General features: G+C 42.6%; 1 protein-coding gene and 1 long non-coding RNA gene across 2 annotated transcripts; one reads left to right on the top strand and one right to left on the bottom strand.

Annotated features, from left to right (window-relative positions):
* Positions 1-11445: 11445 nt before the first annotated feature.
* On the bottom strand, positions 11446-15594 carry LOC138759860 (uncharacterized). The gene is made up of 2 exons (XR_011355160.1): positions 15197-15594; positions 11446-11581 (listed from the first exon to the last, which is right to left on the bottom strand). It is a non-coding gene; the product is annotated as an uncharacterized lncRNA (long non-coding RNA).
* A 46-nt stretch (positions 15595-15640) lies between these two features.
* Positions 15641-115459, top strand: pnpt1 (polyribonucleotide nucleotidyltransferase 1, mitochondrial). The gene is made up of 28 exons (XM_069931489.1): positions 15641-15866; positions 35774-35834; positions 37475-37549; positions 37623-37728; positions 38338-38387; positions 39601-39664; positions 48445-48492; positions 48992-49105; positions 53277-53463; positions 63895-63946; positions 64030-64087; positions 68337-68433; positions 78803-78905; positions 79844-79914; positions 82156-82192; positions 95211-95277; positions 95370-95459; positions 96636-96689; positions 96909-97018; positions 97116-97187; positions 100012-100075; positions 100153-100236; positions 101517-101600; positions 103209-103315; positions 103411-103466; positions 105556-105634; positions 105798-105845; positions 115200-115459. Exons 1-28 carry the CDS (start codon positions 15664-15666, stop codon positions 115353-115355), a joined length of 2397 nt encoding a protein of 798 aa, XP_069787590.1. The 5' UTR covers positions 15641-15663; the 3' UTR covers positions 115356-115459.
* Positions 115460-117160: the final 1701 nt, after the last annotated feature.

The raw sequence follows: 117160 nt of genomic DNA, 5'->3' as shown, positions 1-117160 counted from the left end.
TTAAAAGAAACAGCACAGATTCAGCAAGAGAATTTGATTAAATTTACATTTCAAGTCCGATTACTTGTAGGGTTAACATTAGATTTAAGAGTGTGGTTGGGATTAAATTTGGGTTTAAGGATAGACTTTGCATTGATGAAAAACAACATTTTCTCTTTTTGAATATTCACTGTTCTTCTGTGAAATTTTGATTTTTTTTTCCCTCAGAATTACAGTGGCTTGCATTTTATCCCATGATTCTATTACAGATCAAGATCCAAAGTATAGCCATTGCAGTGTGTTTAACTAAGGACAGAGAAACACACATAATCAATCCATTGCTTTTCATGCCTTTGATAAAATGTGTTTACTGGGTTATAAACTACCCAGCTTATAAGGTCTTGATTTGATTTGTACATGTTTTTTTTATTCTTATAATGATTACGCAACAGCACTGTTGTGAAAAGTTTCAGAATTTTCCACTGTTTGCAATGCTCCATGTTCTGCTGGTTCTTCTGCAATCACATCCCTATGGAATTAAAAAATCTTAATGCATTGCATAATGATGAAAATGCTCTGAGTGCACATCACTCACATACCCTCAAGGGATGTCGCAACATGCCAACTTGGAAAGTATAAAATGAACACAATCTGAAAAATATGACCTGGGACAGAGGTTCTTGATCTCTGACAAGCTCAGATGCAATTTTTTTCAAGTTTTTTTAAGCAGTTCCAAACAAATTCTGGTATGTTTTGCAACATTTCCTCACTATAACTTGTAATTTCCATTAGGACTATATCTTAAAACAAATCTGCTACAGTCATGCTAGATAGTATCCTCTCAGGAGGGAAACTGAAGGACTTCAGCAGCAAAAACTTTCAAAAAATATTTGCTGCCGTAAATTCTCATCAGGAAACATTATGAAAAATTCAATTCCGTGGGTCATCCCATGGAGAGGAACTTCTATAGAGACTGAGTACCTACTTACTGAACCAAACAGCCTAAACTAGATAAACAAACCTAATAAAGTTATTGTGATGACTGAACTCTTAACATAAGAACATAAAAAAAAGATCTCATGCCTAGTCTACCATTCAATAAGATATGGCTGATACAATCTTGACCTCAGCCCCACTTTGCTACCTGTTGCTCTTAATCCTTGACTCCTTTTGTAGATCAAACATTCACCTATCTCTGGCTTGAATATACTCAGTTAGAAACTTCACAGCTTTCTGGACCAGAGAATCCCAAAGATTATAAATTCCTCCTCACTTCCATAGTCTTACTTAAATAGTCCATGCTGTTTCCTGAAACAACTTCTAGATTCTCTTTTATTTTGGGGTGGGGGAGGGTTAAATCCACAACATCTAATATTCTAAACTCCCTCAGAATATCTTGTTTCAATAAGATTACACCTAATTCTTCTGAACTCCAATCTTCGCATGACTCCTGCAGCCTCTAGAAATTATCTTTAAATATGGATATATAAATTGCTCTCAATCCTCAGATATAGTCTCCTCAACCTCTGTACAACTGTAACAAAACTTCCTTACTTTTCATACTTCATTCTCCTAGTTTAAATGTCAAGGTGTTTCTGCTAATGGGAAAATCTTGCAAGAGACATGGATACAAAATTAGAAGTCAGTCATTTAAAACTGAGGTGCATAGTGTAAGGTAAAACATCATGAGATGGGAATGTGTAGGGAGTTACCCTGTACAGGGCAGTAACAAGAAGGGGAGGTGTCCTTGTACTCCTGTTAGGTAAAACATCATGAGATGGGAATGTACAGGGCTGTAACAAGATGTAAATGCATCCTTGTACTTACAAGATAAGAGAGACATTGATGGATTGAGAGGCAGGAAGCTAGCAGGGAAAGGATAGCAACAGTTTTAGTCATTGGACAAGTAATGATATGATGATGTTCTAAGCATGTATCCAAGGGTATAAAAAATCACCATTTTGCTGATAACGGCAGAATGCATTCTCCGACTAACTTTGTTAGTCGCAAGTGTTACAATCCGGTAATAAAGAACAAAGAACCCTGATTTCGACTCAGCCTGGTGTTTGTCTCACTCATTCATGAACAAAGCAGACCTAACAATTTGGTGACCCCGACGTGATGGGTGAGTGAACACTGGACGACGGTTTCTGTTTTTTCTGACAATCATCTCAGCCGGCTGATAAAAAGGTCCAGAGAAGCCTGTTTTAACAAAATTCTCTTTTTTTTAAAATCTTTATGATTGTCAGTAAGAACTGGAGATCGGACAAATTAGACGACCACAATTGAAGGTCGCATGCCAGGATTGTAACACGTAAGTGATTACAGACAAGATAAAAGTCCTTAAGGTGTTTGAATGACATTTATTAAGTGCTTCGCAAGAAACTACTAGAGTTTAAAAGTCTTTATTGTGTCGTTGCAAAGTCCAATAGAGTGAGAAGGTGGTCTATAAACAATTGAGGACCTGAGTTTTCTGCCCTAAACTGGTTATTAAGAGGAGAAATCTCCCACGTGAAGGTTGGGCTTTGAAAAAAAACAAAGGTTCAGGCTTATTGGCCTCAATTGTATCTGAGAGACTGACTTATAAATGTCCGGTAGGTATGATAATGTCTGTACACTTGAGAAGTTAAGAATTTATTTCCCCAATTCGCCGTGGTTGAATACCACAGCAGACACTAGAGACCTTGAGACAACAAAAAAAGTACTCAGGGACGCCTGCCTGGTGAACAAGAACGACGACAGAAGGCTGCGACAGCTGTGTCCGGATCAGGTAGGAGATATTAATGAAAAAGTTGACAAACTCCTAAGAGACACCCAGTTTATTCGAAATACTTTTGATAAGTTAAATGAGGGTATTCCCAACATCACCAAGGAGATAAAGTTACGTAAATTCATAGATTGGTACAGGGAAACAGGACAAAAGTATAGCCCAAATATTTGGTTTTCTAGTTGTAATTTAACTTTCAGACCCCTTTGGGAAAACAGAGAGTGGAAAACGAGCAATCCGAGTATACAGGACAGTCTGAAGTCAATTGGAGGACAAGAATTAGAGACTGTTCCTTTAAAAGATATTAGTCATCCAGCTTGCAAGGAGACATTTTTAAAAGCAATTTTCGTTGACATAGATCCCCTAAACGGACAAAAACCTAAATTAAAACAGGCATTAGAAAGCGGTCCCGCAGCTATGGCTGTACAGTTGCCTGCTAAGACTTTTGACCAAGTTATTAAGGAAATTAATCAGGAATTAGAGGAGCGAAATACCAGTAATGCGGCATTGGAAAAACAAAAAATGCTCCGAAAATGTGTAGACCGCTGGAGGAAGAGGGGTTGGTTACCCGGGGGCACTGAGATGTTCCTGACAGGTGAGAGAAAAAAATTTTAAAACGTAGAGGCTTAGATAAGCTGGAAGAAACAAAACACAGAAGGGAAAGGAAAAGTGCCTGTTTCCAGTTTCCAGCCACGAAGTGTCCGGGTTTGCTCTCTCCCTCCCTCCTTTCACCCTCCCCCCTCTCTCTTCTCTCCCCCTCTCTCTCTTCTCCCCCCCCCCTCCTCTCTCACCCACTCCCCCTCCCAATCCCAATCTGTGGCGGTGCTGCCCTGAAATCCCCAGGTTGGGCAGGGCAGAGAAATACAATTTGGTTTTAATTTTGTGCCCACAATTCCAGCTCCGCATCAAATGGGATCCTGTTTTATCCTCTCTCCCTCCCTTTTTCCCGCACCCCCACCATTGCGGGATCAGGGCAGACATTGTGGGCTGACGTGTAGCTCACTCGAGGTGGGAGGGAAGGAAGGAGTGATAGTTCCCAGTGGTGGGAGACCCAATCTGATCCAGACCAGTGATCACAGGATGAGAACCTTTTAAAACCTTTGAAACGAAAGTGTTAATCTGAAGACTTTTCTCCCAGTGGGGCCAGTGCAAGGCATTTTCTCTCTCTATCTCTTGTGCTCTGTGTATCTGCCTCTCTATCTCTTTCTCTCGCTATGCTCTCTCTCTCTCTCTCTCTCTCTCTCTCATAGTCTCTGGATGTATGTGATGTCATGTATGTACTCTGACAATAAATCATTTATAAGTGAGTCTTATACAATTAAACAAAACGGGACACAGAAAACAAAATCTTTAATCGCGAGTCAGCAAAAAAGAGGGTGAGAGACAAGGAGATGCAGTACCGCGATGTCCTAGCTATATTCGAAGAATTTGGTCTCCCTGATAACCCACCTATTATGGCCCCTGTAGAAATAGCTTGTAGACCCCCGCCCTATGCATATGTGGAGTCACAAGGTGCCCCTGGCACCCCAGATGGGATCCTGGAGTCACGTCCCTTATATCCAGATATTGAGACACTGGGGTGTGACAAGAGCCTCGGGAATAGGGACACATCAGATGAGGTACAGGCCCCTTTAATAAAAATAGAAGGGGGAGTAATAGATGTGGAGACCCCTCTGGAGTCCAAGAAAATAGAAAAGGAGTTAGAGATACAGAAATGGAACATGAAAAAGGTTCAGGATAACATTAAAAACTTAAACAGAGATATTAATGTGCTGGGGCAGATCAGTGAGGATCAAAAAGAATTAATGGTAGGTGTATTGAAGGAAGTGGAAAAGATAACTACAACACTGTCAGGAGAAATTAAAGCTGAAGGAATGGTAATAGGAGTAAAGGACGAAAAGTGTAGTACAGATGAGGAAACGAGATACGATCCACCATGGGAGGAAAGTAAAAGGAAAAGACTCGGGAGGGAGAAAAATAGACATGCCTACCTGGACATAGTTAGAACAAAAGAGAAAGATGTGAAACAACTAAACTATGGCCGAAAAGATTATCTTAGAGATGAACGTGACCAATATACCTTTGACCCTGAGACATTGGAAGCTGATAGGGACAGTGACAGTGACGAAGAAGAGTCAGAACAAGGTGGGATAAATAAATGCCTGCCAAGAGTAAAGAAGGAGCAGAAATCCCCAAAATTGAGATATCAATGCCCATTACTGATCACGGGACGGGGAACTCAAAAATATGTACCCTGGTCACGAATGGACTTAGAGAGTTTAATGAAAAAACTACCTCCGTTGAGTAATGGGGCTAGTCCATGACTTTCTTGTTTTGAGCGAGAAACCTGCCAAGAACAATTAGCACTCGCAGATGTCAGAACTATCATGATAAAATTAAAGGCAGAAGGGGCCCTGAAGCAAATAGAGAAAATTGTAAGAAGCAGTAAATTGGGGGATGAAATAGAATTTAACCCACTTTGGAATAAATTTTGGGAAGCACTTAGAGAAACATTTCCTACACCCTATAGTTTGGATGCCTTGGTAACCCTTCAACTAAAGGAAGGAGAGACTGCACACGAGTATTTCACTCGAGCATGGGACTTATGGGAAACAGGGACTGGAGAAAGACCCGACCACAGCCCCTTAGGAAGGGCTCACTTTCGTAATGGGATAATAAACGGACTACCTGCTACGGTTCAAGCAAAATTAAGGGACATTGTGGGATTAGAGACAATGTCAGAGGATTTGTGGAAAAGACACCTGACACATGCAATCAAACGACATCGTCAATCAGAGCATGCTAAGTCAGAAAGTGCGTCCCAGAAGGAGGTGGACAAGACAACCGATAAATTGGTGAGAGCCATAGAACATATAGGGGTTAAATTAGCGGCCCAACAGATAGTCCCACAGGTCATGGGGCCAGTGATAAATCCGGGACCCCAAGTAAGAAATGGTTGGGAAAGACAGCTAGGTACAATGTATAGAGGGGAACATGCAGTATGCTGGTACTGCCAAAATCCTGGACACTACCAGCGGAACTGTCCGGAGGCTGGGAGAGCAAGGGGAAAAAGATTACCCTCTATGAGAGGCTATCGGGGAAGAGGAGGAAACTTAAGAGGACAAGCAAGGGGTAGGGGTGGACACATTGATGGGCCCCAGAGAATCGGGTGGTGGCAGAGTGATCAACAAGTCCAGGCACCTCAGTGTAATGACTATATTGAGGAAGGTGCTGAATTTGATTATTGAAGGTGCCCAGGAGAATCAAAAATCACGCCTCCCTGGGAGCCACCAAAAATTTGGGGGACGGTAAATGGAGAAAAAATTGAATTTATGGTTGACACAGGGGCAGCAGTTACGACAGTGATTAAAAAACCCCCAGGGAGCACATTTTCGGGCAAAACATTATCTACAATAGGATTCTCCGGGATAAGGGAAACACAGCCCTATACAGATAACATCGACATGACATTTGGACGACAAAGGGTTAAAACGCCTGTCCTGGTTGTGCCAAGTTGCCCCATTAATTTATTAGCAAGGGACATTCTTACCAAACTAGGAATAACCATACAATGTTCTGAGAAGGGCCTTCGGTTAACATACCCAGGGGATACAATAAGAAGGGGAGGACAGTTTATAGTAATGACCCCATCTAACGCTTCAGAAGACTCTGTGGAGGTTAGTATTTTCTGGAGTCGGCTACTGTATGATGAACCAGGCCCAGGGCTGATTAAACAGTTTTTTGAGTGGAGGGCCAGTATTCCTCGGTATGGGGATTACCATTATCCACTAGATCCTATGCATGTTACATTAAACTACACCATCCACCTGGACCAGGAATATGAGGAGAGGTGGGACTCTCTAAAAGAAGGGAAGACAGAAACGATACATTGTCCATTTATCTTTGTAGGTAAGGAGGGAATAGCTGCTATGGTTGTCATGACAGAAGAACAATGGAGTGGTTCTGCTTAGGAGTGGAAAGTGTGCCTCATGTGACCTTGGGTATTGCCAAAGATCATCACGCTCGACAGCTGGGTCCGATGGTAAAGGAAGCGATAGGGTGTGAATACAGGCAGACAGAAATCCCGGGATATTCCACCCCGGAGGGAGGAAAATTTGTCAGACTGAATATTGAAGCATGGGACCAGGTAGTGAATGAGAAAGTAGAAAGAGACCGAGCCATAGAAGGAGAAAATATTGATCACAGAGACTCAGACAAATATCTTTCTAATCTGAGTCCACATATATGGACAACGGGGCCCTATGATGTGGGAGTAATAAAAGGAGAGGTATTTCTAGAATTGGCCAACCCCGGGCAGAAACCAATATGGAGAAAACAATACCGCTTGTCGCCCAGTCAGGAGGAGGGTATTAAAGGAACGATAGAAGGGTTAATGGAGTCAGGGGTTTTAAGGGCGGCACCTGACAGTATGTGGAACACGCCCATCATGCCTGTTCCCAAACCGGGTAGAAAAGACTGGAGGATGGTACACGACCTCCGGGAGATTAACTTGGCTACCAAGACCATCGGGAGACCAGTCCCAGACCCATATGTAGCACTTAGGGCTCTGAGTCCGGAGCACGAATACTATACTGTCATTGATCTGGCAAACGCATTCTTCTGCTTGAATTTAGCTGAGGAATGGCAAGACTGGTTAACTTTCACTTACCAAGCACATCGGTACACATACACTAGATTACCTCAGGGTTATAAGGACAGTCCAGGACTGTTCAATCAGGCCCTTAGCGAAATCCTAATGAAATTAAAGCTCCCGGAAGATGTTACACTGATTCAGTATGTAGACGACCTACTATTAGCAGGGAAAACGCCACATGGGTGCCTGACAGGGCAGCCAAACAGGTTACTGGTTATCATGAACATATACAGGGGATGATTTTGAGGTCCCATAACAAAAAAAAAATGAATCTGAAACTAAGGAGACTTGTAGCAGATTGAATGACTACACAGATGAGTTTTGTGGAGGAAGAGTGCTGTACAACTGGCTCCCCGCTAACTGGGATGGTCGGTGTGCTCTAGTAACCCTTAATGCGCCAGTGCTGATTGTCAAAAGGCAGGAGGGAGACGAGGATTCCCTAGAATTGCGCCACACAGAGAGTTGGCTGTGGAGAAAAAGGAGGAGTGTTGGACTCTTGGGGCCGGGAGGAAGGAACCCTGATGGGGTATGGATTGATGCCATTGGCCAAGCCCGGAATATTCCGGACGAATTTAAATTAGCCGATGAGATTGCAGCTGGGTTTGAAAGCTTTCCTGTTTTTAGTGCAATATTTCCCATCACTGTAAATAAGAATGTTAATAGGATCAACCTTATTCACTATAATGTCCAGCGCCTTGCAAATTTGACCAGGGACGTTGTTGAGGCAATACATCAAAACTGTCAGAAACTTCCCTTATGACACTTCAGAATAGGATAGCGATTGATATGGTCCTGGCAGAGAAAGGTGGAGTGTGTGCTATGTTTGGAGATCTATGCTGCACTTCTATCTCTAATAACACAGGGCCAGATGGATCACTCACTAAGGGGTTAACGAAACTTAGGGCATTGGCGAAAGAATTAAAAGCCCAGTCTGGAGTCTCCAATCCTGTTTTATCCTGGTTACAGGGAGTGTTTGGGAGATGGAGCACATTGTTAGGACAACTTTTGCTGGGTTTGTTCATTTCTGTATCAATTTTTATCACTTGTGGCTGTTGTTGTATTCCATGCATTCGAACGCTGGTCACGAGGACCATAGAGAAAGCCTTTGCTGACCGTGATGAACTGCCTCCGAAATATCAAGCTGTGCAGGCTGTGGAGCAAGACTATCTCACATTACAGGAGGCGGAGAAAGTTGCTGAGATCGATCTGGAGTCTGAAGGGGAATGTGATGGGAAGGAGGGATTGTGAATTAGATTGTTACACATATAATTTTAACCTTGCTTGTAACCCAAATATTATAACATTGATTGTAACACAAACATTATTAATCAGATTGTAGAACAAGTATTATGAATTAGATTGTAGACCATATGTTAACTTGGGAATTTACTAATGTACGGGGGGTTAGCTAGTTTTTTGCTTGGGGGCAAATGGGATGAAACTTGTAAACGGGCAATGGGATCGGGGTGACGGATGGGGGGTGTACACAAAGGAGGGTTGGGGGAGCCCTCGCCCACCAGCCGAACTGCCCTGTGAACAGAACCCGTATAGAGCTTGGCAATAATAGGCGAACTAATGTAACGCGGTGGTAGCATAGTCAGGGCGAGATTGTCCTCTAAAGAGGACAAAGGAGGGATTGTAAGGTAAAACATCATGAGATGGGAATGTGTAGGGAGTTACCCTGTACAGGGCAGTAACAAGAAGGGGAGGTGTCCTTGTACTCCTGTTAGGTAAAACATCATGAGATGGGAATGTACAGGGCTGTAACAAGATGTAAATGCATCCTTGTACTTACAAGATAAGAGAGACATTGATGGATTGAGAGGCAGGAAGCTAGCAGGGAAAGGATAGCAACAGTTTTAGTCATTGGACAAGTAATGATATGATGATGTTCTAAGCATGTATCCAAGGGTATAAAAAATCACCATTTTGCTGATAACGGCAGAATGCATTCTCCGACTAACTTTGTTAGTCGCAAGTGTTACAATCCGGTAATAAAGAACAAAGAACCCTGATTTCGACTCAGCCTGGTGTTTGTCTCACTCATTCATGAACAAAGCAGACCTAACAATAGGAACTTCTCAGAGAAAGCGATCTACCTCTGTAATTCTCTACCCCAGAGATGTCTGGAGGAGAAAATGCTGTAGATATTTAAAGAAGATGTAAATACATGCTAAAAGGATCAGGGAACTGTGGCTGTGGGGACTGGCAAGAGGATGGTCTGAGGTGCAAGGCAGATCAAACAGGATCATATAGAATTGCACCGCAAGATTGATGGATAAATGGCCTACTCTTGTTCTTATGTTGTTAGATGTAAAGTCCATAGTTCCCTGTATTTTCAACAGTGAGCTTATATTTGCCACTTTATAATCTACAAGAAACTTTCCTAAACAATAGAGAAGAAATGTTCTGAATACAATTTAATTTAATTTAGAGATACAGCATCATTACAGGTCCTTTTGGCCCATGGGGGAACATGGGAGGATGCCCACCTCCCTCCCTAACTCTTTTGAAACATCTAAATCCCAAAACATCAATCAGCCAATATTGCCCTTGTGACAGCTGAATCTCTGTAATTGCTACAACATCATAATCAGAAGTCCTGCTGAGCAGGGTTGATACCGTAAGAGAAATCAGAAATACTATGCATTGATCTTGCACAGTAAGCCTGATCGGCACTTGGTTTTCCAAGGGAACATCTCTTATGTCCATCTATCTACAACATGAATGCTAAATTAAAATTGAGCATATTTCATCCGTCACAATAATAAATTCATTCATTACTTAAAAGTGAGAAGCATTATGACTAATTTTATCATTCCATCCCACAGACAATCATTCATCTGAACAAAAACATTAAAGTACAATCATTAAAACACTACTGATATCCAGTCAGACTGACTCAGATTTTGAAACGTGCACACTTGATACATCATAACATTATATGGCATTGTTTGAATGTATGCATGTGTCCTACATTTTTTTTTGTATTTGAGATTTCTCGCATTTTCAATTAAAATTTATACTCTATAACTTTATAAGATCCAATTGTATAAAAATAATACATTTCATGTTCTCACTTACAAATAACTTTTGGTCAAGTAGGTTTCCTTCAGTAGATCAATCTCTGAACAAATAAAATGTTATGGGATTGCCATCTTGTGGAGGTTTGAGACAAATAAGGAAAGGAGCAGAAGCCAGGAGGAGGCAAGTATTCAATGATATGTACCTCTCATACTACTCACATTAGGTTAATTTTTTTTTCCTTTTATGTACCAGTACAATTTAACATCTTAGTTTTACCATTTTATGGTAACACTGTTACTACATTTTCTGAATTGTCTTTGAGCATGATGCTCTACTTTAATTGTTGAAAATTATGATCCAAAAGAAATGTGAGTGATAGACTATCAATAACACCAAAAGACTGGAGTTATTAGATGAAAGGCTTTTATTACCATAAGACTGGACACATGCTCCTGTTGCTGGCTCGATTCCAGGATTCGTACTGAGGGAGGGTTTCGGGCGTAATCACCTTTATTGGGGAATTCCAGGGGTAGGAGTTACAGGGAGGAGGTGGTCCAGCCATGCACAGAGATACAGTACCAATGACATAACAGCATCACAGTGGTATCATCACACCCACTCCCTCTTTTAAAAGAAAATCCAGCGGGATGTAGTGGATTCAGTGACCATTACAAGTTCAGCCGGCTCGATGGTTTTCTGTGTCTCAGGGACCGCAGTGGTGCCGGCTGCGATGCAGATGCCGGTTCCTGGTTGATTTGGAGCATGTCAACAGGTGGCATACCAGGTGACTGGAGAGGGGCAGGTGAGGTGGAGGTCAGGGCAGGCTGCTGGGGGTCAGCTGTGGTGGTCGGAGCAGCTGGTGCATGGGTCGGGGTAGGGTGCTAGGCATGTTGTGATTGATGGTGGTGGTAGATTTCACTGAATCGGTGGCGGTCTTGAGATCTCCAACGTACTCCATGTACCAAACAGAGATAGTGTCTTTGTGCCCATCTGGATATGCCATGTAGGCATATTGGGGGTTGGCGTGGAGGAGGTAGACTGTCTCAACCAGTGGGTCATTATTATGGCCGTGCACATGACTCTGGAGACTGGTGCACAGAACTGATCCTGGGGACGTCAACTAAGATCGAAGCGTTGTCCCCAACGTGGACTACCTGGGGAAGGAAAACATTTGTTCATGTGGCGTGGTGTTAGTGGTTGTACTCAGAGGGATCTAATTGTGTGGTGTGCCTCAGGAAGGACCTCCTGCCAATGGGCGATGGGTAGGCCTCTTGACTTCAAGGCTAGGAGGACTGCCTTCCAAATGTTGGCATCCTCCCATTCCACCTGGCAGTTCCCCCGGTGATTATAGGTGATAGTTCAACTGGTGGCAGTATCCTGCACCAAGGGGTAGTGACACAACTTGTCACTCATGAAAAAGGACCCTCGATCGTTGTGGATGTAGCTCAGATACCCAAATAGGGTAAGATGTTGCGCAGTGTCTTTATTTTATATTTTTTCCAAAAAATATACAGTAACATTTTAAATATACAATATATTAAACTTTTTTCTCACAAACATAACAAACAAAAACAAAACAGTCCCTCCCTCCCTCTCCCCATACATACTGATCCGTTCACCGTCAGAGATTACTTATATTTTAAGTATATAGAGAACAGTTGGGGAAAATATGCTTTTGTATATATAATAGTTACTTTTATACCCTTTTTTCCCTTTTTATTATTGTATCTGGGCCCCCATATGGTCCAGGTATGGCTGCCAGACCTTTACAAAAGTGTCATATTTATTCTTTAAGTTGTATGTGATTTTTTTTCCCTAAGTGGTTAATTTTCACAGTCCATCATGCTATGTATGAGTAGAGGGGAGTTGGACTTCCAAGTGATCGCACTACATTATTTTTTGCTACTGCCAGTGCTATTTTTATAAATGAGATTTGATATTTGGTCAATTTGTTGCTTATTTCCATGTAATTACCTATTAGATATTGCTCCAGGTCCCCCATGAAGGCCACTCCTGTTATCCTGGTTAATTTTTCTGCGATTTCTTGCTAAATTGGCCTCACTTTCATGTACAACCATGAGGCATGTAGAAAAGTTCCTGTCTCAGACCCACATCTGAAAAACATCTCTGAAAGTTCGGCTTTTGTGGGGTAAAATATAATTGGTGTAAAAAATTATACTGAACCAGTCCATAGCTTGCATTTATAATTGATATCATGCTGTCCTTACACCAATCTGACCAGCTTCTTTCTGAAATCACCACACCCAAGTCCAACTCCCATCTTTCCCTTGACCTCTGCAATCCTGGTTTTGCACTTTGGCTCTGGAGAGAATAGTATATTTTTGTAATAAATTTTGGTGTATTCCCCATGCAGACCATTTGTTCAGTTTCAGTAATTTCAGGTGGGGTCAATGTTGGTCCCCATCTTCCTCTTAAGAATGATCTAAGCTGGAGAAAACAGAAGAAGGTCCCATTGGCCACTCCTTATTTGTGTTTTAATTGTTCAAAGGACATAAGAGTTCCTTCTGTGTAACAGTCCTTAATATGTCTTATACCAGTGGTTCTCAACCTTTTTCGTTCCACTCACGTACCACTTTAAGTAATCCCTATGCCATCAGTGCTCTGTGATTAGTAAGGAATTGCTTAAGGTGGTATGTGAGTAGAAAAGGAAGGTTGAGAATCACTGCTCTAAATCCAACTGTTACTGAAATATTTCGCTTGAGAAAAATTGTCATTGGTCCATTTCCTTTGGAGTTATGAAAACGTGCACATAACGAGTCAGTTAGGTACAATTAGTGGTTTTCAAACTTAATATTCTATTGCCCGTGTTCATAGGGAGTAACACATTTTTACACAATAGTGATTTTATTTATATTCATTTTTTTCCTTTACATTCATTAACTTCTTGCCACGTTCTGATCATATGTATTAGAATGTATCCATGTTTTTCTTTAGTGATTTGACACTCCATTTATAAAGTCCTTTGCTTCCCCCTCCTCCATTGAGTACAAGATGAGGGGTTATCTTCAGTGAAGAAATCTGCGAGAAATCTAGCCTGTGGAGCTAGGTAATATTTTTTGAAATCTGTAAATCTAACTCCTCCCAGCCCATAGTCCCATGTCAGTTTTTATAATACAATTCTTTGCACCTTATTATTCCATAGGAATAGCATAATATGGTTGTTTAGCAGCTTGAAAAAGATTTTAGGTAATGGAATAGGCAGCAATTGAAAAAGGTAGTGAAGTCTTGGCATCACTTTCATTTTGATGCAATAACCCTTCCCATCAAAGTAATCAGAAAGTCTCTACATTTCTGTAGGTCTCTTTATATCTTCCCAAGAAGAGAAACATAATTTAATTTGCACACTTTGTTCAAGTTGTTGTCAGTTGCTATTCCAAGATATTTTATTCCATCTGTCTTCCATTTAAATTTACTTCCTTTTTGGTATCTTTCATATTCAAAATTTGTTAATGGCACTTTTATCCATATTTATTTTGTAGCCTAATATTCTACATATATTTCTAGTGTTACTTGTAATTTTTCCAAAGATTTGGCCGGTTCTGATAGGTACAATAGCACATCATTGGTGAATAGACTGATTTTGTGTTCTTCTTGCCTGAGTTTGAAGTCCTTTATATCCAGATCCCTTCTTATTATCTCTGCCAGTAGTTCAATCGCTAAAATAAATAGCACTGGGGGAAGGGAGGATCTACTGTTATTATTTTAGCTTGTGGTTTATGATATGAACATTTTATCCAATTTATAAATGTTCTGCCAATACCAAATTTTTCCAGTGTTTTAAATAAAAGGGGCCATTCCAAATGGTCAAATGCTTTTTCTGCATCCAGGGAGACTGAAATACTTGGATTTCATTCAGATTTAGCCATGTGTATTATATTAAATAATCTCACTAGACTATTTGAGGAATGCCTTCCACTAACAAATCCTCCTTGATCTGTATGTATCTGTTTTGGCAAATATTATCCTTACCTATTAGCCAATGCTTTTGCTAGTATCTTATAATCAGCATTTAACAGGGATGTTGGTCTGTATGATGAAGTTTTTGTGGATCTCTATTCTTTTTTGGTAACACTGTAATAATCGTGGTTGAGAAAGATTCCGGGAGGGTTTGTGTTTCCACAGCTTGGTACAGGACATACATTAAAAGGGGGATAAATAATTCTTTGAATTGTCTATATCAGTGGATCTCAACCTTTGTCTTTCCACTCACATACCACTTTAAGTATTTCCTATACGATAGGTGCTCTGTGATTAGTAAGGGATTGCTTAATGTGGTATGTGGGTGGAAAGGAAAAGTTTGAAAAACAGTTTTAATCATTACCTAATTGACTTGTTATGTGCATGGTTTTATAACTCCAAAGGGATGGGCCAATGACAATTTTTCTCAAGCAAAATATTTCAGTAACAATTGGATCAAGAGCAGTGATTCTTAACTTTCCCTTCCCACTCACATACCACCTTAAGCAATCCCTTACTAATCACAGCACACCGATGGCATAGGGATTACTTAAAGTGGTATGTGAGTGGAAAGTTACTGTTCAAAATGGAAGAAAATAAATTCAGAGGAGCACTGGAACTACTCAGCTCCATGTAGTAGCTGTTGATAAGACAAATATCCGTAATTCTAGATCTGCATTTAAATCCAATCAAGATAGTTGGAAATGTTAATTTAGGAAATGTAATAAATGTGGAATAAAAAGACTGTAACGATAACAATCATAGTTTGGAAGAAAATCTGCCATCCTTACCTACCTGGTCCGACCTGCAGGTGACCAGGGACACCAAGATGGTTCTCTATTAATTGCCCTCTGAGGTGGCCCATCAAGTCAGGTCGGGGTCATTCGTGCATGACAACTAATTACCCTTGACCAGCAATGCTCACAGGGAAGTAAAATTTAATCTGGAAGGTTGACAGGTTTTAGATCAACCTCTGACAGTGAAGCGCCCTTGTGTTTACTGTTGTTCAATATTCGGCGGCAAAACACAATTCACCAACCGTTCGCCACGGTTCCGAGCTTGCGACATTTTGTAAAGTATTTCAAAATCGTTTTGGTTTCTGGAAAAAATACAAGTAAAGTAATGAAAAATATGAAAACTGAAATGGGAAGATTTGTTTTAACAAAGCAGGAGCCGCTGCCAGTATGGGGTCCTGTGACTCGTCAGTATTGGGAGCCTTGCAGCGAATGGGAAGAGACCTTACAGCAAGGCGCATGTCATGGCGGCCTCCTGTCCTGGCGGTGCTGGGTGTGTGAAATTGTTGGTGTTTCGTGGGATCTGTGGCTCTCCATCATGGCGAGTGTCGCCGCTCCGCAGCCTTCTGCCAGGGCGGCCGGGGAGGGGGCCGCAGCGGCGAACTCATCAACAGGCGTGGGCCAGCATGGCTGAGCGGGGCCGAGTCGCTGTTGATGCGGGCAGCAGGTGAGTGGGTCAGATGGATCAGTTTTCGGCCGGGACCCCACTGTCGTCCTCACTGAACTACTTACATTTTTTTTCTGCACTAAAATGTGCCCTGAACACTTGCATAGAAGCACAAATGGGCTATTCAACCCTTCGAGTCTGTCCCGCTGTTTAATCATGAGCAAATCCATTTTCCTACTCAGCCCCATTTACCCAGCCTTCTCCCCATAAACTTTGATATCCTGGCTATCAATCTCTGTCTTGCCCCGTTCAAATTGCAGCACTTGGGTAGCTCTCCTGGGACCCAGTGGAGATTACTGGGGCAAAAGAGCTGGTAACCCCGTTCATAGTGCAGGGGGATCTACCCAATAAATCGCCAACCTGGCGATTTAAGGGAATCCTGCCCCCACAGGATTCACCGGAAGTACTGCCAGATGTTCACATTACTGGCTGCCCGGTGACGCAAGCAAGCGCTGAAGTCTTCAGAATAGAGGCTTAGCCATTTTCATTTCAAATTGGTTATGGACAAGACCTAGGTAAGTTTAACTAGGTTCCCTGACTATGTTTGAGGTAGGTCAGCCGGTTGGATCTTTTTAAGCTGCTGTGTAACTGGGGCACTAACCGTGCAAGTTGCCCAGTTAACCCCATTTTACGTGGCAGTCTGAAAGGGCCTTCTGCCTTAAATGACCTGACCTTCACAACTGCCTGTGGCAAAACATTTTTCAGATTTAACTCTGGTTAAAGAAATTCCTCTGCATTTCTGTTCTAAGCAGACACCCGTCATTCCTAAAGTTGTGCCCTCTAGTCTTATACTCTCCCACCATGGTATTAACCTTTCTACATCTACTCTAACAATGCTTTTCAACATTCAAAATGTTTCATTGAGATTCTCCTTCTGTTACAAGCTCAGGGGACTCCAAAAGAAATTCACCAAGACAATGGTTACTTAAACAAAAGTTGTTTTTAATTTTCTTTAAACATAATAACAGGATCATACTTAAACTTATTACTATTAACTTAACCCCCTTCTAATTCTAAGTGCACGTGTATTTAATTGTGTATGTTCAGGAAAGTTCGCTGTTTCATTGTCCAATCATTCATTTTCCACTTCAAGTTCATGGGTATTAGGCAATTCTCATACTGTGCGCAAAATTTAACATTTATGAATCTTCACCAGGCTCTGGTGTTTAAAGTTAAATCGTTACCGCTCAGGAAGGTTCTTGTTGGTTTCAGAGACAAATTTGTTGTTCTTTGGACGTACAAACTGATTTCCTCCAATCAGCCACTTCAGTGTCTTGCCCATCATGGGTTTTCCAAATGATAACCTCTTCTTCTAGGTCACGACAGAGTTCCTCTTGTTTCCCTTATTTCAGGAGAAACACTCTAAGCTCGCCATTTCCTATTGTAAGGACTACAAGGGTTTTGAACAGGCTGAATTCGGAACTCACAACTCGTCTTCAAATTGGGATTTTTCAACAAGCCTGCCAGGTTGCCATTTTTCAGCCTCAACTGCTGTGGTAGAACTGATCTCTCTCTCTCTCTCTCTCTCTTTCTCTCACTCCCTCACTCCCAAAAGAGAAATGATCTGTTTGTTTTTTCTTTCTCTGCATGTAAAAACTATATGACTTCTTGCAGGGCTCCAAACCCAATCTTTGAAAGATCTTATCAGTATCTCTGAGCCTGGACTTTATTGCCCATACACAATAGATCAGCATTCTTCATAGCTTCTGCAAAGTCACCCAGAGCCTCAATGTCTAGCTTCAACAAAACTCTTGCATTTTAAATGAGATGTCTTATGTGAAGTGTTACTCTGTGAAGTATAACCTCCACTAAACACCCACAATCTATCTCTTTTGAGACATATATATCCATAATCATTCTAACATCACCCATAATACTTCATACTCCTAAATTCCAATGAATACAGGCCAAGAGCTGTCAAACACTCAACATATGATAATCCTTTCATTCCCAGAATCATCCTAGTGCCCTCCACTGAAACCTCTCCAATGTCTGCACAACCTTTCTTAAACGAGGAGCCTAAAACTGCTCAGAATCCTCCAAATGAGGTCTCACTAGTGCTTTATAAAGCCTCAACATCACATTCCTGCTCTTGTATTTTATTCCTCGTGAAATAAATGCCAGCGTTGCATTTGTTTTCTTCACCACCATCTCAACATGCAAGTTTACCTTCATGCTGTCTTGGATGAGTACTTCCAGGTCCCTTTGCATCTGGGTATTTTTAATTTTCTCCCCATTTAAAATATAGGCTTCCTGTTTATTTTTATACCAAAATGCAAGACCATACACTTTCCGATATATTTCATTTGCCCATTCTTCTAATCTGTCTAAGTCCTTCTGGGTTTACTCTATACTACCTGCTCCTCCACCTTCCTTTGTATCATCTATAAATTGGCCATAAAGCCATTCATTCCATAATCCAAATTATTAATATACAAAAATATAAAAAGAAGTGGCCCCAACACCAACCCGTGTGGAATACCAGTAGCAACTGGCAGCCAATGCACTATCCACACTAGTATGTTTCCTGTTGTACCATGCTAGAATCTATTGTTTCCTGAAAGATCATTACCAATGCCTCCACAATTTCAGGACCCAAGGGGTGCAATCCATCTGGTCCAGGAGACTTGTCCACCCTTAGACCACTCAGCTTTCAGAGCACCTTCTCCTTTGAAATAGTAACTGCACTCACTTCCCTTCCCGGATACTCTTTGACATTTGGCATACTGCAAGTGTCTTCCACAGTATAGACTGATGCAAAATACTTTAGTTCCTCTGCCATCTCCTTGTCTCCCATTATTATTTCTCTAGCATCATTTTCTAGTCATCTACCCTCACATCTCTTTTATTTTTATAAACTCAAAGAAGCTTTTTTGCATCCTCTTTGATATTATTTGCTAATACTATACTTATCAGTGAAGTACAAGGCAAAAAGGGCAATAGGTAGAAGAAAAGCTCAACCCGCTAAATCCCTCCATCTTTGATCATATCAGCCAAAAGGGATAGCACTGTTTACAGCTGATAGAGGGGTGCAAACCTCATTTTCTTCTCCTGGGGGTCGTGGAGATAGAGTCATTAAGTATATTCCAGGTAGAAATGGATAAACAGTTGAAAGATTGAGAATTGTGGGAATTGGGACAGGAGTTGAGGCATGAGCTTTTAAATGGAATGTCCAGCTTGAGGGGTGAGGTGAACTCTTCTGTTTGTATGTATTCTTATGTGTGCATGAAATTGAAAATCAAAAGAGAGAATTTAAGGTCATTCCTATGGTTGTAATCACTGTAATTTAACTTGGCAATTTGTGTATTATGATGGGCCTGCTTGCCACACTGTATCTAATCTCCCGGACCAAATGGATTGCAACCTTGGGTCCTGAAATGGGTGCATTAGAGATTGTTGAGGCATTGGTAATGATATTTCAGGAATCAATAGGTTCTGGCATGGTCACAGCAGACTGGAAAATTGAAATTTTCACTCCTCTTTTCAAGAAGGGAGTGAGGCAGCAGAAAGGAAATTATAGGCCAGTTTGCCTGACATCATTGGTTGGGAAGATGGAGTCTACTGTAAAAGATAAGGTTACGGAATACTTGAAGGTTCATGACAGGATAGGCCAAACCAGGACAGTGTGATTGCCCCAGAAAGATTACCAAGGATGTTTATCAGTACATGATATAGGATGGAACATTTCAGTTATGAAGAGAGACTGATTGGGTGGATTTGCTTTTCTTGGAGTGGAGGAGTCTAAGGAAGAAACCCAATAAGTTATGAGGTCCATCGAAAATGTGGATAGTGAGAAACTTTTCCCTGTATGGAGAAGTCTAAAACAAGGCAACATACTTGTTTGAGAAGTTTTGAGGAAACATTTTCATCCAGAGGGTGGATGCATTCTGGAAGACATAACATGAAAGTATGGTAGAGGCAGGTATGCTCAAACACTTTAAAAAGTGTTTTCTGATTCTGAAAAGTATCTGGAAGAACACTTGAATCACCAAGGTACAGAAAGCTGTGGAGCAAGTTTGAATGGGTGCTAGATGGTCAACATGGACATGGTGGGCTGAATATCTGTACAACTTTTAACACTATGGCAGTGGATCTCAACCTTTTTCTTTATACTCACATTTTTCTTTCTTTGGCTTGGCTTCGCGGACGAAGATTTATGGAGAGGTAATGTCCACGTCAGCTGCAGGCTCGTTTGTGGCTGACAAGTCCGATGCGGGACAGGCAGACGCGGTTGCAAGGGAAAATTGGTTGGTTGGGGTTGGGTGTTGGGTTTTTCCTCCTTTGTCTTTTGTCAGTGAGGTGGGCTCTGCAGTCTTCTTCAAAGGAGGTTGCTGCCTGCCGAACTGTGAGGCGCCAATATGCACGGTTTGAGGTGATATCAGCCCACTGGCGGTGGTCAATGTGGCAGGCACCAAGAGATTTCTTTAGGCAGTCCTTGTACCTCTTCTTTGGTGTACCTCTGTCTCGGTGGCCAGTGGAGAGCTCACCATATAACACGATCTTGGGAAGGCGATGGTCCTCCATTCTGGAGACGTGACCTACCCAGCGCAGTTTGATCTTCAGCAGCGTGGATTCGATGCTGTCGGCCTCTCCCATCTCGAGTACTTCGATGTTAGGGATGAAGTCACTCCAATGAATGTTGAGGATAGAGCGGAGACAACGCTGGTGAAAGCGTTCTAGGAGCCATAGGTGATGCCGGTAGAGGACCCATGATTCGGCGCCGAACAGGAATGTGGGTATGACAGAGGCTCTGTATACGCTAATCTTTGTGAGGTTTTTCAGTTGGTTGTTTTTCCAGACTCTTTTGTGTAGTCTTCTAAAGGCGCTATTTGCTTTGGTGAGTCTGTTGTCTATCTCGTTGCATCTGATTAAATGGTGCAGCTGAGATAGGTAAACTGGTTCATCAGTACAGGCAGAGCAGACATAATGAGGGGAAGGCGGCGGCTCCGGCCTCGGTAGAGTGAGGCAGGCGGAGGCCCCGGTCTGGGCAGAAGCGAGGGGGAGGCGGTGGCCCCGGCCTCAGCAGAGCGAAACAGGCGGAGGCCCCGGTCTGGGCAGAAAGAAGGAGGCCCCGGTCCGGGCAGAAAGAAGGAGGCCCCGGTCCGGGCAGAAAGAAGGAGGCCCCGGTCCGGGCAGAAAGAAGGAGGCCCCGGTCCGGGCAGAAGGAAGGAGGCCCCGGTCCGGGCAGAAGGAAGGAGGCCCCGGTCCGGGCAGAAGGAAGGAGGCCCCGGTCCGGGCAGAAGGAAGGAGGCCCCGGTCCGGGCAGAAGGAAGGAGGCCCCGGTCCGGGCAGAAGGAAGGAGGCCCCGGTCCGGGCAGAAGGAAGGAGGCCCCGGTCCGGGCAGAAGGAAGGAGGCCCCGGACCGGGCAGAAGGAAGGAGGCCCCGGTCCGGGCAGAAGGAAGGAGGCCCCGGTCCGGGCAGAAGGAAGGAGGCCCCGGTCCGGGCAGAAGGAAGGAGGCCCCGGTCCGGGCAGAAGGAAGGAGGCCCCGGTCCGGGCAGAAGGAAGGAGGCCCCGGTCCGGGCAGAAGGAAGGAGGCCCCGGTCCGGGCAGAAGGAAGGAGGCCCCGGTCCGGGCAGAAGGAAGCAGGCCCCGGTCCGGGCAGAAGGAAGGAGGCCCCGGTCCGGGCAGAAGGAAGGAGGCCCCGGTCCGGGCAGAAGGAAGGAGGCCCCGGTCCGGGCAGAAGGAAGGAGGCCCCGGTCCGGGCAGAAGGAAGGAGGCCCCGGTCCGGGCAGAAGGAAGGAGGCCCCGGTCCGGGCAGAAGGAAGGAGGCCCCGGTCCGGGCAGAAGGAAGGAGGCCCCGGTCCGGGCAGAAGGAAGGAGGCCCCGGTCCGGGCAGAAGGAAGGAGGCCCCGGTCCGGGCAGATGGAAGGAGGCCCCGGTCCGGGCAGAAGGAAGGAGGCCCCGGTCCGGGCAGAAGGAAGGAGGCCCCGGTCCGGGCAGAAGGAAGGAGGCCCCGGTCCGGGCAGAAGGAAGGAGGCCCCGGTCCGGGCAGAAGGAAGGAGGCCCCGGTCCGGGCAGAAGGAAGGAGGCCCCGGTCCGGGCAGAAGGAAGGAGGCCCCGGTCCGGGCAGAAGGAAGGAGGCCCCGGTCCGGGCAGAAGGAAGGAGGCCCCGGTCCGGGCAGAAGGAAGGAGGCCCCGGTCCGGGCAGAAGGAAGGAGGCCCCGGTCCGGGCAGAAGGAAGGAGGCCCCGGTCCGGGCAGAAGGAAGGAGGCCCCGGTCCGGGCAGAAGGAAGGAGGCCCCGGTCCGGGCAGAAGGAAGGAGGCCCCGGTCCGGGCAGAAGGAAGGAGGCCCCGGTCCGGGCAGAAGGAAGGAGGCCCCGGTCCGGGCAGAAGGAAGGAGGCCCCGGTCCGGGCAGAAGGAAGGAGGCCCCGGTCCGGGCAGAAGGAAGGAGGCCCCGGTCCGGGCAGAAGGAAGGAGGCCCCGGTCCGGGCAGAAGGAAGGAGGCCCCGGTCCGGGCAGAAGGAAGGAGGCCCCGGTCCGGGCAGAAGGAAGGAGGCCCCGGTCCGGGCAGAAGGAAGGAGGCCCCGGTCCGGGCAGAAGGAAGGAGGCCCCGGTCCGGGCAGAAGGAAGGAGGCCCCGGTCCGGGCAGAAGGAAGGAGGCCCCGGTCCGGGCAGAAGGAAGGAGGCCCCGGTCCGGGCAGAAGGAAGGAGGCCCCGGTCCGGGCAGAAGGAAGGAGGCCCCGGTCCGGGCAGAAGGAAGGAGGCCCCGGTCCGGGCAGAAGGAAGGAGGCCCCGGTCCGGGCAGAAGGAAGGAGGCCCCGGTCCGGGCAGAAGGAAGGAGGCCCCGGTCCGGGCAGAAGGAAGGAGGCCCCGGTCCGGGCAGAAGGAAGGAGGCCCCGGTCCGGGCAGAAGGAAGGAGGCCCCGGTCCGGGCAGAAGGAAGGAGGCCCCGGTCCGGGCAGAAGGAAGGAGGCCCCGGTCCGGGCAGAAGGAAGGAGGCCCCGGTCCGGGCAGAAGGAAGGAGGCCCCGGTCCGGGCAGAAGGAAGGAGGCCCCGGTCCGGGCAGAAGGAAGGAGGCCCCGGTCCGGGCAGAAGGAAGGAGGCCCCGGTCCGGGCAGAAGGAAGGAGGCCCCGGTCCGGGCAGAAGGAAGGAGGCCCCGGTCCGGGCAGAAGGAAGGAGGCCCCGGTCCGGGCAGAAGGAAGGAGGCCCCGGTCCGGGCAGAAGGAAGGAGGCCCCGGTCCGGGCAGAAGGAAGGAGGCCCCGGTCCGGGCAGAAGGAAGGAGGCCCCGGTCCGGGCAGAAGGAAGGAGGCCCCGGTCCGGGCAGAAGGAAGGAGGCCCCGGTCCGGGCAGAAGGAAGGAGGCCCCGGTCCGGGCAGAAGGAAGGAGGCCCCGGTCCGGGCAGAAGGAAGGAGGCCCCGGTCCGGGCAGAAGGAAGGAGGCCCCGGTCCGGGCAGAAGGAAGGAGGCCCCGATCCGGGCAGAAGGAAGGAGGCCCCGGTCCGGGCAGAAGGAAGGAGGCCCCGGTCCGGGCAGAAGGAAGGAGGCCCCGGTCCGGGCAGAAGGAAGGAGGCCCCGGTCCGGGCAGAAAGAAGGAGGCCCCGGTCCGGGCAGAAAGAAGGAGGCCCCGGTCCGGGCAGAAAGAAGGAGGCCCCGGTCCGGGCAGAAAGAAGGAGGCCCCGGTCCGGGCAGAAAGAAGGAGGCCCCGGTCCGGGCAGAAAGAAGGAGGCCCCGGTCCGGGCAGAAAGAAGGAGGCCCCGGTCCGGGCAGAAAGAAGGAGGCCCCGGTCCGGGCAGAAAGAAGGAGGCCCCGGTCCGGGCAGAAAGAAGGAGGCCCCGGTCCGGGCAGAAAGAAGGAGGCCCCGGTCCGGGCAGAAAGAAGGAGGCCCCGGTCCGGGCAGAAAGAAGGAGGCCCCGGTCCGGGCAGAAAGAAGGAGGCCCCGGTCCGGGCAGAAAGAAGGAGGCCCCGGTCCGGGCAGAAAGAAGGAGGCCCCGGTCCGGGCAGAAAGAAGGAGGCCCCGGTCCGGGCAGAAAGAAGGAGGCCCCGGTCCGGGCAGAAAGAAGGAGGCCCCGGTCCGGGCAGAAAGAAGGAGGCCCCGGTCCGGGCAGAAAGAAGGAGGCCCCGGTCCGGGCAGAAAGAAGGAGGCCCCGGTCCGGGCAGAAAGAAGGAGGCCCCGGTCCGGGCAGAAAGAAGGAGGCCCCGGTCCGGGCAGAAAGAAGGAGGCCCCGGTCCGGGCAGAAAGAAGGAGGCCCCGGTCCGGGCAGAAAGAAGGAGGCCCCGGTCCGGGCAGAAAGAAGGAGGCCCCGGTCCGGGCAGAAAGAAGGAGGCCCCGGTCCGGGCAGAAAGAAGGAGGCCCCGGTCCGGGCAGAAAGAAGGAGGCCCCGGTCCGGGCAGAAAGAAGGAGGCCCCGGTCCGGGCAGAAAGAAGGAGGCCCCGGTCCGGGCAGAAAGAAGGAGGCCCCGGTCCGGGCAGAAAGAAGGAGGCCCCGGTCCGGGCAGAAAGAAGGAGGCCCCGGTCCGGGCAGAAAGAAGGAGGCCCCGGTCCGGGCAGAAAGAAGGAGGCCCCGGTCCGGGCAGAAAGAAGGAGGCCCCGGTCCGGGCAGAAAGAAGGAGGCCCCGGTCCGGGCAGAAAGAAGGAGGCCCCGGTCCGGGCAGAAAGAAGGAGGCCCCGGTCCGGGCAGAAAGAAGGAGGCCCCGGTCCGGGCAGAAAGAAGGAGGCCCCGGTCCGGGCAGAAAGAAGGAGGCCCCGGTCCGGGCAGAAAGAAGGAGGCCCCGGTCCGGGCAGAAAGAAGGAGGCCCCGGTCCGGGCAGAAAGAAGGAGGCCCCGGTCCGGGCAGAAAGAAGGAGGCCCCGGTCCGGGCAGAAAGAAGGAGGCCCCGGTCCGGGCAGAAAGAAGGAGGCCCCGGTCCGGGCAGAAAGAAGGAGGCCCCGGTCCGGGCAGAAAGAAGGAGGCCCCGGTCCGGGCAGAAAGAAGGAGGCCCCGGTCCGGGCAGAAAGAAGGAGGCCCCGGTCCGGGCAGAAAGAAGGAGGCCCCGGTCCGGGCAGAAAGAAGGAGGCCCCGGTCCGGGCATAGGTAGGGTGACGGCGGCCCCGGCCCCGGTCCGGACAGAGGGTAGGCGGCGGCAGCCCCGACCCCAGTCCAAGCAGAAGGTAGGCGGCGGCGGCCCCAATCCGGGCAAAAGCGAGAGGGAGGTGGCGGCCCCGGCCTCAGTAGAGTGAAGCAGGCAGAGGCCCCGAGAAGCAGACGGAGGCCAACAGGTTGGATTGCAACCAGGTATGGTCCGACCGAGGAGGGGAGGCAGGCCCCTCCAGCCCGGGTAAGAAACCTGCATAGGAGAAGGCCACTCCGATATAAAACCCACGACCCAAGGACCTCGCTGCCATGTCCCAGCTTGCTTGGCCATGGCATACGAACCATGGGTGTAAAGGGTGGGGCCAGTACTGCACACACTGTACTCCACCTAAAAGCTCCTTTGCGCAGGCCCGAGGACATGTCCACGTCCTCCCCCTCAAAAGATGCTCACAAACTCAAGCTAGCATGCTGGAACATCAGAACCATGCTAGACAAGGCTGACAGCCACCGACCTGAACGTCGGTCTTCCCTCATCGCACATGAACTCCTCAGACTTGACATCGACAAAGCCGCTCTCAATGAAGTCCGCCTTGCAGATGTAGGCAGCCTCCAAGAACGCGGCGTGGGCTACACACTCTACTGGTCTGGCAAGCCTATGGATGAATGACACCTATCTGGTGTAGGCTTCATGGTCAAGAACTCCATTGCCTCCAAACTCGAAAACCTTATACTTGTCACATTTGTGGCCCGAAATGTGAAGTTAATAAAACATCGAACAGAGAGGCATCGAAATGCATCTCATATTGGCCTTTCAACCTCTTCGCTCGATGTATCTCTGGACTGGTACCTTTTTAAACCTGATACATTTCTCTTATACAGGACTCCAGTCGGAGACTTGACTGTCACCATACTGCCACTTCTGGATACGACAGTATAGGGTTGATGGTAATAAGGTGTGTCTAGCTTACCATCAGTTTCATGCCTCACTAGAACATTATCTCCTGGCATGATGTCTGAGTACTTGGCTCCACGTTGAATCTGTGTACAGCTTTGCTGCACCTTTCTTTTCAGCATCGTGGTCCCTCATCTCCTGGTCGTCTCGGATTTCCTTTATTTCTGGCATTTTTGTGCGGATTTTTCTCCCAAAAAATGCTTCTGCAGGACTTTTTCCAGTGGTTGCATGAGGCGTTGCTCGATAGACAGCCACATAAGATAGCAATGCTTCTCGCCAATTTTGTCCTTCTGCGTGTGCAATCCTCAATCGTTTTTCAATGGACTGATTTTGTCTCTCTACTTCTCCGTTGGCTTGCGGCCATTTCAGAGTTACTTTATGATGGTAGATATCTGTGGTCCTCATATATTCCGCAAATGTCTCTGAAATGAATTGTGGACCATTGTCAGAGTATAATGTAACAGGTAATCCATATCTTGCGAATATCTCTGCTAATGCTTGTATTGTTTTTTCAGTGGTTGTGGACTTCAACACCACGTACTCATAGTATCTGCTGTAGTAATCTATCACTACCATAATTGATTCACCCGTCGGTAAAGGTCCAAGAAAATCAACAGCTACGTCGATCCCTGATCCTGTCGGGAGTTGCCTACTCCGGATCGGTTCTGGCGGATTACTCCTACTTGTGATTTGACATCCGTGACAAGTTTTAACAAATTTCTCTGCGTCTTTATCACAACCTGGCCACCATACCTTGGTCCTGAGGTTTTGCTTGGTACCAACAATACCTAGGTGTCCTTCATGCGCTAAGGATACGATCTTCGGTCTCAATCTTTGCGGTATCACCAATCTGCAACCTCTTAATACACACTGTCCGATGCAACAAAGTTCGTCTCTAATGTGAATGTAAGCCTTGTGAGTACACTTGTCCCATTGTCCACTCTGTATGCATTCTCTTACTTCTCTGAGTTCTGGATCACGTTCGGATTCTCTCTCGACTTCCTTCGTAGTCACATCTTTCGGTGTTGACTGAATAGCTACGAAGAGTACAAAGCTCTCTGTTTCTGTTCCCAATTCTGACTTGGATTGTGGACCACCATCCTTCACCAATCTGGACAGCGGATCTGCAATGTTTGTTTTCCCTGCAATGTGGATTACTTTATATTTGTAGGGTTGTACCCATCTCTCTATTCTGGCACATGGTTTGGATCTAGGTGCATAGATTACCTCTAATGGCTTATGAACTGTGATGAGGTCAAATTCAATGCCGTATAAATATGCATGGAACCTCTCACAGGCCCATACAAGTATTCAAAAGTGTCTTAAATGTTTCCCGAACTGCAGGTCCCGCGGTGAAAAGAAGTAGCGCCCTCCTCTGCGCTTTTTGTTCAACTGTACCGGTATCTAGAAATAGGCCACGACTGTCGGCGTAGGATTCAAATTCTTCCAGCCATGCCTTCCACTTCACACTTACAGTGCTTGCATCACCCGTTGGGTCAAAATGAGCAATTCCACTATGCGTTAGAAAGTCACCGTCTGCCCCAGCCATGAGGAAATATTCCAGCCCCAAAAGTACTGAGTCAAAGAGAAAATTCTTATCACCTTGAAGTTGTCTGTAATCCTCTGTAATCTTCTTTAGTCTTTAATTTTCTTCAAGCTTCTTTCATCCTCATCACCAATATCACATTTGTGGCCCGAAATGTGAAGTTAATAAAACATCGAACACAAGTTTTATCATGTAAACTTCTCAGTGTCTTTATTTTCTAGTTTCCTTTGTTCTCCTGCTTGTGCTCTTATCTCCCTCTCATACCACGTGACTTCCGGTACATCTCATACATATTCATTATCATGACAATACTCACATACCACTTTAAGAAATCCCTAGGCCATCAGACCTCTTTTGTGATTACTTCATAATTTGGTGCATTGATATTCATAAACATTCATGATTCTTCGTAAATTTTACAATATGCCATTACAAATCTTCTGGTTTGGTCAGTCGTTGTCTCTTCTATTATTATTGGTATATTTTTATTAATTAGAATTGCTACTCCTCTTGCTTTTGAGCCAAATGAAGATGATATTACTTGTCCCACCCATTCTCTTTTTAATTTAGCATATTCTGATTTGGGAAGATGTGTTTCTTGTAGAAAGACTCTATCTGGCTTTAATTTTTTTTAAGTGTGCCAAGACCTGCCTTCTCTTCACTGACCCATTCAGCCCATTAACATTAAGACTAATAAATTTTAACGTTCTATCCATATTGATTTTTCAAACAAATATTATTTAACAATAAAAACCTTTTTGGTTGTTTAAATAATGCAATGATCTTTCCCCTTGAAAAATACATGTGCAATGTCCTTGCCCTGACGGTGATGTAAACAGGAAACCCCAAAAGCCCGTGGAATCTCTCTTGGAAGAAGAATCCTCCTTTTTGCATCATCTTTTATAGACACTCCTCTCCAGGTGCCATTATCCCCTTAGAACGGAGTCTCCACCTTGCTACTACTTTTCCGAGCTCTCCATGATCATTTCAATAAAGTTTACTTTTTAACAATAAATACAAGAGAGTTTTTATTTTAAAATACAACTTTTACTTTGTCCCATTGTAAGCATTCTTCATAGTCTTCCTCTTTGGCAGCCTTAGTCTTTTCATAAGGAAGTTTTCCACCTTGTTCTTAGTCTTAAAAAATTGTTGATTACCTTCTGGTATTTCAACCCTCTGAGTCATGGGGTATATCATCGAATATTTCAAGTTTTTGGAGCACAATTGTCTTTACATCATCAAACTCCTTCCTTTGCTTAATCAAAGTAGGACTAAAATCTTGAGGGAAAAAAAAGGACATTTCCACGGTAATTCTTGGGTGGACCATTATTTTGCTTATTCATATGCTGCTCCCAGAATCATCTCCTGCACAGTAGCTCAAAAGTCTTACCAGGACCGATCTTGGTTGCTGACTGCTGGTTCTTGGGTCCTTGCATCTGGTGAGCCCTTCAATCTTCAGTTTTTCTCTGAATGTATCTTCTCCCAGCACTCGTGGGATCCATGATTCAAAGAAGTTCACTGGATCTCTTCCTTCTTTCAGTCCAATAATTTGGACATTATTTTGTCTGCTTAAATTCTCCATGTGGTCATTCTTGTCCAGCAGACCTTGTCTGTTCGACACCCATTGCTTTGCATCATTTTTCAAAGCTTTTAGCTTATCTTGTATTTTTACTAAGTCTGTTTCAGCTTGGGTCATTCTTTCCATTAAATCCTCTACAATTTCTTTAATCCTTTCTATCATATCACTCATTATATTTTCAATGCCAGCAAATTGGTTGCTATATATAATTACTACACTTGTATATTCCCTTTTGCATGTTTACTCTGTTTAATGGCTTTTACAGTACTTGTGTGTTATTATTCTCTATTTTAAGGATTCAAGTATTTGTCTTGATATTTCTTAAGGGCTGTGAGAAAATTTGCTTCCACCACTGCTCGGTAAATGCATTGCAGATTCAAGGTTGAAGGTTCCTTTTATTGTCACCTAATAATAAAAAAAATAATATACATGATATACTTCAAATGAGGCAATCAAAGAATCACCATGAGCATTGCCCGGTGCCCCTAAAATGAGAGAAAGAGAAGTAAAAGAGAGTCCTTTCAGAGACATTGAGTGTCCATGGATTCTCCAGCACTCCCACAACACTCTGGATGAAAACTTCCTCCTTGTATTTCCTCCTAAATCTCCTACCTCTCATCTTAAATCTAGTTCCTCCTACCTTAGACATCCCTACCCTTGGAAAAAGTTTTTTTTCTCTATCTTGTCTATTCCACTCATAATTTTGTATACCTTATCCAGCCTGTTCAAGAGCAATGTCGATCAGTCACGTCCTTTCTGTGGTCTAATGCACACGCTACTTCAAGTGTGGCCTAATCAATGTTTTATAGAAGTTGTAACATGACATCCCAGCTCTTGCACTCAATGCTCCACCTATCCCATTTGCTGTCTTCACCACAGTCTTCCACTTTCAAGGATTTATATATTTGTTCCCCAAGGTTACTTGATTGATCAATATTCTACCATTTACTGTGCATTTCCAAAATGCATCAACCCACATTTGTCACAATTCAATTTCATATCCCATTGCTTTGCCCAACTATTTTGGAGCTCTCCTTAAAATCAGTGAACCGGTGTGGACTCGAAAGGCCAACATGGCCTGTTTCCGCTCCATAAATGGTTATATGGTTATTTTTTAGCTGATTTCTATCATTCTGTAGCTTTAAACAACCCTTCTCGCAATCTTCCCTCCAATTTTTATGCCATCTACAAACTAATTATCTCCTATATTCACATCTGTCATTAATGCAAATTTAAAATGTGATTACACAGTATCAACCCTTGTGATACACAAGTGGTTATAATAATTAGAAAAATAAACCTTCACCACCACCACCTTTTTCCTCCTATTATAAGCTAACATCATCTTCTCTGCCTTCATTAGTATGCTATCATCTCTTTTAAAAAAATCTAAATTAGTGAGACAATTATATAATGAAATAGGATCTAGAATGGGCCAAAGTGATGGTGATAGATCATAAAACTTTTTTTTTTAAGCCATTGGATAGGTATTCTGAAATAACAAGGCTTCCCTAATGGCTCTCTATGAGCCTCATCCACTGAGGCAGCAATCATAGAGTCATTTGGCTACATAGCTTGGAACAGGCCCTATAGCCCAACAATTCCATGCTGATGAACATGGAATTCTGGGCGACTTGTATTTGGCCTGTATCACCCTTCCTATCCATAGTCGAGTCAGACTACTTAGCTGTGCTCCACCTTTCTGCATAGAGGCAGAAACTGAAAAGTGCTGTAACAGTAGAGAAGACTGAATGAGATTGTCTGGGGAAGGCAGAAGAGTGGTTTCATGACTGCCTGGAATCAGTAGACTGGGCTAAATTCAAGGACTCTGTGGTTGATCTGGATAGTATATTGCCGACTTTATCAAGAAATGTTCCTATGAAGACTATCTGGGTCTATCCTAACTAGAAGCCATGGATGAACCAGAAAATCTGCAAACTGTGGAAGATCACATCTCTGGTGTTCAGATCAGGCAATTCAGAAAGACAGGTACAACTTCCAGAAGGCCATTAACAATGCAAGAGGATGATTCCATCAAGCTGGAGTCTCTGTGGATACTAAGTAGCAGGGCTTGCATTTCAACACCTCCTATAAAGCAAAGCAAGATCGTATCATAAACTGCAATACGTCTCTTTTTGGGATAAGCTTACTACCTCCTATGCTCATTGAAAAAAAGAAAATGATGATGCACCTTTGCAAGGGCCTACAGCTCCCAATATCTCTGTGGTCCCAGTATCTGAGGCTAACACGTAAACAACCTTTGGGGGGGAGGGGGTGTGAATCCTCAGAAAGAGTCTGGCTTGCACAAAACATCTGGCTGGATTTTTTCAGCACCTCTGTGCTATGGTTTGGTCGGCACCTACTTCAAAAGAATATTTTTTTCTGTATGGAAATTAAATGTATACAATTGTTTTTTTTAAACATAGTAACTATTCACCTGCAGCAAAATGAATTTCATTGTATGGGTATATTGTACTTGTATGTCCAACAAAATTATCTCTCCAAATGTCTTTTTACGCTAGCCTGCCCACCTGAGTCAGCAGTTTCAAGGAACAGTAGAAAAGGCTTTATTTGAGGATCACATACAGCAAATGAGTCCCATTGTAATGCCTAGCTTGTGTTGAGTAGGATGGATCTTGTCATCTCAGTTAGATGGTTTATGATGTTAATTCTTTTTGGTAATCACAGAATGATGGATCATTGTTTAAAGCTATTAACCCCATTCCATGCCACCTCTGTGTAAGAATTCAAGATTCATTTATTATCATGTCATCTTTGGCTTGGCTTCGCGGACGAAGATTTATGGAGGGGGTAAAAAGTCCACGTCAGCTGCAGGCTCGTTTGTGGCTGACAAGTCCGATGCGGGACAGGCAGACACGGTTGCAGGGGAAAATTGGTGGGTTGGGGTTGGGTGTTGGGTTTTTCCTCCTTTGCCTTTTGTCAGTGAGGTGGGCTCTGCGGTCTTCTTCAAAGGAGGTTGCTGCCCGCCAAACTGTGAGGCGCCAAGATGCACGGTTTGAGGCGTTATCAGCCCACTGGCGGTGGTCAATGTGGCAGGCACCAAGAGATTTCTTTAGGCAGTCCTTGTATCTTTTCTTTGGTGCACCTCTGTCACGGTGGCCAGTGGAGAGCTCGCCATGTAACACGATCTTGGGAAGGCGATGGTCCTCCATTCTGGAGACGTGACCCATCCAGCGCAGCTGGATCTTCAGCAGCGTGGACTCGATGCTGTTGACCTCTGCCATCTCGAGTACTTCGACGTTAGGGATGAAAGCGCTCCAATGGATGTTGAGGATGGAGCAGAGACAACGCTGGTGGAAGCGTTCTAGGAGCCGTAGGTGGTGCCGGTAGAGGACCCATGATTCGGAGCCGAACAGGAGTGTGGGTATGACAACGGCTCTGTATACGCTTATCTTTGTGAGGTTTTTCAGTTGGTTGTTTTTCCAGACTCTTTTGTGTAGTCTTCCAAAGGCGCTATTTGCCTTGGCGAGTCTGTTGTCTATCTCATTGTCGATCCTTGCATCTGATGAAATGGTGCAGCCGAGATAGGTAAACTGGTTGACCGTTTTGAGTTTTGTGTGCCCGATGGAGATGTGGGGGTCTGGTAGTCATGGTGGGGAGCTGGCTGATGGAGGACCTCAGTTTTCTTCAGGCTGACTTCCAGGCCAAACATTTTGGCAGTTTCCGCAAAGCAGGACGTCAAGCGCTGAAGAGCTGGCTCTGAATGGGCAACTAAAGCGGCATCGTCTGCAAAGAGTAGTTCACGGACAAGTTTCTCTTGTGTCTTGGTGTGAGCTTGCAGGCGCCTCAGATTGAAGAGACTGCCATCCGTGCGGTACCGGATGTAAACAGCGTCTTCGTTGTTGGGGTCTTTCATGGCTTGGTTCAGCATCATGCTGAAGAAGATTGAAAATGTAATATTACATGAAATTTCAATTTCCCCGACATAAGGCAGACAAAAAGTCACCATTAGTATTGCCAAGCACTTCTTACAGAAAGAGTAGCAAAAGAGATTCCCTTCAGGGACATTGAGTGTTCGTGAATTTGCCTCCAGCGCTCCCACGGCCTCCTGTCCAATAAATTGGCAACCAGAGCTCCAGATCCAAACCTCCGAGACCCTTTGGGAGCTCTTCTTACCCTCAGCACCCTCACAATCCTGATTCTGATGCCAATACCTGGCTCCCATGAGCCAATCTCCAGCAGCCTGCAGACTGTGCGAGTCCATCGACCACAAGTTACTGACCACCCCGGAGCCTGTGTTGATCCTTCAGCAGCTTGTCCATTGCCATGGTCACCATCCTGTAGGGTCGTTTCCTCTCCTTCTTCTCTAAGGGGTATGTTTTCCATTTCTGGTGCCCTATGCTGGTCTGCTGCTCCCCCGGAGTCTGCCCCCCCATCATGACCACTGCTGAGCAGAAGCACTGCTATCTTAGGCACAGATCTTGGGTTGGATTTTAATTAAAAACTCTGTTTGCTCCTTTAACATGCTGCTTAAAGCAGTGTCATGTCTCTGTTCTCTGTTCTGAGTCCTCACCAGCAGCAATGTTGCCATTATAACAGCTCCAATAGCTCTGCCATTTTTAAAAAAATGTATTAATTAATTCTATTTGCCTACCCTCTTCCTAACGGCACTGAACATTCTTACCTTTCAGATACTTATCCAACTCACTTTTGATTACTCAAATGGAGTTTGCATCACTACAACCACTGATTGTGTATTCCAGAACCTATCCACTCATTGTTTTTGAAAAAAAGTTAATGTCCTTGTGTTACTTGTTGTTCTTTTGCCGATCACTTTTATTCTGTCATTGACTCCTCTGCCAAAAGGAACAATTTAATGTTGGTACCTATGACTTTGATTTTAAATCAAATCCTGGGCAATTCCACTATACATCTCTGGTCCGTTACATAGATTTTCACAATTACTCTCTGCTTCCTATAATTTAGTTAATTTTCCTTCATTATTATTATGTCAAGTTGAAACTTGGGGAATAGCTATTATGTGGCACTTTACAAATGCCATTTGGAGACACATAAACACCACAAAAAATTGTATTTCTCCTATCACTTTGTTACTTCATCCAAAAGTGTCGTTAGTTGGATATGATTTTCTTTCAGCAAATATTTATTGGATATCTTCTCAAAACACACCAATACCAATGGAGCCAAATTTGTTTGTTGATTTATTGTTTCCAGAACATTTGCACTATGAAGGTTAATTTCACAGGTCAGAAGGGTCTACACATTTTTTTTGAACAAGTGTAACATAATCACTACCTGGTGCTTAACACTGCTCTGAAGTGTTCAACTGCCCAGTCCTCATGCCTGTGGCCCCATAATGGTATTAACCAGCAACCACAGGTCTGTGCCCAAGATGATGGCACCTACGCTCGGCAGTGGCCATGAAGGGTTGCAGACTCAAGGGAGCAGCAGACCGACGCAGAGCACTAGAAACAGGGAGCACACCCCTCATTCCCCCCCCTCCCCCACCATTGTCCCGTTGAGAAGGAGAAGCAGAGGAGGACAGGTGCCCATGCTGGCAGACCAGCGAAGGGCTCAGCGACTAAGGGACCCACACAGGCAGGTGTGACGTGGTTGGGGGTCTCTCATTCCCTTTAGGCTGCTGAACACTGGCTAATGGGAAATAGATATTGGAGCTGCAATTCAAAAGGGTGCTGAGAGCAAAAAGAGCACCTGAAGGGCCTCAGGCGCTGCAGGCTTTCTGATTGTGTCAAAGGTTAGGATCTGGAGCTCATGCTGCCGATGGATCAAACAAGAGTCTGTGCAGCCACAGAGGCTCTGGAAGCACTGGAGACGAATTCACAAACACTCAGTTACTAAAGGGATTCTCTTTTGCTTCTCTCTCTCACACTGTAAGCGGCACCGGACGACACTTATGGGGACTCTTTGCCTTATGGCAGGCAGAAGACAATTTCATGACATTAAAGGAATCTTGGATCTTGAATTTGGAAAAATATCAGTAGTGATGTCAAATAACTGGTTGTGATTCTCTTATACTTGAATAATTTGACAACATACATATAAAGATTTGTAAGTCATTGTCAGCTCGTCTATCCATTATGTGTTTTTAAAGAATTGGCTGCATTGGAACAGAAAACTAGTCTCTGGAGTGTGGGTTAGTTACTTTTGGGGACAGGTTGGAAACATTTGTTTAATTAACATTGAGGAAGTAAATTTGATTGTTGTAGCATTAACCTGATTCTTTGTAATATAAGGAATGGGTTTTCACCCACAGGTCTCCAAATTGAATCATTTTCAATGTCAGGCAGAAGACATTACAATGCACAACTTGTAGAGAGGGATGTAGAGTTAGCAAGCCTGTAATTTTCTGCCTCACTTAAATAGTAGCAGGTTTCTTTCCCACTTTCTCATCGGGAGCAAAACTTTTATTTTTGTCACGTTCTCATTTTAAAACTAGTTATAGGATTTCAGAAGTCAGTCTTTGTTTGATTTTTACACGTTTATTTTGTATCAAACTAAGTTAATGCCAATTTTATGTCTCAACTTATTCAGTCATAAGGAGTGAGAAATTTACTTTATACAGTAAAACCCCTGGTATCTGGCACCTATGGGGATTGGTAGATCCAGATAAGTGAATTTGCTGGTTGCTTGAGATTGTGTGTTGCGTGGATTAGCGAACAAATTTTAAATTTTCGTATTTATCTTTCTTGATTTTTTTTTGCCAGTTGTTTGAATTCCAGATAAAGGGGATTTTACTGTACTAAGATTAACCTTGCTAAGACATCTGTAATATGATGATTATGCTTTGTTTACTGGATTTTGATTTGTAACAATAGGAAACTTGAAATTTCAACGGGGAAGCTTGCTCGGTTTGCGGATGGATGTGCAATGGTGCAGGTAAATTTCATACTCCTTTTATAATTTCTGTTCAGACTACTACCAAGTAGGAAATTGAACTGTTTAAATATCAATGTCATACAAACACTGTGGTTTCAGGTGAATAGTGGTTTGTAATCAAGAGCTAATATGTTTTTTAGCATTCTTCATGTATCATAAAGCTAGTGTTCCTTCTGGAATTTTTTTTGTTGAACAGTTCAAGATATGGGTGTGGGGATGAGAATTTTAACTTGAGAAAACATAACTTTTAAATGGTTTTATGTGTTTTGTATCGTAATTAATTCATGACTGTTAATTTAATAGGGTTAACTGTTATGCTATCATTGGACTCATCACAAAATGTCCACAATTTAATTTGTTATTTTGTATTTTAGTTAGATATGTTCTCTATACCCAGTTTAGTCAACAGATTTTTGGCATAGTTATGGACTTACTTGATTAGAAACAGGTAGATCTTTAGCACAAATTGTCTTATCTTTTGCTTGGATGATATGGTCTTTCAATAATGCAACCTGTCTATCCCTAAAGAAAGAATGATTGGCCTGAAACATCAGGCTTCATTCAGAGCTTCGATGACTTATCCAGCAAAACTTTCATTGCACTTTCGCTTCAGTTGTCAGTCTGGAATGCATCAAGCTGCATGGTAGACTGCAACATTGCAATGTGGTGGTTAGTGTGACAGTGTTTGGGAGATAAATTGGGAAAGGTTTGTTAGAGCGGGTAACACACAAACACTTTAAAACACAGAATTTTTGCAGGAGCTTTTCCAAGAGTGGTCAGACTCATGATGAACTGTTTGAAAAACAACAAATGTAACAACAGGCAATAGCAGCTTTGTCTGGACAACAAAACTTACTGTCTGGAAGGTCTTTGCAGGCAGAGAGCAGAAAAAAAGAGGCTTTGCTCTCAGAGTTGGAGGGGGTGAGAGAGAGAGGAGAGACACAGATATCGGTTCCAGAGGGACAAGCTGGCAAGCTTTGGAAGACAGCCTGGTCAAAGGAGAGGACTGGCTGTCTGGTGTTTCCCTTGGAATACGAGAAACAGAAAGGAACTCTGTGGTGACCTGAAACAAGAAAAACTCTCTCTGAAAACCAACAAGAACCCTTCTGAATGGTAACCCTTTACCTGTTAAGCACTAAAGCCTGGTGAACTTTATTAATGTTAACTTCTGTGCACAGTACAAGAATTGCCTGCAACCAGTGAGATTGAACTGTGAACCAAAGAACTTTGCTGAACTTACCTACTTAGCATTAGAAGGGGTTAAGTGAGTCAATAGAGATAAGTTAAAGCTTGATTCTATTTTCATGTTCAAAGATAATTAAAAGCAACTTTTGTTTAAGTAAGCCTTTGTCGTGGTGCATAACTATAGCTGGTGGGTTTTGGGGTTTTCTGGACTTGTAACATTAGAAGATTGATAACTCAATCCACTAACTAGAGCGCTGATGGTTAAGAGGAAGTGTATTGATTTCACCAGTGGAACTTGACAGCCCAGACACCAGCAAGTTTTGCATTTCAAGATATTTAAGATATTGTAATTCAAACTGCTCTGACATGACCTCTTACATATGTAGATATTTAAATACCAAGTTATCAATTTGAAATATAATTTGTTGTTTTTTTTTCCCCCTCTTGCTATGAAGTTGGGAGACACATCAGTGATGGTTACAGCTGTCAGTAAAACAAAACCTTCTTCCACCCAATTTCTGCCATTAGTGGTAAGCATGCTGAGATTTGAAATTTTGTCTATATTTCAGATTATCATGAAGAGTAACTCATTTTTGTAATTAGGTTGATTACCGTCAAAAAGCTGCTGCCGCAGGAAGAATACCAACAACCTATTTACGAAGAGAATTAGGGAGTACAGATAATGAGATTTTAAGTAGCAGAATAATTGGTAAGGAGGAAGTTTATTAATACAATAGTTTTCTCAAGAATTGTTCGACAATTATATATACCACATGTATAATTTCTTTTGATATAATTTAGAACTGAATGTAATGTAACTTTTATTGTGGTTTAAAAATTTATAAAGTTTTCAAAAAAATGGTTCAACGATTAATATGTAACAATGTTTGCTTTACAAAGGTATTGGCTGATTGATTAATATTTAAGGGAAAGTATTTTCTGTTCTAAAGCTTAATTTTCCAAGAAAATAAAGTATTTAATAATGTTACTAAATGCATCTATTAAACATATTAAAAAAACTTTCTTAACTATTGGATTATCAGTGCAACAAATGATTACAAATGAAAGTGATCACATTTCTTTTTTTAACCATCTTTCATAGATTAACTTTATTCTCGGTTAGATTGGAAGGTGGCAGGGAAAAAAAAACTCGACCAAAGGGTGCCTCATGTCAACCAATACAGAGAACCAACTCCTGCAGCAGTTAGATTTTGACCAAATTTGTAGGTGAAGGAGGGCACATTTTGTGAAACAAGTTTTTAGAGAGGGTTTTTTTTCATTTATTAAATGCCAATTACTGACCTTCTGAATTCTTCAGATCGTTCAATCAGGCCATTATTTCCCTCGGGCTACTTTTACGATACACAGGTAAGTGTTGTATAAAATATACTATTTGGTGTAACTATTTTGAATGCATTGTCGTTGAATGCATTGGCAAGTTCTGTTTTTATTGTGGAAAATTTAAAACTGCAAATGCTGGCGAGTAAAGTGCTGGAAATGGATAGCAAACAGAATTTGTCGCATGCTTATTTTTAGGCTGATGATGACTGTGATTTTCTTATTTTTGAAAATGAATCTATTCAATTATCCACACACGCTCAAAAATATAAAAAATGTGCTGGAGAAACTCAGCAGATCATGCAGCATCTATGGGAAGTAAAAGGTGATCATCATTTTGGGCCTGAGCCTCAGTTCAGGTCCAAAAGATTGATTGCCTTTTACTTCCCATGGATGCTGCGTGATCTGCTGAGTTTCTTCAGCACTTTGAGTATTGGACTGTCTGCAGATTTTCCTGTTTCACCCCAAAATATAATGTTTCAATACAGTTTATCATGAAGAAGAAACCAAGGTCATGCATAATCAATCCCACACATTAATTGTGAATTCTACCATAAAGTTATACAAGCTAAAGAAATGATGACAAAAAAAGTACTTGCGAACAAAATATTATTTTCCTTTGTTTTTAGAGTAATGATCCAAAATAACTAATCCTGAATGACATTGTTCTACCTAACTGAATACTTACCCCAGTAGTTTTATGTATTTATTTCAGAAAATGAGGCAATTGTCACTTCCACTTTTAAAATCCTTCCATCCTTGGAAGGACTATATAGAGGGACAGTGTGCAATCTATCAAGGAAATTAATGTAGATCCATCAAAAAAAATGTCCACTCCTCTCACAAGGTTCATTCCTACCCTCTCTTTGCCCCACTCTTCATTCTTGTCCGAATTCCTGGCCAACTCAGTCGACCTGTAAAGCATAAGTGAGCTTTGAAATGGTCTTTGTTGAAATTTAATCATTCAAATGTTGTCACATTGATCATTTAATTTTGCTGATGAGTAAACAATGTAAGAAATCTTTATATTTGCATATTTTTGAAACTATGGATAATTAGATGATTTTATTTTGAAAAGTTGACAAATTTAAACAGATGCTCAGATCTTTTGGGTGATGTTGAAATGTTCAAAAGCAAGGCTGAATTCTTTACAACTTATGTATATGCCAATCATATTTCAATTGAACACAGGCTCTGAGGGACTTTAGACTAAAAGTGATTTTGTTTCCTTTCTCTATATAAGGTTATTTGCAATCTCCTCGCAGTGGATGGAATCAATGATCCTGATATTCTTGCAATTAATGGAGGTGAGAACAAATGACTGATCTAATGAGAACCTCGAACATATGTGGAGTCAAATCATGGTCAAGGGGGAATGCTGGTCATCTGTCCTGAGAGTGCCTTCTTTCCTCTTGCATTTAGCCTCTGCCCCAGCCCCTGCTCGAGCATTTTCCTTGGTTGAGCAGAGAAGCACAGGATTTCTCTGAACAAAACTGTCAGGTTCTGCTCCTCAGCTGGCTGGCAATCAAGCTGCTGATTACATTTTAAGTTTAGACATACAGCACAGTAACAGGCCATTTCAGTGAACGAGTCCATGCTGGCAAATTTACACCCCATTAACCTATACCCCTGGTACATTTTGAACAGTGGAAGGAAACCACTGCTCCCAAGAAAACCCACAGAGATGGGGAGAACATACAAATTCCTTATAGACAGAGCGGGACTCAAAACTCAGTCTGGTTGGTGCTGTAAAGGTTTTGCGCTAACTGCTATGTCAACTGTGCCGCCCTTGTGCTTTTAAATAGAAAGATTGTGTGCGTCTTCGACATGTTCATTAGCGATAAGGAGTTTATTGTCATTTTTTTTTTCTTTATTTTCTTTGGCTTGGCTTCGAGGATGAAGATTAATGGAGGGGTAATGTCCACGTCAGCTGCAGGCTCATTTGTGGCTGACAAATCCGATGCGGGACAGGCAGACACGGTTGCAAGGGAAAATTGGTTGGTTGGGGTTGTACAAAGTGCATGTGCACCAAAATTCTTGCTTGCTGCAGCCCAACAAGTATTTCATTTACAAGAAAGACAACAATAGTGCACATAATTGAATTAAAAGGAGATCATAGTTACAAAAGGTAGATAATAAATATTCAGTTATCCTGTAGTGTCGATACAGTTCATGATTAGTATAACAAGGGGAGGTTCAAGATCCTTGTAGCTATTGGAAAGAAACTGTTTCTGACCTAGTGGTGCAGGTTTTCGTACCTTCTAATGTCAGGTAGCAGTGAGAAGAGGTTGTAAAATACACTGAAATGCTGGAGGAACTCAGCCGGTCTTTCAGTGTCCACAGGAGACAAAGATATAAATTTGAAGAGACAAAGGAATAAGCAGAATGAGCAGGAAATCTCTGGATACAGAGAATGCTGGCTGGTAGAGGAATCCAGACCAGCAAAAGGAGTTAATTGGATATGATAAGGGAGAGGTGAAAATTGATTATTTCTGTGCAGCAGGGAAAAGGGAGAGAGACCAAGCTGGAGGAAGGAAACAAGGGGGAAGAAATAAGGGTGGGGGTTTAACGGAAGCCAGAGAATTCAATATTAATACCTTATAGTTGGAGGGTTCCCAGTCGGAAGATGAGGTGTTGTTCCTCCAATTTGCGAGTGGTCTCAGTCTGGCAGTAGACAAAACCATGGACAGATGTGTCAGCAAAGGAATGGGAAGGGGATTTGAAATGAGTGGCCACTGGGAGATCCACGCTATTGCAGCGGACAGAGCAGACTGAGTTCCTCCAGCATTTTGATGTGTTTTTACTCCAATCAGTGTCTGCAGACTTTCGTGTTTCACCCTCATGAGAAGAGGTCGCAACCAGGGTAATTGGGGAGGAGAGGGAATCCTTTGTAATCTTTATGATGGTGGTTGCCTTCTTGAGTCAGCACTTCACATCAATGTCTTCAATGGATGGGAGGTCAGAGCCGTAATGGACTTGGCTATGTTTGCTACTTTTGCAGCCTTCTGTGTTCTTGGGTGTTTGAAGAACCAAACATGATGTGATGCAACCTAGTTAGTATACTTGCCACAGTGCACTGGTTGAAGTTTGATACAGAACATGAGCACTATTTTAAAAAAAAAACCTCAAATATATATTTAAAAAAAACATCAAATATATATTTTAAGAAAAGAATACACTTACTCGCGCACACACTTGCACAGACCTCTGGGATATTCACCATAGATGTAGTATAAAGGATTTCACAGAGTATGATCCATTTATGATGATGTACATAATATTCCAGGTGTTTTCTTGCAAGGGCTTTATTTAATGGAGGAAGACATCCCCACTCTTTATTCAAATCCTTTATTCAGTTGATTGCTTTACTTGCATGTTAACTTTCAATGATTTGGATGCAAAGGCACTTGCATCATAATTGGTAGGTGGAGATTTTTTTTATATATAAATAGGTTTCATGGCTGTAGAAAGCCTAAATACTAAAGTAGCTTGCTCTGGTTCTTATTTCATTGGTTTTGTATTTATGATGCTTTCAACTCTGTAATCTTTGCTTTGTATCATGCTTTGCACGCTTGTAAATTTTTGTTTTATTTCGGTCATCCTCCATTTCATTTTCATGATAATGAATATGGGCTTTGGGAGAAATGATCTCTGTGGCAGTTAGGCTGAAGAATGCCACCTCCCATTGACTCACAAGCTGAAGAATCAATCATCCTCCAGTTGAATTCATCCCTGAACTTGCCAGCTTTTCTCTTATTTTTGCTGCTGAGGACGAAGAGATCATCCATTCTATATATCTATAATGGAACCTCATTACAATAAAAAATAAGATTGGAAGTTGAGGTTTGCTTGATCAGAGTGGAAAGCAATTTTAAAAAGTTGCCTAAAACACAAAGTATACAAGTAGCAAACATGCGGGCTTCCGGATTGGGAATGTATTCAGATAGACAGAAAAGCAGGCCCTGTGGTGAGAATTCCTGCATCATCTTCTAATTATTTTATGCTGGAATGTTCACTATTTCTTGGGAGAAAGTACTGTTATGACCCAGAGGACCCCAAAACACAGCAGTGATAGATATTTACCAAGACAAATGGTTACTTAAACAAAAGTTGCTTTTAATTATCTTTAAACACGAATCACACTTTAACTTATTACTATTGACTTAACTAACCTAACTTAACCCTCTTCTAATTCTAAGCGCACATGTATGCAATGTGTGTATAAGTTCAGAAAAGTTCTTTGATTCACAATCCGATCTCACTTCTCATTCCTTCAAGTTCACTGGTTGAAGGTCATTCTTATACTGTACACAGAATTTAACATTTATAAAATTCACCAGGCTTTGGTGCTTGAAAGGTAAATGGTTACCATTCAGGAAAGTTCTTTCCAGTTTTCAGAGAGATTCGTTATACACTGACACCCACAACTGATTCTTTTTTTAAAATCAATCACTTCAGTGTCTTGATGAAAAAACTTGCCCCTTCAGGGTTCTCCAGATGATAACCTCTTTCTTTCAGGTCACCACAGAGTGCCTTTTTGTTTCTCTTATTCCAAGTGAAACATTAGACAGCCAGTCCTCTCTTCTTGCATGAACCACAAGGGCTTTGACCAGGCTGAACTAAGCACTCACAACCCATTTTCCACAAGCTTGCCAGCTTTTTCTGTTCCAGTTCCAATTGCTGCTGCTAAATGTAAAACTGTAGAACTGATCTCTCTATCTCTCCCCACCCCCACCCCCCCAAGAAAAAAAAAACCTGTTTGTCTCTTCTATGCTGGCAAAACCACATGACCCTCTTAGAACAGCAAGTTCCACTCCAGACAGAATGCAGCTCCGACAAGTTCTTTCATCTGTTGCTTTTTTGTAAACAACAATCCACTAGTGAAATCTCTCAGGAACTCTAAACTTCTGCAAAGGTTCTGGGACCCCAACATGTCTAATGTGAGCAGAGCTCCAGTATTTTAAATAAGATCTGTTTTAAAGTGTTTGTATGTGACCTACACTAAAAAACCTTTCCCAATTTATCTCCCAAAAACATATCTATATTCTGTCACAGTACTAAAACCTAATGACAGGTGATCTGATTGTCAACACACAACTCTGTACACAAAGCATTGATGTAGCAGATAAAGGTTGAATATTTTTCCTTCAAGGAAACGTGGCAAATGAGTTTTTATGCGGTTTGAAATGCAAACCACAGTAATATTTGTCGTGTATGTTACTTTTGCTGTGAATTTACAAATGCCGATAACTAGGTATAGATAATATAGTGGATAAAATAAGGAAATCCCTTACAGGGAGTTGCTTGGATAAAGTTAAAAGGAATAAAGACTTGTCTGTGTAGCACCTTTTCAAAAATTTTGAACTATCTTGAACAGCAGTTACTTTTAACTGCAGTGTTTATAAGCAGTTTGTTTAAATTAATGTGATAAATGGGTAATGTTAAATATACTATTGATAGAGAGTGATAGCCAAAGTCATGGAGGGTTTTGGGGGGAAAAGATGTGTGGCCTTAGGCCATAGATCAGCCATGATCTTGTTGCATGGCTGCTCAGACTGAAGAAATTTTTCATTTTAGTTTATTCCTGATTGAAATATAAATAGTGGTCAGTATCAGACATGGTTGATCTCTTCTTTGAAATGAGACATGGGATCTTTCATGTCCACTTTGTAAAAAAAGATGTGGCTTTCCGTTAATGCATCACGTGCATAATATGTTCCTTTCTTTCCAGTGCAACACACCTTTTATACTGGAGCGTTAGCCCAGATTTTTGTGCTGAGGTCTGTGGGCTAGATCTTGCAACTTTCTAATGTAGGTTAGAAGAGCACCAAGGATAATACTGAAAGGGAAAGAAATAGAAAAGTACAATTTTTGGAAGAGATTCCTGGTGTTCTGGTGCTTAAAACAGAAATGTTCTCATGTATGCACCAACTAGTTGAAGTTCAGATTCAGATTTATTGTCAGAGTATATACATGACATCACATACAACCTTTTTTTCTGCAGGCATGGCAGAATAACCACTAATTGGTAGTGAAAAACATAAACTGTACACAGCATAAACCTGTAAACAAATAAAAGAACTGTAATCAGATAATAAATGTATGCAAACTGCAATACAGAGAGAAAGACAAAAGAAAATCAATAAAGTGCACAAGTAAGAATCCTTAAAAGAGTTTCTGATTGAATTTGTGGTTGAGGAGTCTGATAGTGGCAGGTTAGCAGCTGTTCCTGAACCTGGTGATGTAAGTCTTGTGGAACCTATACCTCTTTACTGATGGCAGCAGAGACACCAGAGTGTATGCTGGGTGGTGTGGGTCTTTGATGATTCCTCTGCCCTATGATGGCAGTGTTCCCTGTAGATGTGTTCAAAAGTGGGGAGAATTTTGCCTGTGATGACCTGGGCTGTGTCCACTACCTTTTGGAGGGCTTAGCTCTCAGGGGTATTGGTGACCCATACCAGATTGTGATGCAGCCAGTCAGCACACTTTCCATCACATCTCTGTAGAAATTTGTCATGGTTTCCTGGTGTCATACCAAACCTGCAAACTCCTGAGGAAGTAGAGCCACTGACATACTTTCTTCACGATGACATTGGTGTGTTGGGACCAGGAAAAGAGCTTCTGAGTTAGTGACTTCCAAGAACCTAAATTTGCTCACCCTCTCCACCTCTGATCCACCAATTATCACTGGATTTCCTGAAATCAACAATCAGCTCCTTACTTTTGGTGACATACAGCACAGTAACAGGCCATTTCCTTACTTTTGGGTTGTTGTTGATGCACCATTCAGCCAAGTTTTCAAACTCTCTTCTGTACGCTGACTCATCCCCATCCTTTATACAACCCATTACCATGGTATCATCGGCAAATTTGTAGATGTTGTTATTGTCATACTGAACTACACAGTAAAAGAGAGTAGAGCAGGGAGCTAAGAACTCAGCTCTGTGGTGCTCCGGTACTGATGAAAGTTGTGGAGGAGAAGCTCTTACTAATCTTCACTAATTGTGGTCTGGAGGTGAGGAAATCCATGTGGGGTGTTAACTCCCTGGTTCAGGTGTTTGCTGATCAGTTTTGAGGAGATGATGGTGTTAAATGCTGAACTGTAGTCGCTAAAGAGCATCTTGATGTATGCATCTTTGCTGTCCAGGTGTTCTAGGGCTTTGTGTAGAGCCAGTGAGATGGCATTTGCCAGAGACCTGTTTCTACGATAGGCGAACTGGAATGGATCATTGTCACTGCTCAGACAGGAGCTGATCTGCTTCATCACCAGCCTTTCAAAACACTTCATCACTGATGATGTAAATGCTACTGGTCGATAGTCATTAAGGCAGGTTGAGTTTTAATGATTGCATAACTTAGTGTACTTATATTTAAAAAAATATAGAACCATAGAACATTACACAGCATAGTATCATGCCCCTTTGGCTCTTCTAATCTGTGCCAAACCATTTTTTTACTAGTCCCACTGACCTGCACCCAGTCCATAGCCCTCCATACCTCAACCATCCATGCACCCATCCAAATTCTTTTTAAATGTTTAAAATTGAGCCTATATTCACCAATTCAGCTGGCAGCTCGTTGCACACTCCCACCCCCTAAACTTTTCCCTTTTCACTCTTAACCCATGTCCTCTGTTTTTTATCACACCTACCCTCAGTGGAAAAAGCCTATCTACATTTACTCTGTCCATCCCCCTCATAATTTTAAATACCTCCATCAAATCACCCTTCATTCTTCTACACTTCAGAGAAGAAAATCTTTACCTGTAACTCAGTTCCTGAAGTCTGGGCAACATGCGAATAAATCTTCTCTGCACTCTTTATATCTTACTGATATTTTTCCTGTATTTTGGTAACCTAAAATCTTCTACTATCACAACCTTATGTTTCCTGCAACTGTCTGCTATCTCTACAGATATGATCCTTCAATTCTCAATGACTATTGGGCAGTCTATAATAGAACCCCATGAGTGTGGTCATACCTTTCCCGTTGCTCTGTGATTGCAGCTGTGATTGTGACCCTGATGAGAAATGCCACTCTCTCTTTCATCCCTCCCGTTTTATCATGTCGAAAGCAATGGAAAACTCGAACATTGAGCTGCCAGTCCTGCTCCTGCAAAAAAGTTTCACTAATTGCCACAATGTCATAATTCCATGTGCTAATGCATGCTCTACGCTTGTCTGCCTTTCCGACAACTTGCAATGAAATAGATGCACCTGAGAACATTTCCACCACATTCAACTTGTTGACTTGTAACGATGCATGGAATTTTCACATCATCTTTTCCCTCCTCCACTCCTCTATCTGCTCTGGCACTCTGGTTCCCATCCCCCTGCAAATCTAGTTTAAACCCACCAGACCAGCACTACCAAATCTTCCCACTATAAACCTCAAAGCACATGCTGGTGGCAGTATTTAAAAGGGAAGATGTGATATTGCAGCAAAATGTGATTAAGGAATGTGAACCTGAAGCAAAGATTATTGGTAGAGGGGAAGGCTGAGAGGCAAAAGATTTAATAGTTTGTATTGGGCAAACTTGACAACTTAATGTTTTAACAAATACAAAGTATTATTGATGCTCCTACCCTTTGTACATTGGTGAATTGATTCTTTGCTGTTAACTGGAGTATCTTGTCTACCTATATTCCATATGAGCTTGAACATTTAATTAATATACTTTGAATAACTAAAGTATCAGAACCAGCACCACCAGGCTGAGAAATAACTTCTTCCCACTGGCAGTGAGAATGCTGATCAACCAAAGGAACTGCTCTCACTAACCATCTAACAAAGCATTGTTTATTTATTTGTATAGATCACACATGTCAAACTCTGGCCCGCAGGCCAAATTTGGCCCGCGATATAATTATATTTGGCCCGCAAGATCATTTCAAAAATGTATTAGAGGTGGCCCGCCCTGCAGCGAGAGCCAATGCTGTTTTTTAGTAATGTCAGCCCCACCATCCTCCCCCTTCATTGCACATCCTTCCCCATTGTAACACGAGAAATTGTAACACGAGAAGTCTGTCGATGTCATCAGCCGGCAAGCCAGTTGGAAGGCTCCCCGCACAACCAGTCACTTCTCCCACCTGTCGAGCGGTGCGGCGGATTGGCGAGCGCCTGTGACTTCCTGTCAGCGCAACGGGCATGGCAGGCTGCGCACGGCCCACGGGCAGCGCGAGCCCCGCGCGACTGGCACCGGACGGCCCTTCCACAGCGCAAGCGCACTTCTCCCGGTCGCCACGGCCTTCAGCGCTTGCACCCGCGCAGACCCCAGGGATGGCTGGTTCGGCCCTGCACGTGAAGAGAGATGGTGGCTGTCCGCAAAGGCTGATCGGCAGCGCGCTGGGCCTGAGTGGGTGGGTAAGCAGGGGTGGGCAGAGGGTGTAGGTGCGGAGTAATGGGCAGGGGAAGTTATGGTGGTGCAAGGGAGGGATGAGTAGAAGGAGGGGTGGATAGGGAAGAGGTAAAAGGGGAGGGGCAGGGCGAGTAGGGGAGGGGTGATTAGAGGGTGAGAGACGGGTAGAGAGAGGAACAGGTTGAGGGGAGAGGCAGTAGAGGCGTGTATAGGATGGGGTGGGTAGAGGCAGAGCGAGTGGAGTGAGGGGTGAGTAGAGGTTGGGTAAAGGACTGGTCAGGTAGAGGGATGGTGGGTCGAGGGTGAATAGAGGCCTAGAGCCTGAGGAGTGAGCAGGAAATGCTGAGTCTTGATGCAGGCCAAAATGGACACAGCCTGTGAATGCTGACTACATCTCCACAGGGACCAAATATGTTTCCCTCAGGTCAAGCAAAGGGTGAACTTGAGCTACCTACTCCTGACCTGTAACATTATCCTCCTAAAGTTATATCCTAAAGTTTAACATTACATATGTTGAAAGAAGAGAAAACATGCAGATGTTGTTGAAAATTTTCAATAAATATTTAGTTCAGCCCTCGACTTAGTCCAAGTTTTTAATTTTGGCCCTCCGTGAATTTGAGTTTGACACCCCTGGTATAGATGAACATTTGTCATGCATATGTATTATTTGCCTGTATGATTATTGGTTCTTCGTATGCGTCAAGTTTACTCCTGTCCCTCTTTTGACAGCATCTGCAGCCTTGGCGTTGTCTGACATTCCATGGAATGGACCTATAGGTGAGTAATCTTTCATCTAGGGACTTGCTCTTTATGGGGTACCAAATTGACAGATCAATAACGTGTAATGCAGGGCAGTACTTGACGTCTGCAGTTACCCCAAGTAACTTTCTCATTTCATTGCCAAATACAAAAGTAGTTTGGCCAGGAGTCCAAGTGAAATATTTCTTTATATGTTAAAAATGCTATTTTGTTGGGTTGTACTGTTACAATCAGATGACAAATAAACTTGAATTTGAAGACCATTTTCTCAATAAATAAAACAAAATATTTTCTCTTTAGTTTTGATTAAGAGAAAGAGTTAAGGTGGTAACTATAAATATTTTTAATCTGTTTTATTTAACTAGCATACTTGCATGGCATTTAATGTAAATTGACATAGTCATTCAAGTATTTAATTTGTTGATCATCAATTCTGTCATCATTTTTTGCCATTACTATTGAAATTGCTTTGTGCCTAGTCTACAGTTATATTTTAAAAAAATAACACATTTTTCAGGTGCTGTAAGAGTTGGTCTTGTAGATGGAGAAGTTGTAATTAACCCAACTCGAAAAGAAATGGCATCAAGCACTTTAAATTTGGTTCTGGCTGGAGCTCCTCAGAACCAAGTAGGTAAGCATATAATTTTAAAATTTTAGACATACAGAACGGTAACAGGCCCCACGTGTCCATGCCACCCGGATACGTTTTTGAATGGTGAGAGGAAACGGGAGCCCCCGGAGGGAAAACCCGCACAGACATGGGGAGAACATACAAATTCCTTACAGTGCGGATCTCGAACCAAAGTCCTGATCGCTGGCACCGTAAAAGTATTGCACTAACTGCAATGCCAACTGTGCCACCCTTTGTTATTTATGTAATCTCTTGTCTACAATAAAAATACCTTGTGTAGTGAAAATTGCATTCTTAGATTTTTTTAAATGTAATTTAACATTTGCTATTACAGATGCAGAATCCTTTATCCGGAACCCTTGGGGGACAGTGTGTTCCGAATTTCGGAATTTTACCGGATTTCAAAAAACCCACCCAAATTGTGCTGCCGTATCCACCCCCACCCCCTTTCAGTCTCCCTGCCATCTCCCCCAATTCCCCCTCGCCTGCCCGTCTCACGCTGCCGGTCTCCCGGCCGCCCGACTCGCGCTGCCAGTTTCCCCCCTCGTCCACCCAACTCGCACTGCCAGCCTCTCGGCCGCCCGACTCGCCTGCCGGTCTCCCCCCCTCACCCACCCAACTCATGCTGTTACCTCTCTCCCCACTTGCTGTGTTTTGGAGCTTTCGGATTTTAGATGTCCGGATAAAGGATTGTGTATCTGTATTATCTTCAAAATCCTAATGCAATAATTAATGTAATTTTTAGATACTTTTTAACAAGTGAGATCATGATCCCCTAATTTAATTTATTGATTGTTAGCTGAATATCCTCCAATTTAATTTAAATCCCTATTATATAGCATAAATTAAGGCAGGGAATACATATTTGCAAGTTAGTATCCAAGAAAGAACATGAGATGGTAATGACTTCAAATTTAAAATTACTTTTAGTTAGTCTGTTGTGGTGCCATTGACCATTTATACTCCAATTAAATCAGCAGTGGTGGTATTACTATCACAATTCCCATCATTATAAATTCCATTTTCCTCCAACACTTTGCAAAAGTGCAAGTCAGTAGGACTTTAAATGTGACATTAAGGGAATGATGTTATAATGGGATTTAGCAATCATAGAATTTGTCCTTTTGAATTGCGCATTAGCCCTAGAGTTTGAAATCCCGCATAACCATGCTCCAATAATTTACAACAATTAGGGAAAAATTTTAAAGAATGCCCCACATTATGCTGGACATAATTTTTTTTTTCCAAAAGATTTGTTTCTGGGAAAAAAATGGGGATTTTGAGAGGATTCTTAAGGATAGGATTTATGAGCATTTGGAGAAGTGCAGTCTATTCAAGTCCAAGTGTGAATGCAGTCTATTCAAGGCTTTGTGCAGGGATAGTTGTGCCTCACAAGCCTAATTGAGTTTTTAAGAAGGCAACAAAAAAAATTGGTGAAGATAGGGCAGTAGATGTGGTCTAAATGGATTTTAGTAAGGCATTTCACAAGGTCCCCCATGAGAGACTCATTGAGAAAGTCATGAGGCATGGGATCCATGGGAATTTTGGCTGTGTTGATTAAAAATTGGCTTGCGTGTAGAAAGCAGAGGATAGTAATGGATGAAAAGTATTCTGCCTGGAGGTCAGTAACTCATGGAATTCCAAAGGGATCTGTTCTGGGACCCATACTCTTTGTGATTTTTATAAATGTCTAAGATAAAGAAGCAGAAGAATGGGTCAGTTAATTTGCAGATGATACAAATGTTGGAGGAGTTGTGGATGGTGCTGAAGGTTGTCATAGGTTATAAAGGAATATAGTCAGAATGCAGAGTTGGGTAGAAAAGTGGCAGGTTGCGTTCAATCTGGATAAATGTGAGGTGATGCATTTTGGAAGGACAAACCAGAAGGCTGAGTACAGGGTTAACAGTGTGGATGAACAAAGGGACCTTGGGGTCCAAATCCATACATCTCTCAGGTTGCCACACAGGTTGACAGGATAGTTAAGAAGGCCTATGGCATACTGGGCTTCATTAATGAGGGAGATTGAATTCAGGGGTCATATTGCAACTCTACAAATCTCTGGTAAGACCACATGGAGTATTGTGTTCATTTCTGGTTACCTCATTATTGGAAGGATGTGGAAGCTATGGAGAGGGTGCAGAGGAGATTTGCCAGGATGTTTACTAGATTGAAAAATAAACCTTATATGACAAGGTTAGCAGAGCTGGGAGTTTTCTCTTTGGAGCATAGAAGGATGAGAGGAGACTTAATAGAGGTCTACAAGATTATGAGGCATAGATAGGGTGGACAGCTAGAGCCTGTTTCCCAGGGCAGGATTAGAAAACACTAACAGATGTGTTCAAAGAGAAGGGAAAGGGAGACATCAGGGGTAGTTTTTTTACGCAGAGGATTGTGGGTGCCTGGAATGCCTTGCCAGAGATGGTGGTGGAGACTGAAACACAAGGGACATTCAAGAGACTCCGAGACGGGCACATGGATGAAAGAAAAATAGGAGGATTATGAGGTAGGAAGGGTTTAGTATTTTTTTGGGAGGAATATATTGGTCGGCCAACATCAAGGGTCGAAGGGTTTATACTGTGCTGTTATGTTCTATAATAGACAACTTCAAACTGAACAGAAAGACAATTTCAGATTCACTGCATTACATAGGAAGTTGGAGAAACATTAACTTTTATTGAATTTAGCATGTTTAATTGCATAATGATGCTGACATATTGCATTAGTTCAACTGACCTAAAAATGTGTTGCCGTTGGTTATCATTTGGTCTCAGCATCTGATGTCTCTTGTTCAAAAATAGTTGGCCAGCATTGATGGATTTCAGTTGCCCTAATACCGCTTTTCCATGGTCTCAATATCCTGGCGAAACCTTTCATCATGTTCGTCACTGGTTGCACCAAGATCAGCAGGGAATAAGTCCAAGTGTGAATGCAGAAAATTAATTTTCAATGCAGTATTGCACTTCATGGTTTTGTACGCTTGAAATAGACACAAAATATGACAGGAAATCACAAAAGTAGCTTGCATCTTAAAAAACATTACATGATAGGAAATTGTTCATGATCAGCAGTCCAAAATCCATAAAATATACTCAAAAGTGTTCAGGAAGCAAAATCTTCATTGTCTGGTGTTATCTGTGGAAAAATGGCTTCTATGAAGTCATCTACATCTCCTGTAACATAGGACAAAGAAGAAAAATATAATACCTGAATGAAGAATGATACAACCCCATAGAATCTTCACTGCAGACTCCCCACTTCTAAAATCTTTGAAAAAAAATCTTTTGAGCAAGTCATGTCACTTCAAACTTTACTCAATTTTCATTTTGGAATAAGCCAAAAGAATATATATTTAAAATGACAATGCATGGAAGCACATGTCCCTGTTCCATATGGAGCTGAGTTAAATCAGTTTTCTGAAAAGCTCTCTCTGCTGACAATCTATTCAACAATTTATATTTGGATGGTCTCTTTAACTTATGATAGAGCATACCATCATGCAATTGAAACACCTCCAACATTTGAGGCCCACGCTGTAGCAATAATTAGCACCATAATTGAAATAACCATGCATATCAAGCAAGTCATCCACAGGATAGACAGCAATGCAGATTGCCATTATGTCATTTGTAAAAGAATCCTTAATCCCTTAAATTCTTTTTTTCTGTGTGCAGCATGTGAAAGCTACTATGCATTAGAATTTAAAGGCTGTTGTCTCATTTATGCTATTTGATAACTGTCTTTGGATAACTGTGACCTTATCATTTGCATTTTGTAAGATATTGTATCCATCATTTTGACATGGCTCAAGGACTCCAGTGTACAGAGAAAGATTTGGGACTTACCAGTACATCCAATTTAATATTAAAATCAACTATTCTTAACTTTGTAATATTTTAATTTCTGTATTGTGAATTAATGTTCTATTTTAACTTCATGTTTTGGCCTTCAGCCATCTGACTTGAAATGTTAGTATTTGGTACTACAAAGAATTTTGATTAAAAAAAAACTACGATTCTAAAATTCATCGAAAATAGGTGCAGGAATAGGCCATTCTGTTCATTGAGTCTGAACAACCATTCAATATAATCATGACCTCCTTGTGAAATATTGCATTAATAGATATTTAAGCGTTTTCTCAATGCAAAATTGATTTTTTTTTAACTTTTAACAGTCATGATGGAAGCTGCAGCAGATAACGTATTGCAACAGGATTTTTGTCATGCTATCAAAACTGGCGTGAAACACACTCAACAAATTGTCCAAGCCATTCAGCAACTAGCAAACAAGCACGGAAATTCCAAAAGAACGCCACAGAAAATATTCCTTCCTTCCAGAGAAATAGTTGACTATGCACGGCAGTAAGTTTTGTGATTCTGAACTAATGACTGAAAATTGTAATTTCCCGGAAAGGACATTTCTGTAGGAGTCACAGGCAGATTTGCAAGGGTCTTGTGCATAATTTTCACCATTGCTGAGTTGCTGATCGGTTTGGAATAAGAATGAAATAATTTGTATTTATTTATTGGGTGCACAACCTCTTTGCTTTTTGACTTGAGCATTGCAATGGTAAGGTTCAATGAAATTTACCAATTTATTTTAGAAATTCATGATTTTAATTCCATGCATCTTTTTATAATCTGATTAATTTTACTTGTGGGGAATACTCTTTGTTTTGAGTATAGACAGGACTTATTAAGAATAGTTTAGAGAAATTATTGAAAAATGAGATATGCACACATGAATTATCAAACTACCATTGCTACAGATCATTCTTGTTTGGCTTTATATCCCATACTATTCGCCAAAAAGCTTTTGAGTCCAGGCTTGCTACTATCTCAAAGGTAGTAGCATTTTATGGGAAGAATAATTCATTCACTTCAATTTCTAATACACATATCATGTAACTTACAGCAATGACATCAGCGTTCATATTCCTTGATCGTACATTGCCAGTACACACAGGTTGCTACCCTGAATGTGGACGCAAAATTGAAACAAGTTGTTAGTATATTATTCAAGTATTTGGCTGAAAGAAACTAACTGCAGGTTGCAGTTACTGTGTGAACCAAGCAGCTCTAAAGTGGAGAAAGTCTAATCAAAGGCAAATACAGTTTCTTTTTAAACATAGAGTCATAGAAGCATAGAACATTACAGCATAGAAACAGGCCCTTTCAGCCCTTCTAGTCTGTGCCGAACCATTTTTTTGCCTAGTCACACTGACCTGCACCCAGTCCATTGCCCTCCATTCCTCTTCCATCCATTTACTTGTCTAAATTCTTCTTAAATGTAAAAATTGGCCCACATTCATCACTTCATCTGACAGATCATTCCACTCTCTGTGTGAAGAAGTTCTTCCCTTATGTTCCCCCAAAACTTTTCCCCTTTCATTCTTAACTCGTGCTCTATGGTTTGTATTTCACCTATCCTTGGTGGAAAAAAAACTTATCTACTATTCTGTCTGTCCCCCTCATAATTTTAAATACCTTTATCAAATTTCCCCTCTTTATTCTATGCTCCAGGGAATAAAGTCCTAACCTGTTTAACCTTTCCATGTAACTGTACCTGAAGTCCAGACAACATCCTTGTAAGTCTTCTCTGCACTCTTTCTATCTTATTTATATCTTTCATGTGGTTAGGTGACCAACAATGCACACAATACTCTATATTTGACTTCACCTAGCTCCAATACTCACTACTTTGATTTATGAAGGCCAATATGCCAAAAGGTCTCTTTGCAACCCTATCCATGTGATGCCACTTTCAGGGAATTGAGTGTCTGTTCTACCACACTCCTCAGTGCCATACCATTTACCATGTATGTCCTTTCTTGGTTTGTCCTTCCAAAATGCAACACCTCAAACTTGTCTGCATTAAATTCCATCTGCCATTTTTCAGTCCATCTTTTCAGCTGGTCTAGATCCCTCTGCAAGCTTTGAAAACCTTCTTCACCATCCACAACGCCTCAAAACCTAGTGTAATCTGCACACTTGCTGATCCAACTCATCACATTATCTTCCAGATCATTGATGTAGATGACATAAATCAATGGTCCCAGTACTGAACCCTGAGACACACCACTAGTCATAGGCCTCCAGTCTGAGAAGCAGTCATCCACCACTTCTCTCTGGCTTCTCCTGTCCAGCCATTGTCAAATCTAGTTCACTACTTCACCATGAATACTGAGCATATGAACCTTCCTGATTAACTTCCCATATGGGACCTTATCAAAGGCCTTGCTAAAGTCCATGTAGACAATATCCACAGTCTCTCCTTCTCAAACTTCCTGATAACCTCCTCGAAAAACTTTACAAGATTGGTTAAATGTGATCTGCCATGCACAAAGTCATGTGGTCTATCCCTACAGTTCCTGGCTATCCAAATAATTGAATCTCTGATCTCTTAGAATGTCTTCCAGTAAATTACCTACTACTGATATCAGGCTCAACGGCATACAATTTCCAGGATTACATTTGCAGCTTTTTATAAACAATGGAACAACGTGAGCTACCCTTCACTCCTCCGACACCACATCTGTGGCTAAGGTCATTTTAAATATTTCTGCCAGAGACCCTGCAAGTTCTGCACTAGCCTCCCTCAAAGTCTGAGGGAATATTTTGTCAGGCCCTTGGATTTACCACCCTTATTTGCTTTAAGGCAGCAAGCACCTCCTCCTCTTTTAATAAGTATAATGTAGCCATGCACTACTCAAAAGAAGACAGACACACACATAGTGTAGTCAGGTTAAGCTCTGAGTTTTATTAGGGGCTCAGACCTGACTTTTATACTCGCCATGTTTCCGCCATTTCCCCCTTTTGCTTGCATCATAATCTGCATAACAAAGGCGGGTTTCCCGATGCAGGTGCCTTCTTGCATAACAATTCCTTCTTCCCCACATGCTGTCCCTGACTGTTGGCTGTGCAGCAAGGCCAACGCCATTTTGGGGTCATTGGCCTTTAAACTGCCCTTGTAGTCTGTTCACCTGTCGGGGCCAGTGCCACTGCATGGGCTGCTGGCTTTTAGTTGCGCTCACTGCCCGGAGCACTGGCTTGATCCCTGCGGTGGCAGGCTGCCATGTGACCCACCCCCCCTACCCCAGAATCGGAAGTATTGTCCTTGGTGCCCAGAGTCAGAGTCTCTGCAGGCTTTGGTGGCCTGCCTCTCTAGTCCAGTGCTGGTGTCACAATCAGGTGCACCGGGTCCAGGTGTGCTGGCTTTAGCATGTCCATGATGAAAACCTCTGTCTTGCCTCCGACCTCCAGCTTGAACATGGCTCCGTTGTTATGGACGAACAGAAGGGTCCCTCATATGCCCTCTGAAGTGGTGGATGATGTGGACCCCTGAAAATGGAAACGTACTCACAGACCTGTAAGTCTTTGGGTATGTTGGTGCTCGCGTGTACATGCCTGGAAGGTGGAGTCAAGGCCAAGTTGCTGATTCTTTCCCTCAGTCTGCAAAGGAACGCTGCCGAGTCATCCTGCTGTATGATGGTATGAATTCCGCCGGGATCAGTGAAGCTCCATGGATGAGTTTGGCCAAAGAGGTGTTGAGGTTTTCCTTGGATGCCATGCAGATCCCCAACAGCGTCCATGGTAGCTCATCTATCCAGTTGGGTCCTTGGAGTCTGGTCATGAGCACAGCCTTGAGGTGCCTATAGAAGCGCTCCACCAACCTGTTTGACCTTGGATGGTAGGCTGGACGCCCCACAGGCTGGTTGTGAACTGGGCCCCTCTGTCAAATGTGATGTGGGATGACAACCTGAACCGTGCCACCCAGGACGAGATGAGGTTGACGTGTCTGCCAGCAGGACTGCTTCTGGCCACCTGGTGAAACGGTCAACCATTGTGAAACAGGTAACGGAAACCCTGAGATACTGGCAAGGGTCCTACTATGTCCACGTTGATGTGATCGAACTTTCGTTCTGCGGGCTCGAAGTGCTAAGGTGGGGTTTTGGTATGCTGCTGTACTTTGGTGGTTTGGCACTGTGTGGATGCCTTCGCCCACTCGCTGACTTGTTTCTGCACCATGCCACACGTATTTGCTGGCCAGCAGCTGGACCGTGGTCCTGATGGACAGATGAGCCAGTCTGTGGATGGAATCAAAAACGTGCCATCTCCAAGCTGCCGGGCCAATAGGCCTGTCCTGGCCTGTGGCCACGTCGCACAGGAGGTGGTGTTACCTGTGCCGACTGGGGATGTCTATTAGCTGCAGACCCAATATGGCAGTCATGTATTGGGGCATCTCCTTGTCGCTCTGCTGTGCCTCCGACAGTGCTGCGAAGTCCAATACCCATGATAGTGTGTGGATACTTTGCTTGGACAGTGCATCAGCCACCATGTTGTCCTTGCTGGAGATGTGCCTTACATTTGTGATGTACTCTGAGATGCAAGACTGGTGTCATTGCTGGCGGGCTGACCAGGGATCTGAGATTTTAGCTAAGGCGAAAGTCAGGGGCTTGTGGTCTGTGAATGCCATGAAAGACTGCCCTCTAAGAAGTACCTGAAGTGGCAGATGGCTAAGTACAGTGCCAGTAGCTCCTTTCGAAAGCGCTGCATTTCAATTCTGGAGGCTACAGATTTTTGCTGAAGAAAGCCAGCGGCTGCCAACTTCCTTCAGTTTGCTGCTCCAGAACTCCGCCAATCGCCGTTTCTGAGGCATCCACCCTCAGGGCCGTTGGAGCATCTGCCCTGCAATGTGCCAGAATAGCAGTGCCTGCCAGGGCTTCCTTGGCCTTCACGAAGACCTCCGCTGACTCCTCGTTCCATGTAATGTCCTTTGCCTTGCTTGCCATCTGGGCGGCTGAGTGGATGAATCTGTGGTAGAAGTTAATCATCCCCACGAACTCCTGTAGTCCCTTAGTCATGCTGGGCCTAGGGAACTTCCGGATGGCCTCCACTTTGCTGGGTAGCGGTGTGGCTCCTTCCCTGATTATCCTGTGGCCTAGGAAGTTGATGGTCTCCAACCCGAATTGACATTTAGCTGGATTGATCGCCAGGCCGAACTCACTCAGTTGAGTGTAGAAGTTGCAGAGATGCATCATGTGTTCTTGTTGATTCCTGTTTGCCATGAGGATGTCATCCAGGTACACAAAGCTTCTGTCCAGGTCTCAGCCCACTATGTCCATTAGTCGCTGAAAGGACTTGCGGCATTCTTTAGCCCGAACGGTATACGAAGGAATTCGAAGAGGCTGCACAGGGTGATGATGGCAGTTTTGGGGACATCGGGGTGCACCGAGCGGGATCTGATGATGTCCTCGCACGAGGTCCACTTTGAACAAGATTTTTGCCCCGTGCAAGTTAGCTGCAAAGTCCTGGATGTGCGGCACAGGATATCGATCTGGTGTGGTAGCCATGTTGAGCCAGCGGTAGTCGCCGCATGGTCTCCATCCCCCAGTTGCTTTGGGCACCATGTGCAGGGGAGAAGCCCATGGGCTGTCCGACCGCCGTACGATGCCATGCTTCTCCAGTTTCTTGAATTCTTCCTTTGCCACCTGGAGTTTCTCTTGCATGGAGTGGTGGGCCTGGGTCAGAATGCTGGGGCATTGATGTGGTGAATTGGGGGGTGATTCGGCCAGAACCCTGGTGTATTCATCGGTTGCCTGTTCCTGGTGTCCTGTTCCGATAGAGGCAGGACACTGACCTCTGCTCCTGTGTCTACGAGAAAATCTCGTCTGGTCAGGCGGTTCCAGGCATACAGGAGGCTGTCTTGTTCGCTAGCCGTCGTGACCATTAGCGATGGCTGGTCCCAGCATTTCCCTGGAATGTGCATGGCGGCCTGCACTGGCAAGCTCCGGAACCCCATCTCTGGTGGAAGAAGCACCACTGGTCATTGGGATCACCTCCTCTGTTGGGTTGCTGTTCTTTAGGCGGGTCTGCACGGGTCTGTCTGTGGGATTTAGCAACGAGCCCCATGGAGGCCGTGCACTCTCTTTTCTGTTTCCACAGAACGTCCGCTCATGCTGTGACTTTCTGGGGGGTCGCTGAAATCCGTGTCAGCCAGGAGCAGTTGGATGTCCTGGGGCAGTTGCTCCAGGAATGCCTGCTCGAACATGATGCAGGGCTCATGTTTGCCCAGGAGAGCCAGCATCTCATTCATGAGAGCTGACGGGGGCTTGTCCCCCAGCCCATCCAAGTGGAGCAGACATGTCCCTCTCTCACGTTGTGAAAGCCCAAAGGGTCTCAGTAAGCAAGTCCTTGATGGCAGTGTTTGCACCTTCCATTGGGGGTTACTGGATGAAGTTGGCCACCTGGCTTGCTGTATCCTGGTCCAGGGCGCTCACCATGTGGTAGTACCAAGTGGACTCTGCTGTGATCTGCTGGATCTGGAACTGTGCCTCAGCCTGGTCAAACCACACGCATGGTTGATTCGTCCAGAAGGTCAGCAACTTGAAAGCGATTGCAAGGACTGCTGCCGGTTCGCTCATCATTGAGTTGAGATGCTGTCTAAACCGTCAGGGTCACTAATTGTAACCGCACGCTACTCAGAAGAAGGCACACACACACACACACACACACACACACACACACACACACACACACACACACACACACACACACACACACACACACACACACACACACACGTAGTGTAGTCAGGTTAAGCTCTCTTTATTAGGGGTTCAGGCCCGACTTTTATATTCCTCGCGTTCCTGCCGTTTCCCCCTTTTGCTTACGTCATGATCCGCATAACAAAAGCTGGTTTCCTGCGTCCTGGTACCTTCTTGCATAATAATCCCTTCTTTCCCTGCATACTGTCCCTGACTGTTGGTTGTGCAGTAGGGCAAGTGCCATTTTGTGGTTGCTGGCTGCTGCCCTTGGTGTCCTTTCACCTGTTAGTGCCAGTGCTGCCGCGCAGGCTACTGACTTTTAGTTGAGCTCGCCGCCTGGATCGCCGACTTGATCTCTACGGCAGTGTGCCGTCACAATAGATTCCATGACCTCACTGCTTGTTTTCCTTCCTTCCCATTAGCCCATTTCCTGAGTTTATACTGATGGGGAAAAAAACATTTAAGATCTCTCCCATCTTTTGGCTCCATACAAAACCAACCACTCTGATCTTCAAGGGACCAATTTTGTCCCTTACTATCCTTATGCTCTTAACATACCTGTTGAAATCTTTTGGATTATCCTTCACATTGTCTGCCAAAGCAACCTCATGTCTTCTTTTAGCCTTCCAAATTTATTTTTTAAGATTACTCTTGCGTTTTTTTTAAATACTTCTCAAGTACCTCATTTGCTTCATGTTAACATAACATAACATAACAATTACAGCAAGGAAACAGGCCATTAGGCCCTTCTAGTCCGCACCGAACCAAACACCCCTTTCTAGTCCTACCTCCCTGCACAATGCCCATAACCCTCCATCTTCTTCTCATCCATATACCTGTCCAACCTTTTCTTAAATAATACAATTGACTCCGCCGCCACTATTTCTCCCGGAAGATCATTCCACACGGCTACCACTCTCTGAGTAAAGAAGTTCCCCCTCATGTTACCTCTAAACCTCTGCCCCTTAACTTTTAACTCATGTCCTCTTGTTTTAATCTTTCCTCCTCTTAACGGAAATAGTCTATCCACATCCACTCTGTCTATCCCTTTCATAATCTTAAATCCCTCGGTGAACAATGAAGTCATTGAAGTCACTGCCATTGAGTACAGAGATCTAGAACACTATACAAGGCATCCAGTCTGGATGGAGTATGCATCTTGGTACTGAAAATCTGTGCTGACCAACTGGGCAATGTATTCCAACATCTCACTCTGACAGGATTTGGTACCCACCTTTTTCAAACAGGCCTCAATTATACCAGTGCCCAAGAAGAATATGGTAACCTGCTGAAATGACTACCAACCAGTGACACTCACATCCACAGTGGAAGTGTTTCAAGAGGCTGGTGTTGAATCATATCAGCTCCTGTCTGAACAGCGACATGGATCAGTTCCAATTTGCTTACTGCAGCAACAGGTCTACAACAGATGCCATCTCATTGGCTCTGCACAAAACCCTGTAACACCTGGACAGCAAATATACATACATCAGCATGTTCTTTATCGACTGCAGTTTGGCATTCAACACCATCATCCCATCATAACTAATCAGCAAACTCCCAAGACCTAGTCCTCAATATCCCACTGTGTAATTGCATCTCTGATTTCCTTTCCTCAAGACCACAATCATTGAGGATTAGGTAAGAACATCTCCACAATCTCCATCAGCACTGGAGCACCAGAGGGCTACGTATTTAGCCACCTGCTCTAATTGACTGTGTGGCTCAGTCTGTTAACACCACCATCTACACATTTACAAATTTGTTGATGATACCACAGTATAGTGGGCTGAATAAAATGGAATGATGAATCAGCATATAGGAGGGAGATTGAAAATTTTACTGAATGGTGTACTAACAATTACCTTGCGCTCAATGTCACCAAAACCAAGAAGCTGATTATGGTCTTTAGTAAGCAAAAATCAGATGTGTATGATCCATTGATCATTGGGGGATCAGAGGTGGAAAGGGGGAGCAAATTTAAATTCCTGGGAATCGTTATCTCTGAGAACCTTTCCTGGACTCAACATACTAATGTGAAGAAAGAATTTCAGCGCCTCAACTTCCTCAGGAGTTTGTGGAGGTTTGTGTGACATCAAAAACAACCTGTTTTGCGGAAACTGCCAAAATGTTTGGCCTGGAAGTCAGCCTGAAGAAAACTGAGGTCCTCCATCAGCCAGCTCCCCACCATGACTACCAGCCCCCCCACATCTCCATCGGGCACACAAAACTCAAAACGGTCAACCAATTTACCTATCTCGGCTGCACCATTTCATCAGATGCAAGGATCGACAACGAGATAGACAACAGACTCGCCAAGGCAAATAGCGCCTTTGGAAGACTACACAAAAGAGTCTGGAAAAACAACCAACTGAAAAACCTCACAAAGATAAGCGTATACAGAGCCGTTGTCATACCCACACTCCTGTTCGGCTCCGAATCATGGGTCCTCTACCGGCATCACCTACGGCTCCTAGAACGCTTCCACCAGCATTGTCTACGCTCCATCCTCAACATTCATTGGAGCGACTTCATCCCTAACATTGAAGTACTCGAGATGGCAGAGGCCGACAGCATCGAATCCACGCTGCTGAAGATCCAACTGTGCTGGGTAGGTCACGTCTCCAGAATGGAGGACCATCGCCTTCCCAAGATCGTGTTATATGGCGAGCTCTCCACTGGCCACCGTGACAGAGGTGCACCAAAGAAGAGGTACAAGGACTGCCTAAAGAAATCTCTTGGTGCCTGCCACATTGATCACCGCCAGTGGGCTGATATCGCCTCAAACCGTGCATCTTGGCGCCTCACAGTTCGGCGGGCAGCAACCTCCTTTGAAGAAGACCGCAGAGCCCACCTCACTGACAAAAGACAAAGGAGGAAAAACCCAACACCCAACCCCAACCAACCAATTTTCCCCTGCAACCGCTGCAACCATGTCTGCCTATCCCGCATCGGACTTGTCAGCCACAAACGAGCCTGCAGCTGACGTGGACTTTTACCCCCCCTCCATAAATTTTCGTCCGCGAAGCCAAGCCAAAGAAAAGTGGAAAGTGTGCAGACGGGATCCATCCCGGCCTGGTATGAGGGCACCAATACTTATGAGCAGAAAGCCCTGCAAAAGGTAGTGGACGCAGCCCAGTATATTCACAGTCAAAACTCTCCCCACCATCAACAAAATCTATATGGAACACTACTTTTGGAGAGCAGCAGCAATCATTAAGTCAAGTTTATTGTCATCTGATTGTACCAGTACAACCTGATGAAACAGCATTCTCTGATCCTCGGTGCAAAACAATCAGACATAACACACATACAAACAATACATCTGCTAGACAAGTATTTCATCAATACATATAAATAAATATTGTTTTGTACATATGAGATTCTTGGATGGTTTGTGTGACCAGTTTCTTTGGTTGTTCAGCATTCTCACTGCCCATGGGAAGAAGAAGCCCCAGATTAAGGATCCACAGCTCCCAAGGCATGTTTGTTTTCACTACTGCTCTATACTTCAGAAAAGAGGTATTGGTGCCACAGACACATACCACTAGATTCAGGAACAGTTCCTTCCCCTCACTATCAGACTCCTAAACTACAGACTGAATCAGAGACATTTAAGTTCTCTTACTTTCCACATATTTATTACTGAATATTTTTTTCCATATTGCACAGTCAGTTTCTTTAGAATTTATTTTTTTGCTTAGCTCTCTTTTGTATCCATCTCTTTCTTCTTGAGCACAATTTACAGTACCGATAAGTAGAAATTTTTCCTGGTCCACAGGAAAAATAAATCTCTGGGTTGTATATTATGTCATGTATGTACCCTCAAAATAAATTTGAACTTTGTTTATTATGTAGCAATATAATGCATGATAGTTTAACATTATTGAATACAAATAAAAATTAGTCAATTTTGAGGCATTTGTCCACATAGTTCATTGACCAAAGATTTTAAAAAATACTTCAAAAAGTAAGAAAATGAACTTGAGAATAATTAATAAAAATGTCTAATTAATATCAAATGCAAAAATGGACAGTTTTTAATCATTTGTTACCACAATTCCTTGATTACAACCAGTGTTTTTAAGTATTTCTCTGATTTTTAAATGCTGAGTTCTTGTTGATATATTTTGGAAAACTTAATATTACTATGAAAACCCGAAGTGCTGTTTTCTCTTTACATGGTTTTATCATCTGATTTGGAGCTTTGGTAAAGTTAGTAAAATAATTTATTCCTGTTCCTCAGGCTTGCTTCCGAGAAGGTCCGTGAAGTATTTAAAGATTTTACCCATGATAAAGTAAGTCTCTCTCTTCTTTTACAGTAATTGTTTAAAGTAACAAAACTCATTTTTAATATAAAATATTTTATTTTATAATTAAGATTTCAAGGGATGATGCCATTAACAAAATCAGACTTGAAACAGAAGAGCTGTTAAAAGGTATGATGCACTAGTTATTTTGTAACTGTCCAATAAAAAGAAACCAACATTTTATTATTCACAATTTTAGTGGTGAGCTGTGTTTTAATAAAGGATCTAATCTGGTAACAAACCAGATAGCCTTGAACTGTTAGTTATTATTTGCTACCATGCTCAAGAATGTTTTCAATTATAAGATATACAGTAAAACTCCTGGTATCTGGAATTCAAGCAACCAGCAAAAAAAAATCAAGCAAAATTTTCTTTTTTTAAATTAAAATAAATAAGAATAAAATAATAGTAAAAAGTACTTAAGTTTAAAATGTAAAAGTAAATGTTCTCTGAAGTAACCCATAGACCTTTGGTGCATATGGGAGCAAATATTCAGCCAGCAAAGACCCTTGGTCTTGCTTTGCTCTTAGCAGCTGTTTTTTTATTATTGCAGTGGCCTATCTGACGACACTACCTTATGCAACTGGCAATAAATGACACGAGTCAGGAATCAGTACCTTTATTGTGCTTAACCACAGCTTTTATAGTTCCCCCTGCGTGTTTCACGCTGAGCCTTCTGGGATGTGGTAGTGACGTCACTTTCCAGCCTCAGGTGTCGGGTGCCATAAAAAGTGCGGGCTCTTATTCGCGTGCTTTTCCTAATTGCTGGTGCCTGACCTGTAGCTGGAGGACTGGGACGTCGTTGGAGGCTATGTGCTCTGGTAATGCGCTTGCTTAACTGTTGTGGCTGTGCGCGATTCTGTTGTGCGCGATTCTGTTGTACGCGTAGGGCTCCCACGACACCACCACCCCCACCCCAGAATTGTGGCTGCCAGATGCAGGTTTGTGCTGGTAGTTCAACCTGGGGCGTCCTCTGGGACATTTCAGAGGTGACATGATCGGTCTTGAAAGATCAGTGTGTACCAGTTTCAGTCGTTCAATTGTGAACATACATTTTTGGCCCCTTAAGTCCAGTGTAAATACTACACCTTCTCGCCTGATTACCCTAAAGGGCCCCTCATATTGGGCATTGAAATGCTGAGCATTTCTGACCTTTCCTAACCATCATGAATTCCACAGTCAGTAGGTCGTGCAGCGCCTGATGTTTGGAGCTCCCGTGAAAAACCGTGGGATAGGGTTATTGATGAATGAACTCACCCTTGCTGCAGTTCTAGTATCTAATGCACTCACAACGTGCCAATATCTCATGTCCTCAGATGTAACATTCCAAAGCACAAATTGCACTTCAGCCAGCTGCAGCCAGCTACGTGGCTGATCCAACCAGAATGGAGGCAGGCGAACTGCTACTGCATTAACCACCACCAGTGCTGCCTCCACCTTCGAAGTCGTCGGTTGCTCGTCCATGCCAGTCATGTGGGACTCGGTGTAGCTGAGGCCCATCGGGGTCACCAAAATATATAGTGGCCTATCTGATGACACTACCTTATGCAAGTGGCAATAAATTACACTGGAGTCAGTAGAATCAGGAATCAGTACCTTTATTATGCTTAACCACAGCTTTTATAGTTACCTCTACGCGTTTCACGCTGAGCCTTCTGGGATGCGGTAGTGATGTCACTTTCCACCCTGGGGTGTCGGGTTCCATAATTGCTAATTGCTGGTGTCTAGCCTATGGCTGGAGGACTGAGACATCGTTGGAGGCTATGCACTCTGGTAATGCGCTTGCTTAACTGTTGTGGCTGTGCGCGATTCTGTTGTACGTGTGGGGCTCCCGCTAAAATATTTAATTTAACGTTTTCAAACATGTATAAGTATTCAAATACAGAAAATGTCTATCATATATTCAAATTAATTATGCATGCTATGATCTATACCCCAATAAACCCCACCAAACCCCTCCCGCAAATATAATCCCTAAAATAAAAAGAAAAGAAAAAGATAGATACAAAGATAAAGAGTTAGAAAAAAAGAAAAATAAACAAACCTGGTTACTAAAATATCAGCACAATTTACCAGATAAATGTTATAAAGGTAGTCAAGAGATAGGCACTTTTTTGCATTTTACATGGTCATGTTCAAAATTGATACTATTTTGAATAGAATTAGGAAAATTTTTAGAACAAGTTACAGGAGTTAAATTTCCACAAGATCCAATGCTTTTATTAATTGGGCAAATTTTTGGCAGTAAGACTAAGATTGCAATTGAATATTTTCCAAAAGGAATTTATGAAAAGTGCGTTAATAATTGGAAGAAAATGTATAGCGGTGACATAGAAATCAGATTTCCATTTAGGAATGGAAAGACGGCAGGCAGAAACACGTAATTGTACACCTCTTGAGAAAATAACATATAATTTAAGGAATAAATAGGATGTTTTCCTGAAAAGTTGGCACCCATATTTGCCATAAAGTAGGTATGAATTTATAAGAGCTTTACCTGAACTTCACAAAATCTTCCTAACTCCTTGAATAACTCAAGGATACATTGAAGGCAAAGCTGTGAAAATAGTCATGATATTTTGGTAACCAGGTTTGTCTTAGCAGGTGTTTGAATAAAGTTGTATGAAACAGCAATGGCATCGACCAAGTTGAAGAGCTGCTTGATGCTGCTCGCTGTAGGATGACTCTTAAAGTGTCTCCTATTCCTGCTTAGTAAGTCACTCCGGTCAAAGACTTTGTCTATTAATTTAGGGGTTGGGAGGTTAATTATCCATAATGTTATCGTTCGTCTTTTGGGCGGATCTATGGAGGGGGAGGAACCTGCAGATGCAGTAACGGTTAAATGTTTTCAAAGAATGTGACTGAAAATGAAGTAAAATGCTTTAAGGTTTATAAATTCATGTAAGAAGTTTGTTCAGTGTAAGTATAGTATTTTTTTTTATCTTTAAGCTGTTTATTCTTAATGCAGGTGCATTATGTAGGCATTGTAAGAGCAAGTCTCAAGCAACTGGAAAATACACTTATCTGGCATCTACCAATCCCCATAGGTGCCAGATACCAGGGGTTTTAGTATTTTGATCTTTAGATTAGTTTCATATCACAGGGGTTCTGGAAGATTGCAGGAGTCTGTCAAATAATACTTTTGAAATAATGCTATTTATGTAAAAAGACCACTGTGCATCTTGTATATCATTTAGTATTGTGTTACTGTATATATTCATGCAATAGTCTATCCCATGTACTAGTCAAAGCAACATCTAACCCCCCCCCCACCATTTTTGTCCCAAAAATCACGTGTTTTCTGTTTGACCTGTGTAAAAGTTGACCACTCTCCTCCCCCCACTATTCTTGGCCCCAACCACCCATCCATCCGAGCTCCCGATTCCCAACCACAGATGCTTGCCCTTGCTGGCCATTCATCCGAGTTCCTGATCGTCATCTCTCATCTAGTCCCCTGGCGCCTGCCCACCAGAGCTCCTGATGCCCCAGCCATCTGCCACCAGAGCTCCAAACGTACTGGCCACACACTTTCTCCTTGGCCCCAGCTGCCCACCCACCCACCGGATCTCCCGATGCACAACCACAGACCCTAGCCTCGGCCGCCCACCAGAGTTCCCAAAGCCCCACCCACAGAATATTTCCTAGGCACAGTCACCTGCCCATCTGAGCTCCTGTCATCCCAAAGTAGACTTACCACCAGTCCTGGCCATCTGAGCTCCTGATGCCTTGAACAATGCAGGTACTTACTGAGGTCAAAAGTAGTATCTGTATTGGAAACCCCCCCCCCCACTCCCCAAATTTGACCTGAAAAATTGATCCCCAAAATTCAACTATTACACAAGTATATACTGTAGAAAGTACAAATTGAAGTTCTTGACTAAATGTAAAATCCAAGCTTTGTCAATTTGTCTTCAGAAACCAAGATGCAAATGTCAGTGGTAAACAACTTTAGAAAATAAAGGTCCAATCTCATCTGAGCATGTTGTAATTACTGCATGTCATGTTTTTTGAGTACTTGTATACTATATCCCAAAATGTTATTTTCTATTTAAAAATGCTTGAATGAATCAATTTGACCACATAGAATGCCTCAAAGTTTATTCCCTACCTTGATTAAATCCAAATACTGTTTCTTCAGATACATTTGGAGAAGATGAAATAACATTTTATGATCTCCATCAAGTTCTTCACAGAATTTTAAAAATTCCATTTATATTATTACCATGGAACAAGTAGTTTCACTACAGCTTTTCCATTTTGATAGATTTTTTTGTTCTTCAATGTTTTGATGCTTTAAAGTAGTCTGTCATCCAATTGTCTTCTAATTTTCTCCTTTTTTTTCCTCAAAGAAACCTTTCAGTGTGTGTTTCTTTTGCAGAAAAATTTTCTGATGTTGATTCATATGATGTTATAGAGGCATTTAATATGATCTCCAAAGAAGTTTTTAGAAACATTATCATCAGTGAATACTTAAGGTAGGATTTTTTATTTCATTTCATTACGTTCTAAAGCATTTAGTTTTGTTTGCACAGTTGTTCCCACCTTATGTTTTATCAATTAAAATCTTAAAGGAAATTGGCTTTCCTGCATTTTCTTTTCACCCAAAAAAAATATCTGCTCACTGAAGTATGACATTGTAATAGTATGCCATTTAAGTGGTAACGTCTTGCAAATTGTTTAACGACTGAGAATTGGTAAACAGTATGAAATATAAAGATATATTGTTGAGCTTTATTAACCCAAATTCAAAATCTCCATTCGCCAGCCTAATGTTACCCCTGCTATTACCAGTGCGTCGAGACTCTGCGATTTACCATCTACAAAATGCACTGCTATTGACACCTCGGCAGTTAAATAACATCCCCATGCCACTTAAAATGATTAAGAGTTGAAAGCAGCATAATCTGCAAGTTACCTTTGTTGAAAGTATATCACTTTCTTTCATTCTGTTTGCATTTAAATCATGGAGTTCCATATATGAAAACATTGTAGAAATGTCTTCAGAAGTTTTAATTTTGCAGCTAGCCATCCCTTCAGAGGCAATTAGGAATGGCAACAATGCTGATATTGCTAGAGATATTGGTATCCATTAATGAATAAATAATTGTTCTTGTTGCTGCATATGGAAATTGTAACATTCTGGAGATTAACAATTGGTTCAAAGTAATCAAATGTAATATTACTATTTTTATTCTACGTTTGTTTACTGGGAACTTGATAAGTTTTTCTATAATACTTAATGTTTCATTTATTTTAATAGGGAATTAGTGAATAAATAGATGGGGCTTGTAACTTCAAATCCTCGTATAAATTCCTATGATTCCTTTTGTAAGCAGGAATTACAACTATCAGAGCAAGAGTTCTAACTTTTAAGGTAAATTCAGGATTTGACACATGTAAGGGTTAAAATGACTTGCAAACATATTTTGCAAGAAGCCGGCGAATATTGTTTACGGATTCCATGAGTGTCTCCAAGTAACAGCCAATTTAAAGGTTGTAGCTAGCTTTTACATTTTTAAGATAAACATTTAGTTTTGTGCTTTCTTTTGTTCTGTGAGAAAGAAAAGATGGAGTCAGTCTAAATAATTCTTTTGACCATTTTATTGACCGTTATAATCATTGTTTTAATTATTTTATCATATAAGGTTTTAATAAACAATGAAAAACTCAACGCAACTTTAGTACAGACTTTTCATTGAACGAGTCAAAAACAATGGGGTGCTCTAATCTTTCCAAGTGATTATAAAGGAAGATAATTGCAATATTTAATCAAAAGAACTGCAGATTATTGACTCTTTAGTCAATAAAGAGGACTGTTGGCTTATCAGTCAATAGAAGATAGAATTGAAGACATAGAAAGTTGGAAATTGGATTTGGAAGAGAAGATGGGGTTGATTGGGCTTTGTTTAGAACAAATCAATAAAGGAGACACAAACAGCAACAGCACCAAGACCACTGAAGAAACAATAAGCCTTATTAAAGGTTCCTTCTGTGTATTTATTGCAAATTAGAGCACAGTTTGGAGAAACTGCCCCTTGTCCTATTAGGACTATTTTGGTTTTAGAGAGATTGTTGTTCATTTGATATCTGAGTGCGACAGTCAACTGAATGGATGGTAGCTGCACCTGAGGAGCTATGTGTCAAGAAGATTAAAGTCTAGGAACTTACAGAAGAATTGCAACGTTGCCAATTAGAGACAAGTGGAAACAAAGTGACTCTCCAAGCAAGACTGAGTGAGGATATAGATAAGAAGAATGTTAAAATTGCTGGGGATACAAATCCCACAGAATTACTAAAATACCATTAATAAAAATTAAGATCAGCCTCAAGGAAATAGTTGAAGCTGTGCCACAAGATGAAGAGGATGAGCAACCCAAAATGGAGAGAGGGTCAGATATTAAGGTAACATCTGACATACAGAACCTATTAGGACCTAAATGCTGAAAGCAAGAGAAGTAAGAGGAGTTCTAGATCGAGCAAGTACTGCATCTACACCTGTAAAGATTCAGGCTGATGTGGTAGCTATTGAAGCAAAAATAGAATTCCTTCACATTGAATTCGACTTAGAAAAACATCAGAGACAGTTAAAGAGGTAAAGGAAGTAGCAATTGCTTCGAGAGAGATATGCCTTTGAACAGAAGAGGGAGCAAGAGATATATATGCTTTTGAGCAGAGGAAGGAGCAAGAGAGATATGCCTTTGAACAGCAGGAGGAGCAGTTACGGAGTGAACAGGAGCTGCTGGATCTGGAAACAGTAGCCCCTTTTAAATTGCAGCAGCTGGGTACCCCTCCTAGGTCCCAGGTACAATTACTAGGGCAAAGGTGCTGGAAGCACCTTTCTAATCGCAGGGAGATCAACCCATTAAATAGCCAACCTGGCGATTTAAAGGGGATCCCACTCCCGCAATGACACGTCACACACTCACTGGAAGTACTGCTGGATGTTCAGAAGCTGGCTGCCCTGTGACATATGCACGCAAGCGCTGACATCACTGGAAAAAGCGTTTAACTGGGTTCCCTGACTATTATCTCTGAGGTAGATCAGGGACCTGGTTTGATTCTGGTGGGATTGACTGGGTCGGACCCTTTTTAACTGCCACGTAACTGGGGTGCTAACTGGACAAATTGCCCGATTAACCCCATTTTACATGACAATTTGAAAGGGCCTAGAAATTGCTGTTAAACAGGTCAAATCAAAGGCACTAGGAGGGTCGGTGGTATCTGGTGCTCAAGTTAAATTATCAAGAGCATCACACTTTGAGGAAGGACAACAGAAAAAGGAAATATTGAATATCAAGGCTGAGTCTATGCTACAACCACAAGACATGCTTGGTCATGAACTAGACAGGTTAAGGCACGGGGTTGAGATCCCGAATTAATCGGGTTAATGCAAGGAGTCAGATCTCAAACCCCAATGATAACCTCATTGGACAGAGATGGGAACCAAATGCCATCTTATGGCGGGTCATACCAGGTGCTCCTGGCAAGTGTTTGAAATCTGGGTGAACAAAATAACATACACTTAGACACAACAAGACGAGATGAGATAGCTGCATCATTAATGCAGTTACAGATTCTCTCTTCTGCCTAAGAGAGATTCCAATTTATTGATGGTGACCCCTTTGAATTCCAATCGTTTATGAACAGCTTTGAATGCAGTATTGAAAATAAGTATCAAGGATTGTTTATATTATTTGCAGCTGTTCATGAGAGGACCACCACAAGAGTTGCCAACGTATGGCTCTAAATGCAGAATTGAAACAGGCTAAGATGCTACTGGAGAAGTATTTTGGTGACATATAGAATTTCTACAGCTTATGTACAGAAGACTCCTTTATGGTCATTAATAAGACCAGATGACATAAAGGGTTTACAAGCTACATCATCTTTCTAAGAGATTGTTGCAACATCATGATGGAGTTTGACCACCTTTGAGAGCTTGGCATACCTAATAATATGGGAATCATTATAAATAAATTACCCATCTTAGTGAGAGAATTATGGATGTCAAGTTGTTGAATACCAAAATAGAAACTATGTGACAGCTACTTTTAAGGATTTCGCTGAGTTTACAGAAGTGCAAGTGGACATTGTCACAGATCCACTGTATGGAAATATTAAAGGTACTCAAACAATGAATAAAGAAGTTGAGAAGTCCAAATGTTATCCTCAACCAAATTTAAAATAAAGTCCATTTACCACCTCTCTGACAGTGGCGGAAACGAAATTAAGAAAAATGAAAGTTTGCCTAAGAAATGCTTATTGTGTAATGATAAGCATAATTTAGAAAAGTGTGTATAGATGGAAAAGAAGATGCATAGTGAGATAATCACTTTTTTTTAAGGAAATTGGAGTATGTTTTGGCTGTCTGTGAAAAGGACACATCAGCAAAAACTGCAAAAAGTGACTCAGGTGTGACATATGTAGACTAAGATGTTATATATCTTCAAGGAAGAGAAGAATATGGAAGAAGAACAAATGACAAAGAAAGAAGCAGATGAAAACAGTGCTGAAACCTCAGTATTGACAAATGGTCTTACTGGGCCCGGTGAAAATAACTGCAAACTTTTGATAGAACCTGTGCAGGTTAAGGAAGGAAGTCCAATAATGCATACTTATACATTTCTTGACCCAGGAAAACCACAACATTTTGCACTGTGGGGCTAATGGATAAGATTAATCTTCAAGGAAGAAGTACAAAGATTCTATTGAGAACTTATGCTGTCAAAACTATGTTTGGTTGGACGATTAATGGACCATTAGGAGAAAGAAAAATGGTTCAAAATCAATCGGTTATGTGTCAACAAAATATTGATTGTGAAGCTTGATAAGCTGTAGAAGCAGCAGTTCAAGAATGACTTTCCTGAGTGTATCAGGGATGACCAAGATCCTTCATAGGAAGACCAGCATTTCTTGGAATTGATGTCAAAATCTGCCAAGCTGGTTAATGATCAGAAAAAGGAGTTATGTATGCCTGATAATAGAACTGTTATCAAGCAACATACACTGAATATGCGTGTCTGATATGATATCCAAAGGATATGCAGAGAAAGTACCAAATAATATATTGGAATGTAATGGTGGCCAAAAGAAATGGTACATACTACCCCATGGCGTTTTGCATCCACAGAATGATAAAAGTTGTGTGGTGTTTGATTATGGAGCAACCTTTCAGGGGGTTTCACTAAATTCTCAACTCTTACACAGTCCTGATTTGACCAGTACATTGATGGGAGACTAAACTAGATTCTGTGAAGAACCTATCATAATGAGGAGTCACGGTCGAGTGGAACCAGCCGTCTCCAGAGAAAAGAAAAAAAAAATTGAAAAAACAGAGCTCAATAAACATAAAATACAGCAAGAGAAAGATAGAGTTACAGAGAAGAGACAGAAGATGGCACCCAAAAGAGAAAAAGTAAGAATAACAGAGAAAAGGGAAGAAGTAAAATCACTGGAGAAGAAAGAAAAAGGCCTTACCTGCACGTCGGAGCAGAGAGCCACCGTGGAGAGGAGTGGCCGATCTCCGATGTTAGTGAGTCCCCAGAGGAGAGGTGTCCTCCCGACCGGCGGACTTCAAAAATGACTTTCAGAGCCAAGAGGTGCGCAACTGCGCATCCACAAAGAGTTGCGCATGTGCAGTGCGCAAGTAAAAGAAAAGGTTAACGCCAGCAGGAGGGGGACTCATCTGAGGAGCGGCCAACTGAGAGACACCCAGTATCGGGGCGTTCGGCTGGAAGAAGCAAACAAGAAAGAAGAAGAGTGGTGAGAAAGAGAATGAAGGGCAGGAAGAGGATGAGCGGTGTAAGGTAAAACATCATGAGATGGGAATGTGTAAGGAGTTACCCTGTACAGGGCTGTAACAAGATGTGAATGCATCCTTGTACTTACAAGATAAGAGAGACATTGATGGATTGAGAGGCAGGAAGCTAGCAGGGAAAGGATAGCAACAGTTTTAGTCATTGGACAAGTAATGATATGATGATGTTCTAAGCACGTATCCAAAGGTATAAAAAATCACCATTTTGCTGATAACGGCAGAATGCATTCTCCGACTAACATGGTTAGTTGCAAGTGTTACAATCCGGTAATAAAGAACAAAGAACCCTGATTTCGACTCAGTCTGGTGTTTGTCTCACTCATTCATGAACAAAGCAGACCTAACAGCGGCAACGGGGCAACCGGCAGGGTGACAACCTGCGGCAGGAGGCACAGCAGTAGGTTGGCCTGCAGCAAGGGGCCCAGCAGCGGGGCGACCTGCAGCAGGAGGCCCAACAACGGGTCGACCTGCAGCAGGAGGCCTAACAGCAGAAGACACAGCAGCTGGAGGCCCAGCAAGGATACAGCTCATCAGAGAAGGATGAAGATACACAGATACAGAGAAGAGAAGACGACGACACAGACATAGATACAGACACAGAAGAAGAGGAGGAAGAAGACCAAGAATTTCAAAAGAAAGAAGAAGTTAAAATAGAAGGACAAAATTTGGATTAAGCCTTTTTTGTAGAATAAATGAGGTCATTAAAACAATGGCCATCATTAGAATTTAGTTCAATCAAAAGAAAAATGAAAAGAGCTGAAGACAGAATGCAAAGCTTAGAGTTGGTCATGACTGAAATAGGGAAAAGAGTAGAAAATGTGGAGGAATGAGAAGCTGCTGTAGAAATGGAGATAAATGATTAAAGAGGGAAGTTGGAAGAGAGCGAAAAAAAAAATTTAAGAGACACAAGATTTTTGTCACAAAAAATTGACGTATTGGAAAATTAAAGTAGGCGAAACAACTTAAAAATAGTGGGCCTGAAAGAAGGGTCAGATATGAAGGAATTTATAAAAGGATGGATCCCGAAGGTGTTGGGAACGACAGATTCACATGAAGAAATAGAAATCGAAAGGGCGCATAGAACTAGTACCGAAACCGCCACCACTTCAAAAACCGAGATCCATGTTGGTAAAACTTCTAAGATATACAATGAGAGAGAACATACTGGAGCAGGCAAGAAAAAAGGTTAGAGAAGACAATAAGCCGTTGGAATATCAGGGACAAAAAATATTTTTTTACTTGGACATAAGCTTCGAACTTTTAAAGAAGGGGAAGGAATTCAACACAGCGAAAACAGTCTTATGGAAGAAAGGTTATAACTTTATACTAAGAGATCCAGCAGTACTCAAAGTATTTATTCCTGGGGAATGGGATAGATTGTTTTCAGACCTAAAGAAAGCCCAAGAATTTGCTGAACATTTGCGGGACAGGAGAAGAGAGGAGGAGGAGGAGTGACAAGAAGGAAGACCGGCAAGAAAATATACAAAAATATGTAAAAATATAAAGAAAATGTATATATGAAGATTTAAAGATGGATAAGAGAAAGGGAAGAAGGGAGGAAAAAAAGAGAGAAAGCTTTGTTATAAGTATAGGAAAATAGTGTTCTCTGGGGGGGGGGAGAATAATGGTCACTGCGAAATCGGTTGACACTTTCGAGTAAGTTCATAAACCGAATGGAAAGGGGAGTTGTGGTTACCGTCAAGGGACAAGGGGTAATCCAAGGAGGGAAGGTTCATTTGGGGTTAAAGGGTTATTGCTTGTGGGGATTGTTGGGGTATTTCATGTCTTAAGTGTGTTGTCATATATTGAGATTAAAAAGGAAAACTTAAAAAAGAGTAATGGAAAAAAGGGATGGAGGTGGTGAAGAGGCAGAAAAGAAGTGAAAATAAAGATATAAGATGGCCACATTGGACTATATGTCTATAAACATTAATGGAATATATAACTAAGTTTAAGTGTATCCCATTGGAAAAAAAATCACATATAATTTAAAAGACAAAGTTACAATGTTTGAAAAAACCTGGGAACCATATATGGAACATAACAGAAAGAGCAGGCCTTGGACCACCACCACCTAAAATGATAAGAGGATAAACACATAATGTGTATAAGTAGATAAGTAGTCTCTTTTGTTTGTATAAAGATATTGTTTTATTGTATTTTATATGTTCAATATTTACTATTTTTGGAGGGGGGTGGGAAGGGAGGGATGGGGGAAAAAAAAGAAAATGTCACTGTGAATATTTAAATAGATCCACCTGTAAATATATTGGTTGATATGGTTCATAGTGCAATAAATAAAGAATTATGAAAAAAAAGAACCTATCATCATCACTGCATACATTGAAGCAATGTTCCACCAGGTGAAAGTACTGAATGAAGTCCGTGACTTGTTACGATTTCTTTGGTAGAATACAGAATGACAGGACATCTATTTGGAGTGACTTCATCACCCTTAGGAATTTTGCCCTGAGGAAGTGTGCTGAGGGCAATGTGGAACAATTTAGCTCTCAAGCTATAAGCACCTTCAAGATAAACTTCTATGATGACTGTCTCACTTCTGCAGCTACAGTGAAAGAAGCAATAGCTCTTTATCACAAGTTAAAGACAATCTGTTTGAAAGAAGGCTTTCTACTTACCAAATGGACAAGTAATAGTCGCCAGGTATTGACTGCCATACCTGAAAGAGAAAGGGCTAAATAAATGAAGAATTTGGACTTAGATCATGACAGCCTTCCTTTGGAAAGGGTGCTGGGAGTACAATGGTGTGTTCAGAGTGATGTTTTTAAGTTCAAAATAATTTTGAAGGATTGACCTCTCACAAGAAGAAGGATTCTATTAACAGTTAGTTCAATTTATGATCCTCTAGGAATATTGGCACCAGTTGTCCTGACTGTCAAAAAGATCTTGTAAGATTTGTGTAGGAAAAAAATTGGTTGGGATGATGAAATACCAGAATCCATTGTACAAAAATGGATAGGTTGGATGCATGATCTTTGGAAATTTGAAGACTTCAAGATTGACAGATGCTTCAAACTCACAAATTTCAGAACTGCAACATCTGCTCAATTGCATCATTTTGCAGATGCATTTGAATATGGTTACAGAAATGTTAGTTGTCTATTTCTACATGATAACAAAGATCAGGTACATTGTGGATTTGCAATGGGAAAGGCCCTAGTGGCTCCAATGAAACCAGTCACAATCCCATGAATGGAGTTGACGGCTGCTACCATAGCAAGTAGAATGGACACAATGTTGAAAAAAGAGCTGCAGATGAAACTAACAGACTCCATATTTTGGACTGATAGCACCTCTGTGCTCAAATACATCAACAATAATACCATAAGGTTTTAAACTTTGTGGTTAACACAATCACTGAAATTGATAAAGTCTCATGTCCAATACAGTGGAGATACATTAATGAAGTTAACAATCCTGCTGATCTGGCTTCCCACGGTTTGAAAGCCAAGTTTTTTGAATAATGAAAATGTGAGTGTCAATGGCCTCTATAGTCCCAAAATGAGTGGCATCAAAATCCTGATAAATTATAAGAAATTTTACCAGAAGATCTGAAATCAAAAGAGAAGACTCTTAAATCAGGAGTAAAACTGCAAATGCTGCTCAGATAATGTCTGAACAAATGGATTTAGTTACCTGCTTAATTCATTATTTTACATCCTGGAATTGTCTGGGGGGAAAAAAAAACAAGGTGAAAGGAAAAGGGAATGAATATCATGGTACATTCAGCACCTTGAAATTCCTGGTTAATGGAGAAGATTGTTCATACCATCCAGGACAAAAGAGAACTTGTCCATCAAGTTTGGATAAAGACTAAACTGGCTTTCTGAACAGATCGATTACCAAAATCTGTCTTTTACAAGAAGCAGAAAGCTTTGATGATTGACTCTCACTTTCTTTTGAATATTTAACTCATACATTACCATGTTTCATTTTTCTTTGTAATGGTAATTATTATTTTTAGATATAATAATTAGGGGCTGGTATTGTAAAGGTTAAAATGGCTTTTGCAAAAAGCCAGTGAATATTATTTATGAATTCCAACTTCAAGGTTGTATGTTTAAGATAAACATTTAGTTTTGAGTTTTCCTTTGTTCTGTGAGAAAAGAAACAGTCCAAATAATTATTTTGACAGTTTTATTGACCGTTATAATAATCAAGTTTTGTTTTATTATAGTTTTAATCGTATAAGATTTTAATAAACTGAAAAACTTATCCCAACTTTAGTACAGACTTTTCATTGAACGAGTCAAAAACAACAGTGCTCAATTTTTCCAAGCAATTATAAAGGAAGATAATCGCAATAGCACAGAAGAATAAACTTAGCAAAAAACGTGAATAAAAGATTAAGAGTAACATTTCTTCAAAATTGATGATCATTTGTCTTGTGATTGACCAGGAAATAGGTTTTATTTCTATGTGATGACATGGTAGTAATTTATTTGTTGCTAAACAAGCAAATTTAATGAAACAATAAAATGAATTTGATCAAACTGACAAGAAAAAAATCATTTTGAAAGTTATTAAACATTTGTTTCTCAAAAATGTCATGTGGTAGTTGGAGCAATTGCATTTCAATTTTTTTTTGGAGTTCAGTAAGCTGCCTATTGGTTTCCTTCATGATCTGTCTAGTCAACTCCACATCATCTTTCCAGCACCCTATCCTTCTCCAATGATCAGTATTTGGTTGGATGATGGAGCAAATGAGAGTGCTGTGATCGGAGAGGAAACAACTTGAATAAACATTCCTTTTGTTCATTCCGTTGAAGAGTTCCCAACTAAATAACCCACCTTGGAAAGGTAGATGATTGCAGCAAGATTAAAATGAAAATCACTGTTTAAAATGTCAGGGTGTAGCTTGGGCTTGGGAGAGCCTTGGTCATGCAACATTTTTAATTTTTAACCTTTCACCTAAACCAAATCCAGCCTTTGTGGTACACTTAGAAAAATTGAAACCTCTTTTATTTATAAAATGCTTTTAAAATCACCATATGTTTTCATTACAGATGTGATGGTAGAGACTTGAGTTCCCTTAGGAGCATTAATTGTGAAGTTGATCTTTATAAGCCTCTTCATGGATCTGCACTGTTTCAGAGAGGACAGACACAGGTATGAAATAAATAAATAAAATTTGCCAGGTGTGATGGCTTTCATTTGTTATCTATTCTTTATTCAAAGGAATTCAAATTGTATTATTGAACACTTAATTTGTAAGCACTAAATATTGATTATTGATATTGATTATTTTAATACAAAAATTGAAATGGATCATTGGATCTATTTATTGTATACTAATATAAATCAAGATATGGGGAAGTTGGAAATTATTTTAATAAATGATGGAGAAAAGGACCAAACTGCTCCTGTTCTTGCATTATGTTCTCTTTATTATTGGTCACCATCTATTGTGGCTGTTTGGGTTACAGAAGTTCGTCATCAGAAATCACTACCCAAAACGTTGAGATATGGAATAAGATTTGCTCTCATGGGCAGGGGAAAGAATAAATGAACTGACATTTCTCTTTTCAACTCTCACTTCTTTGCAGTAAAGAAGGGGTTGCCTATAATTCTAGCAAATATTTTGCTGAATTTGGGTAAAATCGGAATTAATCATTTAGCATGAAAATTGGTTACTCACTTGCGAGTGATATCTACTATTGTACTTTGACTCCCAACATTGGAATCCACCATTATTTCTGGTTTTGAGAATCAAAGAGGTGTGAAGTAATTCTTCAAGCTCCTCAGTGTGGTCAGTCAACCAGGGATGGTTCTGTGTTTTGTTATTCTTCAGACTGCTGAATACATGATTGTTGAGGATTGATGGTGTTAGATTTCATCCATTACATTTGATAGAATCTCAAGGCTTCTGCTTGGATTCTGAGATCTGCAGCACTTCTTGAACCTATATCCCAACAAACATTCCTTTAGTGCAGAAAGTTAGAAAATTAGTGAAGAGCACTGAATATAAAGCAATTTAATGAAATGCCCATGTTCCTAATTCGAATGACCACAGACATTCTTTTCATTAAGAATTCCTTTCTTTCTAGGTGTTATGTACAGTAAGCTTTGATTCAATAGAATCAAGTGTAAAATCTGATCTTATCACCACTCTTATAAGGTAAGTCATGAAAATGTCACTGTTTATTTCTTACATTGGATGCATTTCTGTACAAATATTATTTATATATTTCTCTCCTTTCCATCTTTATCAGCATATGGTATATTTCTCAGAATTATTGACTTCATACTTTTTATTAGCAATGTTTGAACAAGTTTTCAGTTTTATTTTTTTGGTGTCAATATTTATTTCTCAATTGTTTTTGAGAAGCTGATGGTGAATTAACTTGAGCCATTGGTGAAGCCTTGGCAATGATGTTTTTGAAGAGAGAGTTCAAGAATTTCCACAGAAATGACAATGCATGTGTTGCTTGTGGAGCTTGCAGCTGCTCTTATTGATTGCAGGTTTGGAATGAGCTGTAACATTATATTTTGCGTACACTGCAGCCTCATTGCAAGAGTGGTGGAATCAAGAAATGTTTAGGGTGGCAGATAAGGTCCCGACGTATCTCCTTTTTTCCTGAATGCTGTTGAGCTGCATGTATTCAGGAGAATTTGGGAGGGGGTATTCCATCACATTCCTGAAATGTGTCTTGTAATTTGTGGAAGGACTTCAGTATAAAAATAAGCAAATCCAATTTGAGGTGGTGCTGAGCTGGACAGCATCAGAAACTATACTTACTATACATGGGACAGGAAGATCAACTCTGGATTGTAGAGGACAGTGGAATTGCAAACAATCTGGTTCTATCTGAGACTTGAAGGGAAAATTGAATCACTAGTTTGGGTGTGGTGTTTGTGGCAGAGATTGAAGATGACTATTCAAAGCTGAATAAAGAATGGATATCTCAGGCAATAGATAGAAGAAACAAATGAAGATGTGGAAAATTATGTGTCAATATTTTGATTCCATTGATGTGGATGATGTCACCAAGGTTAACGTGTAAATGGTGAAGGATAGATCACTGGGAGACTATAAAGGTAACAAGAATGGAAGACAAATAGTGGCTGTTGTGAGTTATTAGGAGTGGAACAAGGTTAGAGCAGGGAGAGATCAAGCCAGCTGTACTGAACAGCAAAGAAAGGTTGGACAAGAGTAATGTCAACTTTGTCAAAGGATTTAAAAAATGATAGCCCAGAAGGTTGTGGCTGACAAATCTTGCAAGATGTGGTAGAGTCATGATTTTTTTTTTACATACATATATATAAATATATATATATATATATATATATATATATATAAAATACTGTGACAGAGAACAGAAAAAGATTGAAAGATTTAAACAACAATTTTGGGTCAGATGCATGTGCCATTGGTAGGCAGACTACTTTCAAGGACCTTGGAGAAGAGAGCTCTTGGAAATGGGAAAGTGGCTTGCAAGGAAAATAATGAGGTTTTTTTTTAACTATGCCAATAGGATTTAATATCTACAAAAGGATTGATGAATTTGCTCCAAAAACTGGAAATCAGATTTGAATTTAGGGATGAAAAGATGGCAAAATGAAATTAAAGCCTGTATTCCTTTAGAAAAGATTACATATAATCTGAGAGATAAATATATTTTCTTTGCTAAAATATGGAGCCCATATTTGAAAACTATTGATGTTAAAATGTGAATTCTCGGTCCGCTCCAGTGGATGTCACCGTTCCCACAGCCGGGAAGCTTTAAAGTTTTGAAATTGATTGTATAAGATAATTATCTCCTTTTTCTCTCTTTGTAGTTGGGGAAGGGAGAAGGGAGGGCATTAGTTGGGTGGTTGGGGAGGCTGGAGGTTTTCTATATATAAACATGATTAATCACATTATATATGTAATATGTTTTGTGATTATCAACTTTAAATAAAATATTTTAAAAAAGAAAATCTGCTAGGGAGAGAGACACTTTGATGACTTGACAAGGTCAAGATTTACAAAACGAGTGTTAACATTTCTGGCATTTTCCCATTCATAAAATTTATTGATTCTTTTCTGCTGATCCAATGGAAATTTATTAACACCAATCCTGATGAGGTTTAGTATTTTGAAATTTAGCATTTGAAATTTTAGATGCTGAGTTATAGATCTCAAGGAAATACTTGTACTGTAGGTTTATTGTGAACAATAATGAGTCATGTCTCCTAAATCAGAATTGAATACTTGTCTACTGCATTAAAAAGCTTTTAAACTATTTTCATTGCTGTGATAAGAAGCTGTAGTTATTCAATACTGTCTTGTCTCAGTAATGATTTTCAAATGTTGATATCTTAATAATTTGATTTAATGTGTTCCAAGACTGATGTTACAATTTTTACTTTTATCCAGTGGAGTGAAAGAGAAAAATTTCATGTTGCACTATGAGGTAATGCAATATTTCAAACATTTGGCATTATTCATGAGAGTTAAACTTTTAAGTGGAATATCATATATTTTGTTTTATGAAGTGCAATATCAGAACTTGCACCACAATTATAAATTGGTTTATAGTTTCCTGCAAGTAGCTGATTTCCAATGCAAAATTCACTTTTGCCTTTGAAATGTTTGTAAAATAAAACTTTGTTGAAATCGATGTCCTGATTAGATTTTTAAATGGAGGTTGTTATAAGGCCAGATGACCCCAAAACCCAGCAGCAATAGATATTCACCAAGACAAATGGTTACTTAAACAAAAGTTGCTTTTAATTATCTTTAAACATGAAAACAGAATCACACTTTAACTTATCACTAACCTCACCCCCTTCTAATTCTAAGCACAAGTGTATGTAATGTGTATGTAGGTTCTGAAAAGTTTTTTGATTCACAGTCCAATCTCACTTCTCATTCTTCCAAGTTTACTGGGTGCAGGCAATTCTTATACAGTGCACAGAATTTAACATTTATGAAGTTCACCAGGCTTTGGTGCTTGAAAGGTAAATGGTTACCGCTCAGTAAGGTTCTTGTTGGTTTTCAGAGAGAGATTTGTTGTTTGCTGGACACCCACAACTGATTCCTTGTAACCAGCCACTTCAGTGTCTTGCCGAAGAAACAACCCCTCAGGGTTCTCCAGATGATAACCTCTTTCTTTCAGGTCAGCACAGAGTTCCTTTTTGTTTCTCTTATTTCAAGTGAAACATTAAGCAGTCTGTCCTCTCCTCTTGCATTAGCCACAAGGGATTTGACTAGGCTGAACTAAGCACTCTGTTGCGGAGAAAAGTCTTTTATAATGAAATAACTCGGCCGAGGCACCAGGGAGTCGCTTCAGAAGGAGTTTTTATTTACAAGATAACTTGGAGAACACCAAAATACTGGGGCTGCTCTACCTGAACACGGACCAACCGGTTTAATTTAAACAAAGGTATAAACAATAGACACTTGACACACTGAAGCTCTGAGAGCATGCACCATATAAGGGAGAAAGCAATTGTCATTGGTTGATTCAAAAAGAAACAATTCAAAGTCTGTGGCAGAATTCAGAGGGTATACTGTCTTATTCAGCAGCACAGAGCTTGACATACTGAGCATCCTAGTACTGATTAATAGACTTAAAAGTGGCAGTGCACAGCTTACTTTTAACTCTTTGTCACCCACTAAAACATTTTTTACTAATTTTTTTCTTCCACAAATCCCTCCTTGTAGATCAAAAGATCTACTCATCTGTAATATGATTAAATAAAGCGTCTCTTTCTCCTCCTTTCCTTTCTACACGTTCCGTCACTTTCAACAACTTATACTGCACTCTTCTTTGAAATTTATATCCCATCTCTATTTCCTCTTGCTGCGTTTTCCCCACATATTCCGGATTCTAATTCCTTGTCCCACCTCGCTACCTATAGTTTGTATCTTATTTTGGAGAGCTTCAATATCAACCAAATTCGAAACTCCCAGACCCGTCCCGGCTCCCCCTAATACAGTCCCTAAAATATCCCTCTTAATATGTCTTTTGGTCAGGGTCAGTCTGGGGTAGCTCTCTGTACAGGTTCTCATTTCTTCTTGATCGTCATATTTTATATGTATGGTAAGGTTCACTACTGCCGGGGATAGGACAGCATTTTGGCAGGTGGAAAAGAGATGATGTATGTGTCCACCGCTCATATCCGTAGAAGGTCGGGACAGGGTGACGGAGGTAGGTGTATGAGTTGTCTCTGCTACAGGCCATGTCGTGGTTGCTGCACTTGGAGTCTGGGACGTTGCCACTGGGGTGGTGGTCTCTTCATCAGAGGACCATAAAACCTATAGTGGTAACTGTGGTCAGCGCGTCTATTACATTGTTCCATCCAACTAAAAAGATCACAAAATGCATGCCCCCAATGCCACCACTTCTTCCAGTAAGGGTTCTGTCTGGTGCCACCAAAGTCCTCTATCGAAGACTTGCGGCTTTAATAGCACAAAAGTCATGTTGATACCCCGGTTAGTGTTCCTTCCTGGTATCCCGCGCAAAAGCACAAACCATAAACCCCGGGTCCTCCCTCACCCATACAACTCTGCAAAAAAACTGAGACGTTACCTAAACAGCCAGTATCAGAGTCCAGATCTTAGTTCGTAAAACGTCTCAGTGGACTTGTACAATAACATGTCAGGGTTACTCCTGTCAGGACAGCAATAGGTAGTCTCAGGGTACTACAGATCGCTTCCCAACTCATCCTTCTGTTCCTGTAAGTTGTCTTGCCGGAATGGCTTGCACCGAGTAGCGTGTCCCCAACCATCTAGGGCATCCAGCTTCAGTGCCATCCACGTGACAAGCAGGACTTGATTAGGCCCTTTCCACCTAGGAGAGAACAGATCAGGTTTCAAGGCCTTTACCAAAACATATTCCCCAGGCTTAAAAGGGTGCATATCATTTTCTGTCCACGGCCTCTGGGCCTCTCTAACTAACTTATGAAGCTTGGAGGCAGCTTCGCACAATCTTTGGGCATGTGCAAGGGAGCTGTCTTGCACCCAGACCTTGGCCACGTCTTCTGGCATGAGGGGCGGTCTAACACCAGTGGACATTGGTTGTCCCATCATTACCTCATGAGGCATTAATTTGGTTTTTCTATTCACCTGATTTCATAATGTATACACTACTATTGGCAACGCTTCCATCCAGGGCAAGTCAGTCTCACCACATGTTCACTCCAACATCCTCTTTATTTCTCCATTTGTTCTCTCTACCATCCCAGAGGACTGGGGTTGGTAGGGCAAATGGAATTTCCAATCTGTGCCCATTAGATCAGTGAGTGCTTTCACTATCTTCCCTGTAAAATGGGTTCCTCTATCGCTATTTATCCCCCGAGGGATTCCATACCGTGGAATGAGCTCCTTCATTAGTAACTTGGCCACAGTGGATGCATCTTCCCTCCTTGTGGGAAACGCTTCTACCCACCGGGTGAACATATCCACTATCACCAGGAGATACTTATATCCCTTACTTGGACACATGTGAGAAAAATCAATCTGGAGGTTTTCAAATAGGACTTGGGCGGGAGGAAGTTGGTCGAACATGGCAGGTGATCTCCCTTGGTTGTTTTGTTGACATATCAGGCAATTCCTCACCTGTCTCTCTACTGTGGTGGAGATCCCCGGGGAAAACCAAGTTTGCTTGATATTTTGCAGCATGCCAGCTTTCCCTAAGTATGCTTGCCCATGTTCTAACTGCACTTCGGGTCTAAATAAACTGTGCAGACATACCACCCTCCCATCCTTGCTCTTCCATAGTCCTCCTGCTCTTCTGCACCCGTGCCTTTCCCATGTTTGCTATTCCTGTAGTGTTGCTCTATTCTGCGCTGTTTTAAGCTCTATTTCCTGAATCGCATCCAGCTGCTCAGGGGTCATTATCTTTCTGACAAGCGTCATGGGCAACAGGAGTTTCTGCTCAATGGCCACCTGCTTAGCTATCTCGTCAGCGCGTTCGTTTCCTTTTGACACGGGGTCTTCCTGTCTGGTATATGCTTGACACTTAATAATGGCTAGCTCTGTCAGGAGTTGGATGGCCTCGAGCAGGCTTCTTACCATTTCTGCATGTCTAATCTCTTTCCCGCTTGCAGTAATAAACCTTCTATTCTTCCATATCTGTCCAAAATTGTGTGTCACTCCAAACGCATACTGCGAGTCAGTGTATATATTAGCCTTCTTTCCTTTTGACAGAACACATGCCCTTGTTAATGCAAACAATTCGGCCATCTGAGCTTTCGTCCCCTCCGGTAGAGCATAGGCTTCGACAGGCTTTTCACCATCTTCTATAGCATACCCTGCAAGTAGGGTGTCATCTCTTGATCAGTAGGAAGAGGCATCTACATACAGGGTAAGGTCGGCCTATATAGGTTCTGTCTTCAAATCCGGCCGGGGACTGGTTACAAATTCTGTCAGAGCCAGACAGTCATGAATTCGCTTCCTTGGTCTTCCTCCTCTACCTCGGGTAGTTGAAGGGCCAGATTACAAGGACTCGATCTTTTATAAATATAGTTGGAACATGACAATAGCATTACCTCCAGGCCGCCGTAAAATGTTGAGTGGCCGTAGAGTTTAATAGCAGTATCACTACATGGGGAGTCATGACAGTACAGGGCTGGTCCTGCACTATAGGCACTGACTTCTCCACTATCTCTGCAGTGGCCGCCACCGCCCTCAGGCAGAGTGGCATTCCTCTAACCACCGTAGGTAATTTAGTAGAATAATATGCAGCTGGCCACTTTCCTCCTCCGTACTGCTGGGTCAGGATGCCATGGGCAAACTCATTTTCCTCAGCCACATACAGCACAAAGGGCTTCTGGTAATCCAGGAGGCCTAAGGCCAGTGCTGTTGCCAGTGCCTTTTTCAGGTTTTCAAAGGCAGCCCTCCTTTCTTCCATCCACTTTATCTCTTCTGGTTCTTCCTTTGCAATCACTGCCCTTAGTACGGCATTCATTTCACAGTATTTTGGTATCCATTGCCAATAGTATCCAACCATGCCTAGGAAACCGAGAAAGTCTCTCTTTGTTTTCGGTTGGGGTACCTATCTTATAGCTGCTGTTCTCTCTGGACCTACTCTTCTCTCTCCCTCCTGTAAAATATACCCAAGATATTTTACCTCCTTTTGGCAAAACTGCATCTTCGTCAAGGAATCACGATGTCCCCTCTGTGCGAGGAGGATGAGCAGAGGAAGGGTGTCTTACAGGCAGGCTGCGTCATCGGATGACGTTACTAGCAGGTCATCCACATACTGTAAGAAGGTAGACCCTCCTGGTAAGTCGCATTCGGACAGGTCTTTTCGAACGGCTGCTGAACGTACCGTGGGGCTTTCCGTGTAACCCTGGGGAAGTCTTGTCCAGGTCATCTGCTGTCCCTCATAAGTAAATGTGAACAGGAATTGGCTTTGAGGGTCAAGGGGTATGGAGAAAAAAACGGAGCAGAGATCTATTACCGAAAATGTGGTGGCTCCAACCGGTATAGTGCACAGTATGATGTTGATGTCCAGGACCACCAGGGCCGTGGGTATTACAATAGAATTAATTGCCTGTAAGTCTTGCACAAATCGCCATGTGCCTTTGTCCTTTTTCGGTATGGGCAGTATGGGTGTATTACAGGGGCTTCTTGTCCTTACCAGGACTCCTTGTTTTTCTAAATCCATTATGATGCCCCGCACCTCTTCCACAGCTTTGCGTGCTAGCTTATATTGCTTAATTGCTGGCAGAACGGCTTCCTTCTTCAATGTCACTGAGTGAGGCACTGCTGACCTCACTAGTCTCACATGGGTACTAGATTTAGCCCAGGCTTCTTGGGGTACTGCCGCTAGGGCTGCGGGCCAGCAGTAAGTGATTTGTCACGGTGGGCACGATCTCTCAAAGTGGACGTATGCTTCTATCTCCTCTAATTCTATATTTCCATTGTGTGGGGTGTGGAAAAAGACAGTTGTACGATGATCTCCGTCCATCATGCACAGGTCAGCATAGCTTTCACCGGCCCTTTCTGCCCGATGGAGTGGATCCTTAAGCCAATCGTCTCTGTCAATCAGTCTTTTTACCATTCTCCCTATTTCTGCCAGCTGATGGGGTTTTCGGATGGCTAACGTGAAATGGGGGGCTGCGTCTGGCAAAAGGAAAGCTTCCCTCTGGCGAGTGTTCAATTCTACTTCAAAGCCTATCCCTTCTGGCCCAAAACATAGTCTTTTCCCCACCAGTAGTTTATCCGTTTCTGGCATGTCCAGCCATGGGGAAACTGATTCCCCTGGCTTGACATACATTGTCGTGACATGCAAGTTCTGCACCACCAACATTATCTCCATAAATGCTGCTAACCCTCCTAGGGGGTGACTGGGGGTCGGCCCGTCGTACTACATCTTCAAGTGCATGGAGGAGTTTCATTATGTGGACTGTGGAATCTTGACTCAGCCACCAGCCAAAATGTGTGGAACTTTGGGAGGCTTCTTGTGATACAGACAACACAGTGTGCATCAAATGGTACCCTTTATCAGCAGGCAGCTGCATAAACATCCCATCCCGGGTACAGTCGAGAGTTACGTTCAATTTGCAGAGGGCTTGACGCCCTAGAATAGGTATTGGTGTCGTGGGTGAAATAATAATGGTGTTGTCAATTTCACGGCCTTCCACAGAGAGTGTAGTAGTTTGGGAGAGGGAATCCATCATCAGAATACCGGACACTCTGATAGGGATTAAACCTGTGGAAGGTGGCACAGATGACATGGTGGCTCCGGTATCCACCAGCATATAATGCTCCTTGTTACCCACTTCTCGTCGGAAGACAGCTGGAGCGGGGGGCTTTCCGGGCCCCCCTATGGGTTAGGCTGCTAGAAAGGAAAACAGGGCTGCTGCCCGTTTCCAGCTCCCGCAAAAGGGTTGCCTCCATATTGCGTTTGCTCACCCCTCCCTTGGCTACCACCATTTGGCCAGGATCTCTTCTGCGTGCTGGTCCAGCAGTCCCTTGCCCAGGATCCTATCTTTCCGCAGGCCCATATCCTTCCTGAATCAGGTGGGTTCTTTTTTCTTATTCAATCTGGCCTGGACATTAAATTGTCCTGTCCTTTTCTCTTTTTGGAGAAATAGGCCCTCCCTATCCATGTTGGCTAGCGAAGTAACAATGTCCAGCCATCCCTGGTCTTGCCATTGGAGCTGCCTCATTTTATAACTTTTTGCATTTTGGGGTAACATACAATTTAACAGGGTCTGGATGACCATGACCGAGGTCTCGGGTCTGTCTATTGGAATCCCTGCATTTTCTTCCAACGTATTTTTAAATTGGACTACAAAATCTAACGTATTTTCTCCATCTTTCTGCAAGCAGGCAGATACAACTCGCATATCTGCTTGCTTCTGGGCACTCTGCATGATCACATTCTTTCCCCTATGTTCTAACCAATGCTCCATGGATTCATTCCCTTCCCTAGCCAGGTCGTCATTTCCCCTCCAGTCCCCTTGTTTCCCCCGCAGGGACTTGGAAGAAGTCCCTTACTGCCTGCCAGTGGGACCCATAGGCAGCTTGTAATAACATCTGGACATCACCGGGGAGGGGATGATAAAGGGTGCGTTTGTTGCAACCAGTGGTAGAACGCGACAGGTTTCTTTATGGGATCGGGGGGCTGCGCTGATCTTATCCCTGGCCTCAGCAGGTGTCCAGGGTTTCAAGATGGGTGCATTTCCCATCATTACATGGGGCATTTCGACAGTGGAATCTGGCTTGGGGCGGACTCAAAATACGAGGTTGGGGGTCAGGTTTTCACCTTTTTCTCATCGGAAGAGGCTGCTATCTCCTCCTGTTTTACTTTAGATTTTTGATGCCTCACAGCCACCTCTTTCCATTCCTTGAAACAACTTCTGAAGTACTTTAGATCCCAAGTAGGATCCCCAGCACCTCCCTCCGTATCATCCTCAGCATCACTAATCAATTGAAGGACAAAGGTTCCCCCATACGGCCATCAACCCTTATACCACCCGTACAGGTCGTCACTGAATGGGATTACATAGTCCCAACTCCGTTTCTCTCATTACAATGTCCACTGGTGAGCCTGAAGGCTGCAGTGGATCTCCTACCAAGTGCTGTCGTTTAATCAGCTAGCGGGCTCTTTTCTTGGTAGATTGGCTCAACGTCATGGACGATTTTCGTTCCTTTTGGCCGGAAGCAGATTTCTCTGCTCACCCGGAATCAGCTGGTTTACCATTCCTGTTCCCTATGTTTCTCAGCGGGTCTAATCTGGAAAGGAAGATGTTACAAGAAAAAATACACAGACACATCACAAACACACTTACTCTAGATCCCTATATAAAAGAGAGCACACCAGTCCTCCTTCGGTCCGCGTTCTCACTCCCTGGGCCGTATTCTTATTTTTCTCTTAATTTTTCCCCATTCTTCCCAATTTAGATCGAGAATCTTGTCACTCTCCTTCTCAGTGAGCCTGCCTCACCCCCTTTCAGCTGGGATCCCATTAAAAAGGGACCCTGCTCGCAGCACCAGATTTTGTTGCGGAGAAAAGTGTTTTATAATGAAATAACTCAGCTGAGGCACCAGGGAGTTGCTTCAAAAGGAGTTTTTATTTACAAGATATCTTGGAGAACAGTCCCACCAAAATACTGGGGCTGCTCTGCCTGAGCACAGACCAGCCGGTTTAATTTATACAAAGGTACAAACAATAGACACATGACACACTGAAGCTCTGAGAGTGTCCACCATACAAGGGAAAAAGCAATTGTCATTGGTTGATTCAAAAAGAAACAATTCAAAGTCTGTGGCGGAATGCAGAGGGTCTACTGTCTTATTCAGCAGCGCACAGCTTAACGTACTGAGTGTCCTAGTAATGATTAATAGACTTAAAAGTGGCAGCGCACAGCTGACTTTTAACTGTTTGTCACCCACTAAAACTTTCTTTACTAATTTTTTTCTTGCATACACTCACAACCTGCCTTCCAAATATGGTTTTTCCACAAGCTTTCCAGCTTGTCCTGTTCTAGTCCCAGCTGCTGCTGCTAACTATGGAACTGCAGAACTGATTTCTCTCTCTCTCTCTCTCTCTCTCTCTCTCTCTCTCTCTCTCTCTCGATTTCTTTCATCTGCTGCCTTTTTATAAACAACAATCCATTAGTGAAGTCACTTGGGCACTTTCCAAAGCTTTTGCAAAGGCTCTTGGCGCCAGACTGTCTAGCATGAGCATAGCTCCAGTATTTTAAATAAGATCAGTTTTAAAGTGTTTGTTTTTTAGCCTATACTAAAAAACCTGCCCCAATTTATCTCCCAAAAGCATGTCTACATACAAACACAAGGTGCATGCATAATTTTCTGTCACTGAGTGTTAGGGAAAACATGACGCACACCTAATTTCTGTTTGCTTTAACTGAAATCCAATATTATATATAAACTGAAAGCTATTTGTGACTGTTTTATAACATTGTGTCCAATTTCCATTATAATTGTTTCTTAAAATGAAAATATTTTCTGCTTATAATTTTTCTATCTTGTTTTTAAAAAGTAATTATTGCAGATGTCAGTAAAGGAAACAAATTAAGTCAGAGTCCTAAGTGTTAAAAATTATTTGCCGTGCAGTTACTCAGGCTATTCTTTTTCCCCCAGGAATTCCTATTACTTAGTTGAATTTTCTTCCCTGTTCTCATATTAAAAGTCCATTTTGACATTTTAGTTCAGTGCTGAAAAGACCAATCCTTTGAAGAGGGCATTGACAGGAGCCACTCTTGTCCTCCTCAGGTGCCAAAGATCACCAAAGATCTGGCCACCTTGTCGCTTGTGATTTGATGCCCCTGATCTATATTCCCTCAAATGGCTACATTAAAATAGATTATCTGACTTATTCGATCAAAAATGTCTAAGACAAAGAGAGTAATACATTTACAATTCTGGTTTCTTTTTTTTTGAAAATGTGGTGGAGCTTGACCCCCAAAAGGCTCGCCACTAGTGCCCAGAGGGCAGACGTGAATTGGGCATCTCTGTCACTAATAATGTGCACCGGGACTCCAAACCTGGCGATCCAGTGAGCGAGTAAGTTCCTGGCGCACATTTCAGCGCAAGTGTCTTTCAGCTGAATGGCTTCTGGCCACCTTGTCGCTCGGTCACCCACCATCAACAAGTAGTGGGTGTCCCTGCACACCAGCAGGGGGCCCACCATGTCCACATGTATATGTTGACATCCACTAACAGGCTGTGCGCCCGGAGGAAGTCAGTACCCAACAGCGCTGTGCCCACTGAGGCCAGCACAAACTTCCAGTGGAACCTGTCCTTTCCGATCTGGATCTGTGTTATGCGAGTTCTGAAGGTCCTAATGGTGGAACGGATGGCTGCCCACAGGGTAGGGCCCCGTGCTCGGGTGCGGATCTTGAGGGCTGTCGGGGGGAGCATGCTCAGCTCCACTCCGATATCTACTAGGAACCGTCAGCCAGTGGACTTGTCCGTCACATGCATGAGGCTGTTTCCATGGCCAGCTGCTGCAGCCATTAACGGCAGCTGGCAGAGTCGTTTCCCTGAAAGGTACAGGGCTGTCTGTACTTGTGGGCTTGAGCCCTCCAGCACTGATGATAAAAACACCAGGTGGGGTGGTGCTCTTCCGGTATGTGCTTGGGGGGCGCCTGTGACTGACTGGGCCCTGGGCGGGTCACCTGGCTGAGGGCGGCCTCATTCTCCTGCATGGTCCACCAGAGGATGTCCGCGTGGGCCGCAACTTGCCGTGGGTCGGAGAAGTCTTCGTCCGCCAGCAGGAGCTGTATGCCCTCGGACATTTGCTCGAGGAAGATTTGCCAAAACAGAAAACGCGGTTTGTGGTCCTCTGCTAACGCCAGCATCTCGTCCATCAGGACAGGCGGGGTTCTGTCTCCCAATCCATCCAGGTGTAGGAGCCTGGCGGCGCGCTGTTGTGGAGAGAGGCCGAAGGTCCCGAGGAGGAGGTTCTTGAGGGCGTGATATTTACCAACCTCCGGCGGGTTGTGGATGAGTTCGTCCACCCTGGCCACGGTCTCTTCGTCGAATACGCTCACGACATGATAAAATATCGTAGCATCTGATGAAATGTTTCTGAGGTGAAACTGTGCTTCCGCCTGCCCGAACCACGTACATTGGCGATGTGTCCAGAAGGGGGGCAGTTTCATCACAACTGCATTGATCTCTGAGGGATCCATAGTGAGAGGCCAGAAAAACGACTGGACTCATTGGGGTCATCAATGTAGCGGCAGCTATGAGGAAAGAGACTCTCGACCACCACGTTGGGGGTTTCAACGACAGTTTTAATCAAAACCTGCGCGTGTCCCTTTAAGGGCAGCTTTAGGTCCGCCTCCGCACGGGCGGTGATGTCATCACACTGCCTGAGGCGCACGCTCAGTTCAAACCATGAGCAAGGAGGTCCACCGATGGCACCATGTATTCGCAGCTGCACGGCGGTACAAGCAAGGCCGGTTCGCTACGAATATGTGCACCGCCACAATTGATTGTATTAGTTACACTATCTCTACACAGTTTCATCCATATTTCTTCTTGAATTTGTATATTTAAATCCTGTTCCCACTTCAATTTAGTTTTATACAAATCTTTCTTTTCCTTTATTTCTTGTAATTTACTATACATAGTAGTTATAAATTTTCGAATAATAAAGGTATTGGTTATAATATATTCAAATTGACTATTGTGGTTTATTAACATTTGTGGACATTTTTAATAAATATTGAATGGTCACCTATGGTCAACTACATATCATGATCTTTTTAACAAGGCTGCATATTCAGTCCTCTCCTTCCTTTGTACCTGTGACTGCATGGCCAAACACAACTCCTACTCCATCTATATATTCGCGGATGACACCACTGTGGTAGGCAGGATCTCTAACAACAGTGAATCGAAGTTCAGAAAAGAGATGGAGGGACAATATCAGAAAACCAAAAAGCCTGTTATTGACTTCGAGAGGAGGATCTGAGCATGCTCTCCAGTCCACGTGAATAATGCTGAGGTGAAGATAGTAAACAGCTTTGTTCCCAGGGGTGAACATTTGCAGTGTCTTGTCTTGGTCCACCCACATTAATACAATGGACAAAAAAAATACAGACCAGCACCTCAGCTTCCTCAAAAGCCTTTGGAAATATGACATATCACCAGCAGCCCTAAACTATTTCTATAGGTGCCCTATTGAAAGTATCCTGTCACGGTGCATCACACCATGGTAAGCTTGTGAACATGGCTCGGGCCATTGCATTTACTCCCCCTTCATATATTCCATCTCCTGCTGCTTGAAAAAACAGCCAACATATTAAAAGACATCCTAGCCTGCCACACTCTCTTCAACCCCCAAAACTGAGTTCATGGTCATCAGATTCAAGGATAGTTTCTGTCCTTCTGTTATCAGACTCCTGAACAAACCCCAAAATTGTAAAATTATATTGCCTTTGGTCCATACCAATTCATTTCACATGATAACTCTGCACTTCTGTACAGTGTCTTATTTGTTATACCATGTATGAGATGTCTACTAGTCTGCTCTCAAAACCACCTCTGCATCATGATATATGCGACCATAAGTTTGAACCTGCCTTCATTGGCAAAATGATGATGGAGAGGGTCAGTACCTTCAAGTTCCTGGCATCTACCTATCAAAGGGACTCTCCTGGTGTGAGATCATTAAAGTAACTGTGGAGAAGGCATACTAATGCCTCTACTCTCACAAGATTTGTAGGAGATTCAGCATGTTGTTCGTACTATATTAAATTTCTTCATGTGTACTACAGAAAGTGTACTGTCTTGTTGCATCATGGCCTGGTTTGGAAACTTGAGTACCCAGGAACACAGAATGCTGCAGAATAACTGGCACTGACCTCCCAACATCTACATGGAGTGCTGCCTAAAACAAAAAGCAGATAACATCAGAGGATCCCCATCACCCTGTCACACTCTCTTCTTACTTCTACCTTTAGGCAGAAAGTGCTGAAGCTTCAAGTTTTGTATCTCTTGGTTCAATAACATTTTTTTTTCAACTGCGGTCAGCCCCTTGAACATCCCTGTTTGACCTAACTGCAACACTACTTCAGAGCCACCAGAGAACAGTCTGCACTGTTGTAATATCGTGTTTTCTGCACTAACTGCAACTGTTAATGTTTGTCTATTTTTATGTTTCTTTTGTGAGGTAATTTAATTTGTACTTATTGTTAGTGAATTTTATGTACCTGTGTAACTGCTGCAATCAAGCATTTAGTGATTAGATTGTTGATAGTTAACAAATTGAAGCATAAACATGTAAAAGGGTGATATTATCAAATTTGCTGGTGTTTTGCAGTTTAAAATTGGGCAGAAATAAAATTGTCAATCATCTCCAGTTTTTTAGTTGTGTGTCTGAAAAAAAAAGTAGAAAATTGAAGAAAGTTTCTTGGTTTAAATCTAATATTTATTTATTTTCTTTAATGTTTATTCCATGGCAGTGTATTTCTAAAAACCTTATATTTGTTTTATTCCAGTTCCCGCCTTATGCAACTAATGAAATTGGAAAAGTAGCTGGTCAAAATAGGAGGGAACTGGGCCATGGTAAAGAGCTCGATGAGTGCTTTGGTTTAATTTGCAGAAATACTTTGATCGTGTTATGTCATTTATTAAAATATATTTCCATTTCAATTAAGGTGCTCTTGCTGAAAAAGCATTGAAACCTGTTATTCCTAAGGAATTTCCATTCACAATAAGAGTGACATCAGAAGTCTTGGAATCAAATGGTAAGCAATGAAATGGACTGTCCACATATGTTCAGTGGCCTGTTAAAGCCTTTAATTTAAATTTCTTAAAATGCTGAGAGTAAGAATGAACAATTGCTCAGAAGTTTTTTTTTAATTTGAATTATTGAAATAAAAGATGTTCAAGTTGTAAATACATCTTTAACTAGCATTTGTGAGATGTTTTTGAGCACTAAGTTTGAACATGCAAGAATTTGAGATTTCTGAAAATGCAAGCTAATAACATCAAAGAGAATCTGATAATTGAGTAAAATGAACAACCAACTGAGAAGAACTAAAACAAGACTGGAGGACTGAAAAATTACTGTAAATTGACTGAATTCAGTGCTAAATCAGGTGTAGAAAAATAAAAAATTAGTAACTTCTCAAATTAAACAAATATTTTGAACAGTTAAATCATAATCAAATAAGATATTCAGCACTAGAATTTGCCTGATGCTGATACTCAGATATTAGTCATTGAATTTAATCCCACTGCAGTATTATTTTGTATTAAGAATTTAATTTGTACATACAACTTCATGCCATTCAATTTATTTCTGTTGAGTTAGGCAGCCAGATGGCTTTTAACAAGCTTGAAAAAGCCATGCTTGATTATGTTTCATCAAGACCTTGGTTCTTGTCCTGAAATATCAGCCATCCCTCTATTTCCACAATGTGCTCCTTGACCCTCTGAGTTCCTTCTGCAGTTTGTTTTTTTTGCTTCAGATTACAGCATCTGCAATTTCTTGTGTTTCTAATGTTTAAACATGTTTCTTTTCCTTGATCATATGCCATTATCCTTAACTATTACACTCATGTTGATGTATCTGAATAGTTTTGCTCTCCTAAGTTATTGTACCTTCATATTGGATGAGAGTGGAATAAAACTGATTTTGTCAGAATCTGTATTCTGAAATAGTTAGCATGGAGAGGTGAATAGAATCATTTATTTTATACTTCTTTCAAACTTCAATGTTACATTTCTATCTTTAGCTATAAACTCCCTGGCTAGTTTTAGAATACTTCTATAGACCTGAAACTATTAGTTTTGTGAAAATAATTTGCTTTGTGACAAGCCAATAATGTTTACATGGCTTATTGGGGCTTGAGTTTATGATGTTTGAAGTCCAATGGTCTGTTCCCATCAATGGTTTTCGTGTTCATATTTAATTATAGGGTCATCCTCTATGGCATCAGTATGTGGAGGAAGTCTGGCCTTGATGGATGCAGGTAAATACTGAATGTTCTCAAGTTTATTTCAAATGAATATTTTCCTTTCTCAGGTGCCTTTATAGTTTGAGAAGATCCACTACAACAATTTTAGGTAGAAGTCATGTAAAATTATAGTGAATGCTACTTGTTATTACTGAAGATTAGTGACTTTAAGCAGGACCTTTGCATTAGAGCAATTTACAGTCTAGTATAGCTTTGTTTTATTTATCCGTCCAGGTGTTCCAATATCAGCTCCTGTAGCTGGTGTAGCTGTTGGTCTTATCACAAAGACTAATCCAGAGAACCCTACCAGCATTGAAGATTACCGTCTCTTGACTGATATTTTGGTTGGTCCACATTTTTTTTTTTGCTGTATTACAAGTGTGCTTTATATTGGCTTGTATAAAAACTCATTTAGGATCATTCAACATATTACTTTTACAGGGTATTGAAGATTATAATGGAGATATGGATTTTAAGATGGCAGGTACAAGCAAAGGGATTACAGCTTTACAGGTAAATGTTTGTTCCATCATTGACACAAGAGCAAGACAACAATGAACTAGATGATGGATACAATGAAATTTTGCCCATCTTTCAAAACAACTTCAGATAAATCTGATATGAACAAAAGTCAGTAACCTTGTATCAGATTTATCAGAAGAGTTCTGTTCAAATGCCATCAATCTGGCATATTATCTTCAATTCAATCTCTAGTAATGCTAACTGGCCAACTGCTTCCTACAGCTTATGATTTTAATTTGATAGATTTCATGCTACATTTCGCACTGAAGAGATGCTTAATTTATCATTTATTATGTAGGGCAAATTGAAAATCATCTTGATTACAGAAAAAAAGTACAGTGAGTCACGTATGGTATACATTTGGATACCATAAAAGTATCCTATTGTTAAACTCAGGAAGATCCTAAGCATGAATTTTAAAAAATCTCTTCATATTATTGCGCTTCATTAAAAATAATCTCACAATTTCAGAAATCTCCTCAATAGTTTCTCATTGTGGTTTGCACTTGGCACATTCCATAGCTATAAGTTCCTAATCTAAAAGGAAGTACACAAAACTATACACAGTGCTTTAATTGTACTGTACGTAGTAGAGAATTATCCCAAACTTGTGTTTCAAGTTCATATTTATGTCATCATTTTTTTAAATTAATATTTTTAAGGTTTAAATACATATCACTCTAATATCTGTTCAAAATTAATTGAATTACAGACCCTTAGTTTGAAACATTTAGAAAAACCTACTTCAATCTGATGGCTTATTGACCAGAATATTGAATGAGCTCTTCTTGTCGGTATTCACTAGGGAAAAGGATATGGAATTGTGGAGGATAAGTGAGGCAAAAGGGGTAATTATGGAAAACATAGGGATTAGGAAAGAGGGGGTGTTGGAGCTTCTGAAGTATATAAAGGTGGATATGTCTCCAGGTCCCAAAGGGATTTTCCCCAGGACCTTGAGGGAAGTCAGGGAGGAAATAGCAGAGGCCCTGACAATGATTTTTCAACAGTCACTGGAGGAAGGTGTGGTGCCAGAGGATTGATGTGTTACAAACGTGGTTCCTCTGTTAAAAAGGGCTACAGGCATAGGCCCAGCAATTATCGGCCAGTAAGTTTGATGTCGGTGGTTGGTAAACTAAAGGAAAGTATTCTTAGAGATAATATGTATAAGTATCTAGAGGAGCAGGGATTGATCAGGGACACCCAACATGGGTTTGTGAGGGAAAGGTCATGTTTGTCAAATCTTGTTGAATTTTTTGAGGAAGTGACTAGTAAGGTTGATGAGGGTACAGCAGTAGACGTGGTCTATCTGGATTTCAGTAAAGCTTTCGATAAGGTTCCACATGGAAGGTTGGTGAGGAAGGTTCAGGCATTAGGTATTAATGTTGAGATAGTCAGATGGGTTCAACGGTGGCTAGAAGATAGGCGCCAGAGAATCATGGTGGATAACTGTCTGTCAGGATGGAAGCTAGTGACAAACGTTGTGCCTCAGGGATTGGTGTTGGGTCCCTTGTTATTCGTCATTTACATTAATGATTTAGAGGATGGAATAGTAAATTGAGTGAGTAAATATGCGAACAATACAAAAATAGGGGGAGTTGTGAATAGTGAGGATGGTTTTCGAGGACTGCAGAAGGATTTGGACTGCTAAGAAGAGTGGGCTGAAAGATGGCAGATGGAGTTTAATGTAGATAAGTGTGAAGTGCTTCATTTTGGGAAGAATAATCAAAACAGGACATATGGAGTGAAGGGAAGGGCATTGAAGAATGCAGAGGAACAGAGAGATCTTGGAATAACGGTTCATCGTTCTTTGAAAGTGGATTCTCATGTCAATTGGGTGGTGAAGAAGGCTTTTTGTATGCTGGCCTTTATAAATCAAAGCATAGAATATAGGAGCTGGGAGGTGATGTTGAGACTGTTCAAGTTTGAAATATTGTGTGCAGTTCTGGTCCCCAAATTATAGGAAGGATATCAATAAGGTAGAGAGGGTACAGAGAAGATTTACTAAAATGTTGCCTGGATTGCAGTATCTAGAATACAAAGAAAGATTGAGTAGACTGGGTCTTTATTCATTGGAGCATAGAAGGTTGAGGGGAGATTTGATAGAGGTATATAAAATTATGAGGGGGATAGATAGAGTAGATGTGAATAGGCTCTTCCTCTTGAGGGTAGGTGAGATTGGAATGAGGGGTCATAAGTTAAGGTTAGGGGGCAAAACTTCAGAAGGACTATAAGAGGAAGCGTCTTCACTCAGAGAGTAATGGCTGAGTGGAATGACCTTCTGGAAGAGGTGGTTGCAGCAGGGTCAATTTTGTCATTTAAGAGAAGGTTGGATGAGTGCATGGATGTGAGGGGATTGGAGGGTTATGGGCAGCGAGCAGGTAGGTGGGACTAATGGAGTTCACTTAAATCGGTACAGACTAGAGGGGCCAAGATGGCCTGTTTCCGTACTGTAAGTGTTAAATAGTTATATCTGCTTTGTGGAATTGAACTGACTGTTAACTCATGGTTCTCCATATTGTGTGTATTATCTGAATTGGAACATTCATGCATTGTCAGTAAATGTGAAAGCCCACAGTGACTTGGAGATCAAATGTTGAAACACCTGTCTGCACTTCTTAACCAGCCCTGCAACTTTGCACCGGGGATGAATTTATTTAGGATATATGCCAGGTAATTGAACTCCATTTACAGGAGTATGTAATACTCTTCAAACAGGAAAAAAAGGTAGAATAATGCATGCTGATATTTTTTTAAAATAGTCTTTACCTATGATTTGTATCACATTCCACTGAAATAATTTGCTTTGTTTCCTTAGGCAGATGTTAAACTAGCAGGATTGCCATTGAAAATTATAATGGAGGCTGTACAACAAGCTTCAGGTAAATCATACATACATACAAATAACTCCAATTTTAATTATTTTCATTATTTCAACATTTCTTTTATTTCAATCAAGTTGCCAAGAAGGAAATCTTGAGCATAATGAATAAAGTAATTGCAAAACCCAGAGAGAAGAGGAAAGAAAATGGGCCTGTACTCGGTAAGATTAATACTGATATCTTCTATACTTCATGATAGTACTTAAACACAATTAATCACCTATTAATATTATCAATTCATTTATAATGTCACTTTGTATTCAAAAATGATACCTCATTGCAATTAAAATAAATGTAACTTGGATGATCTTCAACATGTGATGCTTTGAGGAATACTTCCACATTTGTCCATCAATTCTATCCATAGGCAGAGACATAAGTCACAAATGTAAGATTCAAGATACAGTATTTAATACATTTACATATTTACCATTTATATGCTGATGTTCTTATATCCATAATTAGTAATATTGTACTTGATATAAACTTCAGGTCTATTTTTCATTTTGACTAACTGTTCAAATTGTTATTGCACCTTATTAGGTGAATTCCTATAAATGCAATTGAAATCTGATGAATCTTGATAATGTTGGTAAATTGCAGTTTTCATGACTTCTACATATTGTAGTAACAATAAAGATTTCAGATGTATTGTCAGAATACATACATGACATCACATATAACCTGAGATTCTTTTTCCTGTGAACGAGGCAGTATTACCACTTATTGGCAGTGCAAAAAAAACAGACCCAATATACACATGTAAACAAATAAAGAAATGAAAAAACAACTGCATACAGAGATTGAAAAAAATCCATAAAGTACTAAAGTAAGAGTTCTTAAATAAGTCCCAGTTGAATTTGTTGTTGAGGAGTCTGACGGTAGAGGAGTTCCTGAACCTGGTGGTGTGAGTCTTGTGCCACATATACCTCTTTCCTTATGGTAGCAGAGACAACAGAGTGTGTGCTGGGTGGTGTGGATCCTTGATGATTGCTGCTGCTTTCTGATGTCAGTGTTCCCTCTAGCTGTTCTTGATGGTGGGAAGGGTTTTACTAATAATGTCCTGGGCTGTGTCCATTACCTTTTGCAGGGCTTTACACTCAGGGGTCCTGGTGTCCCCATACCACTGTAGATGAATAAATCTGCATTTATGCATCTGCATTACATACAAATTACTAAACAAAAATGCATAAAAATATGGTTAGAGAACAGCAAAAACAAATCTCTCTTGTTCTTGTATTGAATTTTAAAATGCAATTATTTATCTGATTCTTTCAAAACTGTTCTGCTAATTAATGTAACTGCTAAGGTTCTGTTTTATATCAAGAAGAGGTTTAAATTTCCTCTCAGCTTATTTTATTGCCATTTACTTTGTATCTCCAAATCAGCAAAAAAAAATGAAACCTGAAAAAGGGAAAGTTTATTTACTTGTATATTTCAGAAACCGTGCAAGTGCCATTATCAAAAAGAGCTAGATTTGTTGGTCCAGGGGGTTACAATCTTAGAAAACTTCATGCTGAAACTGGTAAGTACAGTATTATTGAAAATATAATTTTGCTTCATGACATAATGCATCAAAGCAATGTGTACATAAGTGCAGATGAACAAACAATGGGGACAGAATACTGGCAAAATTTGGGTTTTGATAAAATGTTTGAAGTAGACCATAGTGTTGAGGGCAGAGATCTGGAGATTGAGAATTGACAATACACAAGGTGAAATGAATAACATTGCTAAGGAACCAAGAATGAGTATATGTAAGTATGTCAGATGTTTGCAATTTGTTCCTACAGAGGATGGAAGGATAGGAAAGTAGAGTTTTTAAGGATAGCAAGTTGGTAGTCCAAATTCATCAAAATACCAGGGTTTCATATTGGTCATTAGTCAAGAAATGAAACAAATTTCTGAATGGAACCATGATTACTATTTTAATCTGGTTTAGTAAAGTGATTTTTTTTTGATAATTTGATAAGTGGGATTTAATTGCAGAGGTACAAAAAGATGATAGTTAGCTAGAGATGAATATTTATGTATGCAACAATGAAAGTTACATCACTTTCACAAAGACAATCACCAAGGGACAATGAATAGGTGAGGGAAAAGGAGATTAATGTTGAATCTTTGGGAATTGCCTAAAATTACCAGCATCATCCAATGGGCTGTTAGAAGGGATTTTATGCTTGTGTGATTGGTTTAGCAATGATAAATGAGACACCTTGTTATCTTCCGAATTATATTGAAAATTATGTTTTTATGAAAGAAAAGTTCCACATGGACTAATGATCATAGTTGGTACTGTTACAGAGTTCTGTGTGATGTATTGGCCTATGTGTTGTGTGGTTTTATGTTAAAAAGTGACAGTTTGCCTTAGAGAGCCAAGGTGAAGGTGGACTGCTGAGAGAGTGGGAGACAGACTGAACATATGCAGAAAATGATTTTAAAATTTCTGGACTTGGACGATAAACCACCACTGGGGGTGCTGTGGAGTGGATGAAGGCCCAGAGCATGAGTCATGGTCTGGAGGACAGTTTAGAATGTTGGGATTTCAAAAAGGATGAACATTCTGAAGGCAGCCAGAAGGATCCGGACCAAGCCAGTTATTCCTCTCTCTGCAAGCAACACAGGACAACTTCGAATTTTATGCTCTCTCTCTCTATCTCAAAGATCTTTTGGCTTCAATTTACCAAACAAACTGAATTTTGTTTATGATCTTTGCTTCAGTTGAGATCGAAGTTTTGTGAGTCTTGTGTGTTTTGTGTTTGTTTTGTGTCTTAAGTTTTTCTGTGGGCTGGTTGGAAATATAACTTAGACTTTAATTACATATGTTATATTTAGGCTGGGGAATTTATTAGTTTTACACTCCTATAGAAATTTGCATAGTAACCAGTGGGCATTGTTATAAAAGGGGGGGATTTTGAATTAAAGTTTGAAGGTGAAATTTTGTTAATAAAATAATTGTTCATGTTTACCCCTGTGTGATATGCTTTCTTTGTGGTTGCTGGTTTGATCTTGTAACAGTACCATCATCGTCTTTGATACACAGCAATATCAAAATAACTCTAATCTTTTCAAACTTATATAAAAGTCTGGGTGACATTTTTTTAAGCAATTTTTAATCTTCTATTTTTCAAAGGAGTCACAATATCTCAGATTGATGATGAAACATTTTCAGTGTTTGCACCAACTCCAAATGCTATGCATGAAGCTAATGAATTCATAACTGAACTCTGCAAGGATGATGTAAGTATAAACATAAATATATGTTAGACTGTATGCATACTTCATTCTGTATTAAAGCAAATAGTCATTTTTGTTTTTGTTACCCTATTCCACAGCAAGAACAGCAACTTGAGTTTGGCGCAGTTTACACTGCCACCATAACTGAAATACGGTAAATATACAATGCAGAAATCATATTTTGTTCTACATGACTTGAGGTGAACACAAACTGTATTATTTTTATAATTGTGTTTACAAAAAGGAATTAAAATCTAGCCCACCAGTCTGCTCAGCAAAAATGTACCCAATTAACCTATCAACCCTGAATGTATGGAATATGGATGGAATCCATAGCAACCAGGAAAATCCCATGCAAACATGGGGGAGAGTGTACAAACTCCTTATAAACAGTCGCAGATTCGAACCCGCATTGCTTGTGCTGTAATATCATGTAACTAACTGTTACGCTAATTGTGCTGCTTCCTATCCTGTGTGTAAACCCAAATGATGCATGTTTTGGATGAATGACTATTGACACTGAATTATAGTAATTTTTCATGGGATTTTTTTTCACTCAAAGATATTCATGCACTAACTCAAGCTAATATGTGTTCAGTGCCAAGCCTCTAATATAATTGTAAAAATACTATGTTGGAGAAACTCAGCAGGTCAAACAGTATACCTTATATAGCAAAGATAAAGATACATAACCAATGAATTGGGCTCGAGCCCTGAAACTCAGCAGGTCAAAGAGAGCTCAAGCCCGACTCATTGGTTATGTATCTTTATCTTTGCTATATAAGGTGTCCGTGAACTACTCTTTGCAGATGATGCCGCTTTAGTTGCCCATTCAGAGCCAGCTCTTCAGCGCTTGACGTCCTGCTTTGCGGAAACTGCCAAAATGTTTGGCCTGGAAGTCAGCCTGAAGAAAACTGAGGTCCTCCATCAGCCAGCTCCCCACCATGACTACCAGCCCCCCCACATCTCCATCGGGCACACAAAACTCAAAACGGTCAACCAGTTTACCTATCTCGGCTGCACCATTTCATCAGATGCAAGGATCGACAATGAGATAGACAACAGACTCGCCAAGGCAAATAGCGCCTTTGGAAGACTACACAAAAGAGTCTGGAAAAACAACCAACTGAAAAACCTCACAAAGATAAGCGTATACAGAGCCGTTGTCATACCCACACTCCTGTTCGGCTCCGAATCATGGGTCCTCTACCGGCACCACCTACGGCTCCTAGAACGCTTCCACCAGCGTTGTCTCCGCTCCATCCTCAACATCCATTGGAGCGCTTACACCCCTAACGTCGAAGTACTCGAGATGGCAGAGGTCGACAGCATCGAGTCCACGCTGCTGAAGATCCAGCTGCGCTGGATGGGTCACGTCTCCAGAATGGAGGACCATCGCCTTCCCAAGATCCTGTTATATGGCGAGCTCTCCACTGGCCACCGTGACAGAGGTGCACCAAAGAAAAGGTACAAGGACTGCCTAAAGAAATCTCTTGGTGCCTGCCACATTGACCACCGCCAGTGGGCTGATAACGCCTCAAACCGTGCATCTTGGTGCCTCACAGTTTGGCGGGCAGCAACCTCCTTTGAAGAAGACCGCAGAGCCCACCTCACGAACAAAAGGCAAAGGAGGAAAAACCCAACACCCAACCCCAACCAACCAATTTTCCCTTGCAACCGCTGCAATCGTGTCTGCCTGTCCCGCATCGGACTTGTCAGCCACAAACGAGCCTGCAGCTGACGTGGACTTTTTACCCCCTCCATAAATCTTCGTCCGCGAAGCCAAGCCAAAGAAGAAATAAGGTATACTGTTTGATCTGCTCAGTTTCTCCAGCATTGTGTTTTTATTCAACCATGGTGTCTACAGGCTTTCATGTTTTACCTCTAATATAATTGTCTTAAATCTTCTACTGTAGCACCACCAAAGTCGTGAGCAAGTTGTGAACAGTTCAATTTCAATCTTTCTATTGCAAGAATTATGTTAATTACAGATATACCAGATTCAAAATTAAACTCTATATGAACAATATAAATTATTCTTTCCAAAGACTATTTAAGTTTGTATTTCTTTGTGAGTTACAGTTTAATTTAATAAAACTGCTAGTTCATTGTCAAATTTCAGTCCTTTCAGTTTGCACTCACCAAATTCTGTTTTGAATTTATTTGAATTGTTTTCATCTAAGTACTAAATCACAAGTAATCATTCTTAATGTAGTTTACTTTTGGTATAATTGTTTTTTTAGGGATATTGGTGTTATGGTGAAGCTATATCCCAATATGACACCAGTTTTATTACATAATTCTCAACTTGACCTCAGAAAGGTAAGAAGTTTGCATTCAAATGCAATAAATAATAACAATTATAATGTAGGGCTTGCACATGGCCACATCAAATATAGATTCATGAATTTTATAAACTTAAGATGGGGGTTATAAGAGCTTCTAAATTTCACACAATAAAACTTGTTTTTTTTAAATTTTCTAGATAAAACATCCCAGTGCAATTGGCCTGGAGGTTGGACAGCAGATTCAGGTAATATTTTTGTTTGATGGATTAGTTTTGAATAATTTGGAACAATTGAACAATTAACAATTTTGTTACAGATTTTTCTTGTTTACTAGTTCTTTGTATTCCAAATTTTCTACACTATACTTTGTATTAAAGTGTTTTGTCATATGGATGATTCTTCCCCCTCCACCGCCACTGTGTATTGAAAATTGGGATTCCTATGAAATATTAAAATCATATGCAGTTGGGGGTGGTGGATCAAACGGACAACAGACAAGACAGGAGAGGTAAGGAAAGTGGAAATGGAAGGACATTGGTCTTTAAGCAATTTTCAAACACTCACAGGTTCATGCTGCAAGTAGTGCAACACTGTTCAGAAGGAAAAGTAAAACACAAAAATCTGCAGACAATGTGGTTGAAGTAAAAACTCAATGCTGGAGTAGGTCAACCAGTGTCCTTTATGTACCAAAGGTAAAAATACATAATCGATGTTTCAGGCTTGAGCACTGAAGGTATAGAAAAATGTTGGCAGCCATCCAAATAAAAGAGTGATGTGGAGGTGTGGTCGTAAAGGCAGGAGGCGATGGATGGAGAAAGGAGAAGCGATCAAGGGAAGGAGAAGAACTGGGAAGGGAAGGGGGAAGAGGTGAGCAAGTTAGCAGAAACTGGAAAAGTCAATGTTAATACCATCTGGCTGGAGAGTGCCCAGATGGAAAATCAGGTGTTGTTCCTCCAATTTGCGGGTGGTCTTGGTGGGATAAGGCCATGGACAGACATGGGAGTATGACACCAAACTGGAATGGTTTGCTACTGGGAGGTCTCTGTCACTGGTGCAGGTGGACCAAAGGTGCTCAGCAAAGTGATCTCCCAATCTGCACTCAAGTCTCTCCCATGTAGAGAAGACCACAAAGGAAGCACCAGATGCAGTCAATGAATCCTGTGGATACACAAGTGAAGTGTTGCTTCACTTGAAAGGCCTTTTTAGGGCCCTAGACCGAGGAGAGGGAGGAGGTGTGGGCACAAGTGTGGCACCTCCTGCGGCCCTAGGGGAAGGTGCTGGTGGGGGGGGGGGGGTCAGGGGCAGTTGGTGGGGAGGGATGAGTGCAGGGGGTCCCTATGGAAGGCAGATGGGGAGGAGAGGGGAAGAGGTATCTGGTAGTAAGATCCTGTTGTAAGTGTTGGAAATTCCAGAGGATAATATGTGGAGTCTGGTAGGGTGGTAGGTGAGGATGAGGGAGATTCTATGTTTGTGGCATCAGGGGGCAGAGGGGCCCAGGGCAGATGAATGGGAAATGGAGGAGATGCGGGTGAGGGCTGAGTTGATGGTGGTAGGGGGGAGGAAGTCAAATTTGTGGAAGAAGGCGGACATTTCAGAAGATCTGAACTGGAAGACCAAATCATGGGAACAGATGCGTAGAGATGGAGAAATTGAGAGAAGGGGATATTGTTGTGGGAGTTGGTGTTTGTATGAGGCCACACAACAGCTCTCACACACCTCCTCCTTCCTGACCCTCCCACAGGACCCTACCATGACATATCAAGCCACTGTCTCTAACACCATATCCAACCTCATCACCTCTGGTTACTTCCCTTCCATGACCATCAACCTCATTGTCTTCTATTCCCGTACTGCTCATTTCCACTTTCTACCCAAGATACACAAACCCAACCATCTGGGTAGACCCATTGTTTCTGCTTGCTCTTTTCCCACCAAACTAGTTTCTTCTTATTTTGACTCTTAACTTTTCTTCTCTGGTCCAGTCCCTCCCCACCTCCATGCTCTCCATCTCTTCAATGACTTCAGATTCCCTAGACTTGTCCACCTCATCTTCATGATGGATGTCCAATCCCTTTATATCTCCATCCCCCATAAAGAAGGTCTTAAAGCACTTCGCTTCTTTGTGGATCAGAGACCCAACAAGTCACACTCTAGCACCATCCTCCTCTGCCTGGCAGAACTTCTCCTCACTTTCAAAATCTTCTCCTTAACTCATCTCACTCCAAAACTAATATGGTGGATTGCTATCAACAATTTATGATAGATTTAAAAATGGGTTCAGGGAATGTAATCAGGAGTGAATGGGAAAGAGATCTGAACATATCAATTTCTGATGAAGATTGGGATACTAAACTTGACCTGATTAACACTACTTCATTTTGTGCACGACATTGATTATTGCAATTCAAAGTGGTATATAGAATACATTTGCCTAAAGTTAAACTTGTAGCGCTTGCTACACAGATTGAAACACACCACAACCACATTGGAGGTTTCAAACGAACTGTTTATTCAAACCGTGTATGCCCCTTTAAGGGTGGGGTGAGCTCCGCCCTGCATCAGTGGTGATGTCACCACACTTGCCCAAGGCATGCACCTTGCTCTAACCCACGCAGCACAGAAGTCCCTTGACGGTGCCATCTCTTTGCAACTGCCCCGCGGGTGCGGCGGTTCAAGCAGGGCCAGTTCACCACGAGGATGTGCACTGCCACACAAACCCCCCCCCCCCAGAACCGGCTTATGCGTCTTGTCGCCTGGGCGGTTGACCTTGTCGTTTCGGCAGGGCCGTCATTACCGGCTGGCTAAGGTCCAGGTGTGCCACCTTGAGTCGGTCGGCTGTGAATAACTCAGGGTGAACGTCTTGGCTGAGCATTGCAAAACTTTGTAGGGGCCTTCATAGGGGCGTTGCAAGGACGCGGTGTGTGGACCTCACTAGACGAAAACAAAATCAGCTGTGGCCAGCTCCTTGCAGACGCAAGACCGGGCGAATGCCATGGTGGGTCGGTGGATGCTAGTGAGGCAAGCTTACCCCGCAAGTCTGCCAGCAAGGTCCAACTCTCTGTCGCGGAGCCGATGCTCGGGCCAAAGAACTCCCCAGGTAGTGACAGTGGCGCACTGTAGACCAACTCCGCAGATGATACCTGTAGGTCTCCTTTTGGAGCCGTTCTGATGCCGAGCAGGACCCAGAGCAATTCATCCGTCCAGCTGGGACCGATGAGGCGAGCGATGAGGGCTGACTTTAGGTGCTGGTGGAAGCGCTCCACGAGGCCATTGGCTTGGGAATGGTATGCGGTAGTGTGATGGAGCTTGATCCCCAAGTGGTTTGCCAGCTGTGACCAGAGGCAGATGTGAACTGGGCACCTCTGTCGCTCGTCATGTGCGCCGGGACCCCGAACTTGGCAATCCAGTGGGCGAGTAGGTTCCTGGCGCAGGTCTCGGCTGAAGTGTCCCTCAGTGGGATGGCTTCTGGCCACCTCATCGCGCGGTCAACTACTGTCAACAAATAATGGGCGTCCCTGGACACTGGCAGGGGGCCCACGATGTCGATGTGTATGTGCTCGAACCTCTTGGCGTCAAGCTGCTGTACCAGGGCCTCTACATGGTGCTGGACCTTGGAGGTCTGACACTGCACACAGTTTCTCACCATCTGGGCTACCTGTTTCTTGAGGCCGTTCCACACGAACAGTTCTGTCATCATATGAACTGAGGTCTTGACCAAGGGGTGGGCCAAATCGTGGACCATGCTGAAGACCTACTGCCTCCTTTGCGGTGGGACTACTGGGCATGGCGAGCCAGTGGAGACGTCACAGAGCAGCATGTCGGGGCTGCCCAGCAGTTTGAGATCCTGGAGCTGGAGACACATGATGGCGGTGAGGAAAGCTTGTGTGTCTGCATCCTCCTTCTGCTCCTGTTCTAGCTGGGCGTAGTCCAGGCCAGGAGCGAGGCTGTGGATGGTGGGCCTTGAGAGTGCATCTGCCACGACATTGTCCTTACCCGCTTGGTGTTGGATGTCGGTGGTGAACTCCGATACATAGGACAGATGCCGCTGCTGGCGCACCGACCATGGGTCTTTGACATTGTGAGGACCTGAGTGAGCAATTTGTGGTGAATGGCCTGCCGTCTAGGAAGTACCGGAAATGTCTGATGGCCAGGTATAGGGCCAGGAGTTCCCTGTCAAAGGCACTATATTTCAGTTCCTGGGGGCGGGGGTGCCTGCTGAAGAAGGCAAGCGGGCTCCACTGGCCGTTGACTGTTTGCTCCAGGACACCTCCGGCAGTAATGGCTGATGCATCCACCGAGAGCGTGGTGTGGGCGTCCGGCTGCGGGTGGGCTAGTAGGGTGGCGCTCGTCAGGGCATCTTTCGTCACAACGAAAGCAGTCTTGGCCTTTTCCATCCATTCCAGGGCACATGATGTGAGCCACTCCTAGGATGAACCATCTGGGCTACCTGTTTCTTGAGGCCCTAGGTAAAAGTTGACCATGCCGGCAAATTCCTGTAGACTTTTGAGGGTGTCGGGATTCGGGAACTGGCGTACAGCTGCGACCTTCTTGGGTAGCAGGTCAGCTTCATCCATGGAGATGTTATGGCCCAGGAACTGCAGGGACTCCTTGCCGAACTGGCACTTGGCCATATTGACCGTGGGGCTGAACTCTGCCAGGCGGGTGAATAGCACACAGAGATGGACTTTGTGTTCGTCGTGGTCCCGACTAGTGATGAGGATGTCGTCAAGATAGATAAACACGAAGTCAAAGTCTCTGCCCACCACGTCCATCAGGGGTTGGAATACCTGGGCCATGATTTTTAAGGTCGAAGGGCATCCACAGGAACTTGAATAGGCCGAATGGGGTGACAATCACGGTCTTGCCGATGTCGTCAGGGTGGACCAGGATCTGGTGGTAACCCCATACCAGGTCAACCTTCGAGAAAACCCAGGCGCAGTGCAAGTTGACTGTGAAGTCCAGTATTTGTGGGATGGGGAATCAGTCCGGCGTGATGGCATCATTGAGGTGATGGTAGTCCCCGCATAGGCGCCAACCCCGGAAGCCTTGGGGACCATGTGGAGGGGGAAAGCCCAAGGGCTATCCGATCTGCAGTCGATCCCCAGCTCCTGCAGTCGGTAGAACTCCTCCTTTGCTAGTTGCAGCTTCTCAGGTGGAAACCACCTGGCTTTGGCATGGAGTGGGGGGCCCTGGGTTGAGATGTGGTGGCAGACTCCATGTTGGGGCATGGCAGAAGTAAACTTGAGCTGCAGGATGGAGGGGAAGTCGTCGAGTATGCGAGAATACTTGTCCTTGGGGGTGCTGATGGAAGCTATCCCAGGGCCACACGCGTCTGTGGCGTTGAGGCAGACAGATTGGAGGGTGTGGGCATTTACCAACTGCTCGCCTTTGATGTCCACCAACAGGCTGTGCGCCCAGAGGAAATCGGCTCCCAACAGCGCTGTGCCCACAGAGGCTAGTACAAACTTCCAGCGGAACTTGTCCTTGCCAATCTGGATCTGTGTGCTGCTTGTGCCAAAAATCTTGATGGAGGATCCATTGGCCGCCCGTATGCGGGTGCGGAACTCGAGGACAGTCGAAGGTCGGAGGAAACTTCGGCCACTGGACTTGTCGATTACATGCAGGAGGCTGTTTGTGCGGCCAACCGTCGCAGCCATTAACGGCAGCTAGCCGGGTCGTTTCCCTGGAACGCACAGGGCTGCCTGCACTTGCGGGATTGGGCCCCCCAGCATTGATGGTTGAAACACCAGATGAGGTGGTGTTCTTCCGGTTTGTGCTGGGGGGGGGGCCGCTTGCGGTCGATTGGGCCCTGGGCGGGTGATCTAGCTGAGGGCAGCCTCATTTTCTCACTTGCTCCGCCAGAGGATGTCTGCGCGGGCTGCGACTCAGTGTGGATCTGAGAAATCCTCATCTGCCAGCAGGAGTTGTATGTCCTCAGGCATCTGTTCGAGGAAAACCTGTTTGAAAAAGAAGCAGGGTCTGTGGTCCTCTGCTAGTGCCAGCATTTCATCCATGAGGGCAGATGGGGTTTTGTCGTCCAGACCATCCAGGTGTAGGAGCCTGGAGGCGTGCTGCCGCGGAGAGAGGCCAGAGGTGCCAAGGAGGAGGTTTTTGAGAGCGAGGTACTTAACTCCAGTGGGTCGTGGATGAGGTTGTCCACCCTGGCTGCGGTTTCTTCATCGAGTGCACCCATGACGATGTAGAACATCATGGTGTCTGATGTGATGTGTCGGAGGTGAAACTGCGCTTCCACCTGCCCGAACCAAGTGCAAGGGCGATGCTTTCTGAAAGGGGTGGGGGGTTTCACCGCGACTGCATTGATAACTGCGTAATCCATATCGACAGGCCAGAAAACTGTCTGGATTCGCTGGGGTCACCCAGCTATACAGATTGAAACACGCCATGACCACGTTGGAGGTTTCAAACGAACTGTTTATTCAAACTTTGCGCGCGCCCCTTTAAGGGTGGCGTGAGCTCTTCCCTCGCATCGGCGGTGACGTCACCACGCTCGCCCGAGGAGTCCGCCTTGCTCTAACCCACGGCACCATCTTCTCACAGCTGCCCCACTGGCACAAGCGGGGCCAGTTCACCACGAGGATGTGCGCCACTACAAACTATCCCGTTTTTATCCTGACATGGATCTACTATTTAGAACTTATGAGGCATATCTGATCCATATGTTTTGGGGTTGTCCAAAACTGAAAGATTTTGGGGTACAATGTTTCCAAACGCTCTCAGAGATTCTCAGGATTAAATTAGAGCCGTGTATTGCTTTGCTAGGTTATTCTTGACAGGAAAATATTTCCTTGAATCTAATTCAAACAAGAGTTGTAGTTTTTTTACTTAATCGATAGCCAGGCAAGCAATTTTGATTAAAAGAAAGATAGTTTACCACCTATTCCTATATGCTTGAGTTTGGAGAAAATTAGATATAATATTAAAGAAACTATGATTGAATTTGACAAAATATGGGGCCCATTCATGGACTATTATAAAAACTTAATTACATAGGCTTGAGTGTTCAGGGGGTTACTTGATTGTTGTGTAGAGGCCAAAACTAGATTTTTTGCTTACTTTTTGCTGCTGAGGGGTAGGATTAGTATGGGGGAGGGGCTTTCTTTTTTTCTTTCTTTATTATCTTTCTTTGAATTCTGTCTTTTTTTCCTTTTTTTATTTCCCTTTTTCTTTACATTTAGAAGAGATTACTTTATTTAGTTTTCTTAACAGGAATTTATTTCAATAAAAGAATATGAACCAGTTTTCCAAATGAATTTCTGCTATATATGATTTTTGTATTCAATATAATGTATAATTTGTATATGATTCATGTTCTGTATTTTAATGTATTAAGATATACAATTATTGTTTATTTAATAAATGGCATTTAAGATTTCTCTCTTCTAAATCAATAAAAATATATTAAAAAGAAAAGGAGAGGCCATGGGTACCCACCTGGGTCCCAGCTACGCCTGCCTGTTTGTGGGCTTTGTGGAGAAATCCATGCTGCAAGTCTACACAGGTAAAACCCATCAGATCTTCTTCCAGTATATATACGTGATAAGCTCGTCAACTTTATTCACTTCGCAGCCAACTTCTACCCCGATCTCAAACTCACCTGGTTCCTCACAGAAAACACTCTCCCCTTTCTGGATTTCTCTGTTTCCATCTCAGGAGACAAGCATTCCACCAACATATATTACAAACCCATTAACTCCCTAAACTACCTTGACTATACTTCCTGTCTGCTGCAAGGATTCTGTCCCCTTCTTTCAATTTCTCCATCTTCGCTGCATCTATTCCCAAGATGAGGTCTTTCAGTTCAGATCTTCTGAAATGTCTGCCTTCTTCCATAAACTTCCCCTCTACCACCATAAACTCAGCCCTCAGCTGCATCTCCTCCATCTCCTATTCATCTGCTCTAGCTCCCTCTGCCCCCAGATGCAATAAACATAGAATCCTCCATATCCTCACTCACTATCCCACCAACCTCAGGATTCAACACATTATCCACTGGAATTTCTGACACTTACAACAGGATCCCATTATCAGACGCATCTTCCCCTCTCTGCCTTCTGTAAGGACTGCTCCCTCCCTGACTCGTGCTCTCATCGCTTCCCCCCCCCACCCGGCACCTTCACCTTGGCCACAAGAGGTGCCACACTTGCGCCCACACCTCCTCCCTCACCACAGTCCGGGGCTCCAAACAGGCCTTTCAAGTGAAGCAAAACTTCACTTCTGTATCCGCAGGACTGATTTACTGCATCTGGTGCTCCCTTTGTGGCCTTCTCTACATCAGAGAGACTAGGTGCAGATTGGGAGATGGCTTCGCTGAGCACCTTCGCTCTGTCTGCTACAGTGACAGAGACCTCCCAGTAGCCAACCATTTCAGTTCTGTATCACACTCCCACTTCTGTCCATGGCCTTATGTACTGTCCCACCAAGACTACCTGCAAATTAGAGGAACAAACCTGATTTTCTGTTTGGGGACTCTCCAGCCAAATTACATTAACATCGACTTTTCTGGTTTCTGCTAACCTGCTCTCCTCTTCCCTCTCCCCTCTTCCTTTCACTTTTTCAGTACTCTTCCCCCTTCCCTCTCTATTCACTTAGCCTTCCCTCCTCTCCTTGCTTGTTGCTGCCCCCTCCCTCCCTTCTCCACATCTCCTCCTGCCTTTGTAACCACATCTCCCCCCACTCTTTTGTTCAGACGGCTGCCAACATTTTTCCATTCCTTGGTGAAGGGCTCAAGTCCGAAACATCAGTTATGTATTTTTACCTTTGCTATATAAAGGACACTGCTTGACATGCTAAATTTCTCCAGCATTGTGTTTTTACTCTTCAGAAGGAGGTGGAAGACAGATAAAAACAAATGTTTCGGGAATGTCCAAAAATTGAATGGTTATGACTGCAGGCAAACAACTTTTTAATGCCTTGCTTTAAAAGCTGACATAGAACCCAGGACTTGTGCATTCAGGTTTTGTATAATTAACTGAGGTAGGAAAGGCTAATGATTCTAACAATTGGATTGGTCCTACAACATTACACTCAATATGTTTCAGTGTTGTAAGATCTCGTAGGAGATGTGGCACAGCAAATGGTTATACCACAAAAAAAATCAAGTGAGCCTGAATAGCATATTCTTGGCAGCGCTTGAGAAATTCTGATACCTTTGCATTTCAAAGCACTCTGATGGATGAGAGACCAGATAATTGGAACAACACTTTACTCCTGTCACCCTACATTAGTTTTACGAGATAGAATGAAGTACAGCACTCTTTTTTTTAAATAAAGCTGAAGTAAATAATCTTTGAATAAATCAAATTTAAAAAGAACTCCACTAGACACAAGAAAATCAGTCTCTTTTTTTGTGGTGGGGGGGAGCTGTTGGTGGAAAACAACCTCAAATCAGCTAAACAGCAAGTAGATTGGTGTAGCTTAGATAAGGAGCAATGTAACCATAGAGTTTCAATTAAATGTTCAAAATTTAATTACTATCTGTGTAAGTCCTGAATGTTCATACGTATAAAATTTAGATCAAAATTAATAAATTGAAGTGAGTTGAAAAGTTGATGTAATAAAATTTTTCCTTTTCAAAACAGGTCAAATATTTTGGTCGTGACCCAGCAGATGGAAGGATGAGACTCTCCCGCAAAGTACTGCAGTCTCCAGTTACAACAGTAGTTAAAAACCTGAGTGACAGAAGTAGCATTGTAATAGGGGCGAGAGATTCGACGTCATCCAGTGCTTCCTCATGACCACGTTCATATTTTGTCTAGTCTAATAAAAATGTAAAATAATTTAAAAAAACAATTCTTCAATCTTATCAGTCATTTATTTTAAAATAAAAGGCTAAAAATAATTGTATATATTATTTTCTATGCTTACTAGTGCCACATTTATTTACATGCTTCCTTAAATGATCTTGACATGTTGTAAGTACACTGTATCCTGTTTTTGTGTAATAAAATGCTGATATCAGAAAGGTTGAGCTTCTTTCTGTAGTCTGCAGTCGCTATGATTATAGAGCAATACATAAAAGTGGTGTTAGAGAAACTCATCTACGAGAAGTTAAGGGCCCAAAATGTTGGTTATCCTTTACTTTCTATAGGTGCTGTGTGACCTGCCGAGTTTCTCCAGCATTTTTTTGTATTGAGCTGTTTTAAACTCATTCCAAAACACCATGAGAATAAATAGTACAAAATTAAACAAAAACATCTAAAATATTTTTATTGCATCATTGATATATTATTTCAACTCCTAGCTGGATTTCTTGCCAAACTTTTCTAATCAAAATCCAAATAGGCACACTGAACCACACTCATGAGGGTCAATTTACAGCAGAGACAAAACCCAGACATCTTTGATATGTGTGAAGAAACTGGAGCACCTGGAGGAAACTTGCATGGACACAGAGAGACCCTGTTTGAACTTTGTCTTTGGTGCTGTGAGGCAGCAGTTCATCTAATTGTGCTGCCCTTTCTGCTATGCAGTCATATCAGTTAGCTTCACGCTCATAACTTCTTGTTTGAATTTGTACCGATACAGACAGTTCCTATAAAAATTACAAAATTATTTTCTTGATTTCTGGTGAATATTGAGGCAACAGATTGCAGCAACGAACTGGGCTATCTCTCATCACTAAATCCAAAATGGTCTTCCTTTTAGTTGCTTCCAGAATGTAAGTTTGAAAATGTTAAGTGGATGAGGGAGAAAAGAAAGATTGTTTTCTGGAATATTTATGTGGAGAATTGGCATTCAAATAAACCAAAATGGGATATTTAAGTGCTCTGTTTAAGGTATTTTTTGTCACAAAATATCTTGTACTGTGAGGGAAGGGTTCTTCTGTAAGCAGATTGACAGATTATATCTAACATTCATTCTTTCTTTGGCTTGGCTTCGCGGACGAAGATTTATGGAGGGGGTAAAAAGTCCACGTCAGCTGCAGGCTCGTTTGTGGCTGACAAGTCCGATGCGGGACAGGCAGACACGGTTGCAGCGGTTGCAGGGTAAAATTGGTTGGTTGGGGTTGGGTGTTGGGTTTTTCCTCCTTTGCCTTTTGTCAGTGAGGTGGGCTCTGCGGTCTTCTTCAAAGGAGGTTGCTGCCCGCCAAACTGTGAGGCGCCAAGATGCACGGTTTGAGGCGTTATCAGCCCACTGGCGGTGGTCAATGTGGCAGGCACCAAGAGATTTCTTTAGGCAGTCCTTGTACCTTTTCTTTGGTGCACCTCTGTCACGGTGGCCAGTGGAGAGCTCGCCATATAACACGATCTTGGGAAGGCGATGGTCCTCCATTCTGGAGACGTGACCCATCCAGCGCAGCTGGATCTTCAGCAGCATGGACTCGATGCTGTCGACCTCTGCCATCTCGAGTAATTCGACGTTAGGGATGAAAGCGCTCCAATGGATGTTGAGGATGGAGCGGAGACAACGCTGGTGGAAGCGTTCTAGGAGCCGTAGGTGGTGCCGGTAGAGGACCCATGATTCGGAGCCGAACAGGAGTGTGGGTATGACAACGGCTCTGTATACGCTTATCTTTGTGAGGTTTTTCAGTTGGTTGTTT

This window comes from Narcine bancroftii, chromosome 4 (assembly GCF_036971445.1).
Source record: "Narcine bancroftii isolate sNarBan1 chromosome 4, sNarBan1.hap1, whole genome shotgun sequence".
In the NCBI taxonomy this organism is placed as follows: domain Eukaryota; kingdom Metazoa; phylum Chordata; class Chondrichthyes; order Torpediniformes; family Narcinidae; genus Narcine; species Narcine bancroftii.
The sequence above is the reverse complement of the archived record's forward strand: the minus strand, read 5'-3'. Positions and strand labels throughout refer to the sequence as shown.

What these genes read in the sequence shown, in the direction of transcription:
- pnpt1 (XM_069931489.1), top strand. Translation starts at nt 15,664, where the DNA reads ATGGCGGCCTCCTGTCCTGGCGGTGCTGGGTGTGTGAAATTGTTGGTG. An exon ending in ATGGATGTGCAATGGTGCAG is followed by an intron (nt 35,835 to 37,474) that starts GTAAATTTCATA and finishes CTTGCTATGAAG; the next exon opens with TTGGGAGACACATCAGTGAT. An exon ending in GGCTGTACAACAAGCTTCAG is followed by an intron (nt 100,076 to 100,152) that starts GTAAATCATACA and finishes ATTTCAATCAAG; the next exon opens with TTGCCAAGAAGGAAATCTTG.